This window comes from Labeo rohita, chromosome 3 (genome assembly GCF_022985175.1).
Source record: "Labeo rohita strain BAU-BD-2019 chromosome 3, IGBB_LRoh.1.0, whole genome shotgun sequence".
NCBI classification, from domain to species: Eukaryota; Metazoa; Chordata; class Actinopteri; order Cypriniformes; family Cyprinidae; genus Labeo; species Labeo rohita.
The window spans coordinates 12,126,175-12,257,639 of NC_066871.1; the positions used below are offsets into that span (position 1 = coordinate 12,126,175).

The 131,465-nt window shown below is 36.7% G+C and overlaps 8 protein-coding genes and 1 long non-coding RNA gene across 15 annotated transcripts; 3 read left to right on the forward strand and 6 right to left on the reverse strand.

Moving 5' to 3' along the window:
* Window positions 1-15,080: 15,080 nt before the first annotated feature.
* LOC127158023 (uncharacterized) lies at window positions 15,081-21,789 on the reverse strand. Its single transcript, XR_007826046.1, has 3 exons — window positions 21,747-21,789; window positions 15,833-15,922; window positions 15,081-15,144 (listed from the first exon to the last, which is right to left on the reverse strand). It is a non-coding gene; the product is annotated as an uncharacterized LOC127158023 (long non-coding RNA).
* Window positions 21,790-23,036: 1,247 nt separating this feature from the next.
* On the forward strand, window positions 23,037-26,024 carry b9d1 (B9 protein domain 1). The gene is made up of 7 exons (XM_051103481.1): window positions 23,037-23,266; window positions 23,377-23,445; window positions 24,087-24,195; window positions 25,075-25,171; window positions 25,269-25,331; window positions 25,598-25,665; window positions 25,806-26,024. The coding sequence occupies exons 1-7, from the start codon at window positions 23,204-23,206 to the stop codon at window positions 25,940-25,942; spliced, it is 606 nt and encodes a 201-aa protein (XP_050959438.1). The 5' UTR covers window positions 23,037-23,203; the 3' UTR covers window positions 25,943-26,024.
* Window positions 26,025-27,156: 1,132 nt separating this feature from the next.
* On the reverse strand, window positions 27,157-57,670 carry epn2 (epsin 2). Of its 2 annotated transcripts, none has more exons than XM_051103472.1 (9): window positions 57,466-57,670; window positions 49,834-50,634; window positions 41,489-41,601; window positions 36,755-36,856; window positions 35,309-35,444; window positions 33,182-33,349; window positions 32,715-32,804; window positions 32,438-32,635; window positions 27,157-29,852 (listed from the first exon to the last, which is right to left on the reverse strand). In XM_051103472.1, exons 2-9 carry the CDS (start codon window positions 50,426-50,428, stop codon window positions 29,500-29,502), a joined length of 1,755 nt encoding a protein of 584 aa, XP_050959429.1. In that variant the 5' UTR covers window positions 50,429-50,634; window positions 57,466-57,670; the 3' UTR covers window positions 27,157-29,499. The 2 variants fall into 2 exon arrangements, with proteins under 2 accessions (XP_050959429.1, XP_050959427.1); XM_051103470.1 differs by having other exon boundaries at window positions 35,309-35,453; window positions 57,466-57,669.
* A 6,399-nt stretch (window positions 57,671-64,069) lies between these two features.
* grapa (GRB2 related adaptor protein a) lies at window positions 64,070-74,929 on the forward strand. The gene is given in 6 exon segments (XM_051106391.1): window positions 64,070-64,390; window positions 64,467-64,564; window positions 67,135-67,254; window positions 73,874-74,042; window positions 74,537-74,683; window positions 74,685-74,929. Coding segments are annotated over 6 exon segments (645 nt in total). The 5' UTR covers window positions 64,070-64,312; the 3' UTR covers window positions 74,718-74,929.
* A 1,544-nt stretch (window positions 74,930-76,473) lies between these two features.
* Window positions 76,474-83,537, forward strand: fam83ga (family with sequence similarity 83 member Ga). Its single transcript, XM_051100704.1, has 5 exons — window positions 76,474-77,083; window positions 77,680-77,847; window positions 79,433-79,557; window positions 79,690-82,486; window positions 82,596-83,537. The coding sequence occupies exons 1-5, from the start codon at window positions 76,625-76,627 to the stop codon at window positions 83,046-83,048; spliced, it is 4,002 nt and encodes a 1,333-aa protein (XP_050956661.1). The 5' UTR covers window positions 76,474-76,624; the 3' UTR covers window positions 83,049-83,537.
* Window positions 83,538-86,773: 3,236 nt separating this feature from the next.
* prpsap2 (phosphoribosyl pyrophosphate synthetase-associated protein 2) lies at window positions 86,774-96,941 on the reverse strand. 5 transcript variants are annotated; one of them, XM_051106432.1, is made up of 11 exons: window positions 96,405-96,504; window positions 96,149-96,306; window positions 95,650-95,702; window positions 95,216-95,282; window positions 93,240-93,412; window positions 93,015-93,130; window positions 92,296-92,351; window positions 90,420-90,568; window positions 90,268-90,338; window positions 89,776-89,922; window positions 86,774-87,818 (listed from the first exon to the last, which is right to left on the reverse strand). In XM_051106432.1, exons 1-11 carry the CDS (start codon window positions 96,450-96,452, stop codon window positions 87,660-87,662), a joined length of 1,197 nt encoding a protein of 398 aa, XP_050962389.1. In that variant the 5' UTR covers window positions 96,453-96,504; the 3' UTR covers window positions 86,774-87,659. The 5 variants fall into 5 exon arrangements, with proteins under 5 accessions (XP_050962389.1, XP_050962390.1, XP_050962391.1 ...); XM_051106433.1 differs by lacking the exon at window positions 96,405-96,504 and adding an exon at window positions 96,804-96,941 and having other exon boundaries at window positions 90,268-90,568; window positions 96,149-96,354; XM_051106434.1 differs by lacking the exon at window positions 96,405-96,504 and adding an exon at window positions 96,804-96,920 and having other exon boundaries at window positions 90,268-90,568.
* A 2,031-nt stretch (window positions 96,942-98,972) lies between these two features.
* cln3 (CLN3 lysosomal/endosomal transmembrane protein, battenin) lies at window positions 98,973-106,417 on the reverse strand. Its single transcript, XM_051106731.1, is given in 18 exon segments — window positions 98,973-99,394; window positions 99,495-99,635; window positions 99,741-99,834; window positions 101,424-101,479; window positions 101,591-101,659; window positions 102,097-102,128; window positions 102,131-102,184; window positions 102,261-102,421; window positions 102,505-102,648; window positions 103,691-103,763; window positions 103,851-103,936; window positions 104,234-104,313; window positions 104,423-104,452; window positions 104,454-104,513; window positions 105,450-105,546; window positions 105,625-105,658; window positions 105,751-105,808; window positions 105,925-106,417. Coding segments are annotated over 17 exon segments (1,377 nt in total). The 5' UTR covers window positions 105,800-105,808; window positions 105,925-106,417; the 3' UTR covers window positions 98,973-99,277.
* Window positions 106,418-115,440: 9,023 nt separating this feature from the next.
* On the reverse strand, window positions 115,441-122,161 carry aldoaa (aldolase a, fructose-bisphosphate, a). 2 transcript variants are annotated; one of them, XM_051105945.1, is made up of 7 exons: window positions 121,997-122,161; window positions 120,364-120,482; window positions 120,012-120,278; window positions 119,686-119,846; window positions 118,087-118,345; window positions 117,748-117,947; window positions 115,441-115,940 (listed from the first exon to the last, which is right to left on the reverse strand). In XM_051105945.1, the coding sequence occupies exons 2-7, from the start codon at window positions 120,473-120,475 to the stop codon at window positions 115,845-115,847; spliced, it is 1,095 nt and encodes a 364-aa protein (XP_050961902.1). In that variant the 5' UTR covers window positions 120,476-120,482; window positions 121,997-122,161; the 3' UTR covers window positions 115,441-115,844. The 2 variants fall into 2 exon arrangements, with proteins under 2 accessions (XP_050961902.1, XP_050961903.1); XM_051105946.1 differs by lacking the exon at window positions 121,997-122,161 and adding an exon at window positions 120,894-121,045.
* A 515-nt stretch (window positions 122,162-122,676) lies between these two features.
* si:ch211-198p11.6 (uncharacterized) lies at window positions 122,677-127,522 on the reverse strand. The gene is made up of 4 exons (XM_051101009.1): window positions 127,376-127,522; window positions 126,618-126,728; window positions 126,232-126,369; window positions 122,677-123,762 (listed from the first exon to the last, which is right to left on the reverse strand). Exons 1-4 carry the CDS (start codon window positions 127,376-127,378, stop codon window positions 123,676-123,678), a joined length of 339 nt encoding a protein of 112 aa, XP_050956966.1. The 5' UTR covers window positions 127,379-127,522; the 3' UTR covers window positions 122,677-123,675.
* Window positions 127,523-131,465: the final 3,943 nt, after the last annotated feature.

The window sequence follows — 131,465 nt, forward strand, 5'->3', positions numbered from 1 at the left end:
TTTAGCCTGTATTATTATGTTTCGGAACATATACCAAAGGATATGTTATATCCTTTCATAAATGGTGTAATACTGGGGCTCCATGCAATAGATGAGTGTGTCAGATAGGCATGTTGGATATAGCTGACAAAGGAAATCAATGTTTATCAGGATCGCTGTATCCAGGATACAAACAAACTGTCAAAGTGCTACAACAACATGAGTTACTGGAAAGTTAGGGGCAACATGGAGGACACCGCTGGCATAATTTCTTCTCAGACTTTGCGTTGTATATGTAATACAGTATATTGAAATACATTAAGTAATTAAACCACATGAATTTAATATATATTTATTTAAATATTAAACAGTACAAAATAACAAAAGTTTAAATACAAGTAAATACAAATACCCAAAATTAGATGTTAAATAAAAATAATTATTTAATTTTTACATTTATATTTAAAATCTAATTTTAGATATTTTTATTTAAATATTAATAACAAAAAATACATTTTTATTATTTAATTAATTCAAATTAAAGATATATAAATATTCAAAAGTGAGATGTTAAATATTTGAATTTATTTAATTTTAAATAATTAAATATCAGAATTTATTTTTGGTATCAATATTTAAATATATTGAATAAAAGAACATACACTCAGCAAACCGAGCGCTGGGTTGTTTTGACCTAGAAGTTGGGTGAATGTTTAACCCAGCCTTCTGGGTAGTTTTATTAACCCTTTAACGGTCACCACCAAACTATACATCATTGGAAAGGTTTAAGACTCCTAAATAGATATTTTACCACATTTTTGTGTTAGAAATTATGCAGGAAAAGTAATAGTTTAATATATGTCAAGAGTGCAACTTAAAAAAAAAAATCTACATCATAACATGAGTTCTGACCTTTGTCACAAAAGACTTTTCTTTGTTGCCTTTTTCCCTATCACGCTTTAGATATCATAAGAAATTATATATCAGCTCAAAACTTAAAATCTCAAAATTCATCCTTTGAAAGGCATTTTAAAATCAGACATTGCATTACCATGAAATGTACATCAAAATCATATAACAAAAGTTTTCATTCATGAATTGTAAAAATTTAAGTCTGGATAGTGCATTTTTATGTCGTGTTCAAAAATGGGAGTGACAGTTAAAGGCTTAAACTCAACTATTGTTTAAAAATGACTATATGGCTGGCTTAAAATGAAACCAAAATAGGTTGTATATTTAAAAAAAAATATACTAGTAAGTAATTAAAAATAAATGTTCATTTATTGAACATATTAAATGTTAATTTCCAACCTGTGTTTATTTTAAGCAAGAAATATAGTTATTTTTAAGCAATAGTTGAGTCATGTGATATGTGATATATATAAATATAAGATAAAAGACAAACAGGGCCATTTTTGCACCAGTATCTTAAATTGTAGGGCATAACTGCATTTATGGAGTTGTTGCCCCTCATCATATTTGTCTACAGTCAACTGTGTGGACTGTAAGATGACGTACAGGTTTGGGGGCGGGGCCATTAAAATATTTTAATCACGTTATTTGTTCTTTACTAGTTAATTAGGTTAACACGTTAAACTGACAGCCCTAATTTAAATACAAATACCCACAATTATATTTTAAATAAAAATAACTATTTAAATTTTACATTACATTTACATTTTTTTTACATTTTTAATAAAATATTAATAACAAAATACATTTTTAATTATTTCAAATGAAAGAATTATACATATTTTTTATATTTATATTTAATTAAAAAATTAATTATATTTAAATATACTGAATGAAAAGAACATTTTCTAAATATTTTTTTTTTAAAAAAAGTAAAAAGCATTTAGCACCTAATTTTTGGGTATTTATGTGTAATAAAAATGTAATGTATATATTTATATTTAAATACATTTATAAAATATTTGAATTATTTTTGTTCAGTATATTTTAATATATTAAATATTAACATTTATTTATTTCACATGAAGAAAAATCAATACAGAATCTCAACTGAGCACATTACAATTGCAACTGTCGTCTTTTCCTTACCTTTGTACCTGGACAAAACACTGTGACGTGCGAAATACTGAGAAATGTCACAGGCAATACAAAGACCATCAGTCACCAAGCCACCTACACATTTAAACGTGCTATCTGCTGCTAACCTGCCTTAAGCATACAGCTATTGCACAAGCAAGAATCCAAAAACGGGAGATGCCATCAAATGTATGTGTTCTTGTTGCACCAGCAGAAAAATGTCATAGATTAAATATTTCATCAGATTGTGATGACACAGTGCACGAGAGACAGCAATAAGCATGAGTTTGCGCATTTCCACAGGAAATTATTCCTTTCCTCTGCGCACAATGCTGCCCCTGACTTTTTTGTTTTACACCAGTCAGACCCAATATGGGTCAGGCAGCCCCCTCCTCACTCATTCCCACCCCTGCAGCTCCAGCGGCACGTGAGTGCAGCATTCGCTGGAATGCTTAAAGGCTCTCCCTTCCCTCCCGATTGCCATGTGAAGATTCATCTTTTATTTAAACTCCAACCGAGAACGAATACGTGAATACATTTAGCTGTTCGCTCATCATTACCGCAACTATTTACATAAGTGCTGGAAAAAAAGACACATTTCTCTGCATGAACTGCATGCTTTAATAAGAGTGTCTGGAAATGTCCATGAAACAGATTGATTCCTGATTTTATGGAGAATACAATGGCTCCGTTTATTTACAGTGTTTTCATGGATTGTGCTTGCAGCAGGAGACAGCGACGGAGAGGGATTCTTATCACAGTGAGAGAAGCCATTGCCTGTCAGATATGAGAAGACAGTGCGTGGGTGTGCTGGGGTTAGAGGCTTGTGAAGCACAGGGCCCTGTTAACACCACCTCTCCCTCCCTTCATTTGTGCCACACTGGAGCATCTCTGCCGTCGTTGCAAAACCTCACCCAGTGGAGCTCAAAGGAGCAGATGGTGTTCAAACGACCTTAATGAGATATCAGATGATAAGAGCTGACAGACACATTGTCATCCAGCTCCCTATGGAACATTACATTGGTAACATGTTGGCAATCTCTTCAAATAGCAAATATAACTATTACTCCATTTCCAGTAACTACTTTTGTAGATAACGGTAGAGAAAATGGAAATTTTCTGGAAATTTAAAAAAAAAAAAAATCCACTGTATTAAGAAATTGTTATTGTTGTTTTCTTTGTGCACAAAAAGTATTCTTGTAGCTTCATAAAATTAAGGTTGAACCACTGATGCCACATGGACCATTTTAACAATGTCCTTACCACCTTTCTGGGCTTTGAACGTGTCAGTTGTGTTGCTGTCAATGCAGAGTCAGAAAACTATTAAATTTAATTAAAAATATCTTAATTTGTGTTCTGAAGATGAATGAAGGTCTTACGGGTTTGGAACAACATGAGGGTGAGTAATTAATAACAGAATTTTCATTTTTGGGTGAACTATACCTTTAACATAAAAAGTCACGTTCAAACCAAACAGTTTTATGATGGTGAACACTACAAATTTGCGCAACCAACTTGAACCCGTTGCAAGATCTCAGTGGAAAAACACAAAACTTAAGTTTGAGCAGAATTCTATTAAAATGACTGGATTTTGTCTGAGAATTTTCACTGAGCAACAGTAAATGTGCCCACAACTTTAAAGAAATAGTTATATGACTCCTTTCGTTTGTAGAACACAATAGGAGAATTCTGAAGAATATTGATCAGTCATTTCCATACCGTTACAGTGAATGGGGAGTTACACAAGGACACAAAAGCACTATAAAATGATCATAAAAGTAGTCCAAATGACTTCAAAAACTTTTGAACAGGATGGAGATGTTCAAATGTTTCATATTTTGTTGAAATATATTTTTTTTCCGAATAGTTTTGCCCTTTGGAAACAATAGAAGATACTAGCATGTTTCCTGGAAGACAAATTAAGTACAGTTTACCTTGATCTTCAAATTTAAAAAGTTTTCACCCTCAGCTCTTAATGCATCGTGTTTCCTTCTGGAGAATCAGTAAATGTTTGAACCTTTTTTAATAGTTGTGTTTGAGTCCCTCAGTTGCTCTCAGTATGAAAAGACCTCAGAATCATACAGTCACTGCTGGAAAGGGTTCAAATATGCAAAGATGCTGCAAAACTGAAGAATCTGCAGGACCTGAAGGACTTTTCTAAAGAACAGTGCTCAGTTTAACTGTTCAGAACAAACAAGGGACTCAAAAACAACTATCACTAAACAAAAAAAAAAAAAAACAGCTGTGGATCATTCAGGTAACAACACAGCATTAAGAACCGAGGGTTCCCAAACTTAAGAAGGGGGTTATTTTAATAATTTTAGCTAATTTTTTTGTCTTGTGAGCTATAATGTAAACATCTTTTATTTATAATATCTTACTCAAGACAATTCTAAATCAAAAAAAAAATAAATAAATAATAATAATTTGTATGATCTCTCCTATTGTGTTAATATTATTTACATTTTCACAGATTCTGCAAGGGGTTCACAAACTTTCGCATACCACTGTATATATATAAACCATACCATCCAGGATGGATTATCTCGGCAAAGAAGATGTGCTCACTAACAAAGATTTAGACAGATTTGTGAACAATATTTTAGAGAAATAGGCCTTTTGTGGACATAGAAAAAGTCTTAGATCTTTGAGTTCAGCTCATGAAAAATGGGGGCAAAAACAAGAGTGTTGTGTTTATAATTTTGGTCAGTGTATATATAAAAATGTGGCATGCAGTTGCTTCAAACTATGAAAAAATTAGCTTTGCTTCAAAGCTATTCAAAACATCATGCAATGAAAAAAATAGCAAATACAATTTCAAGGTAATATTCGACAATTATGATTTTTGTCATAATTGTACCCTATGATATAATAATGAATGCATTTACAGTTCTTTTGTGACAGTTTTCAGTTCTTTCTGAAGCTTGAATCATTCTTTAAAATGATTCCTTTTGTGTTTCACAGGAAAAAGAATGTCAAATGCTTGTAAATAATGAAAGTCTTTTCATTTTTGAGGTGAACTATCCCTTCAAACGCTCCCCAAATAATCATCACTACAAAAGATAACAGATGACAGACACATCATCATCTGCTTCCCTATGGAACGTTACATCAGCATGTTGTCAATCTCTTGAGAGACCAAACGTCAATATTACTTCATTTCCATTACCTAGATAAATCAATGACTGGTACTGGTGCTGAGCTGATATCAAAGGTCCAGAGAGGGTGTTTTGAGGACTTTGTGCTTTTTACAGTGTTAGTTAAGGTCACATACAAGCCCTTGGTTAGAAGCCCAACAACAAGTCGTCTTTTATTTATGAGCCTGTATGCACTTAAAGGAGAAGTCCACTTCCAAAACAAATTCACGTATAATGTACTCACCTCTTTGTCATCCAAGATGTTCACGTCTTTCTTTCTTCAGTCGTAAAGAAATTATGTTTTTTGAGGAAATCATTTCAGCATTTTTCTCCATATAATGGACTGATATGGTGCCCCGATTTTGAACTTCCAAAATGCAGTTTAAATGTGGCTTCAAACAGTCCCGAATGTGGTTGTAAACAATCCCAGCCGAGCACGAAGGGTCTTATCTAGCGAAACGATTGGTTATTTTCATTCAAAATTAAAAAGACAGTTAGGGTATGTCAAAAAACTCTCCCTCAACTTCAAAAATCATTTCTAAATCATCCTACATCGCTGCAGAAGTACCAACACAGTCTTTGCAAAGTGAACATGTAAAGAACACCCTTAACAAAAAAGGTAAAACAGCGATATAGGACGATTTCGAAGTTGAGGGAGAACATGAGATGGGAGTTTTTCGACATACCCTAACTGTCATGAACCAGAACAAAAAAGTCCAGGCAGAGTAAGACAAGACGAGCGTTTGGCATTAAAAAGTATGTAAATTGTATTATTTTTTAGAAGTATATCATTTTAGAAGTTCAAAATCGGAGCACCATATCAGTCCATTATATGGAGAAAAATGCTGAAATGTTTTTCTCAGAAAAAAAACCCCAACATCTTGGATGACAAGAGGGTGAGTAAATTATTTGTAAATTGTTGTTTTGAAAGTGGAGTTTTCCTTTAAGGTGAAACTGCCTCTCTGAGGATGCTTAAGTAGCTGTTGGTTCTGTATACATAAATCATTCTTACAGAAGCCTGTCAGAATGTAGAGCATGTTAGGCACTTGGACGCAGTTGAAATTTTATTTACTTACAGACGTGTTAAAAAACTAACCGTACAATGATTACTCGTTGGAGCCAGTGTCACTGCGCTTTCTGTTCTTTGCTGTGACCTTACATAATATGACACGCACAGTCAGTGGTGCTTGGAACTAGCCAAAGGCTGCAAGCCAGACGGTGAGGATCCTGGGCACGGCACTCTGAAACTAGAGGCAGTGTTGGTGTGGTAGTACACTGTTATCACACGTCTCACTTCATCTGAAATAAATAATGCAAATGAATGGAATCACATGCACAAAATGTATTGCACAACACCACTTCCATCTGGATTACAGGATCATTTAGTTGACAAGTAAGAAGGAAATGACAACACCTGCATATTTATACACGAGAATTAAGAATAACTGATAGCGTGAGAGGATCGGATTCACTGGCACTGCTATGTACTTGTCATGCTCAGTTAAAGCTGTGCTGTGGAGGATGTGTGTACTGGAGGGGGAGGGTTTGATTGGGTAGAAATGTCCATTTCTGCTCTGAGGTGTGACCTTGCACTGAGTTCACCATAATTAAGTCTATTACCAATCAGTCTTTGTCCAAAACTAGCACTCAAGCCATACACAGACCTAATGCTGTACTAATTACTAATTTATCATTCGGCTCAGGCTTTTATTGTGGCACTACAAAAACTGAGTGCACGTTTCCTAGTATTTCACTACTGTATGACTGTACAAAAACACGCTTCTACTGCATTGTGTGTATTAGTATGGTTTACATAAACCATTTACCTTTTTTGGGACTAATATTTTCATATGTTTATATTAAAGAGTAGTTCACCCTAGAATGAAAATTCTGTCATTCATTTCTTACCCATCTTCAAAACACAAATTTAGATTTTTTTTTTTTTTTTTGGACGAAATCTGAGAGCTTTCTGACTCTGCATAGACAGCAACACAACTGACACGTTCAAGACCCAGAAAGGTAGTAAGGACATCATTAAAATAGTCCATGTGACATCAGTGGTTCAACCCTAATTGTATGAAGCTACAAGAATACTTTATGCGCAAAATAACTTTATTCAACAATTCATTCTCTTCCGTGCCACATTGCACATTCACAGGAGTACCACGGTGCATGTTGAATAAAGTTGTTATTTTTGTTTTTTGAATCGACTGAGGTGTTTACTTAAAGGCTTTTCAGTCCAATTGAGCCATCAAGCCAATAGATTTTTTTGGGTTTATGTAACCATGCAGATGGAGGAGGAAAAAAAAAGTGATTTAGGCATTATTTAATTGCAAATTTAATTTTGTTTTTGTAGATTCAATTATTTTCTCATCCATTTGTGATCCTGGACCACAAAACCAGTCATGAGGGTCAATTTTTTGAAATTGAGATTTATACATTATGAATAAATAAGCTTTCCACTGATGAATGGTTTGTTAGGATAGGACAATATCTGGAATCTGAGGGTGCAAAAATCGTCTTTAAATTTGTCCAAATGAAGTTCTTAGCAATGCATATTACTAGTTAAAAATTAAGTTTTGATATATTTACAGTAGGAAATTTACAAAACATTTTCATGGAACATGATCTTTACTTAATATCCTAATGATTTTTGGCATAAAAGAAAAATCGATAATTTTGACCCATACAATGTATTTTTGGCTGTTGCTACAAATACACCCATGTTACTTACGACCAGTGATGGGAATAACGGCGTTATAAATAAACAGCATTACTAATGGCATTACTTTTTTCAGTAACAAGTAATCAAATGAATTACTGTTTCCCTGTTATAACGCCGTTATCATTACTGACAATAAAATGTGGCATTACTATAATTTTCACGTTGTGTTGTTGTGTTGTTGTTGTGTTGTTCTTCTGAGGTAAATTCTGGCTTATTCCTCTCAGCACGTCTTCTTCCAGAAATGAAAAGTAGCCGAAACTAAATGGATGAATGTTTATGTTATTTGCAGAGGTGATGTGGGTGTTTACCGACATATTCACACAGATCATATGGATTACTTTATCAGACAATATTTGTTTTTGACGTGACTTATATCATTTGAAAGTAGACATTTCAAGCTTTTTGTACATATAGTTTTACATATATATGTATAATATATATACATATACATATGGAGAGCACACCCTATTTATTTTACAAAAGCACATTGTTTTCTTGTTATTATGATGCTTTTCATGTCCACAGGTTGAAGCGACCCCAATAACGTGATATTTATCCCCTGGAAGGTGTCTCTCACACTGTCCCACAGCAACATTAAAATAGTGTAGATTAGTGTACAATGTTTTATTAATTTACCATATTTAATATTGGGGGCATCCAAGTTATTTGACATATTTGAACATGTTTTAAAAAAGTAACACAATAGTTACTTTCACTGGTAATTAGTTACTTTTATAATAATGTAGGCTAAGTAACAATTTGTGAGAAGTAATTAGTTACTATAACTAATTACTCTTTTAAAGTAACTCTTTTAATTAGCCAACTCTGCTAATTTGCATATGTGTACATACAGACACTCATATAGCGTTATATTGTATATTTTTCTTAGTTTCTATAGTACTCTTCCGTACAGTTTCATATATTTCTATCTATGACTTTCCCATCTTGGGGGAAGCACAAAGTAAGAACTGCACTGTCCAGTGAACCAGTGAACCAGAAAAATGAAGAACTTGACTTGACAAATTATCCCGAGTCACAAGGAGAGTCACCCTGGAGCAACCTGGGTGTCTTGCTCAGTGGCACATGATGATAATATCATGGATTTTCCCTTACGGGTTCTGAGCCCAGAGCTTTAACCACTAAACTACACCGTGCCCATGAAGTAATACACAACTCCAGGAATGCAATCCATCTAAACTACTGCTCTAAATTATATTTGGAGGTTAAAAGAAAGCCGTACATTGGATCACAGTGCTGCGTTTCACTTGGCAGAGAAGAACTGTCCTTATTTCCATTCCTTAACATGCTGGATTGAGTAACAAAAGCGGTTTGCCAAAAGGAGGTGAATGGTACAAATGCCTCAGCTGATTTAAAACAGCAATTAGAGTGGTGCAGAGTTGCAGTACACTACACAAACAAGAGGAGCGTAACCCCTGTAGACCTGAAGCTCAACGCGAAGCGTATTTACATACGATGTGCTGGTGTACTGCAGTTGCTTAGAAAATGAAGGTAGAGTGCAGAGGATATATTTCCAAATTAGGCCATGGAGGGGGAGGAAAGGAGTATGACAGCGCAACACTGATTATCCCAACATGCAGAATTCATAGTGCTGATGTTCCACTGAGAATCTCAGCAAAGCAAAGTGAAAAAAATATCTGCAAGGTTTTTATATCAGTTTAGCTTTGGGTCACGGTAAAAAGAGAAGTATTGTTTCTTATCAGCCGCAATAAAATCTGAATTCGAAATGGTTGATTTGCTCTTTTCCTGCGCTCTCTGTCTTTCCATCGGCGTCCCTCTGTACTGCAGAGGCAGCTTGCGCAGACGCTTACTGGCATTTCTTGTGGAATGCTTTGAAGTGGGCTCTGATGGATTCAGTGGGGGAAAAGCCATTGCCGAGTTGAACCAAAAATTTTTCTTTCCCGCTGAAATTTGTGTAGCAAATGCCATTCAATTCTTCTCTTTAAAGAAAAGCTCTTGGTAAAGATTTTTTTTTTCAGGTTGTAGTTGAACTAGCATGGGAGGGGGAGGTTGGGGGTAGTCTGATAAGTTAGTTGCTATGCAACAAGACGGTTCTGTATGAAAGCATTAACATCCTCTCTGTAATGGAACCTGGTGCTATGAAAGCACTGGCGCTCTAGATCAGCGATCACACAGGCGTTTTGAATCTCTTTACCCTCAAGATTAACGATCATTTGTATGAATCTCCAACAGATCCAAATAAAGAGTGAATATTGGAAGCGCCGTCTAAATCCCACCTGAAATGCACATCAGAGATAGTGGCGAAGACGGCAGACAAGTATGGTTTGTCACAGTTATTCGCTCTTCCCGTGAGAGGACCTTAAGAACTAACAAAGACATCCACATCACACATGTTTCTTTTCTCACAGTCTCCCAAACCACAATATTAACAGATGCGAATCAATGGTTTCGGTGAGCTTTCGCTTCACTTCCTGTTATGATGCAAAAAGACAAGAAAAAGCCTTAGGGGTGAATTCACTGAACTGATGGGGAAAGTAGAGAAAGATCAGAAGGGTGGTGTTATAAAGTTTATCAGCTTAGCTCATGCATATTAATTACGTAGTTAGGTAATTAATATTAATTTTGTCTGTTCCCTAAACACCTGTTGACAAAGGTTTCTACATGGTCCTAAAAGCTGGGTTTCCTTTACCCTTTCGAATTGCACAAACTGAAAATAAGCCCAGTGGAAACACGTCAATAATCGCAAAAACTCCCATATCGCAAAAGGTTTCTATGCTTGCATGAGATGTTTTTTCAGGCAATTCGAAAAAGGAATATTTTGAAAAACTTTAATGGAAACAGTTTCCCCCCATTTACATCTCTCCTCTGCTCACACACAAATCAGGGCCACCCCAATCATATCAAACATGTTTGATATTTAGGATTTTAAACTGATATGATCACAGCTATGATTACATCAGTACTTGTATAGTACTGATAACCAGTAATAGCCAGATCGCGACTACAAAACAAGCTGCTGTGTGGGTTCGTTGGATAGTGAAGATGGAGGAAACGGCTTGTGGAAGTTTTGTAATAACGTGACTGTCTGTATGATGTGCCAAAATGTACCACAACCATAAAAGACAAAGAGAAATGCTGGGGTGAAATGTCCTCAGTTTTAAACGCACAGAGTGAGTGTGGAAAGCTGCTAACACGCTAGCTAACATATGTAAACATTAGTTGCTGAAATGTCAATGACGTTCCCTCTGTCATGATAAACTTAATAATATCTTGTAGTGTGTGCTGTGGCATTCCTGACCTTCAGTGAATCTGGTGCCAAACAATACAGATGATGAAGGGATAGCTTAAAAAAAAAAGGGGGGAAAAATTTACCAACCCTATAACATTCCAAACCCATAACATCTTGTTGTTCACAAAGAAATCCAAAGTTCTGTCATGAAACTCTAGATGGAGAGTCTGATAGGTCTAACTCAATCTGACATGATGACATCATCACATGGCGCAGCTGATGGTTATTTTGTATCAGCAGCTAATGAGCTTGCTGCTCAACATTCAAATACTCAGCTAATGCTTGCTGTAGAAGTTGCAGCATGTTTCAAAAACCCTCAACCTTCCCCAGCTCCACCTCTATAGATCTACAACAGGGTGATATTACGTATATATTATATATGGGGGTTATTTCATGTTATATGCGCAGCAGCAGTATTTCCTACATGCTCACAACAGCATGTTTGGGGATGTATTGCAGCAAGCCTCAGTACTTTACCATGCTAAACCCTCCAAGAGTTATCATGATAGAAATATATTTGTAATGAAAACTTACAGCTTTCTGTCCCTTCATTAAAATAAACAGAAAGGTTAAAGGAGAAGTCCACTTTCAGAAAAAAAATTAACAGATAATGTACTCATTCCATTGTCATCCAAGATTTTCATGTCTTTCTTTCTTCAGTCATAAGGAAATGATGCATTTTGAGAAAAACATTTCAGGAATGTTCTCCATATAGAGGACTTCTATGGTCCCCACAGGTTTGAACTTTCAGCATGCAGTTTAAATGCAGCTTCAAAGGTCTCTAAACCAGCCGAGGAATAAGGGTTTTATCTAACGAAACAATCTGTCATTTTCTTAAAAAAAAAAAAAAAAAAAAAAATCATATACTTTTTTTAAACTCAAACGCTCATCTTGTCTAGCTCTGTGATCCACATGCGTACTCCGTGTAAACCGGGTTAATACAGTTAGGGTGTGTCGAAAAACTCTCATTTTCTCCTCCAACTCCAAAGTCATCCTACATCGCTGTTTTACCTTTTTTTTGTAAGAGGAATTTGACCTTCTTGGTATATTCACTTTGTAAACACTGGGTCTGTACTTCTGCAGCAATGTAGGATGATTTTAAAGTTGGAGGAGAAAACGAGATGGCAGTTCTTCAACATACCCTAACTGTACTGACCCGGATTACACAGAGTACGAATGCGCATGGCAGAGCTAGACAAGATGAGTATTTGAGGTTAAAAAGTATATTTTTCTAATATATATATATATTATATATATATATATATATATTTCTAAAAAAAAAAAAAAAAAAAAAAAAAAACAGCTAAAAGCCATCTCGGTCAAAAATGAGATAATGATACTGAGTGAATACTCCTGACACATTATACGTCCATCAAATACTTTTTCTTCAAACTCGCTAAAATACCAGCCTCAGCCCAACCAGAAGTACCGGTACTTACATAGAAACCTATACATCTGAGCCTGATAAAAATGCATTTTTTAAAGAAAGATGTCAGATGGATTTAGCTGGTTTTACATCTGACCTCTTCATATATATATATATATATATATATATATATATATATATATATATATGAAGAGTTCAGATGCAAAAGCCTCTAAATCCATCTGACGTATTTCTTTAAAATGAGCATTTCTTTCTGGCTACTTTGTATAGGTTTCTATGTAAGTACTGGTACTCCTGATTGGGCTGAGGCTGGAATTTAGCGAGTTTGAAGAAAAAGTATTTGATGGACGTATAATGTGTCAGGAGCATTCACTCAGTATCATTATCTCATTTTTGACCGAGATGGCTTTTAGCTGGTTTTGCATCTGAACTCTTCAAAAAAAAAAAAAAAAATATATATATATATATATATATAAACTGGACCAATCATTTTGTTAGATAAGACCCTTCTTCCTTGGTTGGAATCATTTAGACCCCTTTGAAACTACATTTTGGATGTTTAGACTCGCAGGCACCATTAAAGTCCACTATACGGGGAAAATTCCTGAAACGTTTTCCTCAAAAAACAGATTTTCTTTACGACTGAAGAAAGAAAGACATGAACATCTTGGATGACAATGGGTTGAGTACATTATCTGTACATTTTTGTTTTGGAAGTGAACTTTTTTTTTTTAATACATGGATGTACTTATTCAAAACAAAAACAAAAAACAAACGTGGGACAACACTCAGTAGTAACAGTTTTTGGCCACACATCACAATGATATAAAACTGAATATTTTAAATAATTTTTCAACTGTTTTTGTCCATTCAATTAAATTCCAACTCAGTGTCATGACAATTTGTCATCTTTTGTCAACTGGTGACTAATTTTTATCATTTGTACATCTCATTAATGTGGTTTTGTCTGCTTACGCTCCACTGACAGCTATGTTTAGGGCAGCACCATACTCTTTCCCTGTATAAATTCATACAATAACGCCCCCTTGTAAAACAGTTAGGTTTACCTGTGAGATAGGGTTGGAAAATGGGTGGGGTCTAAAAAACACTGGAATCTCCTGACTTAATTGTTAAAAAAATGCGTATATAAAGGGGAGACTTGATATCTTCATGTTAAACAGAAGAAAATAAGTCATATGTGTTTGGATTTGGAAGGACATGAGGGTGAGTAAATGATGACAGAATTGTCATTTTTGGTGAACTGTCCCTTTAAGACATTACCAAGGTCACCAAGTTCTACTGGAAGAACTGAGGAAAAAAAGCAGGCATTTCATTTCAAGTGAGAGTTAAGACATCTACAAGGGACAGAGATTGATTTCCTTTGTCAACTGCAATACCTTTTCACACAGCCCAGACACTGCAGCTTGGCAGCCTCCAACTCTCTTCATCACACGTCGCGAATATATACAACTGTGAATGAAATCTTTGAAATAACAGTCACATGAGTCATACGGCAGACTTCAATCAAAACTCTCTGGCATCAAAACTCCCACCCCTTCCTCTGGACTCACCTGCCTCCATGTTCTTTTTTGCCACGATCTGGACGTGTCAAAGCACTGACCCTGTTACCGGCTGTCTGAAATGGACCCGTTATATAACCATTCCACTTGCAAATTCAGTCTTTCAAAAGGATTCCAATCGCTTTCATTTCAAGGCCAATAAGACTGTCCGCTCAGAAGCGATTGTTGTATTTTGAACTGCATGTGTCTGTAAAATTGAGATGTGCTACAGCCCCATTCCTTCAAAAACAATTATTGGGTTTTCAGAGAAATATTTATTCTTCCAGTAAAAGCGCCCCCCCGTTGTTCACTTTTCATCTTTATTCAATGCCGTTTTTCATGCTGCTTCTATTACGATGATAGCAACACACCCTGTTACATGAATCTTCAATAGAATTGTTTAACTCCAGTTCAGCAATAAAAGAAAAAACACATTAAAGCCACTGTTGTAAACCCCACCTCAAAACGAATGAACTGCAGCTGAGTCCAGGTACTATAGAGGAGATAAACACTGAGTGTGAGATGGATTTGTTCGCAGTGGCTTTTCAGTAACAGCGTGAGGTGTGGAAAAGAGATGCTGACAGGGTTTGTTTTCACCAGGGACTATGCTGAAAGCATTATTGCTGTGAGAGCACATACGAAGATATACGCTCATGCACAAAAACAATGCACGCTGCCACTATGCTACAGCAAACGATCCGGTTCCTCACAAAATCAGTGGTTGCAATTCAGATTAAGGGTGGTATGATTCATTTTCCCTTTCAGAGGTCTTATCTAACAAAGGCAAAATGCTGCAGGACAGAGCGGTCTGTTTGCGAGTCTCACAAAGTCCATCTCACGCCAGCACTTCACTGTAGAATGCTTAATAGCGGCTAGCGCAGTGTACAGAGTGTTCAAAACTGGGAAAAAAAAAAAGCTGAGGCCTGTCTGAGAGCAAAGAAGAATCTCGCAAAAACAACTGCAGCCTCAAAGCGGACTTTCCTTCTATGAATCCAGGCTTCAAAGTAGACAGGCCATGTTCGGTGTAGGCTCTGCAGTTCCTGAAATATAGATTTCATCGCCTATGGGATCCTGCCTACCGTTTCTTATATTATACACTTCTTAAAAACAGGCCATGGCTGTTTTAGCAACTTTAGGGCTAAATATCTGCTGCAGTAATGTTTATCCGTAATTTTTCAATATTAACAAATCCTTATTGGTACACTTACTTCCACAACTGTGTTAAAATAAATATACAAAATAATATATATGTTATATTATATAACTGCATATAACACAATATATACACTTTCATCATATTAATATTATTTTGATCATTATTATAATTTAAATGCTTCATTTACTTTAATATTTCATTTAATAATCTGTTAATGTGTGTGTAATAAACATGAATAATCGTCACTCGTTAGTGCAAAGCACCCAGAGGTCATTTGTATCTGAGGTTAATCTCAGGTCACTAATCACTAATCATTACTGAGAACATAATGTCACTGATTTTGACTGGCCACAAATTATTCGAGTAATCTGAGGTCATATGCACTCCTGGGCAGTGGTGCAGTAGGCAGAGCATAAATGTCATGAGGAACGGACAGTACATTTACAGATTAGGCTATAATTATAAATGGACATCAGTTAAATGAGGTCACACGACCACCTACATTGGAATGTGCTGTTAAAATTGTTCTGTAGAGTCGGAGGCCTGTTTCTCAGCACGTGAACTTCCCTCACCTGCAAATCGGTCAACATCTTTCTTCGTTTTATTAAATGGCAGACAGGTTGTTTTCATAGTCGCTCCATGTTTCACACTGCAGACAGTTTCTACAAAGCAAACACAATAATGACAAAATTTATCAGCATCTCTTGCAAGTTTAGCAATAATTGGAAATGTCATCTTTAATGGCACAAAATTGCGTCTGAGAGTCTGCAGATCTTCTGCTTAGTGAGTGAAAGTTAGAAGTCTGAGAGCGTGTAAATTAAACCAAATTGCACAAATCAAGCAATACTAGGCATCATATGTCCGATTAAATAATTCAGTCCAATTAAGTCCAAATGTGGTCCACAAAAGATTTCCAAATTGTTTGTAAAACAATCGGTTGATTTAAACAAAATGGATTAGGAAAAAAATGTTATTATCTTTCCTGTCTCATGACGAAAACAGACATGTGGTAACATTTTAACAGGACGTGAAATACGTACGGTTAAAGAGGTCATCGGATGCAAAGTTCACTTTTAATGTGTGTTGTCAGTGTATGTACAAATGTACCCTATAATGATAAAAATCCATGCAGTGGTTTTTAATTAATCTGTAAAAATATTATCCCCTTTTTCAAATCGAGCCTCAATTCTCAGATGCCTGTCGTTGTGGCGTCACACCCACAGAGACCGCTCCCACCATAGTTGATTGACATGAGCGTCTTACCTCAAATCAGCTGTAACAGTCCAACCTCCATTGTTTCGATACCGGAGCAGGAATGTAAGTTGGACATAGTGGTCGTCATTTACTCCCAACATCTGAGCCGCTGAAGATGCAGTGGATTACATTTGTTTGTGAAGGGAATGCGCTTCCCGATCTACATATATCCGTCTATGTTCGCGCGAATCATTCATGATCCAGCTTCACTTACAGCAGAAGTGAGTATAAGGGTTTTTTATGAATCTTTGCGATCGCCTTTCCTTATAACATGCTAGTTAGCAAGTTTAGCAGCTAAACACAGCTAAAGTAAACAGGCTCGTCACTCCACAGAGAGAAGAGAGGGGTGTGGCGAGCAGAGCTCATTTGCATTTAAAGCAGCCTCGACCAGAACAGGATGATTTTTGCAGAGCTGATTTTGGCAAGGTAAAAAGGTGTTATTTACACTACCATTGAGAAACTTTAACCAAAGCATGTTATAGACTTTTCATTAAGACCCTAAAGAATCATATCAACTTGTGGAAAATGGGCAGCTGATGACCCCTTTAAGTAAATATCACTGCCATTTCCAACAGAAATTAACACTAGAGGCGGTAAAACAGTGAGCACTTGTAATCGTTTTCATACACAGTTACGATTACAGCTCCATGTTTTGCTTTCTGGAAGTAACAAGCTTGCTCAATAACTGAGCCAGCGTCAAATTGGACTTAGGATGCGGAATATTTGGGTACGAATTCCGTGAAAAACATGACTCACAATGAAAGACCTGAAAGATGGGAGACCGAAAAGCAAGCTAAAACAGCATACCTGCGATTATGTTTTTATGTCACATTCACTTTTGTTCATACTATCAGCTGTAGTGCAGATGGTAAGTTATTTCAAAACACGGAGCGTTAGAGTTATAGCACCACTCAACGCACATTTCAAGTCAGAACTGCAGTGACACGTACAAAACCGACGTCACATAAAATGACATAAACCATATGTACATTCATCTGTTCCGGAAAAACAAACAAACAAACACTCTTTTAGCGCCACTCAGTGCACATTTTACATCAAATTTGTCACATACGTGATGGTATATATTTCGCTTCTTGCAAAAAAGTTTCCACAGGTACGTTTTTGTCATGAGATCAGACTGATTATTATTGGACAAAATGACCAACATTAAAATGTTATGATTAATTTGTCATAGTTCCTTTGTTGTCCCATGGCAATAATATAACTGACATAGTGGACTTTAATGGAGATCAACAGGATGAAATTCTAAATTGTAGTTTCACTGCAGCTTCAAAAGGCTCTACACGATTCCAGCCGAGGAGTAATGGTCTTACCTAGCAAAACAATTTGTCATTTTTAAAATAAATAAATAAATAAACATCCATACTTTTTAACCACAAATGCTTGTCTTGCACTAGCTCGACCTCACACATTACGTAATCAAGTTGGAAAGGTCACATGTGATGTAGACGGAAGTACCGACTCAGTTACAAAGCAAATATGAAAAGAAAAAAAAAAAAAAAAAAAAAAAAAAAAAAAAGGTAAAACAATGATGATGGACAGTTTTGAAGTTGGAGAAGAAAATTTGATGAGTTTTCCCCTTACGCTATCTTTTTGAACCAGAGTACACAGACGAAGAACAAACCACGTGTGACCTTTCCTATGTAATGCATAAAGTCATAGATACATATTGTAGAGTGCTAAAAAGTATATACATTTTTTTAGAAAACGACTGATGGTTTCGCTAGACCCTTATTACTCAACTGGGATCGTGTTAAGCCGTTTGAAGCTGTACTGAAACTGCAATTTGGACCTTCAACCTGTTGGTCCCCTTTGAAATCCACTATATGGACTTTGACATGAACATCTTGGACGATATGGGGAAAAGTTGGGGAATTATGAGGAAATTTTTATTTGAGTGAACCAATTCTTTAAAATATAATTTGAACTGTTAACATTTTATAAAAACAGTTTTACATTTTTTAAAAACATTCTAAAATAAATCGAAGGAAAGAATAGGATTTATTTGAAGTTTTGTAATATTATAAATGTCTTTACTGACGCTTTTGATCAATTTAATGGATCCATTTGGAATGAAAGCATTAATTGAAAAAAAAAAAAAAAAAATCTATTGAGCGTTCAGATCAATCCGGGAAAATCAGAAAACCCCAGTTACGGTAATGCCCGAGACAAAACCATTTATGTGCTCCCAAAAGAAAATTTGTTCTTTTATTATTTATCAAATGGAAAAATCCTAAAAGCATGGGTGGGAAAGTCTTATCTTTTAAGCAAAATTAGGGAGTGGTCGAAATGAAAGAGCCTTGATCCTTGCCACAAGAGTGGGCTACTGTAATTTGACACGTGCAGATCCACAGTGGCCCACTCATCTGTCTGACACAGGCCATTATCCTGTCACAGAGCTGCACTCCAGCTAATGGAGAGGCAATATTAATGATTAGCCCTCATAATAAATGGCACTCTGCTTTTGACCATGATTGGAGTTTGGAGGGAAGGACATAAATCGATAACAATTTTACATGACGTACATTCAGGTTGTCTCAGCTTCGCTTTCCAGAGACAGTCGGAGAAACAGTGACCTGGCATTTTCAGATGCAGGTCAGGGACTGACTATTATACAGAACGGCAAGTTCAGTACATAAAAATCTAAAAGTCATTCTATTAAACATTCTATTATATATTTATGAGCTTTTAGGCTTTTATAATGCAGAGTCATAATGGCATTAAGTGGATGTTTCTTCCACTCCATTATGGTCATAACCTAATGTTTTCTCTTTACATACTGAGTGAATAAACATGAACTTGAAGAAAACAAAGTTCAAATCTACTTACAGTCTAGTTCAAATCAGACTACAGTGTAGACAAATCAGATTTGAGGGTCGAAGATGTACAGGACTGTCCACAATAAGGAGAAGGATTGATTTAAAACAAAAAAAAAAACAAGACAAAGAAAAAGATCTAGATCTTAGAAATGTAGAAATGTGACTCTAAAAATGCCATTTGGTGTAAATATCAGGTAAATATGACCAAAATGTTTTCCTTACACCTTGAATACATGTGCACCAGGGTTATTATAGTTAATTAAAACCATAAAAACAACCATTTGTTACTTAATTAAAATCTATAATTTTCTCATTTTTATTTAGCTTTTTTTTTATTATTGCAATATATATGGCCTATAGAGAGACTGTTAAATATCAAAATTATAAAAGGAAATCTTTATTTTTATTTATTTCATTTTTTTATTTTCTCATTTTTATTTCATTACTTTTGTTATTTTATTTAGCTTTTTTTATTGCAATATATAGAGCCAATATAATTATTAAATGTCAAAATGTTAAAAAAAGATTTATTTGTTGTTATTCATTTATTTATTTAATTGTTATTTATTTTCTCATTTTTATTTCATTCAATTGGTCGTTTTCATTTTGTTTACTTGATAAACTAAAATAACCAAAATTAAAAAAATAAAAACTATGTAGATATTAAAAACTATAATAATTAATAATTAATTAAATTATCAAAAACACAACAAAAACACTAACATTTACATTTAAAAAAAATGTAAATAATTTTAATGTACACCAGGGTTGTTATAATTGACTAAAACTATAAAAACAAAACATTTTAGTGACTTAACTGAAATTTCTTATTTTAAGTCATTTTAATGTATTTTCTCATTTTTATTTTATTTCATTCAATTTGTCATTTTTATTTAGTTTAATTTATATACTAAAATAACCAAAACTAAAATAAAAATGAATAAACATTATGTAGACATTAAAAAAGAAAAAAAAATACATTTGTATTAAAAAAAAAAAAAATGTAAATAATTTTAAACACAAACAAATCCAAAATCCAAATATTAAAAATTACACTAGTGTGATACTAAAATTGTATTCTGGTATTCATCATATTTCAAAGTGGTTTTTAAATGTTAAAATATTTTTAGTGATATCATTAATTATTTATTTAAAATATCATTACATTTCTAGGATTCACAAAGCATAACATTTTACAACACAAACAAACCTCGCCTCATCATTAAATTCACTTTTTTTTTGTTTTTTTTGTAAAGATTTATCAACAATGAGACAGTCATGAGGGTCTGCAGGGGTCCTTTCTATGTTATCACTGCATATCAAAGTAAACCTTAATACAGATATTAAAAACATGATTATTATACAAGAGGTGAATTCAAGTCACTGTATCTGTGAACTGCATTTTATTAATTTATCTTTTGCAGAATTAAAAAGTGCCACATCACTGACCCATAAACTGTGTCTAGATAAAGCCCTGCTATTATAAGCTCCTTATCATCTCTAAGACTAAACAATGAAGAACACTTGTCTTTAAGAAAACACAAGATCATCTTTCAGACCACCAACCAAACCCTCCAAACCACAGCCCAGGGCACATGACCTTTCCATGACATTTGCTATGGTGTGGACAGTTGCTGCATGTTTTGGTGACACTAGCAAATGTCAACCAAACAAAAAATGTCAATCAGATGGACAGAGCTACTCACAAACGGCTGAGATCTGAGCTACAGAAACAGATTAAATGGATTTCACCACTAAGCATTTGTGCGGTGCGATTAATGGAGGACAAGAACAATACACTCAACCTAAAAGCCACATGGACTGGGTATAAAGACAAAAAAAAAAAAACATGCCCCACGGAAATGACTGAATGAGTCTTTATTTCAGGCCTAAAAAGGGAGACACAGGTCCCGTAGAGGACTTGTAAGTAGTACAGACGTCTATTGCTATAAATAGTGACTGTAAGTCAAAGACCTGGTCCCAGAGAGGGAAAATTGGCAACAGATGAGGACAACTCAAACTGGGACATCGTTGGGCCAAAAAGTGACAGGCAGGTCTTCATCTAGGTTAAAAAAAGCTTAAATCAGAGTTTACTGAGGTGTAGGACTAAAACTAAGGACTGAGTCCTCAATTCAGTTCATGGATTTATACATCGATTGCATGTGTAACCTGCTCTCTCAGGGGGGGTTGTCCATTTTTGCTCTGTTTTATGGATATATCACGTTTTTTCACAGTTTCAAGGTCTTTGTGTCTGCATTAAGGGCTCACCTCAGCTTCACTTGAGCAGAGCGCTTTGTACAACAGAAAAAGTTTTCAGAACAAAATAAGCAGAGTGAATTTTCAGTTAACAGATAGAATAAAAGAGTGACTTAGTACTGATTTAGTAGCTTACCAATTTGCATTACAGAGAAGTTAAGTGCTTGAGATGGTTGTCCATTCTGCTCAGGTGAAACAACAGTGATTTGCCATTATAGGCTGGTTAGTTTGTTGTTATTTTAGCTGCTGTTGAAATGTATACTGACACCTGTTGGTGTGGATGGTGTGTTTGTATATTAAATGCAGTTTCTTCACAAACTGTATCTAAAAAGATATTAATTTCACAATTAACTTTCACTCTTTTTTTTAATTCCAAAGCATATATGTGACCCTGGACCACAAAACCAGTCTTAAGTAGCACAGGTATATTTGTAGCAATAACCAACAATACATTGTATGGGTCAAAATGCTTGATTTTTCTTTTATGCCAAAAATCATTAGGAAATTAAGTAAAGATCATGTTCCATGAACATGTTTTGAAAATTTCCTACTGTGAATATATCAAAACCTAATAACTTAATAAGTAATATGCATTGCTAAGAACTTCATTTGGACAAGTTTAAATGAGATTTTCTCCTGGTTTTGTGATCCAGGGTCACATATAGCCTATATTGAGGCTGACGGCATTTTGTCAAAGCAGATTCTCTCTCTCTATCTCTCTCTCTTTGTTATTTTTTGTTGGTTCTTTTTAAATTGTACCCTGAAAACACAGATGAACAACACTTCTAGAGAGTGAGAAAAACAGCAGATAAACAGACACACAGGCAGACCTGGTAACCAAAAGTGCATGGACCCCTGCACAGGAAATGAAGTGAAAACAAAACTCTTGACCTCATGCCATAATTATACACAATTATACACAAATTACACACAAATGGTTACCTTCGTCTCTGCTTTGCAGACCACAAAGAGATTCATTTAGCCTAACATCCAATATTCCCATACATGCCAGATCCCAGCATGTGTAACATATCTGTAAGGTGTGTAATATATTACCGTAAGAAAAGGGGAACAAACACCACACTTTCACATACACAATAAATTATACACGGAAATGTGGCCACTGAATTACTTACATTTCTGTTATTCGAGTGGAAAATAATAATAAATACTGAGTCGTTTGCCAATAGTTTTGATGTGTAGTGTATCTACGGACGTGTTTAATATTTATTACAACTCTGCCGGTATAAACCCATTGGTTTATGCAAATAAATGCCAAAGCTCTTTGAATCCTGTGTCTTGAGGGAAAGCGAAAAAGAGCCAATTTCCACACAAGTCTTTATCCTTAAATCCGGGAAACCAGAAAAGTTCCAATTTCATGTCCACGACAACCACCTAGCGGAGTACTCTTTTAAAAACGCATTTTATTTCCGCCATTTTGGACCGTGTTGCCTGCCGTACCGAAAGAGTCCATAGCAGCCGAATGGATGTTGACAACAGAAGCCCGTTAATTTACAGCTGAACTTATATTTCATTGCAGCGAGGGTGGTTTGGTGAGATTTAAATGTTTTCCAGCGTGTTAATGCTGTGGAAATGACCTCAAACAATCCAGCTGTTTTTCTTCTCATGGTTAATGGGCAAATCGAAGCAGCCGATGTAAGTTAACATTGATTTTTAGAGGACGCGTCCAGTGCAGTAAACTGTGTGCAAAGCCTGTTATTAACGTGGGTTAATTGGATTACTTACATGCCGTATTTTGTCTGAAGTTCCCAGAATATGACGATCTTTACTGCAAGTATTGCTTTGTTTACGGACACGACTGGGCGCCCACATCAGTGAGTCACATCAGCTTTACTTCCTTTTGTCTTACAGTAAAGGAATCAGGACTACTGTAATATTTATGTTAATACATGTATAATATAATATGAAACGTAATAATAACATAATATTAATAGTGAAATCAACTTTATTATAAATTATTAAAGTTTAGGTGACCCTGGTCTCTTGGGTGATGTGATATATAAGCTTATGTATTCTCATATGTGACCCTGGACCACAAAACCAGTCATAAGGGTCAGTTTTTTTAAAATTGAGATTCATACATCATATGAAAGCTGAAAAAATATGCCTAAGCTTTCCACTGATGTATGGTTTGTTAGGACAATATTTGGCCAAAACTATTTGAAAATCTGGAATCTAAGGGTGCAAAAAAATCAAAATATTGAGAAATTCACCTTTAAAGTTGTCCAAATGACGTTCTTAGCAATGCATGTTATTAAAAAATTAAGTTTTGATATATTTAAGGTAGAAAATTTACAAAATATCTTTACGCAACATTATCTTTACTTAATATCCTAATGATTTTTGGCATAAAAGAAAAATCATGCATTTTGACCCATATTGTTGATATATGACTGGTCCAGGGTCACTTATATTCCAGAATAGTAAGTTAGTATCTTTTTCCAACCATCTGAAGGGCTTGGAAGAGGGGATTTCTCAAATAACATCAAAAGGTAGAGGATCTCAGAGTTTGGTGTGGAACTTCCCATTGGACATCACCTTCAAAAGCACAAACCCATTTGGCTGTAAGTGAACCTAAGTGAATGTTTTGGAAATAAAGTCCAAATAAATTGTATTGAGAAAGGTTTCTGTGGGTCTTAAAGGTAATAAATAGTTTTTAATCCTCCTTCCACAAATTAAGGCATTAAAGGGTTTTAAGGAATAAAAAACAACCCACTGCAAAAAATTGTTTTCCTATATATAACTAATAGATCAAAATACATTTAGTTAAGATCCAAAATGAAGATATGAAATCGTATTTTGTGAGAAATTGAACAAATTAAGTGAGTTTATGATTTAACTAGAACAAATATATTTCAGTGGGACATGAAAACTTGCTCTCCCTTTTAATTAAATTGTTTCTGAGTCCACTGGCAGATATTTGTTCTTGTTTTGAATATTAAACTCGCGTCACTTTGATCAGAAAACAAGACTTCTTATCCAATGACAATGATTTAAGAATCTTTAGGAAAACAAGACAGAAATACTCTGGAATAACATCAAAAACATTTTTAAAGTGTGTTCAGAAAGTTATTTTAGCATTCTAGTGGTTAGAAGCAGAGCCAATTTTTGTCAAATGCTTTTAAAAGTAATGGAGGTCTCCAGGAAGTTTATTTTCCAACTCTGAAGTGTTGCTAATCCAAGTCATTGTGTGCTTTTTATACATTACATTTACAGAACATACTGACATATTGCATTTCCTTTAGTTTATTCCTTAAATGTATTTACTAAAGTCTTAAATTTACCTTCATAAAACCTGCAGAAACCCTGATCTGATCAAGGAATATTGTTTAGAAGATCTGCATAAACTATGCAATGTATATTGTAATGCAGTTTAATAAATGTGACCACAATATGCATTTTTAAGCATGTATTGCTTGTTACCATTTTCTCATTCTCTTCAGGGCCCCAGATTGTGGTTAGTGTGTATGGCCCTGACACTTTTGGAAATGATGTCGTGAGAGGTTATGGAGCCGTACACATCCCATTTACACCTGGAAAGTGAGTCACTTTAAGATTGTGTCGTCATAAGACAAAAGCAACCAGCATGCTTCAAATCTGTATAAAATGCACAATGATGTGAATTCTCTCTGTCCAGACACACCAAGACCATCCCTATGTTCGTTCCTGAGTCTACATCAAGACTTCAGAAGTTCACAAGGTTGTAACAGATTTCCCACAAATATTCCAAATCGCACGTAACAGCAGAATTTAAAAAAAATTACCCGATTTATTATGCAGCAGTTTAGGGTTGTAATCAGAATTCATTTTGTGGCTGCCCTTCCCTTATCCTCAAGACTTAACTTAAGCTAACTTTTAGTTAAATATGCAACTTGTATGAACATTTCAAATGAGAAGGTACATTGTAACTTGAAAACATTTATTTTCATCAGACTCTTTATGTAACATGTTATATCTTGCACTCAGCTGGCTGATGGGAAGGCGTCCAGAATTCACAGATCCCAAAGTTGTTGCCCAAGGAGAGGGAAGAGAAGGTAAGCTTTTATTAACCCTCACATCAAAACATTTCAGTGGATGTTTTCCACCTCAAGCAAAGGTGTATATCCTAAGAAATTGTTCTTCGGCAATCAAGTGTATTTACAAGCCATAACTAATGCATTTTGTCTATTTGCAGTTACGAGGGTGCGCTCACAAGGTTTTGTCACGCTACAGTTCAACATTGTGACTAAAGACATGAAGAAACTAGGTTATGAAACTACATCAGAGCATTCAGCTGCTACAGGACTGACAAGAACATCTCAACAGCCTTAATAACTACTTTCAGGTTATTTTTGTACCTTTTTGTAATTGGTTTCCAAGTCACTTTATTCAGTTTCACAGTTGTTTTATAGCAATACATATGATATTGCTTTCTCAGCTTTGTGTTTTTAAATAAATGATCATTGAGTTGCATAATTTGAAGTCTGATTCTAACCTGCAGATTCCATTTTTAACCCTAAACTTTAAACAGGATTATTATAGTTAACAAGTAAATAAACATAACCAAAATGGAATATAAAAAGCCAAGGCAACACTGACTTTAAAGGGAACTCCTGGGTATTAAGACTGGTATGGCTCAATAGAATGTAAATGATGTCTCTTACTGAAATATGTAGTAGAAAACCCATGAAAGATTTATGTTATTCAAAAAAATCCATATGGTTTTATACATATTTTGGACTATTGGGGGGCGCCATAATTTCGATGGCGCAAATGGCTGCACTCTGTGAGCTACTGGCACTACCTGTTGATATTTTTACCACAACACAACTCAGAAAATAAAATACTGATACGAAGCCACATTGTGCGGCTTTTGGTTGTAATTTTCAATCGAAGGGCAACAAGAGAAGCAATGCAAGTCTTAACTGCTTTTTCTAGCGATAAGAAGAGAAGTAAAGAATGGGAAGATGCCTGACAACAAATAAAACTTCCTAAAGACTTGAGTCTTTGTTCTCTCCACTTCAGCCCTGTTGCCTTTGAGGCTTACAAACGGCAGAGACGAGAAACTCTAGATGCCATCCTGGCAGGATGTAAACATGCAGCGCTTGTCATGGCGCTGCAGCCACTGTAGGAGTTTCTCAGCGTGGATTTCACTCGATATCTGGGGGCGTTTAGACTCCTTGTGGGAAAACATACGGTACGGTAAAAATAACATAAGTCACGGTAAAAACAGCACCAGTAGTTCACAGAGTGCAACCATTTTATGTCATAATGGCACCCCCCATAATCTATAATATGTATAAAACTGGATTTTTTAAATAACGTAAATCTTTCATGGGTTTTCAACTACATATTTCAGTAAGAGACATCATTTATGTTATATTAAGCCATACAAGTCTTAGCACTAAAACAATTTAAAACTACAACAAAAGTACCAAATTAAAAAAATAAATAAATAAAATAGTATAGATGCTAAAACACCACTGGCTCAGGTGCCACAATGAGATGTGATGTCGGTGTTTCCTGACAGCATGAATAGACAGATCAAAAGTCATTGATACAATTTATTTGTTTTACCACTGCAGCTACAGGTCCTTTATCACTTGCTGCGGTTTAGATGGCAATAAAACATCACACTCTTCCTGTGACTTTCCTACAAAACCATTACACAGAAATAAGGTACACAACAATATGTTACAATAGTACAGATGATAAATTATATTATACAGTTATAATGCCAACAAGTTGAGCACATATCCATAAAAGCAGCCTGCTCCCAGTAATATGAGACAGTTTGGTAAATACACAGACACAATAACATGGAAAAAAAAATAAAATAAAATGTTATGCATGTTCACAAGGTTAGTCCTCCACAATAAATGCATAATGAGTACATAGTAACAGAAGAACGAGTGATACACAGTAACAGCAAAACAAGACGGTCGAGACTAAATGAGCTAGATATCGTATGGATTCGAAAATAAAACTAATCTGCATAATCGAGTACAGTGATGTTCACTAGCAGGGAGTCTTGTTTTGTGCAGGATCGGTGCCTGCTTAAACCATCAAAAGCGCATTACATACATCTTAAAGCTGTCTTAGCCACCCCCATCCCCCAAAATGCCTGAGTATGCCTGCAGATTATTGACCATAACACACCCAGGCTCTGCTACAAGGCTGCACGTGGGCAGTACTACCACAATATTTCCAGCAGAGGTCACCAGCTCACAGATGAGAGAAACCGTAGAGTCAAAACTCTAGCCGAAATCGAAAAAAAGCAGGAATAATAACTGGGGAACAACTGAAAAGAGATAAATGTGTAGTCACGACCGCAAAAAGGACAAGCAATGTCACTTTGGTAACTACTATTGGTGGCAATGTTGCCATCTTGTGCTTAACTGGTTGAATTAAAAGTGTAGACACCGCAAGCCACACAAAGTCTAGGCGTACTCGCTTTAATTGCGATCAAAACAACTCAGTCTAATTCTCATTTAATGATAAAACCGTGGCCAATTATGAATACAGAAGAAGAATGCAAATCAACCGCAGGTTTCTAGCTGCAGAAAGATGCATTATGACCCCTAACATACATTTATACCACATATTCGACAAACAAAAATAAAAATCAATCATACAATCTATTACAGGACCCCTCCCACGCTATAACCTGTCCACTCATTCTTGTAACACTATAAGCAAGTTAGCTTCGAATACAAAACTGAGGACTGTTAACGGCAAGCTCTGTTACACGCTTGGCTTTTTTCTCCCCCCGACGTACATGAACAGATTGCATTAGGAAGCAGTGATTAGTGATACAGCTGTCGGTTATAACAGTAAGATGCATCAGGACCTGATGAAGATCTACGAGCGCAAATTTCCTCCCGTTTCCCTTTGCTCCTTCCAGACGCACGCGTACATAAATTACAAATCGAAACGTCACTGAAATGATCGCATTTCAGATTGTTGGACACTTACACAAAGGCTAAGCGGATGAATACTAATCATTAGTATGGAGCTGTGCAAATAGTGAGCCGTACTAAATCGAAAGAACCCATTCACCCGATAAACAACGTTTAGGGATTGTAAAGCAGTAAAAAACAGGCTTCGGTATAAAAGTTGAGCTGTATTATGATATGCAAACCAACTCCCCGTCATGCATTAAAAAAGAAAAGGAAGAAAGAACAACTCTCCACTTCAGTATGAAGTTCATCTTTCAATGCATCAGGTTTGTAACCATTCACACATGCAGTTTGCAGACTCCCACCTAGTCCTCAGTGAACGGTTTCCCATCGCTTCTCGCGCTAAGGACTAACGGTGGGCCGACAGTCAAAAGAAGAGAAATCAGAGCATGTGCAAAATCCCTGCTTAGAACATCAAAATCATTTCCATGTAAACTGATAGAGAGTCCTCTAAACGGCGTCTACTCAAGCGTACTGTAAATACACATAGTGTATATGCACTGCGTAGAACGATTAAAAGGGTTAGCTTTATCTAGCACGCTGCTTTCGAAGACTAAAAATTAGAAAAATTAAGACGAACCAGTACTCCTAGTTTCAAGCCTCTGATAAGAAAAGTAAGCCATCGAAAAGAAGTTTAAAAACAGGACCCCTTGAAACGGGAGGATGCCCCCTGGAAGAAAAATCGCTGATGGTTTCTTTAGAGGAAATTTAGAAAAAGAATACCAAATCGTTGTATGGTACCAATCTCTGACAGGAGAGGACGAGAGCCGCCTGTCAGTGTAAAACCTGTAAACACCTAATGCTACTCCCAAAAGTCTTTTAATAGCACACAGGTTTGTAGGGGGGAACACAACCGACTATATTGTCTGTATCATAGGAAAGGGTATGGGAGAGAGATCTGTGTAGGTTTGGAGAGACAAGTGTTGTTCCTCACAATAAGAAGGGGTTGGTTGTGCCGCCGGCTTGTGTCGCTGCGCCTGTTGGCGGCAGCCCTCCGCTTATGAGCGGCTGGGGCATGGACATGGAAGCTGGGATCCCCATGCTTGGCATCTGGCCCACGGGCCCGAGAGGAGCCATGCCGGCCATTGGTACCATGGAGACCGGGCCGGCTGGGGGCATTGAGGACAGAGGCAAGGGCTCGTTGCTTCTCTGGGCCATGCTGAAGCCTTGTCCGCTCATGCCCATCATGGGACTGACTCTCATCTGGTTGAGGGTGGGTGGCTGTGGCTGGTTCACCTGGAAGGGGTTGACCTGAGCTGCAGGGGCTGAAGCTGCACCAGAGACTGAAACGAGAACAATTGAAGGAACAGATGAGTGTACTGCGTAATGAGAAATATGAGGGTATTTGCAGAATTTTTAAAATTAAATTTAAAGTTCATGTCTTTCTTTCTTCAGTTGAAAAGAAATTAGTTTTTTTTTAGGAAAAACATTCCAGGATTTTTCTCCATATAGTAGACTTTAATGGAAGCCAGTGGGTTGAAGGTCCAAATTGCCGTTTCAGTGCAGCTTTAAAGGGCTCTACATGATCCCAGCTGAGGAATTCGTTTTCTTTTAATACTTTGTAACCACAAATGTTTGTCTTGCACTAGCGGTGTACTCAAAAAGGTAGGGTGGGGCAAAAAACTCTCTCTTCCACCTTCAAAATGTTCGACATAGTAGTTTTACCTTTATTTGTTATTGGCCGTTTAACTTTCTTTACACGTTCAAAGTCTAGCTAGTGCAAGAAGGTGGTTAAAAAGTATATACTGTTTTTTTTGTTGTTGTAGATAATGGCTAGGTAAGACCCTTATGCCTCAGCTGGGATCGTGGAGAGCCCTTTCAAGCTGTACTGAAACTGCAATTTGGACCTTCAATCCACTGATCCAAGTTCACTATATGGAGGAAAAGGTTTCTTCAAAAACCTTATTTCTTTTCAAATGAATAAAGACATGAACATTTCGGATGTCAGGGGGGTGATTAAATTATCTGCAAGTTTAAAATGCTCAAAATATGTTTTTTTTTTTTTAAATGTAATGAAATCAATTAATGTTCTAAGTAATGTATACGAACAAGCTAAGCGATATTACATTGAGACAATAATGCTGCATTTAAAGAAATATAGATTATACTGTTCTGATACTAGTAAAATCTATATACTTTTCTTTAACTAAGAAAACTTAAGTCAGAAAAAAGTCAGTAAATTGTCAGTAAATTGACTTGTACTAGGGATGGGACAATACATCGATTCGTGGATCGATTCTGAGATCTTCCGAAAGCGTCGCCATTCTCTTTGGAATTGATTCTGAGCTTAGATTTGAACAGCAGATGGTTCTCTAATCTAGTTTTTATCCGCACACTCAAATGCTCAAGAAGAAGAGTGCTGAAAAGACTCGTGTTCGGCTGAGTCATGTAATTTCACCTTGGCTCAGAATGCTTTTATGACGCGAGTTTATTGTAAACACAGCCCATTGTGAACACCCTTGTAATTCGCTTCAACCTTTTCAAATTGTATAAATGATTATTTTAGTTTCAAGTGCCTGTAAGGATTTGGAAACAAGCAGAGCACGGCTGTTTCTAAAGCAAGCAGTGCCATCTGCCGTTCAAAACTAAGCTCAGAATCGATTTGAGAAGGAATCGCGATGTGTTCGGAAAATCTCGAATCGATGCTGAATCATTTCTCGATTCGTGTTGCCACGATTTATCATACCATCCCTAACTTGTACCTGAACTTTAAAGGGGACTCAACCCTCTTTTTATTTGTGTGATACTGTCTCAGTCTAAATTACATTCACACTGGTGTAAGCCAAACAAATTACAATATAACAACGACAGTAATAGCCATATATTGTAAAACAATTGCACTGCAAAATAAATGAAAATGAATATTTCATAGGTATATTATTTTTGCTTTACACTACAGTAGAGAAATTACAATACTTTCCTACTTTCCACACTTGAAAGAGATATTTTGAATTTGGACTGCAGTAACATTACCCATTTAAACCCTCATTGTCAGCAATTCATACTGCACTTTTAAGCTTTTATTTTTACAGTAACGGCAGTAGAGGTTTTATTTAAAGAAAACTTAATACATTCACTACACATCTAGTGAAAAGCTATAATCATCTGCCATGAAAATAAAGCATAACTGGTGGCCGTTGCATTCCCAAACACACACTAAACTCACAGCACATGTAATAAAGAGTTCACTGCATTCACTGTGAATGGAGCCGTTCTGAGGCACGGAAAACACCGGATCACGAGCTGATCACCTGAACGAAGTGAAACAGCTGATGAAGGGATTAAGCCATATTGTGCTTTTGGTTTTACTTTGTTTGACAGATACTGTGTCAAAGCATAATGAACCAAAACACAACTTCAAAGACCTTTTATGTTAGAATAAGAAGTTTAAATACATTTTCAAAACTACACTTTTTGCCTGGAAGACCTATCTTTTCATATCGTCATGTGATCATGATAATATCGAGACAGTTTTGCCATTGCGATATCACGATATTGACAATACCGTTAAATCCCCAGTATCTACAACATTACAATATGAAAGCCATAAATATTGTCATTCTTCAGTAAAGATCAATTAGAAAAAGAAAGATGATGTTCATTGACGGCTCTGAAAGCACGAGTCTGCAGAACGTACGACAGCACTGTGTTTTGACTTGAAATGTGCAGCGCGCTCACATTTAATTAAAACATAACTACGTTTTATAATCACATTAGACCGTTATGAGATTACTGCCTTCTGTCCCCAAACTTAAGACCTCTTAAAATGACAATTAACTTTCTAACCTTGAATTTTATCAAACTGAATTTAAAGACCACTGTAAATGTGCAAGTGATGTCCTAAAAATATATAATTGGTGAAAAGTACCTCCAGCGAGGAAGGGGTTGGAGACTGGAGCCTGCTGGAGAGGCTTGCTGACAAGAGAGTCAAGGTTGACAAGAGCAGCATTGGGACCCAGGAATGACTCTGGAGTTTTTCTGGTTGGGCCGCTCGGTACGTCAAACAAATCAGAGCCTACAGACAAGCTGGTCTGCGATGGCAAGGCAGAGCTTCCTCTTCCATCACCTGGGAAAAACAACATTCTCATGTCATTCGCAACAACAGATGACACTTCTTTTAAAAGGTAAACTGTTTAAGTGTTTACCCGTCATTGCTGAGGAGCGAAGACTGTCGAACTCAGAGAGGTCCTCCCTGGAAGTACCATTCGATGTGGAGAAAAGATCAAAGCCACCGACTGACGGAAACGAGACAGACAGTTAGGATTAAAATGAAGACAGCTTTTAGTTTTTTAAAGGATCGTTCACCCAAAAATTTAAATTCCTTCATTAATTACTCTCCCTCATGACCTTCGTTCATCTTCGGAACACAAATTAAGATTTTTGATGAAATCTGGGAGCTCTCTGACGCTCCATAAACAGCAAGGGTCCTACCATGTTCAAGGTCTAGAAAGGTCAGAAGGTTTTACAGCTTTGGAACGACATGAGGGTGTGTAATTAATGACAGATATAACATTTTTGGGTCAACTATCCCTTTAATATACAAGAACACAAAAGAAGACAGTCTTATTTCTTAATGAAACACATTTTAACAGTGAACCTTTTTAAAGCTCACCTGTGGCAGGGGCTTTAGGGCGGGTGGCAGGCATTGGGCTCCAGGGATCAGCAGCTGCAGGAGCTGGGGTCGACCCCCAGGGGTCACTGCTTTTCACAGGAGCAACTGAGGAAGAGGCACTGGGAAGACCCCAGGGATCCACAGGAGCAGCTGGCTTAGGGGCTGCACCTGGAAGATACACATAGATGTGCTAAGTAACAGCCATCATAAGAATCACTACAACGAAAAACCACTGCCACTCCCCTTACTCTGACACTTGTTCATCAAAAAACTTAAAAAGGCCTTTTATAAAACAAATTCAACCCCTAATGAGTTGTGATGTAATGGAAGCAGCAGCAGATCTTTTCTTCCATACTGTGACATCTGAGTGTAATGCACTATTGATGAGGGGAAAAAGTGCCGGAACTTGGTTCTATCCATCGGTTGCTGATTGAATGAAGGTATCAGTGAGTGCCTGCAGTTGATCATAAAAAATAGCCAGGGTTTAAGTGGCCTAAAAGACTGGAGAAGTCCAGTATCCTTCACCAGTAAGATGTCTGCCATTATACAGGCAGATTGAGTTACAACATTTTGATGAAAAATGACAAGATAAAAAAAAAAAGGGGGGGGGGGATATAAGGATAAATCATTCACAAGATGCACTGATGAAGTCATTTGCATCTGTAATCACTATACAATTATGAGCATACTGATGCCACTACATCTTTAATAAAATATCTTAGCATTTAATGTTTAACTTCCTTAGAACAGGAACCAAATGCATTAAATCTGAATAACATGCAATATGACAGTAAGAAAAAGACACCAGGCTTTGGACTATTTTATCAATGTCCTTACTACCTTTCTGGGCCTTGATTGTGGTTGTTGCGTTGCTGTCTATGCAGGGTCAGAAAGCTTTTGAATTTCATCAAAAATATCTTAATTTGTATTCTGAAGATGAACGAAGGTCTTACAAGTTTGGAACGACATGAAAGTGAGTAATTAATGACAGTTTTCGATTTTTTTTTTTTTTTAACTATCCCTTTAAATCTACAGGCTGTACTAAATTATATTTAAAAACAGCACCAAAGCTATTTCACAAATGAGTGTGACATGCTACACAAGTAAAATAGGAGTAAAGGTTATAGAATATACAGTGAAATGTGTGTTCAAACTGGCTGTTCGCAATTTAAGGGGACATGCACACTTGCCTCAGTGCTTCTCTCCATACGCTTCATGACTTTAGTCCAGCTTAAACTCAAAAGAACGAGGCCATTGGAAGAGGAACCCTTTACAGGCTCAGCGCGCTCTCTCAACCAGTGCAGATCTGAATACTGAGTCTCTTTGTTTTGTTCACACTGGAATGCACAACTACCGGCCTTGCTACATTACTGAGCTGCCACGAAAAGCTACAGGAAAAAACTACATTATGAAATAGAGTCTGAGAGTGGAGGGGGGTCTAAAAGAAAAGGGGCCTTTGGTAACAGGTGGCCCTCACATTTTTGATAAAATTTGATTCAAATCTGCCTTAAATTGCAGCAAAACAGCTGGTATCAATGATGTAAATGGTCCTGGTGGGATAAGTGCTTTTTTTTTTTGTACAAAGCCTAATGTGATCAGCACAGCAGGAAGCTGATACAAACTGTTGTCAATATACTATTATTAGCTACAGTCAAATGTGATCTTGTATGTGAAGGGTGTTTACTTGCGTAACTAGCTAGTGTTTGTATGCACCTGCCTTCAAGACTATGAAACTAAAAATAGTGTTTTTGTTATATTTTCCTCATCCACTTGACAGAATTTATTATATATCACAACATAGTAATGCATTTTAAAAGGATTTCACTGCTGCTAAGCAGATGTTTAAATGTAAAATTTTTAATGTGACCCTGAACCACAAAACCGTAAGTAGCACAGATATATTTGTAGCATGGATCAAAATTATTGATTTTTCTTTTATGCCAAAAATCATTAGGATATTAAGTAAAGATCATGTTCCATGAAGATCACAAATGGTCACAAGACCAGGAAAGATAGTGAAACTGATCTTTAGGAAATGCAATAGCCAACTAAGTGTTTTATAATCATCACAATATTTGCAATCCAATTTATATCGCCAAGCCCTAGGTTGTGAGTCTCCGTGTTTACCGTAGGACTGCCAGGGGTCTGAGGCTGGACCTGCTGCTGCTGCTGCCGCCGCCGCCGCCGCCCCTGCTCCCCAAGGGTCCGGCGCTTGATCGGCAGGGCCCTCGAGAACCGTGTCCATCAGATCCATCAGAGATGACTGTGCAGGCTGCACACACAACATACAAGATTAATGCCTACAGACATCTCTCACCATCCAAAGCAATCACATCAGCTTATCTGAATATAAATACTCACATGATGAGTAAACAAGTCCGCAAGCAAAGAAAGAAGAAAAAGAAGTTCATTGAAAAGATTAAAGAAATGGTTTTCCAGTGACATTTAGCTTATAGTAATATAAACAAAAGTATGGCATTATAGTTTAGGATTACACAGTAATCAGTACTATTTCCAGGTATTATGCACTTACACACATTTGGACATCTTGTGGAGTGACATGCTATACCCCATCTAAAACTCTTTATAAAAGAATTGCCAATTCTTTTATAATTAATATGGAGCAGCTTTTATGAGCTCATTAGGCTTCAAGGAATATTTGAACTTAATGTAACTGTCACATCACATGACCATTTAAAAAGAACTACAAGGAAATTATACAAGAATTCTGCTTGACTCTTCTGCTAGCTATCATCAAATTAGCCAGTTGTCTTTTGAAGACTTATACTGAATATAATGAACAATAAGTACAGTTCTTATGCTGTCCTTTAATATGGTTTTGAAGCTTGACTGCCCCCGAACAATATATGCTTCTGCTAAATGAAAGACCAGAAAGAACATTCAGGTAAAATGCGACCCTGAACCACAAAACCAATCATAAGGGCCAATTTTTTAAAGGGCCATTTTTTTTTTTTTAATCTGAAACCTGGATAAATAAGCTTTTCAATGATGTGTGGGATAGGAAAATATTTGACAGAGAAACTCTGAAAATCTGGAATCTGAAAAAGATTCAAAATCAAAATATTGAGAAAATGAAGAAAAAAAAAAAAAGTTCTTAGCAATGCATATTACTAATCAAAACTTTAGCAATAATGAACGGTAATATAATAATAAATAATAATAAATATATAATAATAAACGGTAGGAAATTTACAAAATATCTTCATCTTTAGTTAATATCCTAATGACTTTTGGCATAAAAGAAAAATCGATAATTTTGACCAATACAATACATTTTTGGCTAATGCTACAAATATACCCATGCTACTTAAGACTGGTTTTGTGGTTGAGGGTCACAGATGTGTTTTTTCTACAGAAGAATGAATGTCATACACATTTGGAATGACACAAGGATGAGCAAACGATTACAATTTTCATTTCTGGGTGAACTGTCCCTTTAATAAATGAACACGCAGGAGGTAAGAGATGTGTAAACCTCCAGCAGAGTTTAGTGTGGCTACAGATTCAGTTCAGGCCTGCAGATGAGTTGAAGCACTCAGAGGCTGCACCTACCTCTTTCTTCTTCTTGGCCACTTTCCCTGCGGAGGAGTCTTTGCGGCTTTCTTCCAGAGCCATCTGGAGCCGTAGGTCATCCCCACGACGCATCCTCTCCTCCTGAACAACCACACAGAGACGCACAAAAGAATTCACGTTATATCACACACATTATGGAGTGCATGCCGTCTGCTGAATCACAGCGTGAACCTGCCGCCCCGTGTCCTATGACAACGAGGCCCTGTTGTTGTGATTCATGATGATTCAGCACCAAAATTCAGTCACTGAGGCATGTAAAAATCTGCACATTACACAATTAACACACTGAAGCCAAGATTTAGAATTGTGTTAGCAAACGAAGAGACACACCCAGTACTTTGTTTCCTCAACGGGTCTGTTTCAAAGGTCAGAGGAGACAGGAAGGAAGCTAGAAATGTAAAATATGTCAGTGGGAAGCCACCAAGGATAGGCTATAATCTGGTCCCTATGTAAATAACTTTGTATTTGGTTTGCCATATTTACAACAATTAAAGGGATAGTTCACTCAAAAATAAAAATTGTGTCATTAATTACTCACCCTCATGTTGTTCCAAACCCATAAGACCTTTGTCCATCTTCGGAACACAAATTAAGATATTAGTCCTGAAATCCGAGAACTTTCTGACCCTGCATAGACAGCAACGCAACTGACAAATTTAAGACACAGAAAGGCAGTAAATACATTGTTAAAACAGTCTATGTGACATCAGTGGTTCAACCTTAATTTTATGAAGCTACGAGAACACACGTCAAAGACTTGACACGGAAGAGAAAAATAGTTGAATAAAGTAGTTATTTTGTATTCTTTGCACACAAAAAGTATTCTTCTAACTTCATAAAATTAAGGATGAACCACTGATGTCACACGGACTATTTTAATCTGTGTCCTTAAAAACTTTCTGGGCCTTAAACATGTCACCTGTGGTGCTGTCTATGCTGGATCCAGAAAGCTCTCGGATTTGATCAAAAATATCTTAATTTGTGTTCCGAAGATGAACAAAGGTCTTACAGGTTTGGAATGACATGAGGGTGAGTAATTAATGACAGAATCCTAATTTTTGGGTAAACTATCCGCTTCCAAGATGAAGGGGAGTGAGAACAGAGATCTGCTGTCAATATTAACATTGATTAAATGAGGGCGCTGTAGTGCAAGCAAAGCCCCTTTAAATAAAGTCATTTCACTTAGCCAAAAAGCAGAGACGATTTCTAATGTTTCTACATACAGGACATTTTAGTGTAGAGCTGAAACATGAAAGATTACGAAGAAAAGAGAACAGGGAAAGAACATCGTTCACTCAGCAGAAAAAGCTGAGATGAGTGATGCTCTTTCAATATTTCACCAGAAGTCTCATTATTTCAATGGTTAGAATGCTATAGTTCCTTTAACCCTTAACCTCATTATAATCACAAATCTAGGACATCTGACTGTCTCATAGAATTGTCAATTTTTTAAATGACCCCTAGTCAGGTTCAAAGGAGAAGTCCACTTCCAAAACAAAGATTGACATATAATGTACTCACTCGTAAAGAAATTGTTTTTTGACTAAAATATTTCAGCATTTTTCTCCATATAATGGACTGATATGGTGCCCCGATTTTGAACTTCCAAAATGCAGTTTAAATGCGGCTTCAAACGATCCCAAATGCATTCTTTACAACTGAAGAAAGACAGACATGAACATTTTGGATGACAAGGGGGTGAGCAAATTATTTGTGAATTGTTGTTCTGGAAGTGGAGCTCTCCTTTAAGAGGGCCAATAGTGCTACACAAATGTAGGAAGTCCCCACTGTGCACCTCCCTTTTAGACAAGCCCCTCCTCAAATGCACGAACATGCCTGCTTTTTTCATTTGTAAATTCATCCCAGATGTCCAAATGCACACACAGTTCTTTCACATTATTCTTTGAGCATCGAGCACCAAGCATTTTCAGAGCCTTCAGGAACCTTATATTTCCTACTGTATCAGCTGCCCCACTTCATCACTTTTATAAGACATGCAAGACGCGGTTTTAAATCCCACTGAGACAGTTGTGTGGTTGTATGGCTTCCACACTAATTTGTAAGTTTCCTAAACAATATTCTCTTGCTGGTCTGGCCTTGTGTTGCAAGACAAGGACAACTAGGTATATTTGTGTAAACAGTGATTGAGAAGAAAATGAGCCAGCAGAAGGTCATATTTCCTATTTCTTGATGTTGTGCCAATTTGAAATGTAGGCACAGTTAATGTAGCTTTCACGTGATGCAAACAGCCCTCAGTTTCCAATTAGAAACAAAACATTTTCTTAGAAATAGGGTAACTGTATCACCATTACCTAATTATACAGTGACCCGGTTAGTATGTGTAAAAGGTGCAGATGCCTGGGAGGCACAGTAAGGTAAATCTGTATCCGATGAGACTACATACATTCATGCATCAGCTCTTCAGAGCTGCAACTTTAAATAAATAAACTAATTTTATGAACCATACCATTTCAAATTTCCACTCGTGTGTCAGAAATACTTTTCCATATTTGATGCAGTAAATGACTATTTGATTATTCACTGTGGTTAGATCCTTGCTAATGGGGTACCATTAGAGCAAGTCATTCTCTGAAATTGCTTGTTGACTGTCTGGGTGGTGTAACAATATGGGTTTCACGGTGGAGTGATGTTCATGTTTGTTAGGGCAAATTAAAAAAAACAAGGAGAGAAAATTACCAGAATTAGAGGGACCATTAGAGGGGCAAAATAAAGTGCATTCAAAAGTACTCCAAATGGCTCCAGGGGATTAAGAAAGCCCTTATGAAGTGAATCGATGCATTTGAGAAAAATATCCATATTTAAAACTTTATAAACTGTAAACCCTAGCGTCTGCCAACTGCCATAGGCGTGTTCACGAGAGAGTTGCATTCCAATGGATGACGTAGGATGTAGTGTAAGCTCCGATGAAACGTGACGAACAAGTAAGAACAGAAGAGAGAGCAAAACAAAACACCGGTCACAAATTAAAAGTACAAAATGAGGATTTGTAAGGAAAAATGTCAAAGAATTTCGATATAGGCTAAAGAAGAGACTGGTTTTCCTTTGCTGTAAACAAAACTCAAACGCATGGTTTCAATCTTGACCATCATTCACTGCCATTATAAAGCTTGGAAAAGCCAGGAATTTTTTTAAAGGGTTAGTTTACCCAAAAATGAAAATTATCCCATTGTTTTCTCCAGTCATCCTAGGTGTATATGACTTCCTTCTTTCAGACAAATTCAGTCAGAGTTACATTAAAAATTATCCTGGCACTTTCAAGCTCTATCATGGCAATGGGCAGGTGTTTCTCTTCATCAGTCCAAAACAAGTCCAATAAAGTGCATCCATGCATAATAAAAAGTGCCTTACACAGCTCCGGGGGGTGAATAAAGGCCTCCTATAGCGAATCGATGCGTTTTTGTAAGAAAAATTTCCATATCTAAAACGTAATAATCACTTTAATATAGCTTGTGCTAGAAGAGCCCCGTTGAGAGAGGTAAACAAAGCACCGGTCATGAATTAAAAGTTCAAAACGAGGATTTGTAAAGAAAAATGTCAGAAGATTTCGATATAAACCAAGAGAAGACTTTTTTTCCTTTGCTAAAGTAAGGAAACTTTGCTTCCTTTGCTCCTATAAACAAAGTTTGGTTTTCATGAGACTCACTGGCACATGCGCAATGCTGACATCATACGTCATCCACCTGGAGCTGCTTCCATGTACGACTGTTAGCACAAGCTAGATTAAAGTCATTAAAGATATGGATATTTTTCTTACAAAAATGTATCGAGTCCCTACAGGAGGTCTTTATTCACCCCCCCGGTGCCTTGTGGAACACTTTTTATTATGGATGGATGCACTTTACTGGATTTGTTTTGGACTGATGAAGAAAAACACCTGCCCACTGCCATGATAGAGCTTGGAAGTGCCAGGATAATTTTTAATATAGCTCCAGTTGCATTCGTCTGAAAGGAGGAACTCATATACACATAGGATGCCAAGAGGGTGAGTAAACAAAGGGCTAATTTTCATTTTTGGGTGAACTAACCCTTTAATACAACTCCATTGTATTCATCTGAAAGAAGAAAGTCATATACACCTAGAATAGCTTGAGAGTGAGTAAATCATGTAATTTTCATTTTTGGGTAAAAACCCATTTAATAACTGAAATACACACCATGCGATGTATGTTTGTAGGCCAAAACTTGGAAACGAATTAGCAAATGTGGCCACATAACCCAAAAGTCAATGGGTTGCTGGTTAAATATCAGACATAAGTTCTGTGGTTAACACAAATCAAGATACTTTCACATTTTATCTTACAGTATATGTGCAAGTACCACCCTTGTGATTCTTTATGTCTTGAAAAAGGGTGTTGCAAACGAACGGCAAAATAAGACAGAAATTCTCAGGAAAATTAAATGTCAGCTGATCAAACAGGTAACCTACATAGTCTGCTTTTACAGTCCCATTGTTTAATAGCAAAATACTCCAATTTAATGTTCTGTTTTTTGTTTAAACAAAGCCTGAAATACCACTCTGTAAAAGCTCTCTATAATATAAAGGTCTACCTCCTCTAGGCAGCCCTGCCCACCATGAAAACTCATTGGTCTAAAGTCCTTATCATAACTGAACATGCATCACAAGTTGTATAATTAGCTGTAGATGTGTCATTAGGCAGCAGTTTTAGGGCGGTATTGAGTGACATGGTGTACCTGCTCAGCGGCCTCTCGGCTCATGGCAAGAGCCAACTGTAACTGTAGCTCTTCTTCTCCACTCGTCTGAGGCCTGGCTTGCTCCAACTCTGAAGACGCGTTGGGAGATGTTGCTAAAAAAAGACAAAAAACACACATACTATGACATTAGCATTCAAGCACTGCAACTACTACCACACCCGGCTTGGTTGTCTCAAGGCAGGGCTTGGGTGAGCCAACAAGCACACATTACAATTAATGCTGAGCGGGTTTTATCAGTTACTCATATGCCACGACACAAGAACAACGGAAATTGTTCTTGCTAACACTCTTATCAGTCATATCATATCTGTCACCCAATGACTACAAAGTTATTTAAAGGCAAAGGTGAATGAACATCCATGAGAGTGTTGCACGTGCCAGGCCAGAAGGAAGAAGCCAAACTGGGTAAATCACAACCGCCTACTGATTATAAGCTTAAACCAGTGGACAAGAGTACTTCAATACTGATTGGATTAGGCCAAGCCATGTGTTTGGAAAACACAAGCATCTCTAGCCATTTCGGAGCACATGGCTCAGTCCCAGGCCATTGAGAGCCAAACACCTTAGAAAGTACAGGTCACAAGGCCAGAATTAACACTACGCTCAAAGCAACCACAACCGCTAAACTATAAGCACGACACATCTGAGAAAAAGAGCTGCACGTTTGTGTTTAGTCACCATCATTAGTCTAGGCGGGTTTTTTTCTAAGCAGCATCAATCAATAGACTGCCTGTCTGTAATCCATAAGATCTTTGACAGCCATTAGGCTTAGTCTTGATGTATTGCTTCAGTAACGATCAGAAATATTGGACCTGGGGAATCTCAGTGCCTTTTGAAACACAAGCTTCCCAGTTTCTAAACCCTGGGGGACTTGAAATTACAACCAAAGGGCTCGAGTCTGTGGGAAAAGCAGTAGAGGCGAACAGGGGAAATGAGGTAGCGTGGGCGTGGAGCTTCGGTGAGATAACAGATGACATCACAAGAGCTTCCAGTCCGCACCACGCCAACCTTATTGGGCTAAAATGGAAATATGACTCATATGCCAACTGCTTGGTTCAAAGTCAATTTCTCAGAATCAAAATTTAAATAGCAAGGCTGATTTTTCATTTATAGACTCCTTGTGAAAGATTTTTGATTTTAAGCATAGAGTAGTTTACTTTCTTTTTTTACAGACACGCAAAGCAATCAATCTGATTAGAGCCAGCCAGACCAGAAAGTGCCTTCCATACTTGCATGCAATCACACAGTCAGTGAACAGACAGTCTCGGACAGCACAATCAATTGACTTCTTGTCCATCAGTTTGAAGCTGAGACCATTTCATTAAATCTAATTCTGTTTATCAGATATGCTGACATCAAGAATATGTACAAGAATAAATAATGCATAAAGAATATTTTCTTTTTTTGCAATAACAGCATCTATGGCTACTTTCGTTATTGTTTGAACCCGCTGGGTACTTAATCCTTAAAGACCTAGAACATTTTCGGGGCACCTGACAAACCTGCACTTTTCTTTGTTTTTTTCAGACCTATTCTACCAGTCCGCATCAAGTGCTACATATCATTATAAACAGGAGAACTATAGGCAATTTTCAGTGAAAAACAGGTCTCTTTAGTTCACTGACAATATAGATGTCTGTTTGGGAAGTAAAGTAAATGGAAACACTGTTTTTTTTTTTTAGAGAAATATATTTTCAATCAGAGTATGAACAGCAAAAATGAACAGTGCAGCAAGCAGTGAAAACAACTGCACAAATGGTCTTGTGCAACAAATATACAGAGCAAATAATTCACAAACTACACACAAAATGAGAAAAATATATAGAGTGCAACAGAAATAATAGTGCAAATAATCTTTGTAAACTATATAAGAATAATTTACGTAATATAACAGTCCAAATGGATCAATCCGCTGGCTGTATTCCACGTCGGAATCGATTTTACCGGGACAGTGCATAGCCATGTGAAAACAAATTCCAGTACTTTATCCGATATGTACCGCCATTTCATCCATGTTTTTGGTTTGTTTTATGTCAAAGTGCTCTGTCGTGTGTTTTGTGTGCTTTTTCAGAGAGTGCGGTCATGCAAATGTGTTTTTATGTGTTTGTTTTCATGCACACATGACGCACTTTACTTTCACTTTAAATTTGTTCAGATTTTCAAAGCAACATGCTAACTGGTGGTTTGTAAGTCCAAAACCAAGTTTATTAGTTGAATAGATGACAGCCTAAACCAATCTGGGCACGGGGGTGGGACTAAGCATCAACAATCGTTCCAATGACAAACATGATACGGAAAAAAGCAGAGAACCTCAGTACTTAGTACAATATTCTGTATTTTTTTTAAATATTCAGATTGGATCAGTGGTTCAAAAGTTTTTCAATATTTAAAGGAACCGTATGTAAGAAATTTATTTTAGTTAATCATAAAATGGCCCTGACATGTCACTAGACATTAAGAAATCATGTTCATTTCAAATACTTATATCACTGACAACAGTGGTCCGGCCAGGATATTGTCATTTAAAAGTGAAAGTTGCAGCCCTCAACTGATGTTGATGTTGTCATGTTGTGTTTTGGTCTGAGGCGCCACCCTCCAGCTATCTACCAATCACGAAGTCAGCAGAGTTTCGTCATCCGGATTGCCAGCTCTGCTCTAGTTACAGCTGCAGCTACGAACGTGTCGGATAAAACATGTATAAAGTTACGAAACCTAAAAGACCTCGTTATGAATCCGAAGTACGTCGTGACAAAGTCCGAAATAAAACAAGGATTTGTATAGGAGATGCCTTTGACAGATGGAGACGGCTGAAAACGGAGAAGAATTTTAAGACAGATGCCAACGTTGCTAATTTTCCATGGTTGCCCGTGCTAAATGCGTTCATAAAAAGCTTTATATCGCACCACTAGCACGGTATGAAAACAATCTATGTTCCGACTGAAATGTGGTATTACAGTACATCTTTACGAAATATTTGGCTAATCGCCTTTAGTAAATTTTTGCGACACGTAATTACTTCGCAAAACATCTCTCGTGAAGCATAAACATAAGTAACAGAAAAAAAAAAAAAAAAAAAAACTTATTGTGTAGGACTCGTCACTTGCCATTGGAAGCTCCTTGTAGCAGCCTACGTTCCTGCGGAATCCTGCAGCTTAGCTGGCAACCTCGAGTCAGGGGGGAGGGGGAGGGGATACGCCGTTCTACAGTATTTTGAAAGTGATTGCAGTACCAGTTTTGGCCACAATCCTACATACGGTTTCTTTAATAACATTAGTTATTTTTAGCAGTGGGTGGCTGTCTCGGTCTTTGAAGGTTAATAGTCCGGCAGTTATATGACGTAATGTGTTTCAAAATGTGGCCAAGATACTGTACAAAGAAATGCTAATAAATTGTATTAATGCTTCAAGCAAAAAAGTAAAAAAAATAAGCACCAATAGTTTTGGAGTTCAGAGGTTTGAGCAAAGTTTGGCAGGCGTAAAGGCATCCAGAATCTATTTTAAACAAGGTCAAGATCTTTCCCTGGCTATGGGTTTAATTTGCTGTCTTTTAGCCAAGAGGGTGTCATTTACTGCTCTGAACAAAACTTGAGATTTAGGGAAAATAGTTAGTGGCTTGACATTAGGACTGTTACGATTTAATTTTAAAAAATCCTCAACTGCAATTTGCCCGTGTCAAGTAACCGGAAGAGGTGTATTCCATGGATAAGAATCCATGGTTTAGTTCATGCGCTTCATTTACATGCGCGTAAGTTACATATGTGTGTCTTGGTGCGGCTCCATTCACAGTAAATGTTGCTCCACACAAACAGTTTTCATTTACATGTGTGGAGCACCTCAAACTACAACTTTGCATTTCAGCAGATTTGTACGGTAAATCATTTATAAACCTACGCAAGCACAGAATCTTTCTCAATATGCTAACTGTTCATCTCAATTTAAGAAAAAAAAAAAAGCAAAAGCTCAAACCCTCACTCTGAGTTTATATGTTTTAATGCCCACATACTATTACTTATAATTACAGTGTTACTATTACTACAAATACTGTAATATACTATTACTATAAATCACAGTGGCTGTAACATTTCTGTCATAAAGAAATGGCCAAATATTAAAAATTAAGTTGACTTTTGAATTAAATGTTGTTTGGTCAATATTAAACGAGGATTAGATCACGCTGTAAAATGGAAAAACCATATGATTACTTGCTTTTGATACTTTATTAAAACTAATTATTGCCTCACTGCTTTTATATATGTATTTTGAATATTTTAAAGGCTACTGTTTGCTTAGGTCTGTTTTTATTACCACAAAAAAAAAAAAAATTATCCAATTGCTCGAGTAATCATCAAAATAATCTGACCAATAGAGGTGACACATCTACTTGACATTTCACTGTTTTGCAGCTTCAAATACTTTCTCTTTGTTATGTGCACTTGTGAATGTCTCTGACACAGATGCACAATGAGCATTTTGTGTGAATGGGGGTGTTTTCAATGTAAGCAAAATCTTAAAACATGTTCCGGACACCTTAAAATGACATAATTCCGATTAAATGACAAAAACTATACAGAAGGTGTGCAGAAGGGGAAAATGCTTGTTTTGACATCTGATAATGACTAGATACGAAGAGGTTTCTAATATAGAAACTAAAAAGGTTTTAGAGGTTTTCCGTCAGCTGTTTTATAAGCAGTACAGTCGCACTTCAGTTCACTTGTCTAGAAGAGTAATACACTTGTTCAATGCAGGCAAGTTATTGCTAAATTAAATGCACACTGACTTTAACATCATGATTTTAGAATACATGCTATATTAAAACACAAAAATGCTGTTCAAAATAGTTTTACATGGAGTTTCACATCACACCACAAGATTATCACAAATTTTAAGAATACTTAGAAGATTGCCATGCAAATCTGAGAGGATTTTGCGTGTCATTCCAAAAGCCACAATAACTGATGTCAAATCTGTATATTGTCCTTTAAATAGCTAAAACAATAAATTCAGATTACATTGTCAAAGTGTTCTTTCTTTGGTTGATGAGTAAAAACAAATGCATGCTATGACACAAAAGAGCCTGTTATTTTTAGCATGCATTTTTATGATTTGGCTGGACAGCAATCACATTTGAGCTAATATTTTACCATATTTGATGAGATCTATGTATGCACAATGATGTTTCTATACACAAACATACAAGTGTACATGAAATCTGCTCATATAAAGAGACATTTTGTACTTTAAGCTTGAAAATATTGATTTCAGACTTTCAAATGGATGGATGAAAATTAGAGATAATATTACAAATATCATAATTTGTGTTCAGAAGACAACTGGACGTCTTATTGGTTTGTGTAAATAATGCTACTTTTAATTGTTGGTTGAACTATTTTCACTTACATTACTAGTGAAAGACAAACCAAAGAATAATCAGTAGTTCTAAATCAGGAAAACTAAATGCAAGAAAATGAATATAATTAAAAGCTTGTGTCATACAACACTGAGTGAGAAACCACATTAACATTTAGCACCCATATTCAAATTTTTTTCAGTCTGATGAAGTGTGAATTGCATGTGACTGAGAGCCCATTTACACTTTCAGGAGAAACAATACCAGGAAACTAGCAGAGGAATGCAAAACACTCCCGTTAACAATTCAGCTTTTCTTCCAACTGTTTTTCCTTTTAGTTAATGACTCAGCTGTTTACACCCACTTTCATACTATGACGCTCCCCATACACTTTTTCATTTTCTCCTAAATCCAAAATGTTAAAGCAATTAATGACAAAGGAGACACTAAGAGAAGCTCACAAAAATGATTAGACTTTGAAATGTAATTAAAAGAACTGACTTCCTTCAAGCAGATGATCAAATTCTTTTTTTATACTGTATAAAAAGAGGCAGGGGGTAGGAGGAAAAGAGAGAGAGAGACATATGCAGCTTCCTCTCCGAAGCACAGGGCAGAGCAAAAGACCTCTGGGAGTTCAGGAATTGTGTCTTCCTGTAACGAGCTGAGGGAAAGGGGTGGGGCATGAACGGCACGCAGCTGTCCGGGGCAGACGTACAGCCACTGAGTGCTGCAGGGAGGCACAACAGAGGATGTGTCTCCTGCAGGGTAACAGCAGACAAGCAGTTTCCTGGTCTGCAGTGTAAAGAATTTGCACCATGCAGTCTGAGCTCCAGGTGTGCAGAGCTTCTCCAAATGAATTCAACAAAGCTGACTCTTTTACAACCGCACCAGCCCAGATTTACTTCTTGCCATTAACAGCAACATTTCAGACATAAAGGGAAAACATCAGCAGGCTGCCAACCTTTTACTGTCTGTAAAGGGCTTAATAATATGGTCCTGAGGAATAATGTAGCCTGTAGCATTTAAAAATGCTTCAGCTCCAGAGCTACAATAACTGTACCTGCTAACTCTACCATACAAAAACACCTGATCCTGAAACTTACCAGTTGCAATACAATATGGTAAACTTTTAAAAACAGTGCATCTCCTTTGTTTAAATCTGTTCAATTGCTTTATAAAAACAATTTCTCAACTTTAATAGATTCTCATTTTAATGAACCAATATCGATTCTTAAATCTTGGTCTATGCTGTTTTCAGCTGATGAATGAACAGTACAATACATAGTGCGTCTTCCTTTCAATAAATAGCAATAGGCTAGTCTTTGTGTTACTTTTGATATGAAACAAAGTCTCATATTTCAAATTATGTCCATTACCTTAGGAAATTCAAGCAATAAATACCGTTTTGGCACTCTTTAAGGTGGCGTGATAGATCGTTGTAGCTTCTGTTCACTCGCCTGTGAGTAATCCAACGCATAGGAAAACATTTGTGATCATTTTTGTCATTACCGAACTGCTCAGTAAATGGAATAGTTGCATACTCCGTCATATTTGTACAACACCAGGTATTTTGTACATGCAACTTTGCTATTTTTTGTTTTCTCACTGATACACCTCCAACTTGGAAACTGGAGGTTCAAAGAAAGTTACGAGTTTTCCACCTGTAATTATGACTGCGGTGACATTCATGCGTGTTCAACACATAAATACGATCTTTCCAACATGACTTCATTGCACCAAGAGTACCCATCAAAAGTTCTATTTGCCAGTTGCATCATTTTGGGATCCCGGAGAAACTTGACTGGTCTCTCAGAAGTTCACTTGCAGATTAAACATTTCCTGTTAAATTACTCATCCAAGATGTTCATATCTTTCCTCAGTCAAAAACAAATTAAAGGAGAATTTCACTTCAGAACAAAAATGTACAGATAATTTACTTACCCCCTTGTCATCCAAGATGTCCGTGTCTTTCTTTATTCAGTCGGAAAGAAATTCTGTTTTCCTCAGGAAAACATTTCAGGATTTCTCTCCATATAGTGGACTTCTACGGTGCCCACAAGTTCAAACTTCCAAATGAAGTTTAAATGCAACTTCAACGGGCTCTACACAATCCCAGCCAAGGAATAAGAGTCTCCCATCTCATTTTCTCCTCCAACTCCAACATCGTTGCAGGAGTACTGACCCAGTGTTTCAAATTGCAGTTTCAGTGCAGCTTCAAAGGGCTCTATACGATCCCAGCCGAGGAATAAGTGTCTTATCTAGCTAAACAATGTCATTTTTTAAAAATAATAAAAATGTATATACTTTTTAACCACACATGCTTGTCTTACACTAGCTCTGCTAGTTGTCATGTTGGAAAGGTCACGCATGATGTAAGTGGAAGCACCAACTCAGTATTAATAAAATGAACATACCAAGAAAGTCAAATGCCTTTTACAAAGAAAAGGTAAAACAATGATGTCAGACGATTTTGAAGTTGAAGGAGAAATGGCGTTTTTCATCCTACCCTACTTTTTTGAACCAGAGTGCACAGACGTAAAACTAACCACGTAATCTTTCCAACATGATTATATATATATATATATATATATATATAAGAAAATGATCCTTATTCCTCAGCTGGGATCGCGTAGAGCCATTTGAAGCTGCATAGAAACTGCAATTTGGACCTTCAATTAATTGATTCCCATAAAAGTCCACTATATGAAGAAAAATGTGTTGTTTTCCTCAAAAACCTTAATTTCTTTTTGACTGAAGAAAGAAAGACAAGATCATCTTGGATGACATGGGGGCTGAGTAAATTATCAGAAAATTTTAATTCTGGAAGTGAACTAATCCTTTAAACATATCAGATAATCTAATTTGGCTTGAGCTACTCAAAATGTTTACAGCTGTTTTTCATATTTAAAGCCATTTTATCCCACTGTTAGCCATCTTAGAATTCATACTTGGCAAGTTAACAAGCTAAAGAAACTTACATCCATGATATGATGCAGGTGAGCCCTCAGACTTGCCATACTCCTCCGAGTAGCTGGTGGAGAGGTTGGGCTGGCTGGAACCACGGCCGAAGCTGATCTGATTGTTGCTGCCCACACTGGTGGCCACCTGTGCCATCCGCTCCTTAGTCTTCAGGGCCTGAGAGCGTTCACCCTTCAGACGGTCGTCATCCTTCAGTAGCACAACCAGCTGCTTAGACTTCTCTCTGACGTTGATGCCCTGGTCTTTGCCGTCCCGATCAATATACTGGAAATCTTTGAGCGTCTGTATAGCAAAGATGTTCTCTTTGCACTGGAGGGCCACTCGCTCAGATCCCGTTTTGATCAGGTAGTCCAGCAGCGTCAGGGCCTTGTACACATGCCGCCAGTTCTTTCCATGGTCGTTCAGCCTCCTCCAAATCATGCTCATTATCTCCGAAAAGGCCACCACATTGTAAGTGAGGTCGGCGATCTCTGACATGAGAGAACTGGAGGGGCCCCACGGGTCATTGGAAGTCGCTTCCCTGACCTTCTTCTCCGGCTCTGAATAGTTATTTACCACATTTTTCATTTGTCTCCGAATAGTTGAGCTTGGCATGGTGGCGTGTAGTGTTAAAATCCTTGAGAATTAAAAACAAAAAAAAAAACCTCAGTTTTGCTAAAAAAAAAAAAAAAAAAGGAAGTCTGTTGTGCAATAGTTCGAACACACGTTCTCCGTTTGAACAGTTTCTCTGTGTTACTGTGTGCCTGTTAAAACCATTTCCACAGAGTGAAGGAAGCCAGCTCGATGAATTCCTCCATTACCTGAAACACAAAACCAAAATGTCAGACAGAAACGGAAAAGGTTCAAACCAGAAGGTAGTAATAGTTGCTAAGCACAATTAGACTACATGAAATCAAGTGCACATAAAAACAGTAAAAGCCATTATCATGACCGTTTTTCTTTCCACAAACATGAAACGGAAAGACAGTGATCAAGTTGATAAACATGGTGAATTGCACAATGCACATACAGAAGTTTAATGGTCCATTACCTAACTACACTTGCAGCTTCCCTCAGTCTAGATAAAGTCAAATGGATCACAGCTGTTCACTTTTCAAACTGACCACAAGTCGCATTATACCACCCAGGTACATGTGGAGTAAAACGTAACTTTGTACACACAGAAGGGCGGCTTAGTGTGTGAAGTGCTTCCTATTACTCATCTTTTACGGTAACACAACACTCATGTGGGAAGACATCTTATTTCCCAAAAGTAATTGCACCATACTGTGCTCTCCATTACAGTACGGCATGTGAAATCAGTGCTTGAACTTAAACACTTCAGTCATGTCTGCTAGCACTAGGGCTGGACGATATGGCAAAACGATCATATCATGATTTTTTCAGGAAAATCTTGATTCATGATTTTAATCACGATTCTTTGTCATGTTGGTTTTGCTATTTTACAAGTTGTAGAGGCAAACTATTTCCCCTATTTTAAAAACAAAGCGTTACAAGGTCACAAAATATAGAATAAAAAAAGAATAGTAGACATTTAGGCAAGAGTGGGTGAAGATAAAAATCTGTCATTATTTCATCTTTGTAATGACCTATGATTTTCAAGATGCGGAAAACGCATACAGAATCACGGAACCCAGTCATGAAAATGGAATTTACCATATAACGCAGAATGTCACTGAATTTCTCAATGTTTGGATGAATTAACTCAAAAGTAGGCCATTATACTTACATCAACTCACGATATGAACTAGTATCTCTAAATATTAAGCAAAAAGACTATTTATATATGAATTGTTCATGTTCCGTGTGTCTCTCGTGTGTGCGAATAGCACAGATGCACGGTTTCGTTTACAACACACAGATCGAATTTTATTGTCTGCCTTCTTGCCAAATGAGGATGTAAACACACAAACAGTATTTCCAGAACTGCTCTGACCTTTCTTCATGAGCATTTTACCATTTCGTTTGAGAGAAACGATCCTCATATCATATACACACATAAATGTAAAGGTATTCACGCCAACCCATCAAAATAAAAGTTCAGTTTAACTTTAAGACATATTACTATTGTTTAGTAGAATGTATGTACTACTACTATTACTAAAATTCAAATATTTAGACATGCTTAAACAGAATTTGGAAGCAACAAAACAAAAGGTGAGAAAAAAATAAAACATTTCATAGGGCCCTAACATGTAATTTTTGTTAAACTTAATGAGTTGATGTTAAATTGAAGTTTCATAATTTTAATTAATTAGCCTTGCTTTTTGATTAATAAAATATAATTTAATCATTAAAAAAAAAAAAAAAAAAAAAAAAAACTATAAAAAAAATAGAGTCCAGAAAATCTAAAATGGAATTTGGAAAAAAATAAAAAGGAATTTGGGATAAAATAAAACTGATTCCATAGGGCTCTATCTTTGCTATTAAAACATAAGAACAAAGATTCACATTACAAAAATAGATAATATAGGAAAAAAAAAAAAAAAAAAAAAAAAAAAAAAAAAAGTATATACCTTAACCACAAATGCTCGTCTTGCACTAGCTTGACTTCACACATTACATCATCATATTGGAAAGGTCACACGCGACAGTCAAAAACCCTTTACCAAAAAAGGTAAAACAAAAATGTAGGACGATTTTGAAGCTGGAGGAGAAAATGTGATGGAGATTTTTTATCCTACCTTTCCTTTTTGAACTGGAGTACACAGACGAAGTACTAACGGCTGATGATCTTTCAAACACGATTACGTAATGCGTGAAGTCACATATGCGCACTGCAGAGCTACCGCAAAAATCAGCATTTGTGGTTGAAAAGTATTTTATACTTTTATAAAAGTTTTAATACAGATAATATATAAATAATACAAACAAGTGCTTTATTTTTCAGGTATTTAGCAGTAGCATCCAAATAAGTGAATAAAAAGTTAAAATAAAACACTATATACACTTCACTGTTCAAATATACATTGATCCTTATTAAAGTAACTGTATTAAAGTTCTTCAGTTAAAAGCAGTGAGTGATTCTCTGTCTCTGTGTTTTATTAACATTAAACCAAAAAATTACAATTCTGTCAACATTTCCTCACTCTCAAATTGTTTTAAATCTGAATGAGTTTCTTTCTCTCTTTTTTTTAAAGAATGTAGGTAACCAAACAGTTGCTGGTCCCCAGCGACTTCCATAGTATTTTTTTCCCTACCCACAAATTCAATGGTGAACAGCAACTGCTTGGTTACCCACATTCTTTAAAATATCATCTTCTGTGTTCAGCAAAAGACAGAAATTCATACAGATTTGGGACAACATAGAGGACAATTTAGAGTGACTAAATAATGACAAAATTAAAATTTATCCTTCTGTCAAGCAGCAGCATGTTCAGTACAATTAGTCTGCTGTCATAAGAACTGCACGCATCTACTATTCAGTCACACACACCTGTTTTTCTCTCAACTGTTTACTTTCACTTCAGACATAACCAACCGTGTTTATATGTAAACCTTGTGTTTTTGAGAGTATTAGGGCAATCAGATGCAAAAGATAACTTAGTCCAGTAACAAGTGCTGTTTGACAGGCTTTTTAGTGTATACATGCTCAGAAAAAGTGCATGTCAGAACAGCATGCGAATGAAATGTTTAACCGAAAAGGCTTTAAAGCCTGAATAAGTGCAGTGTCCCGTGAGTGTAACTGTACTGCTGAGTTAACATTTGATGCAAAAGTATGTTGGATCGTATAGTATATTGAGACGGAGACTCAACTGAATGTGCGCTGTAGCACGATACTATTATATTTCTTTAAAAGCAGATCACTGAGACGTTTTAATCATCCCAATCAAAAATCATGATATCGCACACGACTAGCTAGCACAAATAAAGCATCAATGTCATACCAAACATAAGTTTCCTGTCCTGAGCACACCGTGACACTTCAATCGCCAAGAAAACATCTCAACCCATCCCATAAATTCATTAAAAGCTACTGAAATGTGACTCCTGCTCTCCCACAGAGGAACCAATAGAGCACTGCCTTACGAGCAACCCCCACTGCCGCTCCCCCAAGCCCGCATACACATGAATACAGCCGTGGCCTAATGAAACATCTGCTGCTTTAATGACCAATTCAGGCCCAGCACATCAGAGGAAGAGAGGGGCAACTGTATCACTACCGGAACAAAGCTCCAGTGGCTCTCACTGTGACGGGGGCCCAGGAAGCCAGCACACAGGCCCGCGTCTGTGTAAGGATAGCCTCCTCCATACTAAAAGAACAGGTCTGGCAATGTCTTGCCAATATCAAGGAGTCTCAGTGATCGGCCTTGAAGCAGTGCCAGAGACCGAGCATAGCAAGTCCTGTGAGCGGCACTGGCTCTCTCTTTTCTACTCTGAGAAGACATGAAACCTATCCAGGAAATTGGCTGAAGTAATACTTTAGGTACTTTAAAGGATTACTCCACTTCTAGAATAAAAATTTCCTGATAATTTACTCACCCCCATGTCATCCAAGACATTCACACTGTTTTACCTTATTTTTAAAGGGTTTCTGACCTACCTTGCACGTTCAGTTTGTAAACACTAGGTCGACACTTCTGCAGCAATATGGGACAGTTTTGAAATTGGAGGAGAATATGAGAGAGGAGTTTTTCGTCATACCCTAACTGTCCTGAACCGAGTGCGCAGAATATGCATGTGCATTGCAGAGCTAGACAAGATTTTTTTTTTTTTTTTTTTATCTTTTGCATCTGATTGCCAAAGAGCACTTTGAAGCTGCACTGAAACTGCACTTTTAACCTAATCTGTTGAGCACCATTGAAGTCCACTATATGGAGAAAAATCCTGGAATGTTTTCCTCAAAAACCTTAATTTCTTTTCATCTGAAGAAAGACAGACATGAAAATCTCGGATGACGTGAGTAAATTATCAGGAAATTTTTATTTTGGAAGTGGAGTAATTCTTTAAAAGATGTAAATGCTCCAAAAACGTCCCAAAGTACCAAATTCACATCTATAAAATACAGCTTTGACAACACTACTCTTGTACTACATGGAAATGCTGCTATAAACACAGTATTTTGGGGAATCAGCAATGTTTTATCAACACCAGATCGCTACAGAACTTCCTTATTCTGAGAACTACTGAATACCCTTCTTAAAATAGTCTTTAATATTTGGTTAACAATATTTTATGTTTAACAGCAAAGAGAATGGAGTAGTTTTTGTATACTACCTCATTTTAACTCTGCTAAAACCAAGGCAAAAAAAAAATCGGGGCGGGGGTGTTTTTAAAAACTAAACTGATTTGTATGTCCCATGCTTTTTGAACACAGTTCAAGTGCAAGGCTCTGCACATCTAACACTTTTACACAGGAAAACAATGAAAAAGTTGAATAAATGTATTCAGTGAGACAAATTTAGCACACTCAAAAATGAACTACTTAGAGAACTGCTGAATACCACCAGCCAATGGAACTGTATTCTTTAATACAGTAAAATACCTTACCATAAAAGACCCCAATAAATGGCTTGACTCAGTTTTTCCTGTGTTGATGCATTTCCTATTGAAACAGGTGATCTGAGTACATTCTTTATTTTTAATCATGTCACATCTATGAGTCACGATTCACAACTTGGCTATTCAACTACAGGGGGAAGGGAAATTTCATTCTAGACCACCTGATTGGGCAACAATCTGAGTAGCACAGAACAGGTCTTCAATATTTTTGGCCCATCTTCCTGGAAGGGAAAGACTATTTTTAATTTCACAAGACTAAAAAACAACCCTAATGCAAATTACATACAGGCACCAAAATGAAAACCAGTTCACACTACATAAGCAATATTAGCAGTGAAAAGGCAAAAATCACAGTGACCTTGCTGCACACAGCAAATGTGGCGACCTACTCCTCCAACATTTGACATGCGCGGACCATGCCGATCCATGACACCCATGCAATGAATACTAATCCTGCGTAAGAAACACCAGGAGCAAGTTCTGCACAGCTGTGAAGGACAGGTTACCCTGATATGACTCAATACAAACAAAAGATAGTGAGCCTGGCAAGTGCCAGCATGTCTCACATCTTCAAGGATCCATTGTGGAAGCGCTAAGGAAGGGTGTGTGTGGCAGAGCGAATCCAAAAGCGAAAAAAGCAGGTGTTAAGACTTTGCATGCTAAAACACTAATGGAATTAAGTGGGAAAACTGGGGGGGCAAATGCACACATATCTTAAATTACTCCATACTCCATAGAAGTCAGGCCTACAGGGCAAACCAAAAAAGGTAGATGTTATATAAGCCAGTGCTTAGTGCATTCTGCTCGCAGGTAAACCAGCCGGTTCTGCCACTTCAAGTCAACCGCTTCCTATACAAAACACGACAGAAATCACTCAACTTTACAGTATGTTCAAGCACTAAATCAGTAGGAAAAAAAAGACACAAAATCTCCACTTTGGTGGCTAAATAAAGGCAGATGATCAGCTCTTGCTGTGCTGTCCTCTAGAGACTCGGTTTGTCTAATTACAGGAAGCAAAACACTAAGAAGACGACGCATATGCTGCAGAAATTGATCACAGAAACAACAGACAACGGTTCCCTTCAATCACGGGTGTGTCCAGCAAGAAATCACAGGAGGAACTGCGAGAAATCTCTGTGTTATGGGGATAAAACCGCTTTGGTCACACTGTTCACAATCTTTGTAGTGTGAACAAAACAAACTCGTCAAACCACAAATCTGTCTTTGCCAAAACTTAAGCAAAGGATTTGTGACTACACACCTTAGTCTCGCAGACAAACTAATCTAGGAATAATATAAATGTAAACAGCAGAAAGTGCTTAGTATATGTCTCAAGAAAGCAACGAATAAACCAAAGTTAAGTCGTGGTAAAATATTTATGCAATACACTACATCTAGACGAAATACACACAGCTTATATACTGAATGGTCCAAGATTACAGGGGTGAATAGAAAAACTCCATTTAAATGCATTTCTGTTACACAAACACAAATAATCCCAACGAGGCTTGTTAACAACAGTTTAACCAAACAAGGCCGGTTACAAATGTATTAAAATATCAAGCTAACTTTAGCACACCCAAGCTAATAAAATGTACGGTTACTGACCAAAATACAACAAAAACAAAGCATTTTAAAAACGTATAAAGCAACATTAACGACTTTAAACCGTTTCCACCTAAGGTTTAACTGCTAACTAGCAAGCTACAGCAACCGCGACGAAAGTTTCGTTAACTATGAGAACTTTTTAAAAACTAAACTATTTTATGTTACGAATAAAACGCTGTTAAAAATGTCGTAAGACTCGGTGAATCCGAAATGTGGTGGTTTGGGGGTTTATTTTTAAGGACACCGACTCCTTAAAAGCTATAAAGTGAGTTTAAGTGTTAGCCGCTTAGGCTAGCTAACTGTGGCTATGCTTCGACTAACTTGCTAGTTTAATTAAATATCCCCCGTTTCCTCTCAGACCGCAAAGGAAATCGAGCTTTATCACAGTCGTTCATTTTCATTAAAGTGTTCATGTACAAACAAACCTTAATTAGTTAAAGCTCAAGCCGAATGTGTGTGGTGATCGGTGGAGATATCGCCACACTGAGAGAAGCGACTAGAAAACAAAAACAGTAACTTACCAAACCTCCTGTGCCGATGATGACCGGGGGTAACACCCGGCATAAGTACAAACTACTCGTGTGAGAGATCTAGAAACTTTATTTTCTAAGACACGGTCGAGGTTGTGTGCTGATGTGAGCGTTAGTGTTAGTTTGCTGGGCTTGTGTGTGTGACACCCACACCGTTCAACATGGCGCTCTGACTGCACATTCATCCTTCTCAGGAGGGGCGAGACAAGCCAAAGGGTGTGACCAAACTCACTGGGCTTCATTCTTAAAACTGTTTATTTCCCAAATATCACCAATGCGAGCCTCTTTACGGTTATTAAAGTCAACCAAGACACCCATTAAAGAGGTGTTCTGATAAAATGAGCGCACATTTTCCGTCATCGTGAGATTAGTGTGCTCTTGAATTACCGAAACCGATAAAATCGGCGGAATGTGGCCCCCAAGTGGGCTTATATTAGAGACATCTGACTGTGACCCTGAGGTGGAATGTTTCTAGGAAATAAACGTAATGTTCTCATCTTGTTTAAAATAGCTCTGTCTCAGAAGAAGATGTACGGAGTAGACGATTGCAATAACAGTAAAATATTATGCAATAACATTCCCATCGTACAAAAATGTAAAATAATTTCCCGCAAAACACAACGGTTAATAATGTAAAGTAATAAAAACAGCAAAAAAATCAACAGCCTTAGGCAATCAGAATTTTTTACCACACTACCAAGTTACCACAGTTTAACTGTAAATGTACTAACTGGTATTTTACAAAAACAGATATGGTTACTATATTTTGAGGTTAAAAATATATGTATATATGTATGCAGTGTTGGGGGTAACACATTACAAATAACACCAGTCATGTAATCAGATTACTTTTTTCAAGTAACTAGTAAAGTAACACATTACTTTTTAATTTACAAGAAATTATCTGAGTTCAAATAAGTAACACCAGTTACGTTGTTTTCCCACTTACTGACTGATAGCTCTCCTGTCCCCATGTTGATAGAAATCAGTAATAAGTCATTGTGTGCGCCGTGTAAACATGATGCTTACAGTACTTCTATGCTAATTGTAAAAACGCATGTACTCATCTCTCTGTATTTAATCTGATTTTATTAACCAATGTCTTTGCTGTTGACCTTAGAGAAACAAAATTACTTTAAATAAACTAATATTTGTGCTTTATTTTTTTAAATGCTGAAGAGTGAAAAGACATGAATTTTCTTTTTTCTTTTTTTTTTTTCTTCAGCCTGAGGCTTATTCATTTCACTTTTGGTGTGAAAGGGCTTTTACATTCGTAAAACAGAACTTTTTATATTAAAAACAAACAAGGAAGCCCAGCCCAGATTTAAAAAGTAATGCAAAAGTAACATCACACATTACTTTCCATAAAAAGTAACGTATTTAGTTACTTTTTTAGGGAGTAACACAATATTATAATGCATTACTTTTAAAAGTAACTTCCCCAACATTGCATATATGGTATACATAGGTAGTCTAATAAATTTAAATGGTTCTTTTGGGGAAATAAATAAGTAAACAAACAAACAAATAAACTAGTTGTCGTTATTGTTGTTGTTGTTAAATATAATGAATATCAAATATTATGGTTTAAATTAATAACATTTTTAGATGGTTCTGCTTTGAACAGACAGACTTATACACACAGACTTTGGTTTATCTGTCTAACCAAAAGATTACCAAATACACACAAAAGACATTTGAGGTTTATGAACTCACTTGGACGCAAATTTGTTAGTAAAACTAGAATATATATAATTTGATGCTTTATCAAATTATTATGTAGCTATGATGCCATTCTGCTGCTTCAAACATACATGTTCTGCAATATGAAAAATCTGATTGTTTAAATGTAATAGGTTACAGATTACAAGCTACCCTATTTAAAATGTAATAAGTAGTAACTATTTCATTTACTTTATTAATGTAATGTAACTGATTACATTTGATTACCGTTTGATTACTATTCTAAATTTCTAATGATTGTTTTCAACAAAACAAACATTTAAAGCAGGCAGGGTTAATATTTCAGTAGTACTTAACACTAATTACTGTCAGACTTTCAAAATATTTAATCACTTGAATTAGGATTATAATATTTTAAATTGCAGCCACCACAAAATCAGACTTTAGCACCTCTTTTTACACGTATGATTGTTTTGAGGTTAAATACAGATTTAAAATCATAACAAGAAATAGTAAATATTAGAAAGAAATCTGTAATCGTTAACATTTTCATAAGTAACTTTAATTTAACGGATTACAGTTACATTTATTTTGGAATTAAATTACATGTAACTAATAACTCCCAAATTCTGATTGTTGGAAATAAAACAGTTCAATACATAACAGAAGATTTTTCACTGAAATTTCAGGCATGCACTTCTGGTCGTCAACATTATACGAGACTAGATTTAATAGTATTTACATGAGGTGACCACTAAGGGGCAGCATGGTAAAGATTTTCCTTCTCATGGTACTGAAAGAGACGTGTGTAATGATAAAACAACTTTTAAAACTGTATACAATCGTTTTCAGCTACCCCTAAATATTACATCTCACTATTGTCATCTCATTAAGTATAATATGTGGTAAATCATAATGTTGTTCCCCTTTAAAAGTGTTCAAACCCTGTCTTTGATGTTAAAACAGCTGTGTGGTTAAGCTGTGTGGTCCCTTTCATGATGCTTGCATTTGTTTCTGCAAGCAAACTGCATGTGACATCCCACATTGAAACAGTAGTTTCCATTTAGCAATGTAGAAATGTTTCCCAATCTGCGTAGTTTCCTTCACATAGCTTCTAGATATGGTGTTCCTCTCGTTTCTTTTGTCAAGCCAGTGTGATATTATCAAATGATACTATTCACAAAGAATTGTGCTGTATTAAATGAGAAGGTCTGGATAACAGTAACACTGTAAGTAACAGTGAGTCCAATATGAATATTTGTATTATAATAGCCTTTAAATGGGGATCATAATATAGACTAATGTTCAAATATAAGAAATGACTTTTTCTGCAACAGATGTCATGACTACTAATTTTGTTTTTTTTGTCATCCTTAAAGGATAGCTCACCCAAAAATGAAAATCCTGTCATCATTTACTCAAAATATCTTATTATGTTGTATTTTCCACAGAAGGAAGTATGTCATACAGGTTCAAAAGAACATGAGGCAGAGTGAACAATTTTTTTGAACCTTTTGAACTATTTGTTTGGGAGAAAGTTTCAGTCTTTTTTAGCAAATAATAGCGTGCAATACTTCTTTTAAATGACAATGAAAATGTTGTGGTTATTAATCATAGGCCACTGGGTCAAATGAGCAAACCTAGCAAGTTTAAAATGATGGCAGAGCATCTATAACTTTCAGCCTTTGTCACGAGACACCCCTCTCTTTGTGGTTTCCTTGTTTCATGCTCAGGAAGCCCTTTTTTTCGGTCCCCCATATTGTTGATACTGTCAAGTGTGTTTCTCCGGGCATTCTCTCTATATATTTCTCTGTTTTCATTTATATTTATAGTATGACCATGTCAACAAAGTGAAAAAGGAGTGAAATTCATGCTATAATGTGCTTCCTGAAGTGTTTCCTTGTACATGAGCATCTTACCCTTCTGTCAACAGTTTTCTGTTCACACCAACAGCAATTTCTCATATGCAGTCTTACATCTGAATGCAAATGACATTCACAGATTGTCTTTTGTGTTGCAAAATGTTTCCAGGTAGCAGTTAAAGTCATGGAAAATGTTGAGCTGAGTGCTGTTGACATCCTAACTAGGAGTTTATGTCTAGGTTTATCACATTTAAGTGATCATTTCTGAAGCAACTTTCTTTCTTTAAGACGAAACTTCAAATGTTCTGAAAGGGAATTTGTAAACAGCTCGTCTCCGCCCTGGGGAGTGTTCATAACATCAGCTCAAACAGCAATAATGACTGGCTGTGAGTGTAATGAGTCCCATTACGGTTCTCTTGCATAGCCAATGCCAAGATAGACTCTTTGAATTTGATAAACAGTGTATGTTAAAGCTCTGAAATGAGAGCAAGAAAGGATCATTTGCAAATAAATTCCCATTCTGCTACTACTCAACCCTAGAACATGTGAAATACAATTAGATGAATATATAAAACTAATTGTTTAGTCAATGCAAATAAATTTTAACAATAATTTAGTTGTGTGTGAGAGAAAATACGTGTGCACATAACCTCACCTTGCTCAACTATTAGTAAATCACTTTGCAAAAGCATCTGCTGAATGACAGCTTGCTATCTGCTTTATACTAAACATAAATATGATTATCAATATGATATTAAAGGCCACCTATTATGCAAAATTCACTTTTGGATGTTGTTTAAACATAAATGTGTGTTGGCAGTGTGTGTACACACCACCCTATAATGATAAAAATCCACCCGCTCCTTTGTTTAAATCCCCATAAATCATAACTTGATCTTGTCTCAGAACAAGCCGTCTGCATAGTTGTTAATCAAAAAAATGCATCATAAATAAAGATACTGTCTCTAATAAGAAAGAGTCTACTCTTAACCACCTTAAAGAGTCATCATATTTTCAATTCTTCTGCCTGTTACTGATATATGGTATATGTGGTATAACACATTTGCTAGTTAGTGTTTACATCATGTCGAGAAGATGAGTTCTGCGCTGTGAAAGCAAGTTTGTTTTCATTGCCGAAAGATAATGATGTGCCATATACAAAGTTTGAACTTGCCCCTGAGAAACGTCCTGATCAAGTCGTGCTTGCGATGGAGTTCCCGGTTGGGCGACTGCATCGCTGTCATCCTCGGACTCGTATTGATAAGGTAATATCAATGCCATGTTTTTAACCTTTAGCATCTTTGTTTACAAGTAACCTTCCATAGCAAAAAATGAATTATGGTAATTGGCCTTTTCTTTCTGACACGCATTGTATACGAAGAGCCCAATCACAACCCAGATAGCACACTGCTGTGTACAAACGTCTGGAAGACATCTGTAAGATGTCAGTTTTACATGCATTTTAAATCTTAAAGTCATCTTATTTGACATCTGATAGAAAACGTCCAACAGACATTTTACAAATGAGCAAACTACGTCTTGCAGATGTAAATGCAGATGTCAAATAGACCAAACTGACCAATCAGAGCAGAGTAGGCCTATGGAAGGAAGGGTTTTACAGACCTTAAGCTCAGAACAGTTTTGCCAAGTCTGTGGTTTTCCTCCGGAATCAAGCTACTTTAACACTGTTGCTGCGGGTTATTTTTCACGTCTGCGGGTTGAAACAACCTCAATAATGTGATATTAAGCCACTGGAATGTGAATTGTACCAGGGCAACCCAGCCAAAAAAGGTGTTTTTGACCCCCCGGAACACAATTTTTTTTAACGGGACCTCCCTGAAATATGATTGGTCTAGTTTTGCCTAGCAATTGGGCAGGTTTTGTTGTGAAAACCTGGCAACCCTGGCTCAGAACTGCTTCAAACGAATCATTTCGAAAAATACACCCGAAAAGTCTAATATTAAATGTATATTCTGAGAAAATGACAATGTTTTCTGACCTTAGTTGCATTTAACCTTGTTGTACACAATATTAGAACACTTTAAAATACCATATGACCTGCTCTTTAATACAAAGATCTAATATAAACATGCATTTTTTTTCCAGCTGTTACGTTCACATTACCGACTGTGTTTTTGTATCTCCTGTGTGTTTTTATCATAAACTTGTGTGTATTTGACAGTTTAAGCACAATAAGACATGAAAGAGAAGTGGTTTAGTACGCACATGCCGTGTGACATGTGCTTTCTGTGCACGTGCTTCGAATGTGTGCGCTCATAAACCTGTATATCAGAAGTGTAAACTAATATGGCTTTAAAACACATGATTTCAGTGCAAAAGACATGATCATCAAAACCAAACCGATGTTTTTTGGCAGAGTATCCGAGGTTTGAGCTATTAAGGCACAGCCCTATTCTGGAGAGGGGGGCGGAGAGCAGCAGCTCATTTGCATTTAAAGCGACATGCACAAAAGCAGCGTGTTTCTGCTTTTACTCAAAATAGGCATTTTTAAAATGATATAATAAATGATCTGTGGGGTATTTTGAGCTGAAACTTCAGAGACACATTCTTATCGCATCTTGTAAAAAGACCACTTTATGTGAAATATCTAGCTAAAAATGAGACATCCATGTGCTAAACAGCACCACCAATAGACCCTGCGAGGTGTTCAGTGAGTCATGCAGCTCTGTGGGGACGTTGGCTCATTTCAACACACATATGTTCTTTGAATCATGAATTCTTTCAGATGAACTCCTCAGCTGATGTGATTCACCTCCAGCTATTCTGTGTCTGAGGAAAAATCTAAACTAACACAGATTTACCAGATAACCTTGCTCGGTGACAGATCTGCTCATAAAACAGCAGTCAGGCAAACACAAGTGTGTTATTCTTTACTTGTAATACGCAGGTCCGGCTCTCTGATGAGGGGAAGTTTTCGAGAGGCCATTCTTTTCGTCATCCTCCTATCATTTTTTCAATTTTCCTGTTTCTCACATTGCTGTATTTCCTTCTATTAGAGCACACAGTGAGACAGGAACTGCCACCCCTGCCTCCCTCCCACACGCTTTTTCTGCCTCTCGCTCTCTCTCTTTTAGACCCACACACATTCTCATGCTTGTTCTCTCGGTTCATTTATCACGGTGCAGTGTTTGACAGTAAGCGCGTCTCTGGACGGTCTGTTTCAGCGTGGATGGTCTCTGGGCTTATCCTTTCCCCTCTTCAGTATTCTGTTGCCGTGGTGGGACGTCTACCCACATTGATCTTCTGGGATCTGGCTTCACCTCCAGCTCAGGATGGAAGCAGTAGCTCTTTACAACTTTTGTGCCACGGAAAGTGACGAGCTTAGTTTTCAGAAGGGAGATGTTCTCAAGGTAAGAGCCGTTTTGTGTTGGTTTATGCTTTGTTTGCCGAATTATAAGATTTGCTTATTGTCTTTTCTTTCACTAGATCACTAATATGGAAGATGATCCTAATTGGTACACAGCAGAGTTGGTGAACAGGAAGGGCTACGTACCTAAAAATTATATCAGTGTAAGACCGCACACGTAAGTACAATTTTATGTCTGCAAACCTTGGAAAGTGTTGATTTGACTTGTGTTGGTATTGACTTTGGTTGGTATAGTCTTGATTCACACTAGATCAGAATAGTCTTGGGAACAAAGAGAAAATGAGATGATTTTAATTATAATTGTCAAATGAGATTTTCAGAAACAGACAGTCCTGCTTCTCAGATGTTTTTTTTACGGCTCAAATACGGCTCAGATATGACAATATATCAAAGTGTATTATCATATGTGAGAAATTTTACTATTAACTGATAAAATATTTCTCATCAAATTCCTCCATGACAAGTTTTTTTTTTTTTTTTTGCTAATTTGTTTTTATTTCTTTACATTATTCTGCCAGTATATACAGCTATACACAGTAAACATAAACACAAAATTTTAAAATAGCTGCAAGCAGCAATTACCGGGGTTAAAGTGCTTAAGGGATTTAAGCATATATGGAAAAAGACATTACGTATTATGTAGCAAGGCTGTACTCACCTAAATCAATGATTAAAAAAACACTTTTTGGCATATTCAGGTAATTTACCATAAAATAGGGTGACCAGAGGTGCCACTTCCCGGGGACATGTTCAGCACACAGTTTCTAAATTGTCTAAAATAACCAGGTGTTGGTTGTTTGCGCTGCACCGATCGATCGTTGTATGACATTAAAATACCATGAGAGCTATAGAGAGCAGAGCAGACGGATCCATGCTTTCAGATCACTTTCTCTGTATTTTGATGTTATACAATGATCAAACAGCGCAGTGCAATTTAGAAATCCTGTGCTGAACGCGTCCATAGGAAGTGGCACGTCTGGTCACCCTACCATAGAAATATGATGTTTTTTAACGTTCATGACTGTTATAGCACCAGCTGTGGTCCAATCTCCTTAAAACTTTGCATGCTTGTTTAGAATCGCCTGTCGGATGTGGTCAGCAGGTTTTGTGAAGTTAGGAGTTTTCTTTTAGGCTTTATAGAATTTTGGGTAAATTTGGACAGGCCCCTTTTCTAAATGACCCCATTATAGCTTCCCAAAGGGTAAATGTCAACATTTTTTAAATAATTATTGGCCTAGAAAATCCAAAGAATTGTACTGCAGTGTTTTTTTTCCAGATTGAGCAAAAAACCTAGGACTAGTTCACAAAAGCAGGTTTTTTATGTCTTCTCAATCATTTAACAAATGATTTGATTGACAACAGTGGTTCTGGAGGCAAAGTTGTTCAGAATGACGAGTTCTATCCTATAATATCAATATCGTGCGTATGTGCTAAAAACCGTGCATTGTGTACGCCCACGTGCATTTAGTGTCCTTGTAGACACTTGTGGCACTTTGGATCAAGAATGTGCACACCAATTTTCATGTTGATAGGACAAACAGATACGCAGTTATAGCCATTTTTATGTTTTTTTTCCCTCTTATAGCACCACCAACAGTTTCTGTGTTACTCTAGCCAAAATATCTAAAAAGTCGTAAATCAATAAAGATTTTCTAGAGAAGTAAAACTTATTGTCTTGTTTTGAGAAAAAAACAAGTTAAAATTAAGTGAGTTTTTGCTTGAAACAAGCAAAATAATCTGTCAATGGGGTAAGTAAAATAATATTTTGCTTACTCATTCTGTTCAGGAGTTATAGGCATTTTATTAAAAGTGTCTCTTACCGTTTCAAACGTTTTGCCGTCTCTATGCGACATTGAGTTGAAAGTTCAACTTTTTTTTTGATAATTATTGATATTCACTCTCCAGAGAATCTTTCTGCACTGGTTTGGTTCCAGTTGGGTGAAAAACCTAGGACTAGTTCGCAAAAGTAGGTTTTTCAAAAAATGCAACATACCAGAAAATTTTGCCAGGCTCACGATCAAATCTGAGTCGTGCGTTTTGTCAGGTGTTGGCCAAAGATTCCATCGACATGAGACACTTGAGCCTGAAACTGGCGGTTTAGGAGTTATGAGTGATGTTGTACTTTCGATCGCTGTAGCGCGCCCCTGTCAGGCCGATTGGCACAAGCCTTGGTGACGTTGTTGTCGGTGTGAGTACTACCATCCCTCCAAGTTTCAAGTCTCTACGACTTACGCTTTGGTCTGCATGATCAGTTTTATGATCGCTGATCCGTGACCAATCTAACAATTACAGTAAGGTTTCAGCGCTTTGCGCTTGAACCCCAAAAAATACTATCAATGTTAAAATCTGTTTTTGCTAATTAATTTTTTTAATAACTTAACATCAACAATACTTTAATACAACTAAGCACCAAATCAGCATATCAGAATGATTTCTGAAGGATCATGTGACACTGAAGACTGAATGATAATGATATTTCACAATAGTGTTTTTACTGTATTTAGTAACCAATAAATGCAGCATAAGAGGCTTCTTTCCAAGTCATTAAAAAAATCTTGGAAAGATGTTTTAACAGAAAGAGCAACCTTTGTTAAACAGAAATGTCCTCTAGTTTGCCAGTACATAGTAATAAAGTGTATAAAAACCATACACACAATGCTATTTAACCTACAGCAACCTAATTAGTTGTTTATCGCATGTCTAATACCTTGCCTATCTTGCCCACAGATGGTTTGCGGGCCGTATCTCTCGACATGTGGCCGAGAATCGACTGCGCCAGCGGGAGTGTGGAAGCTTCTTAGTAAGAGAAAGTGAGAGTGCACCTGGAGAATTCTCCATGTCTGTGAGGTAAGACGCATCCCAACCTTCTTATCCCAGTCTGCTATATGCGCTGTTGTTGGGGTCACTGTAATTTGTTGTTTGCTGCATGCCTTACAAAAGCATAACAAGAAACTGCATAATGAGAAAAATTGTAGTGTCCATCAAAACCCATCTGACCTACTTTGCAAAGGATGCCAGTATCCCCTCCTGCTTAAGAAAACGTACCATGAAGTTGTCTGAAAATGAGAGCATCAGAAAGCTATTACATCGGAGCGGAGATTTCATTTAAAATTCATCAAGTGCGCTGGCGCTGGAATCACATTATTATTCTGTCTGGCTCGTTACCATCCACTTCTTGATGGCTGAGTTGGGTTTGGATGGTAGAGCACAAGCCTGTCTGGGATCCCGGGAACGAGCTGGCTGGGATAATCAGCACTGCGGTCTTGAGCGAGGGCTGGCCTCAGGTGTGGAAGCACCGGCTTGGGTTATTGTGAGATTGAATGACTGCACAGCATACTATGAAAAGTGGAATTGGCAGCTGGTCTGCAGGTCCAGGGCTAATGTGTGACGCAGCTCTTCATGCATTCCTTGAGAGAGTGCTGTCTGTGGATACAGATTACTAATTAGACACAGGTGTGATCTCTGTGTGATCGATGAAATCTAACTCTGGCATTTTAGTTGAATGACCATAATAGCTGTTACATGACAAAACAAGGTCATAAAATGAGCAATGTGAATGCCTGGAATGCCTCTGATTTTAAAACTGTAAATCTTTGATGACTTTCGGCATTAATGTCCAACGGCATCCAGATTTGAACTGGGTTAATGGGAAGAGACTGTAAAAAACCTCAGGCGCTCTGATTATTCATCTGCCACAGTACACATGTTCCTGTTTTTCTCTGAGAAAATACAATGCAGTCACTTTAAAAAAATAGCCTGGGATTTTCAGTTATGACAAATGTCTGGCCATCAGAGCTTCCTCTTTTTGGTTTCAACATGCTTTTAAAACAAATTATTTTGCAATATCTTTTATAACATAACTCAGAAACTACACACACAAAAATCGGATGTACACTGGGGTCAATACTTTTTAAAAAAAGAAATACTTTATATATATATATATATATATATATATACACTTACATTAATACTTTTATTATTCTTAATACTTACATTCAGTAAGGATGCATAAAACTGCTTTAAAGTGACAGTACACTTATAAAATGCATATTAAAATAATTTCTGAAGGATCATGTGACACTGATGACTGGAATAATAGATGCTAAAAATTCAGCTTTGCATCACAGGAACAAATTATATTTGAAAAAAATATTAAAAACAGATGTGTTATTTTTTATTGTAATAATATTTCACAATATTACCATTTTACGCTGTGTTTTTGATCAAATAAATGTAGCCTTAAAATGTTAAGTTGTACTAAGTTACATTTGTGTTGATTTAACTTAAAATTTTAAGGCAGCTGGGTAACAAGCCCAGCTTTGAAGTTTAACAAACCAATTTTTCTGTTTAGTCAACTCAAATATCTAAGTTGTCACTTAGTACAACTTAACATTTCAAGTTAAGTAAACTAATTTGAGTTCATTGAACTTAAAATTGTAAGGCAGCAGGGTAACAAATAATTTTAAATTGACTCAACAAATTATGTTGTTTTTGTCTGTTTGTTTTTTAGTATTTATTATAACATCTGGAAATTGTCATTTTTGGGGTGTGTCTAAAAAAAGAGCTTTTTTGGTGTGTATCACTTTAAATGCAAGTGAGCTGCATATTCCCGCCCCATCTTCAGAAGAGGCCGTAGTGTATACATCTTTAATTTGCATACCTGCAGCAATAAACAATCAGTGGAAGTAACATGACTGAGAGCGAGAGAACTGGTGTTCAGCCGTACATATGTGACGTCAAACACACCAACAGTGGGACAAAACAAAGCAATGTTACAGAGCTTGCACAAACTAATCTCACCAGTGCTGCGCTGATCAATTAAAATAATTTGATAACCTACACACACAAATACAGCTTAAACGTTAGCTAAGCACTATAACAACACGACATTCACAAAGCAGTCTGGAGTGAAATGATTGTGCAGACAAATGTATTTAGGTAGATTTTAAGGTGCATTACCTTCAAAAATGCGTCTTCAGTGGCTCAGATGTTGGGAGAAAATGAAGACTGTTGTTCAGTCTTACATTCAAACACTGAACACCGGGATTGTTTACGAGACATATGTTAATGATACAGCTGCTTAAAGTACAAATAATGTGTACCATTTAGGGGTAAATAAAGTACAAAGATGTACCTTTTAGCTTTTGTACCTCAGGGTACGGCCCCAGTGACAGCTTTGTACCTTGTGTACAAAGGAGGTTCTGTGTATCTCCTCTGGCCCTGTGCCACAGGTCTAGTCACTCCACTTGGCCGAATGAAGATGGGTGAAGATAACTCAGCTGTGAAATGTCTAGTGAACCATCTGCTCCATCTTAAAGTGGGACACTAACTGACTTATCCACAAAACCAAGTTTAGATTGCTTTAATGACCACTGCATTGACATTCTTCCATGCATAGTAAAGCATACTGGATATACTATATATATGTTCTGACAGGAGGCAAAGTTCTCTTTTTTTTTTTTTAACCAAAATTAAATTAATGTCCCGGTCACATTTTCTTGGTTAAATAAACATTACTTACACTATTAGAAAAAGGAGGGAAAAAAGCTAAAAATGTAATCAATATTTTATTTATTAAAAACAAGTGTGAATCTCATCAAGTTAGTGTTTCAAGCATTGTACATTTATTAAAATAATAACTCAAGGCAGTAAAAATTTAAACAATATATTTTATTTGTGAACTTACGTTCAGCTATTCTTCTTAATAGTTAACTTTTAACTATTTCTGAATTTTTCGGACCATCAAAGCTCAGTAAATATTAGTCACAAAGATTTACTTTAAATTTCACCAAGCTGATTGTTCACTAAAAACTCAAACAGATCACATTTTCAAAGTAGTTATATCCAAGTGTGTGAGCTGTTTTTAATTAGTCTTCTAATTAAAGCCATTATATTGTTCATTCAGACTGATTTGCAGGAATCAGAGGCAGGATTTATTGCATGAACCAATCATAGCCGATCATAACCAGTTGTATCCAATCATATCACGATGGAGGCATTGTTTCCTCTCATGTGACTTTCCTCTATTCATTCTCAACAAACTTTAGGGGTACGCTTTAGGGGTTCTGTTTAAATTCAGTGGGCGTGGACTCCCACTGTAACTCTACCCCCAATGGTATCACTGTTGGACAGTGTTTCTTTAGAAAAATGAGTGATTTGTACACTTTTTAATGCTTAGTTTGTAATGTGTGTTGTTTTATTTTAGTACTACGATTTTTTCTCATTCCAAATTTTTTGAGGAGGCACTGCGTTCCTCGGAGGAAACGCCCCCTGATACATTCACATATAACAGCTTGCAAGAAGGTCTTAAGATGTGTGCACGTTTATTTCTATGTGATTGCACTTTTTTACCTGGCTGACAGTAAAAATCAGTAAAAATAGCAACCAACCAGAACAACCCATGTAATTTTTCTCACCATGTGGTCTCATTATGTTGCTAATGATTTCAAAGCAGACAATATTTTGGCCTGTCAATTATCTTCAGTGAAAGGAGAGAATGCCAGCAAGCAGGTAATCCTGCATTAGAAAGCTAAAACGGGCTGTTCACTAGATAAAACGATTAAACTGTCAATCACGGTGACTCAAACGAAACAGCTTTGTTACAGCAGTAAACTATCAACAATGCAACATACCACAGCCATTTGCTGTTACCTCAACTCATGCACCATGGACCTGCCTTGCTACAAACCACAACAGCGTTGAAGGTTTAGGCACTGAATGTAGGCCATTGTCAATGCCACTGACGGCTGAGAGAAATGACAGGTTATGCTGACGAACCACCAAATCATGCGCATCTATATTTAATTACAGCTTCTGACCTCACCCGTGCCCTAAACCCCATCACCAGCACATCATGCACAGAAACCTTTTTTTCTGTTAAAAACAACCTCATTTGGCTGAACTTGTGACTCAGTTCAAGACTGTGCTTATGACTAGTTTAATCAGCCCATGAATAGCACTGCATGATGGAGCATCTAAGTCTGACTTTCAGGAGGCTTTTGAGGAAGTACAGTATTTCACTTTGACAGTCACAAGCTTTTAGGTCTATGAAAATGCAAGCTTTCAAACATTACGGTTTTTACTCTCTTAAAGCGAGCAAGTCTTAGCACTTGGTTTTCAGGTAAACTGAGTGACAAATGGATTTTATCAGTGCTGCGCTCCAGAAAGCAGCGAGATATGGATCACTGTGAGCATGCAAAAAATGACGGGATGACTCACGCTTGTACCTTTGATCTACTTTACTCTGAAATATCAAAATGTCTTATTAATATTCATAAAGCGCAATTCATCTTTAGACATGCCTTCGTCATACAGTTGAAAGAAAGTTTGCTGTTTCAAACACTGAATTATTTAAATGTTATCACAGCTTTGAAGAGAATATTTGCAAAGTCTCTTAAAGACGTCAAGCAGTTTTTTACACTAACGCAACCAAAGCAACATCGAAACTTTATTCAGAAGGCATGCTGACCAATTGTTGTGACATTTTTGGCCTGCATTAAGTATAGCTGTTTGCAGATCCTAAAATGTAAAAATAAGACTGTGCAGAGAAGATGTTTTGAACCTTAATGTTTTAAACCTGTCGTGACTTTCTGTAAAGTGTTTTGGTTTAAAAGTGTGTGTGTGCTTTAAAGAATTGCCGATTTGTTTGATATTTCCATGCAATGAAATTTATAAATTTTTAAAGTAATTTTGTTTTGTGGCACAAAACAGAACTAGATAGTTTCCATCTACAATCTAGACACAAGCATGGTAAATCGAGGGAATAGTGTTTTGAACAGTGTTGTAATTGTTAACTTAAACTAAAACTGAAACTATATATATATATATATATATATATATATATATATATAACTAAAAAAATAAAGCTATATATATATAAAACTAAAAGTACATAAATAATATTAAAATAACACGGGTTTGGAAAACCTACTTGAAAGCATTATTGCAGTTCTGTTTGGAGCCACTAGTGGCAGAAGTGGCACACTGCACCTTTAAAGGCGAAGTTCACTTCTAGAACAAATATTTACAAATAATGTTCTCACCCCATTGTCATCCAAGATGTTCATGTCTTTCTTTCTTCAGTCGATAAGAAATTATGTTTTTGAGGAAAACATTCCAGGAATTATTGTTTTAATTAATTTAAAACTTAATTAATTTGTTTAATTTAATAATTACTCGATATAGTGGACTTCAATGGTGCCTGCGAATTTGAACGTCCAAAATGCTGTTTAAATGCAGCTTCAAAGGGCTCTAAATGACCCCAGCTGAATAATAAGGGTCTTATCCAGTGAAATCGGTTATTTTCTAAAAAAAAAAAAAAAAAAAAAAAAAAAAATAAAACACACAAAAAAGGATATACTTTTCAACCTCAAATGCACGTCTTATCTAGCTCTGCCATGTACATGCGTACTCTGTGTAATCCGGTTCAATACAGTGAGGGTAGGTCGAAAAACACCCATCTCATTTTCTCCTCTAACTTCAAAATCGTCCTACATCGCTGTTTTACCTTTTTTTGTAAAGGGCGTTGGATGTTCTTTGCATGTTCACTTTGTAAACACTGGGTCGGTACTTCTGCAGAGAAATAAGACAAGCATTTGAGGTTAAAAAGTATACAAATTTGAATGTTTTTAGAAAATGACCCTTATTTTTTTAGCTGGGATCATTTAGAGCCCTTTGAAGCTGCTTTGACACTGCATTTTGGAAGTTCAAACTCACAGCACCATTGAAGTCCTCTATATGGAGATAATTCCTGAAATGTTTTTCTCAAAAAACATAATTTCTTTACAACTGAAGAAAGAAAGGCATGAACATATTGGATGACAATAGGGTGAGAACACCATCTGTGAATTTTTGTTCTGAAAGTGAACTTCTCCTTTAAGAGTGACTTCAGATAGTACCCAAAAATAAAATTCTGTCATTAAATACTCACCCTTGTGTCATTCCTTTATTCATGTTTGGAACAGAAAGATATTTTTGATTAAATCCGAGAGCTTCTCAACCCTGCATAGACAGCAATTCAATTACAGTCTTGGACACGGAATAAGAAAGAGAAAAAAATGTTGAATAAAGTCATAATTTTTGTTTTCTTTGCGCAACAAATGTTTTCTCGTAGCTTCATAAAATTAAGGTTGAACCACTGATGTCACATGGACTATGTTATTAATGTCCTTACTACCTTTCTGTGCCGTGAATGTGGTAATTACATTGCTGTCTATGCAGGGTCAGAAAGCTCTTGACTTCATCAAAAATACCTTAATTTGTGTTCTAAAGATGAACGAAGGTCTTACGGGTTTGGAACAACATGATGGTGAGGAATTAATGACAATTTTAATTTTTGGGTGAACTATCCCTCCAAGTCTCCTGCTTTTTGTGGTCACTTCACGAAATCCTAAAGGGCTTATTCTGTAAGTACTCTGATATTCTGTAGTACTGTGTGTTTATACTGAATTTCTGTCTCTCTGACCAGCTATGGGGATCACGTACAGCATTTCAAGGTGTTAAAGGACAGAGATGGATATTACTTTGTTTGGGAGGAGATCTTCCCTTCCTTGAATCAGCTTGTGGACTTCTACAAGAGCAACAGCATAGCAAAGGAAAGGACGGTGTTTTTGAGGGATACAGAACATACACTAAAGGTAAGATGGCTGTAACTTTGTGACAACAGCAAATAAAATGTTATATTTAAATGCTTTTAAAATGACTGTATGAACTGTAAATAGCATGTTTTTAACCAAAGACCATTTTAACCATATAAAAAATATTAGTTTCATTGGAAAAAATAAATAAATAAATAAATAAATCTCATTTTTCAGATGCCACAGAGATAGGAAAGTACATTTGCATTCAGATTCTCACTCAGAGGTGTCAGAAATGCTTACTTTGAGTGAACCGTGTTTAGACACCTTGTTAAGGATACCTTCCACATAAATTAAACAACTACCTGATTGCCAATTATCCAAATTACACGTAATTCACATCAGGAAAAACAAACTTATCAGTTACGAAAACTACAAAAAATATCTTGTAATGTTGAGGCACGTAAAGTATGACGTCAAAAAGGACCTAAATGTGGAAAATGTAAAGACAGGCACAACAATACTGACCTTTGTCTGTTATTGTTTCCCATCAGAGGCCCCATCACGCACATGCCCTGTTTGACTTCAATCCAGAGCACAACTCCCAGCTGCACTTCCTGCGGGGTGATGTCATAGACCTGCTGGACTGCTCCGATTCTCAGCGCTGGAAAGGTCGTTGCCGTGGCCGTGTGGGCTTTTTCCCCCCCTGAGTACGTTCAGCCCATCTATCACTGACTCTGAAGGAGAATAACAACACTGCGTGTACATATCATTGGTTTATTGCTTTAATACGACGGAATGATTAAGTTGAACGGACAGAAATGAACTTATCCAGACACAGTTACTAAAGCACAATCATGCTGTTGACACTAAGACGACACCTGTCAGCTTTTTAGGACGCCCTAAACTATCAAGCACGATTATAAAAAAAAAAAAAAGAATTTTAATCTCTTTACTGCACTTTGCTCACAAATTTGGATATTAACTCAAAAACTTCTTTAATGAATTGCTATATTTATGACCTTTTTTTCTGTGTATATATTGTTCATATGTTGTCTTATTTTCTTTTGATGATGTAAATGTTACCATTATGATGACTGAAAATAGATCATTATTAAAACAATAGTGTGTTAATGTCATTATTCTTTCATTAATCTTCAGTTAGGGCATTATATGGTTACTGGGTCAAGAAAGGAAATGACTAAACTTGAAACACAATTATCAAGCACATTCGGGAATATTTCATCTTCCATTGTTTGACATTCTGATGTGCTGCGAAGTAAAACTGAATTCGAAACCTCTGAAGGGAATCAGTATTTCCATCCATGGATTTCATCCAGTTTTTAGAACATTACTTGAAGGTTTATGATTAAATCTGTGGTTATTATAATATTTTTACAGCATAAATTACACACAGTCATACCTTAATTGTGAAAACTATTTCTTGGTTGTTCTCTTAAAAACGTAAGTTATGGACTACAATGCTGACCAACAGAGGGGTTTGAGGACGTTTGAGGACGTCATGAATCGGCCATATTGGCGGCACTAAATGTAAACAATGCTAAATGAAACATGCATATTTTGTTGATTGTTGCTGCTGAAAATGGACCGGGTAAAACATTAGGAGTATAGACTGCCAAAAGTTAGAACATACCAAGAGTGCAAAAAACTGTCTGAGGAACAAAAGACATTTGTGGTCGGCCAAAATGAACCAGGATTTCCAGGGCAAAAATCTTGACAACATTCGTGCATGTTCTTATCGTTTCCGGTAGGTAAAATATTAGGCTAAAATCTTAATTAATACTGCTCATACGTGTCTTCACTATTAACTTTAGTTTGTCAAAAGATTGCACCCTTTCCTGCTTATTAAGTCTATAATAGCAGCTTTCCACACTTTTTTTCGTGGTTTATACAGCATAAATTAACAGAACAACATAATCAGTAGTACATTAACCATGCAATCCATGCTGTTTACATCTTATCGCCAATATGGCCGCCTATTCGGGTACCTAATCATATCGTGACGTAAAACCCTCTATTTGCCAAATGGGAACTTTTAAGAAACTTACGTTTTTAGGCTACACATCACAAACAAAACATATTAGAATCCAAATACTAATTACTTTCTTGATAAGTATGTTTTAAGTTGTTTCATACCTACTATTTCGATGTTTTCAAAACTACAGGTTTTAACAGTGAGCAAGCTCTGAAATGCATTGTTTCTGAAATACAGAAAGAAACAGTGCTAATAATATAACTTGCACGTCTAGAACGACATCTCTGTTCATTTTTCCTAAAACTGGCTTACAAAACGTCCCCTCTACTAAACTGCGATTAGTAGACACGGAGTTTGAACAATGCCATAAAGTCTGTTGGGTTTCTCTTACCATTGGTTGAATAGCGAGTCACGTGACGGAGGTGTGCACGTTTACCTGCACTTGCATCTGTGCATGAACACACACATCAGTATTCTTGACAGGACCAACTGATGAGCAGAAGCAAGTGCACCAGATCTTTCACCGTTCGCCTGTGCCTTTTTATCTATAGTATTTAATCCTCTAGGTTAAAATGGTTTAACTTAACTTGTCAATTATATGCAATTTTATTTTAAATGCTGTTAAAAATACAGCTGAGCTCAAGTAATGGCACTGTCACAGGTTCAGTGCCTTGATGACAATCACATCAACTTGCGCACCAACGAGTCCAAGCCGGAGTTCTTCTACAGCGAGGAGCAGAGACTCGCACTGGAAACGCTCATACATGACGGAAAGGACGCCTTTGAGGACTACATTAAAACAAACAACATCCGCTGCTTTCTTTCGGACCTTGAACTTGAGAGGATTCTCAACACTGTGGAGGTGTATAGTCCGGGTTCCCCTGAATATACCGCTGAACTGCTCGGGGAAAGTGATGGGGAAGAGATTTCCCTTCAGTACTGGCCTGACCGCTCGGACCGCTCGATCCCACAGCTGGACATCGGGTGGCCGGACCGGGCATCCTACCGCGGAATGACTCGTGTTCAAGTGTACACTCAACCCCCTTATGATGGTCAGTCGCATATTAAAGAGGTCGTTAGAAAAATGATCTCCCAAGCACAAAAGGTAGGGGATGAATGTTATATATATTATCATCATTTTATGATTTTTTGTTGTGATTCACCTCTGGTGAAGATATTGACCAAAGTCCAGGGTAGAGATCTACACGTGTTGTCAAGCTCATAAAACAGTCAGATGTCATTATCAGAGCTCTGATCGGTACACCCTCAGGGAAAAAAAGTAAAAAAAGTTTACAGCTTTTTTTTTTTTTCTGGGAGTGTAGGGACGGCACTGCTGGAACTTTGGACAAATAGGCCCTATACACACACACACACACACACACACACACACATATACGTTTGACATTATATATATAATTTAAATAATTTAACATTCTAATGAAAGTTTTCAAATATTGAAAAATGTGAATAAATGTCATGGGAAACATTTTTGCACCCCACAGGGTATTTTTTGCTCACAGTGACCCATGCACTTTTCCAGATCTGCTGTTCTCATTACTTGGAATTACTTTTTCCAAGGGTGACCAGTTTTTTTCATCTGTGTGCAGAGTTTTATTTACATGCATTATCATTATCAGTACGTTTTTTTAACAGATATCACACCATGTTCTTGTGTTTTCATTAATACCCTTCCCTTTGCAGGTTATTGCAATTGTCATGGACTTGTTCACAGATATTGACATCTTCAAAGATGTCCTGGATGTAAGCTACAAGCGGAAAGTTTCTGTGTATATTATGTTGGATAGCACCGGAGTGAAGCACTTCCTGAGAATGTGTGAGAAAGCAGGAATGCACACTGGACACCTCAAGGCATGTCACATTTAATATTCCAAACTAATTTGTCCTGCAATTTAAAATGATTTATTACTGATTCATTAGCAGAAAAGAAACATCCGATTATTAAAAGCCTGCAGTTCAATGAGCAAAAACAACCACTGAGAGATAATTCTTGGAACATGCAGTACTTCAAATCAGAAAGTCCAATTTCCCAAACAGCCTGTGGCAACTGTGAGCACTTATGACTCTTGACACTTTTGTTTAGAGACGGAAACAGATTTCTGCTGACGATAGATAGTTTGCAGCACATTTTTGAAATGACATAGAATCCTAGACTGTATCAGGTGATGTTAAGGGATTTGTTAGAAAGAAATTAAATGTATGTAGTGTCTATTTACAAATCTATAAATATTACAAGAGGTCAGTATTTGCTACATTCCATTTAGATGTTCTGTTACAGAACTTTTTATGTGAATCATTTGACCTGAATATTTGAGATATTAGCTTCTGTCTGTGTATCATCTAAAGGCAGCTCAAAAATAAAAGGCATTTGCAGATCATAATAAGTCATCCTGAGTTACTCTCTCATTTAAAAGGATAGTTCACCCAAAAATGAAAATTACCCCATGACTCACTCACTCTCAAGCCATCCTAGGTGTATATGATTTTCTTATTTCAGACTAATACAATCAGAGTTATATTTTAAAAAAATGCCCTGGCTCTTTCAAGCTTTATAATGGCAGTGAATTTTTTATAGATTTTATAGTCCAGTAAAGTGCATCCGTCCATCATAAAAAGTGCTCCACATGGCTCCTGGGGGTTAATAAAGGCCTTCTGAAGCAAAAATCGATGCTTTGTGTAAGAAAATTTTCCTTATTTAAATTTTTATAAAACATAATCTCTAGCTTCCGCTAACACATTCACAAGATAGTGGTGTTCCAGCGGATGATGTAGGACGTAGGCAAACACAGTGACGACCATAGAAGCGCAGAGGAGAGAGCAAAACAAAACACTGGTCCCGAATTAAAACTACAAAATGAGGATTTGTAAAGAAAAGTGTTGGAAGATTTTGATATAATCCAAGAGGAGACTGGTTTTCTTATGCTCTTAACAAAAATTGGTTCTTGCGAGACTAGCATATTCTCACCAGAGCTTCCGCTACGTCTACAGCCACTATCTCATGAATGTGTGTACGACAATGCAGAGCACTTTTTATGATGGATGAATGCACTTTATTGGACTTCCAAATCTCAACGCCAATTCACTGCCATTATAAGGCTTGGAAAAGCAGGACATTTTTAATATAACTCTGGCTGTATTCATCTAAAAAAAGAATGTCATATAAACCCAGGATGAGTAAATCATGAGGTTTTTTTCTTTCTTGGGTAACCTATCCCTTAAACACTCTTAAAACCCTATTGTTAGATAATAATCTCTGTCATACATCATATTTAAATATATATATTTGTTTTTGATGTTTTTTTAAATAGATTATGCCGTTTGAGTTTGGCATTTGAGTTATAGGCCTTTATATGCCACTGTGACAATTTCTTTTTGTTTTTAATGTCTTTTTTCCAGCCACACATTAACCAAACATGCTAAACTTTTTTTACATCAGAACTTGAGAGTGCGCAGCATCAGAGGGGTAGAATTTTTCAGTCGATCCTCAAAGAGAGTGTTTGGCAGCCAAAGCCAGAAGTTCATGTTTATTGATGGTGACAAAGCAGTCTCAGGGTCATATAGGTAGGTCTGGTCAACCCAGTTTAACCATATTAGACCTAACCTAATTTATGACCAAACTTAAATTCGAAATACATCCATAAATACATTGATTAAAGTAGTCATTACAATTAAGAATGTGTTTTTTACTTTCAGCTTCACATGGTCTGCCTCTAGACTGGACAGAAATATCATCACGGTTCTCACTGGCCAAGCAGTCGACACGTTTGACTTATTGTTTCAGGACATGTATATGATATCTAATAGAGTGTGTCTGAGCAAGATTAATCTGAGCAGTGAGCCTGAACCTGAGTTCCTCCCTCAAGTGGTACCCACTGTATTTCCCTCAGCCACCACAGCACTCAAGCTCATTAACCCAAAATACTCTCTAGTCACTAACTGCGCTTTCAAAGCCAACGGACCCGTACATGACCAGACAAGTGCCAAGAACAACACTTTCAAGAATCAGACGGAAGACATCAAACTAATTAGAGAAACACCAGCGGTGCCACCGGTTCACCCGGGACTGCTTAACCTGCAAAAGGCGAACATGATCAATTATGTGCCAACCTGGCCCGATCCAGAACCGCCGAGGGATGTCATTGGTTTCATTAACATAAGAGACTACAAGAAGCCATTGCAAGCTCACCTAATGCGTTCAGAACTCTTTGAAGTGTCTCAAGCCATCCGATTCAAGGATCCTTTTCGTGAGCCGAAGGAGTCTTTATCTCTCAGGGCTTGTCCTGGACCCATATCCCGAACTCCCTCTAATTCTAAAGCTCCAGCTCAGAAGCAAACATCAGGTGAAGTGAAGAAGTATTTTGATCAAAATCAACATCAAAGCAGCAGCCGGAGTGAGAATCTTATCTCGACTTTGGAGAAGCCGGAAACAAGGCATGTGCTTGCCTGTAACAAAGTAAATAAGGAGCAAATATGTGTGATGGAAAAAGAGCTGAGAAAAAACATTAATGCAGGAAAATACTTTTCCAATACAATTTCATCTTTCTCTCAAGATGATACAGATACAAAGCAAGGTGTGGATACTCTGCAACCTTTGAAATGGCCTGCTCAAACCTCAGATGACCTTAACTTGAAATCTTCATCAGCTTTGTCCAACAAAAGTCATCATGTCTTAACCATAGACACTCCTTCTGTTAAGCAAAGCCAAGATGACCAAGTCAGAAATAATGTTGCTGCACAAGGCTGCAGCGATACAAAACCAGACACAAACCAAAACGGCTGGAATGATGCACAGACGTCTAACTGCGACTCCAGCATCTCTTCATTGTCTGATGAATACTATGAGTGTATCAGCCCAGGGTTTGTAGAAGATGTCTTTGTGCCTGAAAAGGCACTGGATAATTCAATCCAAAACAGTCAACAAAAGCAAGCGGTGTCTTGTTCAAATTCATCCCTAGCTCCAGACAGTACAGATTTGGATAACAAACAGACGTTGCTTATTCCAAAACTTTTAAAAACATCTTGCAGCATTGTTTTCAATTTCTTATCTGCAGACAAACTACCAGTCAAAGATAGCGAAACCTCCTCTTTCTCACAGACTCCTAATGGTTGCTTCAACCTCTCTTCAACTTCAGAGGAATACTTTGAGTGCAGTAATACAGTGGAATCGAAGTCAGAGATTGATGGTATAGATCATGAAGTAGAGACGTTAAGCTCAAATGAACAACAAGTACTGAAGCCTGGGCTGAGCACTCAGAACCTGAAAGAAAATGATGAACCTATAGTGCATTCAGGACAGGAGCAGCCCAAATTTCAACACATACTAGAGATGACAGCTGACAGTCGCCAGGCTGAAGATAAAACCCAAAATGGGCTGGATGAGAAAGTTCACAGACAAGTACAAGAGTCTGAAGTTACATCAGAGCCAGTAGAGAGCAAATCGAAGAGTAACTCTTTGCAAGAACATGAGATAAGTGCATCTCTGAAGGTTTTAGAAGTACAGTCCAAGGAAGAGTCTGTAGAATTAACCAAGAAAGCTGAAGCGCCAATGCAGGACTTACAACTTGAGGTAAGTCCAGATTTAGCGTGTGAGCAACCTGAAAAAGAGCCACTACAGAACATGCAACCTGAAGAAAGTCTGGACTTATTATGTGAGGAAACGTCTGCACTGTTAGCTGAGAAAGATTCAAAACCACAACTACAGGACTCTCAAGTAAGTCAAGATGTAAAGTGTGAGGCACAATCTGTGACGTTAGCTGAGAAAACTGCAAAAGCACCACTGCAGGACTTACAACCTGAGGTAAGTCTGGACTCAATATGTAAGGGACAATCTGTCCAGTTATCTGAGACTACTACTAAACCACCACTACAGGACTCAAAGTCTGGGGAAAGTCCAAATTTAGATGTGAATGCTGTCCCACAGTCTGCAACAGACTGTGAATTTGGGAGCTCAATACTGCAGGATAAAGCAGATATAACTCCAGAGATGACCAAGGTAACAAAGTCCATAGAGTTACCCAAGAGTGATGAACTGCAAAACCCATTGACGGATTTAGATTCTGGATCAAAACTGAAATCTCAAGAGCATATGAATGAGCAGTTAAAACTGCAGAATGATGAGGCCAGTCCAGCTGTGTTAAAGAAGCACAATCCTCAAGAGAAACTTCCTGAACAGTTTGAACCCATTAAACTGCTGATATTAGAGGATTCCAACTCCCAAGAGACAGAGCTGAACCATTCTGATCCTGTAAGACCAAGTGCTGCACTGAGAAAAGAAACAAAAATGAGCAAACCTGAGCCTACAGAACCAAAGACTATAAATGATAGAAAATCTAAAGAGAATAAGCATGACGTTTACAGTAGGCATAGAAAGGAAACATGTCACCCGACAGCTCTGATTGATGACAAACGAGAAGGAGAACATATTTATACAAATCAGATGAACAAGAACTTGCCTGAGGTGAAAACCAAGCTGGAATGTCAGGTTAGGAAGGTAAAAACTTCTTACTGTACTACCAAGTGCACAAAAACTGGTTTAAAAACAGTTTAGAGAACTGGATTAGGAAAAATAGCATTAATTAATGTTATGTTCTTCATCCCAGCAACAACATCAAGCATCATCCAGAATTCCTGTTCAAGCCAGAGGAGGGTCAACTAAGTTACCCATCAGCAAAGCAGACACTAGCAGTCGCTCATTGGAGGTTCGAGTTTCTAAAACTGGCATGCATAGATACCCACTTGGAAAACCGCTGGGGCAACATAAGCCTAGCATTACATCATCTTCTCCATCTCCTGAAAAACTGTCCTCATTAGGAGTTGCTCCAGTTAAGTCATCACAAAAACCCCCTTGCATAGTACCTGCACCAAAAAGTCCCACCTCTCTCTTAAAACTGCAGCAGGTTCAGCTGATTGCACCTAAGATCAAGCAGTCAGACCATGCAAACGTTTCCAGGAAACGTGTTGCATCTATAACAAAGTATAGTTGCTCTTCTGGAATTTCCTGCCCAGCACAAGGAAAGAAGCAGGCGATTAAAGGGTTTACGCCAAGCAAGTAGAATAAAGCAACAAACTGTTGTATACCGATTTCATGAATGTAATGATGTGCAATAGAAAACAAAATGTTAAAGGTCTCTGGGTTATTTTAGTAAGTAGTATTTTTATTGAATTACATGAGTTGATGTCACATAAAGCTATGCTTTATTTATTCCATTTAGCCAGCAGGAAGTTACAATAAGAATTTCCCAATACAAATAGGTTTTTCTAAACGTAGCAGTAAATTTAATCAGCTTTATCATTGTCCTTAAAGCTGTTAATTATGTAAATCATTTATTTTCCCATTCAGTTTGATGTAAATGATCAGTTATGGGAATATTAAATCATCACAGTTCACCATTTGCATAACACATTTTTTCCTGATTCTTTTATGGGTTGACTTTGGCTAAATGGTATACTAAATGAAACACTGGACATGTGTGCTGTCCACACATTTAGATTAAGGTCATAAACTGATTTTTTTTTCTCCAAACTCCATAGAAACTCCTAGACTGTATGCTTGTAAAATTACATTTATCGAATTATTAAAACGGACCTTCCATGACATAGTTAACTTGATTACAGCTGGATTTTATTCTCTCTTTTTTATTATATGAAGATGTTTTATCATTGTTGTTTGCTGGAGGAGCTTCAAACAGAATTTAACCTAATCCCACACCACACCCTCATTCAGTCCAACTCCTTAAGTTATTTTTAAGTGGCTTGGGACTGTGAGTGATCTTGTGGTGTCATCAGCCAATCGTCTTTGTCATGACTTTCCAGAATTAATCACATATCATTTACAGGTCAAGCAGAAAGACAATTGTGTCCAGTACTGGATGACTATAACAGAATTCCAATCACATACCTTTTTTCTAATGGTGTTCTGAAAATGCTGTGATTAATTACTAATTCCAAATCCGTAGAACTTTGTTTTATTTTCAGAACACAAATTAAGATATTTTTTATGAAATCCGAGAGCTTTCTGACCCAGCATAGACAGCAATGCAACTAACATGTTCAAGGCCCAGAAAAATAGCAAGGACGTCGTTAAAATAGTCCATGTGACATCAGTGGTTCAAACTTAATTTTATGAAGCTATGAGAAAACTAAAATAATTACTTTATTGAATAGTTTAATCTCTTCTGCGTCAGTCTGCAATGTGTGTTGACACGTGTGTTGTGGTACACACGTTTGAACGCATCGAAGACTCATCGAAGGGTCAGAAAGCTCTTACGGTCTTAAGGCCTTACAGGTTTGGAACGACATGAGGGTGAGTAATTAACGACAGAATTTTCATTTTTGGGTGAGCTAGCAGTTTGCCAAAGGGTAATTCGAGTTCATGCAGAGGGTTTGCACTTACGTTGCGATTTGGTCAGTTACCCGGACACAGCCATATTGACGATACTCGGATGTAAACAGCAGCATGGATTGCACGGTTAATGTACTACTGAATATGTTGCTCTGCTAATGCTGTTTAAACCACGGGAAAAAACACGTGGAAGCTGCTAAAACATGTAGAGAAGGACTCAGTAAGCAGAAAAGGGCGCAATATTTTGACAAACTGAAGTTAATAGGTGGTAAAGATACGTACGAGCAGTATTAATTAAGATATTTCATCTACCTGACCGGTACTGATAAGAACAAACTTGAATGTTGTCAGTTGTGGCCAACCACAAACGCCTTTTGTTCCTCAAACAGTTTTTTGCACTCTTCTCCTTGATTTGTTATAACTTTTAGAAGTCTATAGTACTCCAAATGTTTTCCCAGTTTGACCTATTAATACAGCCCAAAACATGACAGTAATTAACCATTGTCAGCATAATCAGCAAAATTCGTTTAATTCAGTTCAGTGGCATCGTTTACGTTGCATGCAATCAATAATGGCCAATTGATGATATGTCGTGAAAAAACGATGTGTTTTTATGTAAACAACTTTAAAAAAAAGACTGGTATAAACATTTGATCTAACTAGCTGCTAGACTAAACAACCAACTGCCACTAGGCTGAGTAGGATGCTAATGCTAACAGATAAACTAACTAACCCTCAACAAGAGGTAATAATAGTTTAGACTGACATGGGCTGATTTGAACTTTAATTTCACGCAGTCTTAAAGTTGTTTTCTCAGTTTGCTAATTTGCTTCAGTTGACAGCTTTTGGTCTCTTTCTTGAGGCAGACTTTAGTGTTACAAAGTTTCAATGCCATGGTTCTAGAAACTTGTCCAGGGTGATTTACATGGAAGTTAGATTAGTGATCTAAATGTCCTTCCAGTAAAGTCTACGTAAGGTTTATGCCGACAGAGCAGGCAAATAAGGGTCATATCAGCAGCAGCATAAACAGAAGCAGCAGCAAGCAAATTCAGGTAGTTAATGCTACAGTAAGCCATTTGAAATGTCATTTCATAAGAGCATCATCATGCCTCACACCCAAGCTAAGAACGTTTAGAATTGTTTATGATCATGAGGTGTTCCAGCCAGTTTAATATGGCTTCATTACGCACAGTGACGTGCAGTTACATAATGTTTTTCTAACCATAAAGTTTCCATTCCTTTTGTTCAAATCAACAGATATTTTTCAATATATAATGTTTTATGTTCCACAGAAAATATAACGACACACAGGTTGGTAAAACCATGAGGGGGAGTAAATAGCAGGATGTTCATTTCTGGACGAACTATCCCTTTAGAGTTGGTTTAAGCAAGCATTTGTGGACAACACAAGACTGGTCATATACTAAATACAGACAGAGAAACGTTTGCACGTTGCCCCGCTTCAGTTAAAAATATCTTTAAAGAAGTATTTGCAGGAAAAGAAGAAATGGCAGAGGATTTTAACTTCCTTGTGAAACTAACAGCAAGATTACATAGGTCACACATCTTAAGCTTCGTCGAGCGGTACTTTCCATCACACAACTTTTTGCTGAAGCAGAGTCTTCCCCATATCCATATCAGAAGTATTTTCTGCCCTCAGGGATCTAGAGTCATTATGCAAACATAAAAAGTCTTTATCTTCTAACCCACTGCAGCTTATCTGTGCCATTTAATGAAATGAATAAAACTGTAGGGAATAAACTTTTAAAACTCGAACTCTTTATATTTTCCTTTACTCTGACGAAACCTTAAGAGAACAGTAGGCAAATCAAAGTTAATACTAGATAAGGGAACTGCCAGTCAAATTCACCAGCATAATCTATGCATAATTTTAATGCATTTGAGAGAAGATTTTCTCAAAGTTGACTTAAAATACGTTAAATTTATACATTGTGCGCTCCCTAAAGTTGAAGCTGCGGCTTGGTGTTACTACTGTGCAGGGTTGCCAGGTTTTCACAACAAAACCTGCCCAATTGATACTCGAAACTAGCCGAGGGGAAGGGGTCCCCCTGTAAAAATCGGGGGGTAAAATACACGTTTTGGGCGAGGTTCGCCTGGACATAATGTCACTTTATTGGGGTCGCTTCAGTCCTTCAGACATGAAAAAACAAACGGCGTTCAAGAGGTATTTGGACAGGGGGTTCTGTGAAGTGTTGACTGCCCTCTGTTGGCTAATCATTTTGGTTAACTTTGAAGAAAACAGCTCATCTAATATTACAAAGATCCCAAGCCAATGAACTAAACGTGCTTTAAGTTTACAATAGATTAGCATGGCACAACAAACTGGAAAATCTTGTCGGGACAACCTGGTTGTCAATCTAAACTTCCTGAGAAAAGGGTGGATCGTTAATTAAACAATGTACACATATGACATCAGATAGTCTTCAAGTTGTTTATTCATTGTCATCAAGTGCTGAGAATAAATACAAAAGCCTGAAATATTAGTTACATAACAAAAACCCTGCATTTCATTCAAAAATGAGAAGTTCTCAGAGGCAAGATATTTAAAAACTCTGGCCACTATGACCACATTTATGAGGCAGAGATGCTTTCATAGTCCCGCTGTTGGCAAAAACAAATATAAGCTCTCATGTTGAAGTGTTAGTACAAGAATCTAGCAGGAAAAACATTCAATCGAGCACATTAAGCTGTAGATCTTAAGCGCTATATTGAAGTCTAAGAATGTACCTTGAATTAAATAATTCTTGATTTTAACATCAGCACTACCACACAGATACACAGAAACAACTAGTGGCACAATAATTACACAAAGTCATGAGGCACTGACACTGATATGTCACAGCATAGCTTTCATTTATGGTAACATTTTGTAACTGTTGGCCACAGTGGAGTTGTTCATTCTTTAAATCTTAAAAACAAAACACAGAGCAGATCTGAGAATTAAAAAAAAAAACTGAAGACATCATTTTAACATCCAGTGGTCCTTCTTGTAAATAAAGTACTTCAAATCTTAAATAAAAGTGCCAATATTTCTAGTCAAGAGGTGGAGTATTCCTGCTCTTTAATCCTCTGAACGTTTCACATCAGCATTTTAGGGCACTGAACTCACGCACTGCAGAACATCCTGGTTCTTTGAGCGCACTATTATTATTATTTTTTTCAAAATATTACACGTACAACAAGGAGAAGCAGTTATGATGAGCAACAAAAAGAAAACTGGAAATGATACAGGCAATAGGGACAGAAAATGTCTTGACCTCTTTGCACATGTTATAACTGAGTGTACACGAGTGTACATGAGTTAGTCATCCATGCCAATATTACGGAACAGGTAAGACATGGATTCTCCATTGTGGATGCGGCGAATGGCTTCTGACAGGATCATGCTGATATCCACCGTCTTGATTTTGGGACACTGGAGTTTTTGGATCTCATGTGGAATGGTGTTGGTAACAACGACCTGTACAGAAAGACATCACAAAATCAGTACTTATGACAACACACTTGTCATTCGTAAAGGAGAAGTTCACTTACAGAATAAACAATTCCTGGTAATCCACTGGTAATTAGTCGCAAAGAAATTAAGGTTTTTGAGGAAAACATTCCAGGATTTTTCTCCATATAGTGGACTTCAATGGGAGCCAACGGGTTTAAGGTCCAAATTTCAGTTTCAATGCAGCTTCAAAGGGTTCTACACGATCCCAGATGAGGAATAAGAGTCTTAACTAGCAAAACGATTGGTCATTTTCTTAAAACAATAAAATGTATATACTTCTTAACCACAAATGCTTGTCTTGCACCAGCCAAACTTCACGTAATGATGTCACACGTGAACAGTGTTGGGCACGTTACTTAAAAAAAAAAAAAATAGTAATTATAGTTACTAGTTACTTCTCACAAATAGTAACTGAGTTAGGGAAAGTAACTATTGTGTTACCTTTTTAATAAAATTACAAATATGTCAAATAACTTGGATGCCCCCAATATTGTTTATGGTAAATGAACTAAATATTGTACACTAATCTATACTATTTTAATGTTGCTGTGGGACAATGTGAGACACTTTCCATGGGCAAAATGTCACGTTATAGGGATCACTTCAAACTGTGGACATAAAAAAAAACATTATTATAACAAGAAAACAATGTGCTTTTGTAAAATAAATAAAATAAATAAGGTGTGCTCTTGGCCGTCTGTCTTTACAGACACGTAAAAAAACAACAACCGGAATCTCAAATACGTGTCTCACAGACATGAGATATATATGTATAGAAAGCTTGAAATGTCTACTTTTAAATGAAGTAAGTCACGTCGAAAACTATTCTTTGATTAACTAATCTGTACGATACCAACGCGACCTTCAGTTTTTACAGTCTAAACTCATCTCTAATGTAATCACGCCTACAAGCAGCTCTGCTTTTTTTGTCCCTACCCTACCTTTTTGAACCAAAATATGCAGATGAAGAACTAATCAAACAGAATGCATTTTTGCAGTGAAAGTCGCCTTTTTGAATTGTTTTCTATTGACAGTGAGCGTTATGCGCGCTGTTTATGCGCCCCGGGCGCCTTGCGTTTTTGCCGGAGCGCTCTGAGCGCCTGAAGTAAAAAAAAAAAAAGCAACTCTAAGCAGAAAAGCGGCCGACATCATTGCGTTTTTTTCCATTGTTCAATCGAATGAATGGAGAGGCGAGTCTTCCGTTGTGGTGACAAAAGTTTACCGTTGCTTAGAAAGTCCAGAGACTGCAGTGATGGAGGAGAAACTTTTGGTGTCTATCGCGGGTTACCCGGAGCTGCATTTTTTTTTAAAGGCTTTTGCTAATATCAGTTTACTTAACAGCAAAAAACAAATATTTTAGAGCCCTCACCCTATAATCCTTTGATTAGACTGACAGGACTGCTGATTTGATGGATGCTTAGCAACATAAAAAATAAGGCAACACACTGCTCTTTTTTTAAAAGTCAAAAAATGCCAAAATGCCAAAAAAAAAGGCTGTGTGGTGCGCCTCACATTTTCAGACCTAAAAAACGTGTTTGTGTGATTGGGGCATAACCGCCCATGACCTTTCCAACATGACTACATTGCGCATTGCGGAGCTAGATGAGCATTTGTGGTTAAAATAACTGATTGTTTTTCGCTAGATAAGACCCTTATTCCTCAGCTGGGATCATGTGAGCCCTTTGAAGCTGCACTTAAACTGCAGTTTGGACCTTCAACCCATTGACCCCCATTGAAGTCCACTATATGGAGAAAAATCCTGGAATGTTTTCCTCAAAAACCTTCATTTCTTTGTGACTGAAGACAGAAAGACATGAACATTTTGGATCACATGTGGGTGAGTAAATTATCAGGAATTTTTTTATTCTGGAAGTGAACAAATCCTTTAATGATGCTGAAATTAAAATGATGCTGTGCTGACCTCATCTATGGCAGACTCCTCTATTAGCCGAGGGGCATCGGAGGAGAGGATTCCATGAGTGGCCATGACGAAGATCTTGTAAGCACCTCTCTCTTTCAGAGTATCGGCTGCTGCTAGAAAACTGTCAACATCGTCAATGATGTCATCCTTAAAAAAAAAAAAAGAAAAAGATTAGGATTAGAAGAGGGACGAATTTAAAATAGCACCCTAAACAACAGAAACCATTAAAAAAAAAAAAAAAAAATTGGCAATTTTTTTTTTTATTGCAACTAGTTGCCAACATTTCTCATTTTCATTTAGTTTAAGCTGAAGTACCAAAATAACTAAAACTTAAATGTAACAAACTATTAAAAAATAACTATTAAAATTTAACCAAAAAAGAAAATAGAACAAAAAATAAATTCTAATTCAAAGTAAACAAAAACTATAATACTACATCAATGATACTACAATAACATTGTCCTGAAGACATTCAAATCATCTTGAACTCACCACTATGATGGCAATTCTTCCTCCAACATCTCCGACCACAGTTATTGGGGGTTTTTCTTTGGGTATTAGCACTGAGCAAGAAAAAGACAATAGGTAATAGGATGGCAAACAATAAAACAGAATGAGTGAATTTTCTGAGGTGAGATGCTTACATGGTATCTCTAGGCTTGGATGGATGGCGCCAATATTTTTGACAGTGGGAGGGGAATGACGTCCATCCACCAGGTCAGACTCAGCATCCTGGGCTTCACCGTGGATCACAGCGATGCCCAACCGCAACCTTTCAGCGAACGACTGGGCCCTGTGAAAGCGCAAACAAATTTTATATTAGCATATTTTTTATAATCCTACTGCTCAAAATACCTGTGATTTCCCCAAAATAACGACTATATGGAGTCAAAATATATTTTTGTTGTTGATATGGACTACGTTGACAAGAGTGAAGCTTACACTGTGATGTACCCGAGTACCAGTAAGAAAAAGTGTTTTAAAGCTTGTTGTTTTGGAAAACGTCACAGTTGTATATGACATGAAAATAAGGCCTAAAGTTAGCAAAAACATTTTAAGGAAAATATAATTAGATTTTAATAATGAGGTTTTTTTTCCTTAAACCTGTCTGTGGTGTAAAAACACACCTGGCCAAATGCCCCCAGAAGGCATCACTTCCCACTGATAATTACTGTAGCTACCATGTTCTGAGTAATCTATCTAGGTGGTTAAATAAAAATATTTGGACTACCTCAAATTAGCACCAGCAAACTTGTTAGCTAGACAGTTAGCATCAGCTAACAATATTTACTTATTGGTTAATTGGTTTACTTATTGGTTTACGTATGGTTATGAATAAACATTCATATCTGTCAACTCAGATAGTTGATCCAAGCAATAAAAAACAATTAAACTGACCTCATTATGATATTCAGTTACAATAATTGCACAAATTAGAGGACTAACACTAACTAGAACATTAGTCAAAGTATTGCTCTGCATTATGCGGAAAACATTACTAAATCCTGTCAATCACACAGGGAGGAGCAGTTTCCAAATAATCAGTGGTTCTCAACTTTACCAAGGCCAACCTTTGTCCAAGAGAATATTCAAAAACCTTTATATTCATTTTGCACTCAGTTTACATTGGCAAGTACAATCATCTGAATAGTACACTGCTACCATCAAGGCAACAAACACATACACACCTCTATGTCTACATAAAAGCTGCTGCAGTTTAATCCACCTTATTTTTCAATGCGTTAGACGTCCGGTTCATAATCCACCATAGGGAAATAACGAGAAGAACATCGAAGTGCAGTAAACGGTAAAACAGTTTGCACTACAAACCAGTGTGTTCATAATTAAGATAATACATTAAAATAATATGGTAAGACACACCAATTTGCAATATCAAGCAGCAAAAAGAGCTTTTTGTGCAGCTAAAAATAGCTGGAAGTGGTTGAGAGCGGAAGCCAGACACAAAAAGAGTGGCTGCACCCACTCTTATGGGAAAAATAAGGTGGATAGTGTTATGTACTTACTCAAAACAACGGCCTACCATGCCGTCTGTACAAAAAAAACATACTCTGACAGCTCAAGGATACAAACAACCATCAGATAAGTGCAATTCTCATGAAGTTTCTCATTTACTTTCAAGCTTAAAGAATGATTTTATCCCTTGGGATGCATGACTGCAAAAAGAACCAAATATACCAGTAAGAACTGAAATGTTGACAGTTGGAAGCATCGAGAAAAAACACATCACCATCTCTCACCAACTCCAACTCATGTTTGCACAGCGCCACCCAACGCATGCAGCTGTGCCAATGAGATTTCAGTGAGAGATTTGGTGGGAAAGGATCATTCACTGGTGCCTACAGCAGGTAAATGTGTAAAGGTGTTTTAATGTTATATTCCCACTAATCCATCATTCCTGCAAGTATCTATTCCTTAGGTCTGTGGATCTTTTACTGCTTTTGTTTTAGTAAACATAGCTAAACTACAGACATGACATGCAAAAGTAAGATATGACTTCACCTTTTGGCTGATGCTGGAGATTTGGCCACAATTACAGCATTTCTGTAGTCAGGAATCTGCACGCAGAAAAAAAAAATACTCAATGTCAAAAATATTAAAGAGATGTGTCAATCTGTCATCATTTTTGTTTTCTTTGTGCACAAAAAGTATTCTCATAGCTTCATAACATTATGGTTGAACCAGTGATGTCACATGGACTATTTTATTAACGTCCTGACTTTCTAGGAATCCAGAAAGTTCTTGGATTTGATCAAAAATATCTTAATTTGTGTTCTGAAAATGAACAAAGGTCTTATGAGTTTGGAATGACATGAGGGTGAGGAATTAATGACAGAATTTTAATTTTTGGGTGAACTATCCTTGTAAAGAAGAGGTAGGCATTTACACATCTTACACACTCACATACAGTCACAACTCATTACTAACTAATGCAAATGACCTTCCATCAGCACAAGAGAGAAAATGTTCATGAATAAAAAATGAATGCATAATCTTGACTGGAGAAACTTGTGCAGAAAAATATCAACGTCAGTTAAATCCAGTTTCTTTCCTGCTTTCTATTTTTGAGCAAACGTAACTGACATTCACAAAGTGAAACATGGACTGCCTCATCATTCAAACTGAAGGCTTTAAGACAAACAAAAAGAGCCACTACAGAATCAACAGGAAATCCAGATGTATGCAAATGAGATCTACACAAGTGTTACGCAAGGACCTACTTCTTCCTGGATGTACTGCAGCAGGAATGGTGAGGCCCGGAGGTTGTCCACTGGAATGTTGAAGAAACCCTGGATTTCCTTTTGATGCAAATCCATAGTAATGAGATGAGTCAGACCTGCTCACAATGAACAGAACCAACAGACAAAGCAAATGAGTTGGAGCACTATAATATCCTTATAAACCAAAAATGGAAGGACGTTTAAGTCTCAGATGGACTCATTTACCTGCTTTACACATCATTGAGGCAAGCAGTTTAGAGACGATGGAGCCTCTCTTCCTCATTTTGCACTGCTTGCTGTAGGGGAAATAGGGAATGACGCCGATGATGTTTCGAGCACAGGACGTCCTGCAGGCATACACCATAATGAGCAGCTCCATGATGGTGGTGTTGACATCCCTGCAGAAAGAAAGAACAGTTTTAAAGACCGGGGTTTAGGAAACTTAATTTGCATACACAGAGACTTTCGTATTTAACATCAGTATTAATGTCAAACTGAGGGTTAATATGCATGATTTGCATAATTCAGCATACTGGCTGTGAGGGGTTTGAGCTGTCAAAGTAAAGCAAGTCTCTAGAAGCAAAAAAGATGATTTTGGAAATAAAATTAAACAAGAAAATGTTGATTATGGTTCCAATGTCACTCAATGAAACTTTCCCATTTAGTCAACTGTTTTTTTTTTTTTAGACTGTTAAACTATTTATTGTTCATAAAATAAATGAAATTTTTTTTTTTTTTAGAATGCCAGTATTTATATTATAGAACACTGTTATTACAAACAACTAAATTCTGCAATGAGCATAAATCTAAATTACACTGTTATTGTTAATTTTTTTTATGTGAGAAAGAACGAAGAAGTTTAGGATCAGTACGACTTGTAATGTTTTTTTAAAGAAGTCTTTTATACTCAAGACTGCATTTATTTGAACAAAAAAAAAAAAAAAAAGGCAGAAAAAAACAGTAATATTGCAAAATGTTATTACAATATAATAATGGTTTCTATTTGAATTACGGGATTGTAAAGACTGGCCACTTGGTGGTGCTATAACAGGGAAAACATTTTTTAAATTGCAATAACACTGCAGCCATTTGTCCTATCAGCATGAAAATCACTGTGTATGGTCTTGGTCCAAAGTGCCACAAGTGTCTATGGGACATTTGAGAAATTTGAAAGAAATTGGCCACTAGGGGGCAGGATCACATTTTTTGAGGGCGTAAATGATTGTACATTGTGCGGTTTTCCACACATACACACGATATTTGTATCGTATGATAGACCCCCTCGTTCTCAACAACTTTGCCTCTAGAACCACTGCTGTCAGTCAAACCGTTTTTTAAATGATTGAGAAGATGTGAAAAAAACACTTTTGAGATCTAGTCCTAGGTTTTTCGCTCAGTCTAGAAAAAAACACCACAGTGCAATTCTCTGGACTCTATAGGTCAATAATTATCAAAAACACGTTGAAATTTACCTTTTGGGAAGCTATAACGGGGTCCTTTAGAAAAGAAGTCTGTCCAAATATACCCAAAAGCCTATAAAGCCCAAACAAAAACTCAAAACTTCACAAAACCGACAGGTTATTCTAAACAAGCATGGAAAGTTTCAGGGAGATCGGACCACAGCTGGCACTATAGCAGTCATAAATGTTATAAAAACATATTTCTATGGTAAATCACCTGGATTTTTTTAGGATTCTTTGATGAATAAAAAGTTAAAAAGAACAGCATTTATTCCAAATATATTCTTTTTTTCTAACAACATAAGTATTTGCTATCACTTTTAATGAATTTAACACATCCTTGTTGAATAAAAGTATTAATTTCTTTAAAAAAAAATTAAAGAATAAAAATGTACTGACCCCCAACTTTTGAATGGTAGTTTGTATTGTTAAAACAGATTTCTATTTTAAATAAATGCTGTTCTTCGCTGAATGATGCTGAAAATTCAGCTTTGATCACAGAAATAAACTACATGTGAATGTATATTAAAATAGAAAAATTTTTGCATAATAATATTTCACAACATTACTTTTTTCCTGTATTTTTGATCAAATAAACGCAGTCTTGATGAGCATATAAGACTCTCCTTTAAAAAAACCATAAAAAATTTCACTGTTCAAAAACTTTTGAACGGCAGTGAATATCTGGGACAGAATGAGGGTGAGCGAATGATGAAAGAATTTTCCTTTAAGGCTTCTTACTTGGACACGGTTTGGATGATGAAAACATCTTTGCCGCGCACCGACTCTTCGATTTGGACCCGTGTTTCTGTGGGGAAAGATGTGTTACTTTCATTTTTTCTTTGATGTAGAATAAACATTTAACTTTACAAACCAAACTGACTGTTAAGGTTTGCACACAGACTTAACAGTGCATGTAAAGCTGGGAAAATTCCATCACAGTGTCTACACATGGGAGTGCGAGGATATCTTGATTTCAGAACATGCATGCATGACCCAAAACAAAGACTGTCAGTTTAATTAGTCAACAGTAGCTCAGATCCCTGATCTGTTTTGTCTACTCCCTCCAGCACGGCATGCAAAGAATGAAAAACCACTACAACAGCGGCCACAGCCATCGCTAGTGAAGATATGCAGATATTTAACAGAGAGTTGAGACAAAAACAGGCCTTCACCTCTGTTAGCTTCTTGATAGACCTGCACCTTTCCAAGCTCCACACCCAACCGCCTGCACAAGAACAAAAGTTCAAGGGAATGTGATGCAACATAAAGGCTTGAACAGGATGTAAGTTGCCCCAAATCATACTTCACCACAAAATCAAGACAAAAAAAAAAAAAAAAAAAAAAAAAAGTAATTTACATAAAGAATCCCAGCTATCTTAATGAATATTTATATTTAAATTATTTTGTTACCACTGTGGTTTTTCTTTTTAAAAACAATGAAAATATAAAGTAATCTTACGTTACGTGACAAGAAAGTGTAAAGTCTGTTAAACCCTTCATAAGTGGAATAGTAGTGTACTTGCACTTACTTGATTTGTTGTTACCTAGCACTCAAAAGAATACAGTTGCTCTAGCTCAGATTTGCTCAGCTGAAGAATGAATGTCTTTCCACTGTTTCCTAACTAGCCAATATAACTGGCATGTTATAGTGGACCTCCAGTGGCAACTTACTCGGCTATCCTCCTCCCCAGCTCTCTGCTGGAGGGGTTGGAGTTGGCCGTGAAGATGACCAGGCCTCCTTTGGCGGCACTCATGTCCTGTGGTTTGGCGTCTACCTCTAGGGACTCAGGCAGTGGCTCCCTGGGCACCCAGGCACTGCTGAGCCCTTCCTATCAACAGGACCACAGGCACACTGTTAGTTTAACACCAGACACTTCCTGCAAGAACAAAGGGAAGATGGCATGTTTACACACACGACCAAACCAACCAAGACTCGATGAGAAATGTGCACATGGATGACTAACTGCTGACACATAACTACAACAGCATTAAAGTGACTTCTGAGTCTGCGCGATCGTGGATCACGATTCGTGACTAGTGAACTTAACCAGTCTGTCATGACAAAACAGTGCCCGGAATCCACAGCACAACGAGGACCCACAGAAAACATCACTGGGGGTACACTGTCACGTGAATGGCCAAATGTATGCATAAACACAAATATTACGCTATAAAAGTTCACCCATTACATATGTATTGCCGCTAAGCTAACTAGACCTTTAATGCCATTACAAATGAGAACTATAGATACAGCTACATTCATACCAAGTGAGATAATTCATTTGGTGGGTTTCATTTCGTAAACTAAAATACTGTAAAATCTCACCAGTTTGATCTTTTAATCGATCCCCTCGCGTGGTTTACTGTATCACTTGCAACGTGAACTTTGCCACCCTCGAAAAATACCCAAGATGGCTACCAGACGCACAGCTTTTCAAAATAAAAGCCCTTCTTTTTGATTACAACAAGTTTAGTCCGTGTTTTTTTTTTCCTGGAATGAATAATGAACGGAACGTGTGAGGAACCACGGGCCCTTTAGCATACTTTTGAAAAGAGTTCTTATTACAGAAATAATGTTTTAAAAGTATTTAGTTTAATGCAGTGTTTCTGGACACGCTACTTGCAATTTGACGAAAATGTATTAAGCTTTAAATCTATATTAAATGCAGTTAGCTGATGTTTAGAATGCGTTTTCGACTTAAGGCGAGAACCTGCATGTGAATAGGGTAAACAAAAATAAGTAATAACACCTTACTTACCCATTACTTTGATAATTGCAAACATTTTTTTGTATTACAAGTTTTATAAAATGTTAGGTTTAAATATGCAAATGAGGGATTGTTTATTGAAATATCCGCTAATTTGCATACATTTCTAGTACAAATCTAAACACTGGATGAAGTCCGTTTCAAAATTCTTGTTTCATGTTTTGACATATTAGAGTCAAATGTTTTTACAGAGGAAATTTTGGGGGTCTCATTTTTGTCACTCGATCCCTGCTGGAAAAAAAACAGCTAAACCCAGCCTAGGTTGGTTGACTGGTTTTAGCTTGTTAAAGCTGGTTGTAGCTGGTCTCCCAGCCTGACCAGCTAAGACCAGCCTGGAAGTGGCCAAAACCCCTCTAAAACCAGCCTGCTCACCAGCTAGGACCAGCCAACCAGTTTTTAGCAGTTTTTTTCAGCAGGGATAATTCAGAAAATACTTAGAACAGACAGAAAACAATAGATTTTTGAGAATAAAATGTTGTATATAATGAAGCAAATTATATATGAACAAATCCCTCTGTAAAAACCTTCATACAGACAGGAATAAAAATACATTTTGGTGTTTGTGTAAGTGCTACTGAAGTGGAGATTTATGGCTCAGTGTACAAGAAAAAAAAAATAATAATAATAATAATTTTGAGAAATCACTGATACAAATAGATGTTTGTGCTAGACAGATGTAGTGCTATAAAAGAAACACTTAACAATGTCTTTTGGGTGTTTTTGTTCCCACTAGTCTGAACCAAAAGGCCCAAAATCTCAAACTGGATAGGTGCATGAAAAAACAGTGTTTTTGCCTGCATTGTCTCCCCTTAAGAATATATTTGTATAACATCATAGTTACTTCTATTATCTTTGAAATCTGGTTAAAATTTAGTGAAGAATGAAATTTCTCATGTATTTGTAATTACACATTATTAATGATGAAGTATTAATTTAGAACATTTAAAATATATTAAATGTATTATCGAATAACGCATTACAGTTAAAAAACACATTCAAGTTCAGTTTACATGTTAAACATAAGTGTACTTTAAAGCACAACAACAAAAAAAATAAAATAAAATGTACTTTACAGTAAAACATTTGATTAGACATTATTATAAAGTGCACTTTTAAAAAATATTCTTAGGTGTGCTGTCGAAAACAGTCACTTAAGTTGGCAGTTATTTCACTCCCTATTATTTGTTTGTTTATTTTAATGAGGTTATTTTTTTGTTTATTCCCAGTAACAAAATGTCATTCTATACATGCAATTAATCTTCTGCTGACAGTCTAGTGTGAAGGTTTGGTTACAGGACACTGCACTTCACCTCACTCACTCCTACTTTTCAAAGACAGAACTGCAACTCTTTGCTACCATCTAGTGCCAGCTTAACATATATTTCAATTATTCAACCGTTGAATTACAGAGTTGAAAGGTTGAATTAAAAGAGTTTACACCCTCTGCTTCCTTACCCATACTGAGAAGGTTCTGGAGAATTTAAATTATGTAAATGACGTATAGTCATGTGAAACTTGCAGGGAACAGGAAATGAAAGCAATGAATCTTAAGAAAGCAACACACTTGTCAAGTCTGTTTGCTAAATAAGTTAAACTGCTAAAGGTTGACGGCCTGCATCTGTCATTATTACCCACAAAAGGAGAAATGAAACAGCTTTGTAAATGGAAGTAGCAACATTTCAGGCACTAGTTAGTGATTTTTCAGTAGGGGTAATGAAAGCCACAAGAACATTAAAGATATTTTAATACTAAAAGAGAATCATTTCAGGACGCATTAAACATTCCAGGATTTTGAGTTACAAAGAGGCTAAAAATGTCAAATTAAGCATGATCTATCCAAAATTTGTTCTTGTTATTGGTCAGTAAACATTTTTAGAGTAGGGTGTTAGCAGGTCAAATGTCAGTGAGATCAATCAAACCATTATTCATTTAAATCAGAACACATATTATTCTGAATGAAATGTATTAGACATTTTAAAACCATAAATTAAGGTCACCATTTAAAATCTTGCACAAACATGATCTCGTTTGCTCACAAAGAGCAGAAATAATGGTGAACGGGGAAGGCGGCAGCTGCAGAAAGAGCGATTCCCAGACTGTCTCCTACACTTGCTGCAGCCATGGCAAACTCTCTTTCGTGCTTAGCGGTCTGTCCAGAAACACAGCATAAGAGAATGCATTAGAGACCACTGACTGATACATGTTGAGCTAAATCAAATAAACAAATGGCTTGAATGAGGTTCACATACCTCCTCGCGGATGAAAAAGAAGGTGTTTACATAGGCTGCTCCTCCCAACAGACCCTCATAGAGGACAATAATAAAAACCACCCATGGGTTTGGCAAGAACTGGTAGTATACAGCGAAACCCAACACAACAGCATTCAAACACTGAGACAGAAAGAGTAACCCATGTCATGAAGAGTTCTTTACGTTGGTGTTTTATACGCATGTATTAGTATATGTACTGTATTGTGCTTCAGCTCTAGATCTCACCTGTAAGAGAGACATAAGGAAAATTTTCCTGATTTTAAAACAGACGAGAGAAGTGCGGGAAGCAAACACACCAATCTGGTAAAGTGTCTGATACCTGCAGAGGAGAGAGTTAAATTAAGAACAACTGATATTGTGGTGACAACGATTCCTAAGACTACAACTTTTACAAAGTGGATTCAGGATGTTCTTTTGAAAAGATCACCCCAAGTCAGCTCTGATAGCCTTGTGGGCACCGCACCGACATGAAGCGCTGTTGTGCTACGGGAATCCCAAGTTCAAATCCTGGCTCGAGGACCTTTCCCGTTCTCTCCCCCACCCTCTCTCTTTCCCACTTTGCTTCCTGTATTCTCTACACTGACCTATAGTCACTAAAACAGTTTGGTTTCCTACTTTCTTCAAAATATCTTCTATGTTCTACAGAAAACTGAAAATCACAAAGGTTTGGAATGACAATTTCCCTTAATAAAAAGGTGAAAATATTACCAGGCTTGGGATCGCTGTAAGCAATATGTTAAGAAACATGATCCTTTTCTCCACCAATATCATGAACGTAATATAGCATTACGGCTATATTACGAAGCCACAACTGCAGAATTCTACCTTATTTTGATAATGATTTCTTTTTTGTGGATGATATATACATTCATTTTTATTTTAATGCCTCTGTAAATCTTTAATAAAGTTAAAAAAAGTAATAAATAAAGAGCCAGTTCTTGTCTGTTCTTCAACTTCTTTAATCTTTAGATAGATTGTTGACTATGGAAGCCCGTTTCCACCACTAAATAAAAAAAATAAAAAAGGTAATTGCAATTTTTTTAATCTCATAATTCTTTGCAATTGCATCTCTCAATTCTGACTTTTTTTCTTTTTTGGGTTTATATCATACAATTCTGAGAAAAAAAACTAAATTGCGAGATACAAATCTGTATCAATCAATGACTCGCAAATCAGATTTTTTTCTCAGAATTGCATGATATAAACGCAATTGTGAGTTATAAAGTCAGAATTGCAAGACGGAAACTTGTCATTTTGAGAACATATCAGTATCTTTTTCCCCTCAAAACTGCGAAGAATTGTGAGAAAAAAAAGTTTGCGAGTTGACATCTCTCTTTTTGAACTTTTTTCTGCGAGTTAAAGTCAGAATTACAAGACAAACTAACAATTCTGAGATACAAAGTCAGAATTGCGAGATATAAACGCAATTGCAAGTTAAGTCAGAATTGTGAGATATAACATTTTGACTTTATTTCTCACAATTGCAAGTTTATCTCTCAATTCTCACTTTTTTCTCAGAATTGCATAAAATTATAAAGAATTTCGAGTTATAAAGTCAGAATTGTGAAATATAAACGTGCAACTGCAAGCTAAGTCAGAATTGAGATATGAACTTGCTATTCTGAGAACATATCAGTCTGTTTTCTTGCAATTGCGTGTTTATATCACACAATTTTGAAAAAAAAAAAAGTGAGATAAAAGGTCACAATAACCTTTTAAATTTTTAAAAATGAGCTTCCATACTTGAGTAGGAACCTCTAAAAAAAATATACAGTGCTTTTTAAAAGTTCGGGGTCAGTATTTTTTTTTTACTTTGGTGGGCATAAAAGACTTCAAAGTATTACTGAACACACAATTTTGCGGTGTCATTCAAACTCATGAAATTAAGTCATATGTGATGTGTCTTACCAGCGATACTGTTCTGCATGTGAGAGATGGGAGGCAGGAAAGTAGAGGAGCTCCAACTAATATTAGAGAGATAGATGGATAGACATTGATATTTAGTGATCACAGATTGTACTCCTGCTGCCTCGATCTTTACGACTTATAACTAAGACTGTGGCAAAAACACTCACCAGTCCCTGGTTAATAAAATACTCAGCAAAGTAAACCACACCAAGAGGGATAATAAACTTCAGCAGGCCCTGAAAGAGATCACATGTGTAGGAACACACTAAAATAGACTATAGACTCATAGAGGAAGTGCATTTTCTGACTGCAGCACAAGGTACAAACAAAACAATAATGTATTTTATTGTTAATGAGGAAACTGAGATCATATGACTAACTGAATATTACACATTTTATTTCAGTAACTGTCTCAGTAAATCCCGATGTCTGCCAGCAGGAATTTAATGCTAAAATAACATCATTAAAAAACAACAATGCTGGGCATTCAACCCAATAAACACCCCAGGTCTGTGAATAAATAAATAATATCTAAACAAAAAGAAATTAAAATCAAGCAAAAATACTTAGTGCATCTTTAAGTTCCATTATTGTCCAAAGCAGATGAAATGTCATTTAAACAAACAAGAAATGCCAAACTGAGAACCAAATAGAAGCACAAAACAGGACTAACCTTAATGATGTATATTTGGTCAGTGAAGGTCAGGGTCTGATGTTCCTGGCGTCTGTCAGAAGAAAGAAAGCATGGCCAGTACAGTTATCTGAATGGATTATCATACACATCATCATTAGCATGAGACGCTGCAACAATACAAACGAGTTCCTAACTGTACACACCTCGTTCTTCCTGAGTTGTCTCCGAGTTCTCATCTGTATCGGTCTCTTCCTCAATTAAAGGACGTCTCTCTTGGGAGTTCACCACTGTGGAAGGACTGTGACCATCCTCGTGGCGCCTCCACTGTGGAAACGACGATGGGAACACCAGGAGAAAGAAATAGCTGCAAGAAATCATAAGAGGAAAAGATATGTTTATGCAGTGAATAGGGTAACAGATACTAGTTCAGATAGAAGTTCTGCTGACCTAACAGCCAAAATAACAGGCACAACCAGCATGATCCATAACGTAACCTGCGGGGTCAGACCAGCCTGTGTAAATGCAGAGTAGAGTAAAGCTCCAGCTACTCCAGCTGCTCCCGTGCCGGACCCCCAGCCACTTAACACATCCCTTAAAGAGACAGAAACACAGACGCAAAGTATTAATAAACAGCAAGTAAAAAGAGAGAAATCAGCGACTGGGGCTTTTTAAATGTTTTTGAAAAGTCTCTTATTCTCATAATTTGCATTTTGATCAAAATATACCAGTGAAGTGGTAAATTAGTATTATTATTACAATTATTACAGTTTTATTATTATTACAATTTCTGTTTGAATTAATCCTAAAATATAATTTATCCCTGTGATGGTAAAGCTGTTGTTACATTACTTCAGCAGCCATTTTACGGTCTTTATTGTCACGATTTTTTAGAAATTCTAATATGCTGATTTGCTGCTCAAGAAACATTTATCATGATGTTGAAAACGGTTGTGCTGCTTAATACTTTTGCACAAAAGAAGTTAAGCATACTTTTAAAATATATACTTTCGTTCAAACTGAATGTAATGTTGAAAACGGTTGTGCTGCTTAATACTTTTGTGGATTTTTTAAAAGATTTTTTGGTGAATAGAAGGTTCAAAAGAACAGCATGTTTAAAATAGAAATGTTTTGTAATTATAAATGTCTTTACTGACATTTTGATCTATTAAATACATCCCTGCAGAATAAAAACATTAAAAACATCATTAAAAAAAAAAAGAATATTACCGACTTTGGAGTGGTAGTGCATAATGTTACCAGTATGCAAATAAATTTTCTGCATGCATAACATATTTAAATTTCACAAAATGCAAGTATTCAACAAAGCACACTAGAAAAACATTGTATCTCATAATGCAAGACACCAAATTAAACCTATTTCCAGCATAACATCTGAATCATTCTTATATTTCATTATTCGGTCAGACTGAAGTTTATTTGTGTGTGTGGGTTTTTTTTGTTTTTTTGGATCATAAATGCAAAATAACAGCTGTAATTACCACAAATGATACCTGAACATGCAGATAATGACATCTTTCACATATTTTTTTTCAAGATCAATGCTTACTGTACAGGTACAATAATATCCTATTCCGAACACAGCTTGAATAAATGGGTTTCCAGGAAATTTTACCTGCGAAAAAACACAGAGAGGGCGAGAAAGGAAAGCTCCCCCAATCCTGAACTAATACTGGCAAAGACGACACCTGTGGAAAAATTCAAAGATTCTTTACTACATTCATCAAATCTCATTAATCCAGCTCAGAAGAGGAACAAATAAACATGCTCATTACCAAATATGCTCATAAATATTGTTGTAGAGAACGACACCATCAGGAAGCTGATTACTGCCGTAACGAAACACACCAAAACACGGAATCTGTTCATGATAAAAGTAAAAAGTAAACAACACATTAATTAATAATAAAAGGATAGTTCTTCTTTTGTGTTCTGAAGAACAGAAAATAAAATAGAGTACAGGGCTACAAACAAAATCAAACTTTGTCCCTTTAACTTTGTTTTGACATTGATTTCTCAAATCTCAATCTTATCTCAAAATTTCTCAATCTTATCACCTCATTGCATAATTTCAGCATCTAAGCAACTAAACCTGTCTAAAGACGCTGATGGATGTTTGTATTTAGATTTCGAATAAAGAAGTGCTTGCCAACTTTACCCATAAGGCACTTTGTGTATATAGAAAGGTGCTGTGAACTTGATTATCAGGGTGGGTAAGATGTCAGCCAACAGAACAGCCTAGAAACAGAAAGAAAACAAGGTGTCACTCCCTGAACAAATATTTAAACTTGTACAGGTGAAACTAAAAAAGAAAAAAAGGAAAGACAGTGAAGACAGACAGACTTACTGCAGTGGACACAGGATTGCAGTCATAGCGGGCTGCTGTTGTTGTTGTTGTTGTTCCTGATCTCTATGTTAGTCCCACTTGGAGCTGGAGTCTAGTGGATAAACAAAACAAAAAACAAGAAACACTGAATAGTCCATTTTTGCACAAAAGAAGTTTAAGCATACTTTTAAAATATATACTTCTGTTCAAACTGAATGTAATGTTTTCAGTATTGAATGAAATGAAAATGTATTTAAGTTTAAGATTATATGACAGATTTTTTGACATTAGTTGGACTTGCATCTTTACATGCAAGTTTATTATTTGTTCTATAGAGTGTTTTCATCACATCAGTGAACGAAAAACATGCATATTTTGCTGATTACTCCTGCTAAAAAAAGGTCAATTATTGTCATGTTTTGGGCTGTATTAATCAGTCGGACCAGGAAAAACATTTGGAGTACTACAGACTGTCAAAAGTTATAACAAATCAAGTGCAAAAAAGAAGAGTGCAAAAAAAGGTCTGAGAAATAAAGGGCGTTTGTGGTTCGCCAAGCTGAACCAGGATTTCCAGGGCAAAAATCTTAACATTCGTGTTTGTTCTTATCATTTCCAGTCAGGTAGGTGAAATATTAGGCTGATATCTTACTTAATACTGCTTGTATGTATCTTTACCAGCTATCAACTCTAGTTTGTCAAAATATTGCACCCTGCTTACTACATCCTTCTCTATATGATTTAGCAGCTTCCACACATTTTTTTTCAGTGGTTTAGACAGCATAAAATAGCAGAACAACGTATTCAGCATATGCTGGTAGGTATGTTTTGATGCTGGTTTAAGCTGGTCCTTTGCTGGTTTATGCTGGTCCTTTGCTGGTTTATGCTGGTCATGTTGCTGGTCAAGGACCAGCTTAAACCAGCATCAAAACCTACCTAACCAGCATATGCTGGTTTTTTCACCAGGGATGAACCGTTAACATTTGTTTATTTTACATTAACATTGACATTTATATCAATCTAATCATAGCCAAGCTCAAAAGTATCTTACAGGTGTCGTTGAGTTTTGAGATTCCTGTTTTTGTAAGATGTCATGTGCTGCACTCAGCATCACCACATATGCAAAGTTATTGCAAAGCCCCAATAACCTACATAGAGATAATGAGGATTACTTTACATATCGTGAATCACTCATTTAAAGAAAAGTTACCAGAAGATTCACTCACCAAAAACCAATCCAGTTCCTCCAGCGTTGACGACCTGGAGACACACAAATAAACACGTCTCAAGATAAAACTGTTCGTGTAATAAATCACAAAATACTGTCATTAAAAAGTCAACAACCATCCTACCTTCAGTGTCGGCTGTATTGACAGGGTCAGAGTTTAAAGCTCGATCCATTGCGACCTACTACAATGAAAAACTGTCACATACAGAAAACTTTATATCGTCTGTGTGAGACGATAACTGTAGACACCCATAAACATTAAAGATTTACGGAAAACGGTCTACCTGTATGGCCATACCTGATCTGTAGTGGTGTTATGTCAGATAAACAGTGAGACACAAATCCATTTTTGTTCCACTTTCATAATCTCAAAATTGACAAGCGCCAGCAATAATCACATCAGCAGCGAATGCTGCAGAGAAATATATCCGACTGACCGCTCTGCAGCGACGCGTAAATAGTTCCTACCCACAGTTTCAATGCACACTATAAATACTTATAAATACAGGTATTTGAATGTATTCTACTTATATTGCATTGTTTTAAACCATACTATGTAATGTAAATATATTAGGTGATTATTGTTAAACGAAAAAGCTTTGCAGACGACAAATGCCTGAAAATCATGTGTGTTTTTTTAAGAGACTTAAATATCTATTACCGTTTTTCTCGATTGCTAAAACACTATAACCAGTCTTTTGAACTAAAATTTCAAAACCATAATGCCATTTTTCAAAAAGCACACCCATTTCCCTGAACTATAAACACTATTTCTCTGCTTTAACACATCCCTGGTGAAAAAACAGCATATGCTGGTAGGTATGTTTTGATGCTGGTTTAAGCTGGTCCTTTGCTGGTTTTTGCTGGTCATGTTGCTGGTCAAGGACCAGCATAAACCAGCAAAGGACCAGCATAAACCAGCATCAAAACATACCTACCAGCATATGCTGGTTTTTTCACCAGGGATGAGTCAGATTTGGTGAACTGTTACTGCAAAACTCTGCACACAAATCCCTACATTTCTCAGTGCTTACACCATGTAATCATTTTGAAAGCACTAGCATCCAATACTGTTCACTCAAGTCTACAATGTTTGAGCTCAATTAGCACACAATTACCCAAGTGGAAACACTAGGAGTCAAAATTTATCACACACCAATCAGAACCTTCGATTTAGACAAAAGGGCCAAAGTCAGCTTACAATTTGGTGCATTTCTCAGATCAGAAATGAAATTCTCAAAACTACTTGTTCAGCCTCCACATCATCTAGTCACTTGTGCACATCATAAAATGTTTCTAACTGTTTTTTACTGTAACAAGTTGCGTTTGCTTTGGTACGTTCATGCAACTGATTATGAAACTGATTTGTCTGCTGCTTCCTACATTATCAGTTCCTATTGTCATGTTGCTATAGTCTTACCCCTCAAAACATCAAGTCATTAGCTCATCGTATCTGTCTTTGCAGTACATGCTAAATTTTTGATCTAGTTGTCATAAACTGTCAAGCATATTCTACACATTTCTATTAGACTTTTTGTAAATTTGCCATGAATTGTTCAAGTGAATATTGACTTTCACTAATGTAGAGACTACAGATCAACCAATGATAAAGCAGTTCTCTGAAATAGCTCAAAGGTACATCTCAATATCTCATGAACCTTCAATTTGTTAAGCATATATAGACAGAGGACAACACAAGAGTTACAAATTCTGACAGTGGACTTTCTAATTCATATTTCTGCCTTTGCCCATATTTCCTTTTTGTTTTCTATTTCACAATGACTTTGTAATGTATTTATATTGGTTTTTTTTTTTTTTTTTTTTTTTTGTCAGACCACTAGTAAAAGTGTAACTGTGAATCCTATCCAGTCTTTTTCAATCAATATCCCGCATACAGTAATATGCAATTTCGAAGACAAAGAGTAGGAGGCGAAAGAGGAAGAGGAGGAGAAGAAGGAGGAGGAGGACGACAACAACAACAACAACAACAACAATGTGGAAGAGAAATAGGGAGGGCCAGAAAACAAGCAGTCTTATATATTTTAGTTGATGCGTGCCAGGGTTGGATCAGGCATGCAAGAGGATTTTACCCCCGCTGCCTGTCCAGGACCAATTTAGTCTGTCATGTTGAGGAGGTTGTTTGGCCTGTCCCAGACCACAGACAGGATGCTGGGGCAGAATAATTATTTTTGTTGTTGTTTGATGTTTTGTGCTGTACTCTACAGTACAATAAATTAAGGAATAAAATACTTGCAAATGCATACATTTGTTGTGTTCATCATATGATTTTTTTTTTCCAAGCAACAGCGCAAAATGTACCATAGTTACAAGGCCTTCACTATCATCACCGAGGTGTGACATCAATGCAGCCAAAAAAAAAAAAAAATTCCTATATTTCTATGAATAAAAATCTCATTGCAAAATATTTAACATTCTAACAGAATGAACAGCTATTTTAAATGTGAACTACGAAATTTGAACTGGTTGATACTTCAAGACAGATGGTGTAGTTACGGCCTAACCGTGCACTTCTACTTCTTGGTTTCTACAGGAAATATGTCAGATATCACTGAAAACAGAGAAAACATCAGCACAAAAAAAGAAGTGGCAGTTTTTTTAGTCAGTCAAAAAAAATTGTAACGCACAGATGGTGAAATAGACCCTTTTTTTTAGACTGCGATGATGCATTTTCACAGTTTTTAGCATTGTAAAAAGTCTTTCATTAAATGTTCATTATTTAAAAGAATAGCCTTTTGACATTAATATTATGCCATTAGGGTGTTTCTAATGGTAACATTTTTGGAAATACTATCATGATTTTTTTTTTTTTAAGAATACACAAATCATATTTGTGCAATCATAGACGTTTATCCAAATATTCTTAGTACTTATGAGAATATTTGAATCATTTAAACATTTTTTTTTATATATATTGTAATTGTCAAGCCAATGAGGAGAGATCCCTGAGTAAACGCTTTTGTCAATTTCTATTATCAGAACATCACTGTCTCCGTCTGCTGGCCAGTCTTCAGAAATGCATCAGGTTGATTTTAAAGAAATGTCTTTTGTATTTCTTCAGGCAACAGGGGGCAGAGCTGTGTGATCTGAAATAACTTGTTAAGCTACTTCAGGTGCCTTTATGGACCCTAAATCCTCCAGGACCATGACTGAACATCCTCTGACCTCAAATGACCAGAAAGCCTAATTTTATACATTTTTATTTGTTTTTTTTTTAAATAATAATTAGAAATTTTAGTGACATATAATTCATCAGCTATGAACATGATCCGATAACATCTTGTCATAACAAACAAACCCACAAATTACTTGTTATCCTGTCTGTGCTATCAAATGTAGTGACATTTAGACATTTTCTAAGTGTGTTTTAAATGTTTTAAATGTTTTGGCCACATGTAGTCGCACACATAAACACAATTTTAGAATGTTGGCATTCAAAATAATCCAATTACATCACAGATGACATTCTATGGTACTTAAAGTCGGAATTCTCTTTTGCGTTGGTTTTATTGATGTTATTGAAGGGAGAAAGGAGAAAAAGAAGAAGAGGCTTTGGAATCATCTCATTCCACACTTTCTTCGCCGAAAAGCTCGAAAACACAATCTGGCTCAGGCCGAGAAGGTGTACTAGAGTGAGGCCGAAACAAATCTGAGACCTAACGTTACTGATGGGAAAATTATATTAAGAGTATTGTCCCAAATACAATACTGTCAATATCAAACCAATGTTTTAGTGATCAGAAATTAAATTAAAGGATTTTTGTTGTTTTTGTTGAGGACAGATTTATAAGACATCATACCAAACCGCTCAACAGAAGAATTTTAGTGCAGAAATAAATGGATTTTCTTTAAACATAGTATTAAAGAAGCTTAATTTTTTTAAAGATCAAGTCAAAAGCACTCCTAAAAAAAGAACCACTCTAATTTGAGTATGTTTAATTTAATGATTTATTTGATTTAAATTCATAGTATTGATATTCCTCTTTCAGATCACACTTCGACACAGAACATTGTAGAAATTGATGATCTTTAGGAAGCTCCAGCCTCTAAAGCGCTCCCTATTGTTGAGGAACAGCTGGAGCAGGACGTCCTGCAACATCAGGACATTGAAAGTCCAGTTAGTTCATTTAAGTTCACTGATATAAGCCAAAACATGAAACACAAAATAGCTCAGCATATGAGAATTTTAATTCAGAAACAAATCAGTTTGCATGGTTTAGAGAAGTCGAATTTTTAAGATATCAAAAGATGCTTCTAAATAAAGTGGCATTCCAATATTTTATTTAAATTATTTGATTAAATAATTTGCATATTGTAGAGATTGATGATCTTTAAGTAGTTCCAGCCTCTGAAGTGCTCCCTACTGCTAAAGAACAGCTGAAGCAGGACGTCCTGCCACATTAGAACTTTATAACTCCAGTTAGTTCATTTAAGGATGACACAGAAGAGCTGGACGAGGGTAAGCTCACTGCCATAAGCCAAAACATACAAACATAATAAACACACATTTTTACATTCCCAGTTGCTGAGAATAGCATTATTATATGTCATAACCAAACCAGTCAGTCTGTGAGATATGAATTCAGAAACAAACTGATTTACATTGTTTAGAGAAGTTTAAGTCAAACGTGCTTCTAAATGAAGAACCACTCTAATTTGAGTATGTCATTTTTATTTGATTTGAATTCATATTATTTAAATTCCTCTCTATAGATCACACTTCTCTACAAAACATTGAAATTGATGATCTTCAGGAAGCTCCAGCCTCTGAAGTGCTGCCTATTGATGAAAGACAGCTGGAGCAGGACGTCCTACCACATCAAGACACTGAAACTCCAGTTAGTTTATTTGAAGATGACGACACAGAAGAGCCGGACAAGGGTAGGTATCCAACACACAATACACACACATTCTCACATTCCCAGTTGTTGAGAATAGCTTTATTAGATGTAATTACCAAACCAGTCAGAGTGTGAGAGCTGAACTTAGAAACAAATCGATTTGTTTAGATAAGTTTAATTTAAAGGGATAGTTCACCCAAAAATGAAAATTATGTCATTAATTACTCACCCTCATGTTGTTCCAAACCTGTAAGACTTTCGTTCATCTTCGGAACACAAATAAAGATGTTTTTGTTGAAATCTGAAAGATTTCTGACACAGCAATGTAACTGAAATGTTCCTAGACCCAAAAAAGTATGATCTCTAATGTCACATGGACTATTTCAATGATGTTTATACTGTGTTTCTTGGTCTGGGAACATTTCATTTACATCACTACTTCACTTACAAGCTCTCAGATTTAATAAAAAATATCTTAATTTGTGTTCTAAAGATGAATGAAGTTGTTACAGTTGTTACATGAGGGTGAGTAATTAATGACAGAATTTGTATTTTTGGGTGAACTATCTCTATCAAGTGGCCTTAAATGAAGAACCATTCAAATTTGAGTATGGAATATTTTAATACATTTATTTATTTGGTATGATTTATATTATTAATATTCCCTTCTTTAGATCATGCTTCTCTACAGAACATTTATAATGTAGAAGACCATGATCTTCAAGAAGCTCCAGCCTCTGAAGTGCTCCCAGTTGTTGAGGAACAGCTGGAGCAGGACGTCCTGCCACATCAGGACGTTGAATCTCCAGCTAGTTCATCTGAAGATGAAGACACAGAAGAGCAGGAAAGGGGTAAGAATAATAAATACATAAGAGAATTATAAAATGGCATTATAAAATTTAAAATAAGTAAAACAAAGTTGAATTTTATGCTAACCAAAATTGTTTCTTTTATTAGGGCACATTTGTTGGCGCTATGAAATCGGCCACAAGCTGGAAGAAGGACGAACAGGCTTTGTGCATGCAGGGACTCGTTGCAAGAATGGACTTAAGGTTTCACTTAGTTTTACTTACCCTTACAAAACTTTGCATTTCAGGATTCATGACTGGAATGATATAAGTTCTGACCACATGCTAATTGTTATTTCTTTGCTTTGTTATTTAGGTGGCTATAACATACAGTCATGTGAAAAAGTTACGACACCCTACTGAATTTCATGGTTTTCTGTATCGGGACATAATAAAAAATTATCTGGTCCTTGGCAGGTCTTAAAATTTAGAAAATAAATCCTCAGGTAAACATCATCACATGTCATATCACACTGTGTCATTATTATTTAACAATAATAAAGCCAATATGGAAAGGCCATGTGTGACAAAGTTAGGACACCCTATGAGTCAGTTGCCTGTAGATCCACTTTTAGCAGCAATAACTTGAAGCATTCATTTTCTGTGTGACTTTATCAGTCTCTCACATCGTTCTGGAGGAATTTGGACCACTCTTCTTTTCAGCGTTGCTCCAGTTTATTGAGGTTTGTGGGCATTTGCTTATGCACAGCTCTCACCACAGCATTTGAGCCAGGATGAGCTCTGGACTTGGACTGGGCTGTTGCAACACCTTGATTCTTTTCTTTTCATCTATTCTGTTGTAGATTTGCTGGTGTGCTTGGGATCATTGTCCTGTTGCATGACCCAATTTTGGCCCAACTTTAGATGTCAGACAGATTCCCTCACATTTGACTCTAGAATACTTTGATATACAGATGAGTTCATGGCCAACACAATGACTGTGAGGTGCTCAGGTCCTGTGGCTACAAAACAAGCCAAAAATGATCAGCCCTCCTCCAGCATGTTTGTCTTTTGGTATGAGGTGTTTGTGCTGATATGCTTTTTAGGTTTTCACCAAACTTGGCGCTGTGCATTATGGCCAAACATCTCCACTTCGGTCTCGTCTGTTCAAAGGACATTATTCTAGAAGACTTGTGTTTTGTTCAGATGCAGCTTTGCAGACCTAAACTGTGCTGCAATGCTGCAATGAAGCTTTCTTCTGCCAAGCCTTCCAAACATGCCATTTTTGTCCCATATTTTTCTAATGCCATTGTCATGAACTTTATCATTTAACATGTTAACTGAGGCCTGTAGAGTCTGAGGTGTAGTTCTTGGGTTGTCTGGCATTTCTCTAAGCTTTACATGGTCTGGTCTTAGGGTGAATTTTCTGGGACGTCCACTCCTGGAAGGAGAGGTGTCTGTTTTAAATGTCATCTACTTGTGAATAAACTTCAGATTGTTTGGAAATGGCCGTATTACTCTTTTCAGATTGATGGCAGCAACAATTGCTTCTCTAAGATGATTGCTGATGTCTTACCTCCTTGGCATTGTGTTAACACACACCTGAAGGCTCCAGACCAGCAAACTGCCAAAGCTTATGCTTTTATAAAGGCGCTCAGACTTGCTGATGATCAGTTAATCAAAGGTATTTAATTATCAATGCTTGACTGTTATTTACCCTCTTAATTCCAATGTTAACAGTAAGGGTTACTGTTAACTTTGTCACACATGGCTTTTCTATTTTGGCTTTATTTTTGCAATTTGTCATGTGTTGTTGTTCATCTGAGGTTTTATCCCCCTTTTATCCCCCTAGTCCTTGTTAATGCATAATCGTCAAATTTTCTTTCTTTTAGCCTGCTCATCTCAAACGCCTCCCCATGGAGAATGGCGTTTATGGCTAATAAGGGTCCCAGCGTCCCGCAGATCATTAAACTGCTGGACTGGCATGACGGCACAGACCAGTACATTATGATCTTGGAGAGCCCGATCCCCTGCGTGGATCTGCTTCGTTTTGTGGAGCTCCATGGTGGAAGCTCCACACTGAACCTGCTCATCAACCAGGACACCATGGAAGTCAGGTTAATTGACTTCGGATGCGGTGCACTTATAACCGACTTTGCCTACGCACTAGGGTTCGTCCTGTTTGAAATGGTGTGCGGACATTATCCCACAGGAGACGACCTGCGTATGATTAGTGAGAGCACCTGGTCCAGACCTGGTCTGTCACAAGGTGAGATAATCATCAAAGAACAAAGAGGACCATCATGTCAATCATACAAAAAAGCACAGTAACTTCAAAGAGAGCAGGTATAAAGCGCAAGCTAATAATGGGATGTGTCTCCTGTGTTTTTTCACAGAATGCTGCCAGATGATCTGTGCTTCTCTGCAGCCTGATCCACAGCAGAGACTCAGTCTGGAGGAGATGCATCTCCACGAATGGTTTAAGGTAAGAGTGAAACACTGTCTAGACCTGACGCAAGCACCATTATAAGTGTCCATTATAATGGGTGACGCTGTCTATACAACAACGATAAATCCTGAACGATAAAACATGACAAATCCCCGACAGTAAACTGATGCTTTGTTCTATTTATGACGTATATAACAAGATTTGCCAAGTGTTTTTTTCTTTTAATCATTATAACCTTTTTTCCGAAGTCTTATTTGCTCTAAATGTAATGTATTTCGATGAATAACACTGATTTATTTTTGTTTCAGGTCATGGAGTAAGACGTGGAAAACGCTGTGTCACATTTTCTTAAATGTTCTTAAATTATAAGGAAATTGTAAGAAAATCACAAATTTTGTTGAAGAACAGCTGGTGGACTCGTTTAAGGTAAGAGTCTAACTAAATGGTTTTTCATTTAATTATAATCTTTTTTCGAAGTCACTAGCTTAAGCGGAGGGATGGAAAATTGTAATTTTCTTACAAATAATTTACAGAATTTATAAGAAATTATTTTTAGAAATATTTGGAAAACTGAGAGATTTACAAGAAAACAAACACTTTTCTTATGTTATTAATGTTATTAACTTATTAGAAATTTTGCAAGACTTACAATTTTGTTAATTTATAAAATATAGGATTCACAGAATATACAGATTTTCTTCATTTATAAGGAAATTCACAAGAAAACAGAAAATTGCCTTATAAATGTTCTGAATTTATTACAAAATATAGAAGAAATTTGTAATTTCTTACAGATTTACTTGATTTTTAAGGTTTTTTTAAAAAAAAGTATTTTATTAATCAATTTGTTTTAAAATATATTCATATTAAATGTATATTCATATTGCATGTGTCCTTGTGTTTTTATGCATTACCCTGACTTAAAGGCTCCTGCAAGTAATGTAAAAAAAGGTTAACGTTTATAAAAATGTATAATATTATGTCAAAATTTCTCCTAATTGAAGAACGACTCTGAGTATGGAGTATATCTTTAGATCATTAAACAGTAACAATTTACAGGTTCATTAACATTAGTTAACATGAACTAAGAATGAACAATACTTCTACAGCATTTATTAATCTTAATGTTAATTTCAGCATTTACTAATGCATTATTAAAATCACAAGTTGTGTTTGTTAATATTATTTAATGCACTGTGAACTAACATGAACAAGGATTAATAAATAGTGTGATAAATGTATTGTGCATTCATGTTAGTTAATACAATAACTAATGTTAACAAATGACACCTTATCATAAAGTGTTACCCATTAAATTTACATTTCATCCTTTATCCTGACATAAAGTAATGTGTCACTTCTGAAACTGCTATCAGCTCCTTGTCCTGAACTCAGGCCAAACATCTACTGCCAGCTGCCAGTAAACTGAGCCAAAATCATTTAAAACTACTAGAAAATGTCAGTCTATGAGGCGTTGAGAGACTGTGAAATTCCAAAAGGTTTACAGCAGTGTGATGCAACTTTTGCTAAAATCACATGCTTTGGCCAGTTTGAATGTACGCCTCATATTTGAAAACACAGTATTTATGAATGTTTCAATGTTTCATAAAGCAGTCACAGACACAGCCCTCCCAGATACATTTACAAAAAAATTATTCCTGATAATACTTTTGCAACTGTAATTGTAAAGAAACAGGAGCTCATAAAGACAACAAAGGTTAGCTGTGAAAGATACTTTAATGTTATTTTTCCCCAGTGTGTATCATATTAAACAATAACAACAATAATAATAATATACCACTAAAAGGTATATGTGCTTTGTGCAAGTCAAATACAGTTATAAGTACTACGAGTACAAGAGCAACGTTTCTCTAGAGAGATAAACATTACAACACATGGGAGTGTTACTAAAAGGAGGAAGAGGGGAGCAGATTAGGGCAAAAACAGTATTATTAAATTACCATTATTCTTTTAAGTATTATCTCTTAGTTTCATAGTTTTGTTTCACACATGGAAGTAACAAACACTAGAAAGAATAAGGGAATGGGTCAAATGATGCGTTCAGGTTCATTAATTCTTTAGGAATAAGATGAGGATTGAAATGTAAAAGGCTTCCTGGTGATTAATAGGCATGGTTGGCCACAAAGAGAGACTCTCCAGCAGCAGCACCCTTATCTCCTGATGACACATACTTCCCAACACAGGCCTGGCTGTTGTTCTGGAAATAGAAACACAACAAGAAGACAAAAATGTTGTTTTAAAATATTCACATATGAAATGCTAAAGACTAATGAACAAATTACTATAGATATAGTGAATTAAATATACATTTGTGACCCTGGACCACAAAATCAGTCATAAGGGTCAATTTTTCGAAATTATCATCTGAAAGCTGAACTAACAAGCTTTCCATTGATGTAAGGTTTGTTAGGATATGACAATATTTGCCCAAAATACAACTATTTGAATATCTGGAATCTAAGGGTGCAAAAAAAAAAAAAAAAAAAAAAAATCAAAATATTAAGAAAATCACCTTTAAAGTTTCCAAAAAATAACATATTACTAATCAAAAATCAAGTTTTGATATATTTACAGTAAGAATTTTACAAAATATCTTCATGAAACATGATCTTTACTTAATTTCCTAATGATTTTTGGCATAAAAGAAAAATCTATAATTTTGACCCATACAATGTATTTTTGGCTATTGCTACAAATATACCCCAGCGACTTAAGACTGGTTTTGTGATCCAGGGTCACATTTGTATTTATATATAAACCATATATAATAAATAATTTAAAAAAAAACTAGAGAACATTAATTATAAATAATTATATAACTAATAATACATAAATAATTAGAAATATAGCTGCAAGCAGCATTTACTGGGGTTCAAGCGGTTTACATGCGTTAAAGGGAACCGTTTTATTTAACAAGCATGTATTCACTTGGATCGTAAATGGAAAGAGCATTTACAACCAATACAGCCAATTTACTAAGGAAACGTTTTGACAGTTATAGCTCCACCTACAGTCTGATCTCCAGTTCTGAGTTTTCATTTTGTAGTTATAGGCTTTTTAGTATATTTTGCCACACCCATATTTTTAAATGACCCTGTTAGAGATGTCCAAATGCAAAAGTTCAACTTTTTTTTTTTAATAATTATTGAAGTACAGTCCAGAGAATTATACTGCAGTGTTTTTTGAGACTTTCTAGGAATAGTCTGCAAAAGTGAACTATTTTGTTTTAGATATTCTCAAATATTTAACAAACAATTTGACAGGAGTGGTTTTTGAGACAAAGCTGTTCAGAATGAGAAGATCTATCATGTGACATGAATATTCTGTGCATGTGCGAAATGTTCTGTACTGTACAATTATTTACACAATATTGCCAATATTGGTGCTCAAAATTCATTGGCTGATGGCGACCATGTTTTTTGGGATACATGAATGTCCTCATAGACACTTGTGGCACTTTGGACAAAGACAAGGCATACCATTTTGAAGTCAATAAGACTAACAGGTGCGTAGTTAAAGCCAATGTCATGTTTTTTCCCTGATTTTTATTTGATAATTATTGACGTTTACTCTCCAGAAAATCTTTCCCTCTCTAGTTCGCAAACGTTTAGCCAAGGATTCCAGCAATATAAGACACTTGTGTCTGTGACTAACAGTTCAGGAGATAGGAGCGATTTTGTACTTTTGATCGCTGTAGCGCCTCCATCAGGCCAATTGAGGTCAGGCTTAGTGACGTTGTAGAGGGTGCGAGTACTACCATCCCCCCAAGTTTCAAGTCTCTACACCTTACGGTTTGGTCTGCACGATCACTTTTAGGTGGAGAATGCTGATTCTTGACCACTCTAACAATTACAATAATGTTTCAGCACTACACGCTTGAACCCCTAAAAGATCCACTTTCTAAAGAAAGATGCCAGATTTTTTTGTACTACAATTGAAGACAAAAACTGGTTACAAAAATTGGGTTTTGTATAACCAGATCAGTAACCGTGATCTCAACTTACGAGAGCTCTCTTTACGAACTCCTCCTGGCAGGCCTTGCCATTCTCCTTCTTGCCACCCCAGGCTTTGAGGGCAGAGGCCTGCAGGGCACGACCGTAGGAGAAAGTCAGAGCCCAGGGCTTGTGCAGAGGACACTGGTTTATGGCATTCAGGTTGAGTGTGGCCTCCTCCTCACTCTGACCTCCAGACAGGAAGGTAATACCTACAATGACAAAGGGGTGTGGTATGAGGTAATGATAATGCATGATGATAATTACATGCTTAAGAAACTATCAAGCAGGCTTGTGATAAGATAAAGACTCTGTCATGACTGAGTGAGTAATTGCGGAGGTTTTACTAACCGGGCACAGCGGGAGGAACAGTGCGGCGAAGAGCTGTGACAGTCGCCATGGCAACCTCCTGAGGGGCGTTCTTCTGGGAGCACGAATGCCCGGCGGTCACCATGTTGGGTTTGAGCAGAGTGCCCTCCAGGTAGACATGGTGGTCTGACAGGGCCTTGTACACAGCAGCCAGAACCTTCTCGGTCACATACTGGCACCTCTTCAGGTCATGGTCACCATCAGGCAGAATCTCAGGCTCCACGATGGGCACAATACCATGCTGAGGAGAAAGACGATATCATTGTCAGTGATAAAAATGAGTTATTTTATAAGTAGTATTTTAATATTCACTACCATTCAAAGGTTTGGGGTGGGTTCGATTTTTAAAATGTGTTTGATGCTCACCAGTGCTGCATTTATTTGATCAAAAATATAGCAAAATTTAGTATTTAAAATGACCTATTTCTATTTTAATATACACTGCTGTTCAAAAGTTTGATCTTTTTCTCATCACGGCTGCATTTATTTGATACAAAATACAGAAAACAAATATAATATTGTGAAATATTGTTACGATCTAAAATAACATTTTTCTATTTTAATATACATTAAAATTCAAGTTATTCCTGTGATCAAAGCTGAATTTTCAGCATCATTACTCCAGTACTCAGAGTCACATGATCCTTTAGAAATCACTCTAATATGCTGGTTTATTATAAATGTTAGAAACAGTTGTGCTACTTAATATTTTTTTTGGATTATTATGTGATACTTTTTTTTAGGATTCTTTGATGAATAAAAAGTTAAAAAGTTTGGGGTCAGTAGATTTTAAGCTTTTTTTAAGAAATTAATCATTTTATTCAGCAAGGATGTGTTAAATTGATAAAAAGTGATAGCAAGGACTTGTTAGAAGAGATTTATATTTTGAATAAATTATATTCTTTTTAACTTTTTATTCATCAAAGAATCCTGAAAAAAAAAGAATCACAGGTTCCAAAAAAAATATTATTTATAAACACAGATAAGTCTAATAATACATCAGCATATTATAATGATTTCTGAAGATCATGTGATGTTTAATACTGGAGTAATGGCTGATGAAAATCCAGCTTTGCATTACAGGAATAAATTATATTTTAAAATATATTAAAATAGAATCCATTATAATATATTGTAATAACATTTCGTAATATTACTGTTTTTTTCTTGTATTTTTGATCAAATAACCCAAACTTTTAAACAGCAGTATATTAAAAAGTAATTTATTCCTGTGATGCAAAGCTGAATTTTCAGCATCATTACTCCAGTCTTCAGTGTCACATGATCCTTCAGAAATCATTGTAATATGGTGATTTGCTGTTTAATGAGAGTTTATAATAATTTTTCTTAAAGTTGTGCTTTATCATATTTGTGTGTAAACAGTAATTTTTGTCCGGATTCTTTGAACTGCAAGTTCAAAAGCTTTTATCAAAAATAAAAATCTGTCACTTTTGATCAACTGAATGCATCTATGCTGAATAAAAGCATTATTTTCTTTTTAAAAAATTCTCTCTCTCTCTCTCTCTCTCTATATATATATATATATATATATAGCTGGATATATAGCTGCAAGTATCTCACCATCTGGCAGATGCTAGCATAACGGGCGAGCACATTGGCGTTCTCAATGATGGCCAGTCTTGAAGGAGTTGTGGGGGTGATCTTCAGCACACACCTCCATTTAGCAAAGTCCGCCCCATCTTTCTTATACTGAGCGCAACGCTCATACAGCCCATCCAGACCTGCGAACACAAAGACATAGAGCAATGAGTCATAAGCAAATGACTGTGACCACTCAATTCTGGACAAACTCCATCTAATTCCACCATTTGAGATGATAAACAACCATGTGCAATTTTACTACCTGTTAATCTATTTTACAGATACAGTAGTGATGGGATTTTCACCTTGTGTGGTGGTCTCTCCATTAGTGCCAGCCAGGGGAACCACACCCTTGTCCACTTTGATGCCAACTACCATGCCCCTCTCCTTAAGGAGCTGGGAGAAAAGTTTGCCATCATCGGTCTTCTGGTAGAGGGTCTCGTGGAAGAGAATGACGCCACCGATGCAGGGCTTGACGCGGTCGTCTGCGGTGAACAGAAGCTGACGGTACAGCCTCCTGTTCTCCTCGGTGTTCTCAGCATTGATGCTCTGGAACCGCTTGGCCACGCTACCTGCACGGGACAATAAGAGACGTGTTATTATTAGGCGAGTGAATGAATTGGTTACTAACAAACAAAACTGGAGGGCTTAAAGTACCTGTAGACTCATCCGCAGCAAGAATGCCTTTGCCAGGGGCAACAATCCTCTGAGCAATATCGCTCAGCTCCTTCTTCTGCTCTGGAGTGAGGAATGGGTAAGCGTGAGGCATCTTGACTCTGTAGAGGAAGGTATGGGAAACAGATACACATTATATGACCTCTGAGGTTAAATTATTCAGAATACCAGTATAAAAACATGTATTACATTACAAAAACAGCCACCTGAGATCAAGTAATGAATCACGTGACTGTTAAATCAACACCATTGAGTCAAGGATTCAAATATGGGTGTGTACTTGATAGTAAACCTTACTAAAAGCACTGATTTTTCTTTCTGCTAACCACATCTTGTTAGCAACATGTCCTTGAGAGGCAAATAACGTTACGTGTGACCTTGTGCGGCTCACGTTACTGTTAACTTTGCGTGATAACGGAAAAGCGAGTAAGATAGCGAACAACTAGCTTCCGACATCGTTCAAATATGCTTGTTTTTTATACGTCGACGTTTTATGTTTAGAAAAAACTCACCTATTGAATGGAAGTTGAGGAAGCGATTGTTTCTGAAGCACACTCTCAGCGTAGCCACGTTATTCTACGATGCGGTTGCAATAAGATGCAATGAAGGAAGGAAATTATGAAGCAATTTTACATGCGATAGCTGGACCAATCAGAACGCAAGTCTTGTTTTGATTGGCAGGTCGTGGAGATGATGATTGGCTGCTGTGCTTTGGAAGGCGGGCTTAAGAATGACGCATCAATGGAGGAGTGGTTTTATTACAATTACAGGCGGGGTAGATGTTCTTGTGGTACGTGACAGAGTTCACATGCAGGAAACAGAGCTGGTAGTGACATTTTAGAGTGCTTTGCGGATGTAAGCGAATACGTATGACCTTGTCATCCGTGTTCAGTTATTCCTGAGCTTTTATGACTGTATTTACCAGGCTTTAAACTAACACTAATATTTATTTTTGTTCTTTAATAAAATTTAAGTCTGATGTTACATCATATTGTTTTCTGTATACTGGACATTGAATAACAGCTCAACAAGAGGTTCTTAACATTCTAGTAACAAACCTCTAACACCCTCCACTCAAGTTGCATTCAACCAAAGGCCAAATTAAATATAGACAATAATTTAATGGCTGAAAGCCAGTGGTCCAGCTGAGCATTATACAGCAGGTTATGATTAGTGAAAGGGATCTAAAAAGGCGCTTTGGGATGATAAATACCAAGAAACACAAGTCAATAAAGCTGGTTAGCATAATCAATATATGACTCATGAAAAAAAAAAAAAAAACAAAAAAAGATGATCAGTGTTTTGTATTATGTTTCTGAGCAAGGGAATTGTTTAGAAAATTAAGAATTAGGAATGATTTGCTGATGGAATACTTCCACAATGATATTAATATTAATAATACTTAGTAGTAGTAGTAGAATTAATCATAATATTAATATTTGATAAAAAGAAACAAATAAAAGCATGCAACAGTAGATATAATTTGAGCTTACGCATTTAAATAAAAGTAAATAAAATGTAAATAATACAGTACACAAGTACCGCATTTCTGCAATTTACACTTTGAATAAATGAAATAAATAAGAATAAATGAAAAAAGCATGCACATTTTTACCGTGTCTTTGGATGAAGTGAGCAAGAGATACTCCCAAATGGAGGCAGAGGAGGTCTGGATAGTCTGTGACACCCGTCTGGTGCCAGATGACCTGTATTTATTCAGACGGTGTAACCTTTGACATTCCGTGGGTTTGGCTAATCTTAGTAGCAGGCAAACCCACGATGCAACCGGAGAAGGGCGATGTGACATTCATGCACACTGGCATGCAGCAAAGAAAGGTTAAAGAGAAAGGCAGTGAGTGGCATAGACAAGGTACATGATTATGAATGTTGTTGCTACATGCATGAATTACAGCGTGCGTTAATGCAATCCCAGGTAAAAAATGATGCAAAGAGAGGCTGGTGGTCTACATATGACTGCAATAATCTAAACAAAACTTCTGCATGATGTTCTTTGATGCCGCACTCCCTGTAAACCTCCTTGATTACTGTCATTAGAAAAGGGATCTACTGTCATGAGATCTTCTGTCATGACCTTTCATCTTTCAAATATCTTCTCTGCATAATCGCTATAATCAGCAAGAGCTACATGAAAATAGAAAGGCTTTATAGAAAAGTGTAGAAACTTCCAAAAATAAACTGAAAATTTTTGCAATTGCATGTTTCATACAGTGAAATAAATGCAGCAGAAAATCCAACAAAGAATGCAAAAGTGAATTATTTAATCTCTCACCTCTACTATAAACAAAGCCTCATTAAAAAAAAAAAAAAATCATTACCCAATTACAAAAATAGCACATATTTATATAAAAACAGACAACAGTAGGTCCATCAATACGAAGTGGCACATCAGGTTTACTTTGTAAACCATAGTGTGTTAGTTGTAAGCATTCGGAATATGGCTACATACATTACTGTATCATATTTCACATAATACAATACGCACACATACTTAGATCATATTTCTTATGTAACAACAAAGATGATGCCCTGTAAACAATTACATTATTAAACATATGAACTAGCTCTTAATACACTTTTACAGTTTGTATATATAAAAAAGCTGATCTATAATTAAAAGTGTATCTCATATATAGGTGAGCATACAGTCCAGACATTTCAGAGATATCTGTGTCAGAATGAGATACACTGAACAGCAACTGAAGCACAAATGTCCATCATACCAAATACATTGATGCCAAAGAGAAACACACTTGGAAAAAATAAACAACAAAAAAGTACAGGAATGTAAAATGTTACAAAAAGTAAATAGGACCTTTTGTGCTTGAAATATAAAAAATAGTTAAACTTACTGTTTTAAAAGTAAAAGCATGCTACAAATTCATACAAATAAAGCTGTTACTTTTGCCTCAGTTTTCCATTGTTCTGTAATGCTTGTGTACTTCAGGAATTACAGCAGTTTGGGAAAGTGGTATCACAATATGACTGAAATATGTCCAGTAACCCTTATACTGCAATAGTATGTGTTTATAATATATACGCTGTTTTATTAAACATGAAAAAAATAGTCATACATGCTTTAGTTTAACTACATATTCCCAGTAAATGCACATTTAATCTTCACTTTAGTTCAATGACTGTGAATAGGAAGTGTGTGGTAATGTCTAAGACACCATACAGAACAACCAAAGACTGAATCACAATTTCTAGCTTGAAACATACTTAAGTGTCACTTGGAGTTTCTAAGGCATTGTTTTTTTCCTTCCATCCACCCTTCTACTTAAACTTAATCTCAAAGCAGAAGCAGTTGATGGAGTCGCACTCTGGAGGCTGACAGGTACAGGCACAATCCCACATTGCACACTACATTAAACAAGATCAAGAAAAACAGGTTTATATCAGTTCTATTCATATTTATAAGCATGACGGAAATGGAATGTGTAGACTTTATTATTCAAAAAAACAAAAAAAAAAAGGAGAAAATTCTGTTAATAATTATTCACCCCCATGTCATTTCAAACCTGTAAAACCTTTGTTCATCTTCGTAACATACATTAAACCTGGGAATTATGCAAGGATCTTATTTGTGGACTTCAGTTCGGCCTTCAATACCATCATGCCTGACCTTCTCTCAGACAAACTGACCCAGCTCTTCATGCCCTCCCCAATCTGTCAGTGGATCACCAGTTCCTGACAGACAGGCAGCAGCTAGTGAGGCTGGGTAAACTCACATCCAAGACTTTACCAACAGCACTGGCGTTCCTCATGGTTGTGTTCTCTCCACATTGTTCTCCTCCCTGTATACAAACGAATGCACTGCAAAAGATCCCTTTGTCAAGCTCCTGAAATTTGCAGATGGCACTACCATCATCGGCCTTACCCACAACGGAGATGAGTCTGCTTACAGACAGGAGGTTAAAGAGCTGGCTGTCTGGTGCAATCACATTAACCTGGAGCTCAACACACTCAAAACAGTGGATAGTGGACTTCACCACACTCCCACCACTCAGCATCATGAACAGCACTGTAACAACAGTGGAGTCATTCAGGTTCATCTACCATGACCTGAAGTGCGACATTCACATAGACTCCATTGCTAAAAAGGGTCCAGCAGACGTTGTAATTCCTTCGCCAACTAAGGAAATTCAACCTGCCACAGGAGCTGCTGAAACAGTTCTACTCTGCCATCATTGAGTCCTGCGTACATCCACAACTGTCTGGTTTGGTTCAGCTGTCAAATCAGACGTCAAGAGACTACAACGGACAGTCAGGATTATTGGTGCCCCTCTGTCCAACCTCCAAAATCATTACATCTCCAGAGTGAGGAAAAGAGCTAAGAAAATCACTCTGGACCCACTTTCTTTTGAACTGTTGCCTTCTGGTCAGCGCTACAGAGCACTAAACACCCGAACAGCCAGGCACAACAACAGTTTTTTTCTGAAGGAAGTAATTATTTTTGTGTTGGTTTGCGCACAGAAGTATTCTCGTAGCTTCATAAAATTAAGGTTGAACCGCTGATGGCACATGGATTTTTTTATTGACGTCCTTACAACCTTTCTGGGCCTTGAACATGTCAGTTGCACTGCTGTCTATGCAGGGTCAATAAGCTCTTGGATTTCATCAAAAATATCTTAATTTTTGTTCTGAAGATGAACAAAGGTCTTACGGGTTTGGAACAACATGAGGGTGAGTAATTAATGACAGAATTTTTATTTTTGGGCAAACTATTCCTTTAACCAACATTAACAAAGGTTAACAAATTCTGTAAAAATATACTTCTCAAAGTTAGTTCATGTTAAATGAGAAGTCAACTTCCAGAACAACAATTTACAAATAATTTACGCACCCCCTTGTCATCCACGATGTTCATGTCTTTCTTTCTTCAGTCGTAAAGAAATTATGTTTTTGAGGAAAACATTTTAGGATTTTTCTTCATATAATGGACTGATATGGTGCCTGATTTTGAACTTCCAAAATGCGGTTTAAATGCGGATTCAAACGATCCCAAATGCCAAGGAAGAAGGGTCTTATCTAGTGTAACGATCGGTTATTGTAATAAAAATAATACAAGTTATATACTTTTTAATGTTAAACGCTCGTCTTGTCTTACTCTGCCAGGACTGTTTTTGTTCCTGTTCATGACAGTTAGGGTATGTCGAAATGGGTATGTTTTACCTTTTTTGTTAAGGGTGTTTGATCTTTTTTGCATGTTCACTTTGCAAAGACTGGGTCGGAACTTCTGCAGTGATGTAGGATGATTTTGTTATGATTTTTGAAGCTGAGGGAGAAAATACGGTCAGAGTTTTGACATACCCTAACTGTCATGAGCCAGAACACACAGAGTTCAAGGACTGCAAGGCAAGATGAGCATTTGAGAATAAAAAGTATTTAAATAGTATTTTTTTTATGTAAATAACCAATCGTTTCGCTAGATAAGACCCTTCTTCCTCGGCTGGGATCATTTACAACCGCATTCGGGATCGTTTGAAGCCGCATTTAAACTGCATTTTGGAAGTTTAAAATCTGGGCACCATAGCAGTCCATTATATGGGGAAAAATGTTTTCATTAAAAAACATAATTTAATTACGACTGAAGAAAGAAAGACATGAACATTCTGGATGACAGTGGAGTGGAGTTCTCCTTTAACTCATGAAATAAATGAATGTTAACAAATGAAATCTTATTGTAAAGCACATCACACTAAGCGATTAAATACCTCAGACGTTTCCCAGCAGTGAATAAAAATTAGTCTTATATGCCAATATTGTAGCAAAAATTGTACAGTCTGTATTCAGTTTAAAACAGGAAGAAACAGTCGACGTGTGACTTACATTAGGGGAGGGGCAGGAATAGTCCAGACAGGATCGCAGAGATGGTGGACGGCAGTCACATGACTGGGCACACACCAAACAGTACTCGCAAGGAGAGAAACTTGCGCAGCAGTCTGAACACTGAGGATCACACTTGGCCTGCAAAGTCAGAGAGCTGTTACACAATGTCAAAATTACCCAAATGAGAGAACTGAAAACAGTGGGAAGTGAGATTTCAACTGCCTTTCAGAACAAGGAAGCTGTGAAAAATCAGGCTACATCCAAGACAGAAATAGAGTATATACTCTAATGGGTCTTTCTGGGCTTACTGTATAGCAACGGCCATAAACATTGACTAAAGTTTAATAAAGTTTCCTTAGAAAGAGGAAGTGATGATGCTGTAGTACCTTGAGACAGTGATGACACCACAGCACAGCTGCAAGGAAAATCATATAGAGCCCCACAGAGATCATAACAATGGCAGGCAGCGGGAGGGAGAGAGCCCACACAGGAACAGCCTGTGTGATGGGAGATGGAAACATGACTGTATTTCAGTACACATTAATATGGCTTTTCAAAAAAAAAAAAAAAGAAAAAAAAAAAAAGTTTGGTGTTTGTTATTACATTTTTCATAAATAATCTTAGGAGTTTTCAAATTGATTTTTTCACACCTCTGTAGGTTTTTATTCCCTATGAAATGGGAAATTTTCTCTACATTTACTCTAATTATTAATTTCATATTACGATTACCGCAAAACACATTTATATATAAAATTAAACATATGTATCGCAATGTAAGGCTGAGAACACGTAGTAAATCACTTGTCTAATATTGTAACATAGCTGAGAAAGTCACGTTTATGTAACTTACTGTACATTTAGTGAAAGATGAGTTTTATGTGTCAAAAATTCTGACAGAACACTTATTTTAATTCGTGTGTACATTAGTGTGCAATTAAATATGCGACCTTTTATTGGTAGTAGTAGGAGTAGTATTAGTATTGCACAGTATGCAATGAAAAAAAACGTATTAAATTAATTTGTAAGGAAAAACGCTAAGTTTGGTTTAAAAACACGTAGCTGCTGTAGATGCATTTACAGAGTCCGACTTCCAAAAATACAAATCATAATTTCAATGACGCAAATACAAAACAATCGTACATACCATTGTATCGTCCCTGCATTCCCAGTCTAACTGACTAGGGTTATCAGTTATCAGGAGATTTATTGAATTTAATTAAACCTGAAATTTACTTTGGACTGCACATTGTTTTAGAGAGCGAAGCGGACCACTGTTGTCTTAGCAACCGAGATACCGCTTCCTCAGCTTCCTGTGAGTATACGGCGACTTGGAAGGACCAAACTTAACCCAAACATCAAAAAAAAAAAAAAAAAAAAAAAAAAAACTTTTAGCGTTTACGTAAGGTAATTGAATCAATTGAAAACAGAAACGTAATACAAAATTAAGCTAGAAGCTAAATTAATATATGCCTCTATTCACACCATCCATCTTTGTTTTGGTATATTTAATTTATTTGTCTGCACTGACCGATTTCGTTCCCATAAACGTATGTAATGTTAGGTGTAGTCCCAGTGCCATCTAGTGTTCAATTGTTGGATCGGTATGCTTGAAAAAATGAGACAAAAACCCTGACTAAGTACTTTTTTGTACAAATCCCTGCTGGAAAAAAAGAGCTAAAACCAGCCTAAGCTGGTTGGCTGGTTTTAGCTGGTCATCCAGCCTGATCTTCGCTGGTTATTGATGGGAGACCAGCTGGAACAAACTGCTAAAACCATCTTGACCAGCCTAATCATGCTGGAAGACCAGCTAAAACCAGATACTTCCAGCCTAAACCAGCTAAGATCAGCCAACCAGCCTAGGTGGTTTTAGCTGTTTTTTTCAGAAGTTATATGCATGAAAATTCTATAAATAAATCTATAATATTTTAGATAAAATACACATTTTAGTCGTGTCCCCAGGTTTGACCCTATAACACATTTCCCCCTTCTAAAAAACTGGCAAAAATTCACAAGATTTTTTTTTTTGAATATTTGATGATATTGTAATGATGGCTGGGAGTGTCAATATTAAAATACCTAAATTATTGCTTAGTTATGGTTTGTGTACTTCAGAAAAATTGTGTAGATAAAGTGATTTTTTTTAATGATAAATATACATAGATTTTTTACATGAAACCAATTTCTTTAAAATAAACACCTGCCTGAGGGGAAAAAAAGAAATTTGTTGACATATCTTTAGACATTTGGTAACAGGACTGAGAAAATGCATCCATCTCCCACTTAATCAGCATAAAAAAAAAATTGAATGCAATTAACATTAAATAAAATGTGTATTACTACATTCAGTCTTAACAAAAGACATATTTTGTATGTCTCTCTTATCTGACACCCTTGGTTCAGTTCATGGATCTCAGTTCATGGAACCACTACTTTAATTTAATAAGTAAAATGTAACAATAATTTATTAATTCCTTTGTTAAACTCAATAACTATATTTGTAATGCAGGAGCAAACTGCCAAAATAATCTGCTCATAAAAAAAATTCTGAAGTTCATTCTTTGCCTCTAGGCATATGGAAATTTAATAAGTGACGAATGACAGAAGACAGCTTAATGCAAGAATGAGCAGTGAGAATGACACTGGCCCAACTAGAATAGATGCAGCTGAGTTGTTATTGTTGGATGCATTGTAGTTAGTGTTAGTCACGAAAGATATAAAGGGATATTTTTTGATGAAGACAAATGTGTCGCTGGAGAATTGTGGGTTAAAGCCACAAATGCTGTGGCCCAAGGACCTGAATGACAAAGGACTGCCATTTTCATGCTTTGATTACTCTCATGTAACCCTTAAACCACATGAAAGAATCATAAACATGCGACTGTTGTTAAATGACTTATATTAACTTAACATCTCGTGTGTTCTTCAAATAAATACTTTAGGTCAAAGGGGTGCAGCTGACAAAATAGTTTCAGAACCTCTGCTTTAGACTAGTGAGAAATGAGAAAGAGTGAAGGTGTGTGGGAAGCTCATATTTAAGATCACTTTGGATTACTTCTAACACAATGCAGCTTTGTTCCTCCAGCAGGGAAATAAGAGAAACTACTGACAGAATTTTTCAAATTCAACAGTAGACTACCATACAAACAGTTGACAGAATAGTGCTGACGTGCGTCCAACACCCTGAATTCAGACCAAACCCTTGAGCGTAAATATTAAAGCTCAGCTAAAACAGTGAGAAAAGACTGCGGTCAGGTAAGGCTGAAATTCATTTTGCTTTGTCATTGTGAAGTTAACAAACACACTGGATGGTGAACTGGATTAGGACAGTTCACATTCTCGTCCTCAACAGGAGAAGTGGAGTTAAAATAATGAAACCAGTCCTATTCATCAGGCATAGCGCAACCATTTAGCCAAAACTCACAACATCAGCCTGGATCCAAACAGAGACACTGGACCTCGACAGAGACACCCTGGCACACATTCCTGTTATTTATCATCTGTAAGAGTGGGTTGCGGCCATTTGTAAATTGTATTGGTCTGGTTTTCTGTCTCATCTGTGTCCACCCACAAGAAAAAATCTGTAGTAAACTATAGTAATTACTATAGTAAATGTCTCGGTTACAACTGTAACCCTCGTTACAGTATTGACGTTACGTCAATACTGACGTATTTGGGGTATCCCTTGGGAGTCCAATCACCTCCGATCTTTGAAGAAAAAGCCAATGAAATTTGGCGAGTGGAATTTGCATGCCACGCCACACCCCTGTACATACGGCGGCGTGCAACCACTCATTCAGGTTTTTGCTGAGGAGCCGAGCTCACCTGGCATCTCCAGCGTAGTTCAGGATTGTGGCAAGAGGGACGTAACGTCTCCGTTCCCTCCTTCAGGGAATGAGGGTTACAGTTGTAACCGAGACATTCCCATTCAGTCGTTCTCTACGACGTTATGTCAAGACTGACGTATTTGGGGTCCCTATGGAAAATGCCACAAGCCTGAACCACATTACGTAATTGAGGGCAAATGCCTACAGGCAAGCGTGTCAGAACAAATGTACTCAATACGTAACCTGCCCAACGCCCTGGGAGCCAGCCAAGGGGGCTGATGGGATGCCAAAAATGAAGCAGACCATTGGGGGGCAGAGACAATGACAAGAAATAAATGTCATGTGAAAGTTGTTGTTGTTTGTTTGTTTTTTTTTTGTTTGTTTTTTTAGGTTAGGGGAACACGATAGTTAATCGTGTTGGAAACTAGAGACTTGAGCCACATCTGAAGGGGGCCAAGGAAACCCACTACCAGCACAGTAACAAACTACTCCATCTAGTTTGAACTGGAGGGCACAGAGGACCCAGAGTTCACCAAGGGGAACCACTGGGAAAGGCGCACTGATCCGAATGGAATGGCGCAGCAAGCCGACACCGAGCTGTCCTCCCGAAATACCTGAGTTACCTTAAAACACAGGAGGAAACTGGCCCTACGCAGAGGTTGTAAAATCTCGTGAAGGTGTGAGGTGTCGCCCAGCTCGCAGCTCTACAAATGTCTGCCAGAGAGGCGCCGTGCGCTAACGCCCAAGAGGAGGCGACACTCCGGGTGGAGTGAGCTCGAACTCCCAGGGGGCATGCCTCACCCTGGCACTGGTACGCCAGGGTGATGGCATCAACCACCCAATGGGCCAACCTCTGTTTGGAGACAGCATTCCCCTTCTGCTGTCCCCCAAAGCAGACAAAGAGCTGCTCGGAGCATCTGAAGTTCCGGTGCGGTCCACATAGATGCAAAGTGCCCAAACAGGACACAGCAACACTAAGGCCAGGTCTGCCTCCTCTGGGGGCAGCGCTTGCACATTCACCACCTGTTGTCGAAAAGGAGTGGTGGGAACCTTGGGCACATAACCAGACCAGAACGTGAGAATCAGCCGGACCAAACTCAAGGCATGATTCGTCGACAGAGAAGGCGTGCAGGTCCCCGACCCTCTTGATGGAAGTGAGCGCAATCAGGAGCGAAGTCTTAAGCAACAGGTATTTAAGCTCAACTGATTCCAGCGGCTCAAAGGGATCTCTCCGAAAAGCCCCTAAGGACCAAAGAGAGATCCCAAGAGGGAATGAGGTGCAAACAAGGGGGATTTAGCCTCCTCATACCTCTCAGGAACCTGACGATCAGGTGATGCCTTCCAAGGGGCAAACCATCCACCACGTCATGGTACACCGCGATAACTGCCACATAGACTTTCAAAGTGGAG

What these genes read in the sequence shown, in the direction of transcription:
- epn2 (XM_051103470.1), bottom strand. Translation starts at nt 50,428, where the DNA reads ATGCCAAGCTCAACTATTCGGAGACAAATGAAAAATGTGGTAAATAAC. An exon ending in ACCTGCATCATATCATGGAT is followed by an intron (nt 41,602 to 49,833) that starts GTAAGTTTCTTT and finishes GTCTTTTTTTAG; the next exon opens with CAACATCTCCCAACGCGTCT. An exon ending in CAACCCCTTCCTCGCTGGAG is followed by an intron (nt 29,853 to 32,437) that starts GTACTTTTCACC and finishes TTCTCGTTTCAG; the next exon opens with TCTCTGGTGCAGCTTCAGCC.
- prpsap2 (XM_051106431.1), bottom strand. Translation starts at nt 96,452, where the DNA reads ATGTGTCAGCAGTTAGTCATCCATGTGCACATTTCTCATCGAGTCTTG. An exon ending in CTGGGGAGGAGGATAGCCGA is followed by an intron (nt 95,703 to 96,148) that starts GTAAGTTGCCAC and finishes GTTCTTGTGCAG; the next exon opens with GCGGTTGGGTGTGGAGCTTG. An exon ending in AGGAGTCTGCCATAGATGAG is followed by an intron (nt 87,819 to 89,775) that starts GTCAGCACAGCA and finishes CTTTCTGTACAG; the next exon opens with GTCGTTGTTACCAACACCAT.
- b9d1 (XM_051103481.1), top strand. Translation starts at nt 23,204, where the DNA reads ATGACCTCAAACAATCCAGCTGTTTTTCTTCTCATGGTTAATGGGCAA. An exon ending in ATCCCATTTACACCTGGAAA is followed by an intron (nt 25,172 to 25,268) that starts GTGAGTCACTTT and finishes CTCTCTGTCCAG; the next exon opens with ACACACCAAGACCATCCCTA. An exon ending in CCAAGGAGAGGGAAGAGAAG is followed by an intron (nt 25,666 to 25,805) that starts GTAAGCTTTTAT and finishes GTCTATTTGCAG; the next exon opens with TTACGAGGGTGCGCTCACAA.
- fam83ga (XM_051100704.1), top strand. Translation starts at nt 76,625, where the DNA reads ATGGCACTGTCACAGGTTCAGTGCCTTGATGACAATCACATCAACTTG. An exon ending in TGATCTCCCAAGCACAAAAG is followed by an intron (nt 77,084 to 77,679) that starts GTAGGGGATGAA and finishes TTCCCTTTGCAG; the next exon opens with GTTATTGCAATTGTCATGGA. An exon ending in GCAGTCTCAGGGTCATATAG is followed by an intron (nt 79,558 to 79,689) that starts GTAGGTCTGGTC and finishes TTTTACTTTCAG; the next exon opens with CTTCACATGGTCTGCCTCTA.
- si:ch211-198p11.6 (XM_051101009.1), bottom strand. An exon ending in GGTGTCATCACTGTCTCAAG is followed by an intron (nt 126,370 to 126,617) that starts GTACTACAGCAT and finishes CTGACTTTGCAG; the next exon opens with GCCAAGTGTGATCCTCAGTG. An exon ending in ATTCCTGCCCCTCCCCTAAT is followed by an intron (nt 123,763 to 126,231) that starts GTAAGTCACACG and finishes TGTTTAATGTAG; the next exon opens with TGTGCAATGTGGGATTGTGC.
- aldoaa (XM_051105945.1), bottom strand. Translation starts at nt 120,475, where the DNA reads ATGCCTCACGCTTACCCATTCCTCACTCCAGAGCAGAAGAAGGAGCTG. An exon ending in TGGAGAGACCACCACACAAG is followed by an intron (nt 119,847 to 120,011) that starts GTGAAAATCCCA and finishes TTGTGTTCGCAG; the next exon opens with GTCTGGATGGGCTGTATGAG. An exon ending in AGTTCGTAAAGAGAGCTCTC is followed by an intron (nt 115,941 to 117,747) that starts GTAAGTTGAGAT and finishes TTCTATTTCCAG; the next exon opens with AACAACAGCCAGGCCTGTGT.